The sequence below is a fragment of the Heterodontus francisci genome, chromosome 20 (genome assembly GCF_036365525.1).
Source record: "Heterodontus francisci isolate sHetFra1 chromosome 20, sHetFra1.hap1, whole genome shotgun sequence".
In the NCBI taxonomy this organism is placed as follows: Eukaryota; Metazoa; Chordata; class Chondrichthyes; order Heterodontiformes; family Heterodontidae; genus Heterodontus; species Heterodontus francisci.
This window is the reverse complement of record NC_090390.1, coordinates 39,455,530-39,576,505: the sequence shown is the minus strand read 5'-3', so window position 1 is coordinate 39,576,505 and position 120,976 is coordinate 39,455,530. Positions and strand designations below refer to the sequence as shown.

Genomic DNA, 120,976 nt, shown 5'->3' with positions numbered 1-120,976 from the left:
TGAGGGGGGGCCACAGAGAGAGAGAGAGAGAGAGAGAGAGCCACAGAGAGATGAGAGAGAGGGCCACAGAGAGAGAGAGAGAGAGAGAGAGAGAGGGCACAGAGAGAGAGAGAGAGAGGGAGGAGGGGGCACAGAGAGAGAGAGAGGGGGCACAGAGAGAGAGAGAGGGGGCCACAGAGAGAGAGAGAGGGGGCCAGAGAGAGAGAGAGAGAGACGGGGCGACAGAGAGAGAAGAGAGAGAGAGAGGGGCGACAGAGAGAGAGAGAGAGAGAGGGGGCGACAGAGAGAGAGAGAGAGAGAGAGAGAGAGAGGGGGCGACAGAGAGAGAGCAAGAGAGAGAGGGGGCGACAGAGAGAGAGAGAGAAAGAGGGGGGCCACAGAAAGAAAGAGAAAGGCGGCACAGAGAAAGAGAGAGACGGGGCCACAGAGAGAGAGAGAGAGAGAGAGAGAGAGAGAGAGACGGGGCCACAGAGAGAGAGAGAGAGACGGGGCCACAGAGAGAGAGAGAGAGACTGGGCCACAGAGAAAGAGAGAGAGAGAGAGGGGGGTGCCACAGAGAGAGAGAGAGAGAGAGAGAGCGGGGGCCACAGTGAGAGAGAGAGGGGGGGGCTACAGAGAGAGAGAGAGAGGGGGACCAGAGAGAGAGAGAGAGAGAGAGAGAGACATGGCCACAGAGAGAGAGAGAGAGAGAGGGGGCACAGAGAGAGAGAGAGAGAGAGAGACGGGGCCACAGAGAGAGAGAGAGAGAGAGAGAGAGAGAGAGAGAGAGAGAGACGGGGCCACAGAGAGAGAGAGAGAGAGAGACGGGGCCACAGAGAGAGAGAGAGAGAGAGAGAGAGACGGGCCACAGAGAGAGAGAGAGAGAGAGAGAGAGACGGGGCCACAGAGAGAGAGAGAGAGAGACGGGGCCACAGAGAGAGAGCGAGAGAGAGAGAGAGAGAGGGGCCATAGAGAGAGAGAGGGGGGTCCACAGAGAGAGAGAGAGAGAGAGAGAGGGCCACAGAGAGAGAGAGAGAGAGACTGGGCCACAGAGAAAGAGAGAGAGAGAGAGGGGGGTGCCACAGAGAGAGAGAGAGAGAGAGAGAGAGAGAGAGAGAGAGAGAGAGAGAGAGAGAGAGAGCGGGGGCCACAGTGAAGAGAGAGAGGGGGGGGGGGGCTACAGAGAGAGAGAGAGAGAGAGAGGGGGACCAGAGAGAGAGAGAGAGAGAGAGAGAGAGAGACATGGCCACAGAGAGAGAGAGAGAGAGAGAGAGAGAGGAGGGGGACCAGAGAGAGAGAGAGAGAGAGAGAGAGAGAGAGAGACATGGCCACAGAGAGAGAGAGAGAGAGACGGGGCCACAGCGAGAGAGGAGAGAGAGAGACGGGGCCACAGAGAGAGAGAGAGGGGGCCACAGAGAGAGAGGGGGGGCCACAGAGAGAGAGAGAGAGAGAGAGAGAGGGGCGATAGGGAGAGAGAGAGAGAGAGAGAGAGAGGGGGGGGGGGCGACAGAGAGAGAGAGAGAGAGCGAGAGAGAGAGGGGCGACAGAGAGAGAGAGAGCGAGAGAGAGAGGGGGCCCAGAGAGAAGAGAGAGAGAGAAAAAGAGGGGGGGCCCCAGAGAGAGAGAGAGGGCCAAAGAGAGGAGAGAGAGAGAGAGGGGGGTCCACAGAGAGAGAGAGAGAGAGGGGGGGGCCACAGAGAGAGAGAGAGAGAGAGGGGGGTGGGCCACAGAGAGAGAGAGAGAGAGAAGGGGGGTGGGCCACCTGAGAGAGAGGGGGGGGGCCACAGACAGAGAGAGGGGGGGGGGCCACAGACAGAGAGAGGGGGGCACAAACAGAGAGGGGGGGCACAGACAGAGAGATGGGGGGCCACAGACAGAGAGATGGGGGGGGGCCACAGACAGAGAGATGGGGGGGGCCACAGACAGAGAGATGGGGGGGGGCCACAGACAGAGAGATGGGGGGGCCACAGACAGAGAGATGGGGGGGGCCACAGACAGAGAGATGGGGGGGCCACAGACAGAGAGATGGGGGGGGCCACAGACAGAGAGATGGGGGGGGCCACAGACAGAGAGATGGGGGGGGCCACAGACAGAGAGATGGGGGGGGCCACAGACAGAGAGATGGGGGGGGCCACAGACAGAGAGATGGGGGGGGCCACAGACAGAGAGATGGGTGGGGCCACAGACAGAGAGATGGGGGGGGGCCACAGACAGAGAGATGGGGGGGTGCCACAGACAGAGAGATGGGGGGGGCCACAGACAGAGAGAGAGAGAGCGAGAGGGGGCCAGAGAGAGAGAGAGAGGGGGGCCACAGAGAGAGAGAGAGGGTGGGCCACAGAGAGAGAGAGAGAGAGAGAGAGAGGGAGGGAGGGGCCACAGAGAGAGAGTGAGAGGGGGGGGGGCCACAGAGAGAGAGAGAGAGAGAGAGGGGGGCCACAGAGAGAAAGAGAGAGAGAGAGAGGGGGGGGGCCACAGAGAGTGAGGAGAAGAGAGAGAAGAGAGAGAGGGGGGGTCTACAGTGAGAGAGCGAGAGAGAGAGGGGGGGCCACAGAGAGAGAGAGAGAGAGAGAGAGAGAGCCACAGAGAGAGAGAGAGAGAGAGAGAGAGGGCCACAGAGAGAGAGAGAGAGAGAGAGAGAGGGCCACAGAGAGAGAGAGAGAGAGAGAGAGGGAGGGAGGGGGCACAGAGAGAGAGAGAGGGGGCCACAGAGAGAGAGAGAGGGGGCCACAGAGAGAGAGAGAGGGGGCCAGAGAGAGAGAGAGAGAGACGGGGCGACAGAGAGAGAGAGAGAGAGAGAGGGGGCGACAGAGAGAGAGAGAGAGAGAGGGGGCGACAGAGAGAGGAGAGAGAGAGAGAAAGAGGGGGGGCCACAGAAAGAAAGAGAAAGGCGGCCACAGAGAAAGAGAGAGACGGGGCCACAGAGAGAGAGAGAGAGAGAGAGAGAGAGAGAGACGGGGCCACAGAGAGAGAGAGAGAGACGGGGCCACAGAGAGAGAGAGAGAGACTGGGCCACAGAGAAAGAGAGAGAGAGAGAGGGGGGTGCCACAGAGAGAGAGAGAGAGAGAGAGAGAGAGAGAGAGAGAGCGGGGGCCACAGTGAGAGAGAGAGGGGGGGGGGGCTACAGAGAGAGAGAGAGAGAGAGAGGGGGACCAGAGAGAGAGAGAGAGAGAGAGAGAGAGAGAGACATGGCCACAGAGAGAGAGAGAGAGAGAGGGGGCCACAGAGAGAGAGAGAGAGAGAGAGACGGGGCCACAGAGAGAGAGAGAGAGAGAGAGAGAGAGAGAGAGAGACGGGGCCACAGAGAGAGAGAGAGAGAGAGAGACGGGGCCACAGAGAGAGAGAGAGAGAGAGAGAGAGACGGGGCCACAGAGAGAGAGAGAGAGAGAGAGAGAGAGACGGGGCCACAGAGAGAGAGAGAGAGACGGGGCCACAGAGAGAGAGCGAGAGAGAGAGAGAGAGAGGGGCCATAGAGAGAGAGAGGGGGGTCCACAGAGAGAGAGAGAGAGAGAGAGGGCCACAGAGAGAGAGAGAGAGAGAGAGAGAGAGAGAGAGAGAGAGGGGGCCACAGAGAGAGAGAGAGGGGACCAGAGAGAGAGAGAGAGAGAGGGGGACCAGAGAGAGAGAGCGAGGGGGGGCCACAGAGAGAGAGAGAGAGGGAGGGGCCACAGACAGAGAGTGAGAGAGGGAGGGGCCACAGAGAGAGAGTGAAAGAGAGAGGGGGGGCGAGAGAGAGAGAGAGAGAGAGAAGGGGCCACAGAAAGAGAGAGAGAGAGGGAGGGGGGCCACAGAGAGAGAGAGAGAGAGGGGGGCCACAGAGAGAGCGCGAGAGAGAGAGGGAGGGGCCACAGAGAGAGAGAGAGGGGGGGCCACAGAGAGAGAGAGAGAGAGAGGGCTTGCAGAGAGAGAGAGCGAGAGAGAGAGGGCCACAGAGAGAGTGAGAGAGAGAGGGCCACAGAGAGAGAGAGAGAGAGAGAGAGAGGGGGGGCCACAGAGAGAGAGAGAGAGAGAGGGAGGGGGGGGCCACAGAAAGAAAGAGAAAGGGGGCCACAGAGAGAGAGAGAGGGGTGGCCACAGAGAGAGAGAGAGGGGGGGCCACAGAGATAGAGAGAGAGAGAGAGAGACGGGGCCACAGAGAGAGAGAGAGAGAGAGAGAGGGGGCCAGAGAGAGAGAGAGAGAGAGAGGGGGGCCACAGAAAGAAAGAGAAAGGGGGCCACAGAGAGAGAGAGAGAGAGGGGGGCCACAGAGAGAGAGAGAGAGAGAGAGACGGGGCCACAGAGAGAGAGAGAGAGAGAGACGGGGCCACAGAGAGAGAGAGAGAGACACGGCCACAGAGAGAGAGAGAGAGACGGGGCCACAGAGAGAGAGAGAGAGACGGGGCCACAGAGAGAGAGAGAGAGAGAGACGGGGCCACAGAGAGAGAGAGAGAGAGAGACGGGGCCACAGAGAGAGAGAGAGAGAGAGACGGGGCCAGAGAGAGAGAGAGAGAGAGAGAGAGAGAGACGGGGCCACAGAGAGAGAGAGACGGGGCCACAGAGAGAGAGAGAGAGACGGGGCCACAGAGAGAGAGAGAGAGACGGGGCCACAGAGAGAGAGAGAGAGACGGGGCCACAGAGAGAGAGAGAGGGCCACAGAGACTGACACACACAGACACACTTCACATTTGGAACATTTACTATATGACACCAAAAGACTCAACAGACTCAATGGCGTGGATCCACCAGTCATACCCTAACAGAAACAGCTGCAACAATTATTTGCCTGTTGCCAGCTCCTGGATCCAGCCTTCACTTTCTTCAGCCTGCCTGCACCTCCATCCCTGTCTGATCTGAGCTTTTTTGTATTCTTTTGTGGGATGCGGCGTCACTGGCACAGCCAGCATTTGTTGCCCATCCCTAACTGTGCTTGACAAGACTGGCTTGCTAGGCCATTTCAGAGAGCAGTTAAGAGTCAACCACGTTGCTGTGCGATTCCATAGATTCTATCACAACATCTAATACTCAAATAACACCTACAAGAAGCACAAGTTTAGGTTTAAGAAATCAAATATTATGAACTGTCACTGAGAAATGTGGTGAAAAGAAATAGTTGGCACTTAAAAGAAAATTTCAGTTGTACTAAACTTGTTGCGCATGCTGCAATTGTTCTTAGTACAATTTAAAAGTTGCTTTAATCCCAAGGAATGAATGGATGGCTGGTGTGCAACCTGTGGCAAATTACAAGGTTTGGACATATGATAGTCAAAAAAAGTGTTCCATATCACTGAAGTTCCTTTGCAACTCGTAAAAGATCGCCCTCCTGAACATTAAAATGACCTGAAATGTTAAGACTAAGTTTCTCTCTCCAGAGGCTGTCTTACATGCTGAGCATTTTCAGCAATTTTTTTTATTCCTTCATGGGATGTGAGCATTTTTGGCTAGGCCAGAATTTACTGCACATCCCAATTGCGTTTGGGAAGGTGGTGGTGAGCCACCACTTTGAATCGCGGCAGTCTGTGTGGTGTAGATACACCCATAGTGCTGTTAGGTACTGAGTTCCAGAATTTTGATGCAGCAACAATGAAGGTACAGCAATACATTTCCAAGTCAGGATGGCGTGTAAACTGGAGAGGAAATTGCAGGTGGTACAGTTCCCCTCCTCCTACTGCCATTGTTTTCTAGGTGGCAGAGCTCGCAGGTTTGGAAGATCCCATCAATGAAGCCTTGGCAAGTTGCTGCAGTGCATCTTGTAGATGGTGCACACTGCAGCCATGGCCCGCCAGTGATGGAATGAGTGAATGTTTAAGGTGGTGGATGGGGCGCCGATCAGGCAGGCTGCTTTGTTCTGGATGGTGTCAAGTTTCTCAACTGTCATTGGAGCTGCACTCATCCAGGCAAGTAGGGAGTGTTCCATATCATTCCCGATTTGTTACTCATAGTTGGTGGACAGTCAAGAGGTGAGTTATACCCAGAATACACCACAGGATACCCAAACTCTGACCTGCTCTTGTAGCAACAGTATTTATGTAGCTGGTCTAGTTAAGTTTCTGGTCAATGACAATCCCAAGGTTGTTAAGGATGGAAGAGTCAGCGATGGTAATGTTGTTGAATATCAAGGGGAGTTGGTTAGAGTCTCTTTTGTTGGAGATGGTGTGAGGAAAACCCTATATGCCAAACGGGACAGATTAAGTTCATCGGTTGGAAACTTACCTTAGACTTTTAATAGGAAAAAAATCCTACGTTAACTTTTCAAAAAAACTAGCAGCTAAGATGGCCACTGCATTTTATATTTGAAACACCAGGAGATTGGGCTGGAGACAAAGAGTCCAACAGAAGCTCAGCCAGAACAATGGCTTGCCCTAAGTGATTGATTTACCTAGAATGGCTTTATCAGCACGGCGTCAAGACTATTCCCACCCATTGACTTTGAAAAAGCCAACCCCCTCCAAGTGTGGATGGACACCCTGGGTTGCCATAATACCAATCCTAGGTATTTCACATCAAATGGAGCAAAAAGCCTTGTGAATGATCAGCACTCATTTCCAAAGCATTTCAGTGTGAGCTAAACTGTGCTTGCAAATGTAAATAATCATACTTACAGTGCCATATTGTTAAGCGTGGCCTATAGCCCTTGAATGATAGCGATATTTTAAGATAGCCCTAGAGCAAAACAATGTAATAAAAACTCAATATTTCTATTTGGTTTACCTGTTAACTCAAAGTATATGTTAAAATTATCCAGTAGCTTGAATTAAGCAATTTTAATAAAACACTTTACAAAAAATATCAAAAGCGACTATGAAATTCACATGAACCAGACCTGAACACTGCAAAGGTTAGGAAATTCCAAGTTTAGTCATTTCACAAAGAAATGATTTTTGTTCTGCTTTTTACCAAAAGCACATCATTCACAAAGTACTTAGTACAGAAAAAAGTTCCATCAAGGATTCTGTCCTACTTGTTAGTTACAACTGCACAGGTTCCTCTTCTTTCATCTGATTGCTGGATCCACTCTCTTGGGCTTTTTCCTCCAGCAGTAGCACCCTCCTGCACAGCATCACAATTTCTGTTCAACTCAGCAATCCTTAACACACACACAATGGATTCAAACCTCAGCTTCTGGCAGTCGCAGCTCAAAGCCCATACACTCAAAAGAAGCTCACTGCTTCAGTCGCCATCAGTGCCTAGGTGGGAGAGATCTCCAACTGCGTAATATGCAGTTGTTACTGTTGATGGGATGAACTTAGTGCCAAAAACAATTGGCAATGGATTCTTTTTATAAAGCTGAAACTTCATGTGAATGTCACAGCTGTCAACTATTGAGACAACTTTTCTTTTTACAAATAACATGCTTTGTTCAAAGTGATGCTGCATTCCTGAAAAAGAGGCTGCTCAAGCATTTGTCGTTTCAGTGGGTTATAGGCAAAATAACAAACCAAAACATTGGAATTTATTTGGGAATTCCTAATCACCAACATCCATCTTTCTACTTCATTCAAGTCAAACCATGAGGGTAATTTCTTGCAGCTTTCTTTTTCTCACCTGAGTTTTTTCTTGATGAACTCTAAAGTTCCGCTTGGATATAATATGAAAAGTCCAGTTTGATTAATAAAGATGACTTTGGGCTATAAAAGGAAAAGAAAATCAGAGATGCTTCCCATGGGATCATTGCATGTCTCCCCATGTCTGGATCTAGAGTTGATTCATAAAGAAATCAGCTAATTCATAATGCAAAAACAGGTCATTTCCAAAACCTTTAGCAACTTTCCAAGGAGGCAAGGTAAATAGCCCAAAAAGGTGAAATGATCTGGTCTGGTTTAAGGAGGATTGAATTTAAATTATTTAACTTTACTGGAATGGACCTGCTTTGGATGGAAATTTGAATTAACCAATAATTCAAATTAAGAGGTTCTAATTAAGAAATGCATTTTCAATAGAAAGTAATTTTACACCATTTTATTTCAATTTAGATAATTTGAAGATGTTGAATTTAAGCTAAGGGGTATGGTCTGTAAATATTGAAAATTAGGAGGCAATTTCGATGACGGTTGTTATAACTATGCTATTGTGCAATAACCGAAGCATTATAACACCTCTGATAGATTTCTAAAAACCTCAGACACCAACCTTGCCCTACCCAGTTTGTGTTTGTGACATCCACAAAATAATGCTTAAAAACAACAACAAAGTAGCAGGATATGTGCCAGCGATAAGTTTATATGTGGGTTAACATGAGAAACTGTAGGATTAGGCATCTTCCTTAGAAACTGAAGGAACAGTGACAAAGTGTTTTTCGGGTTATTTTCCAATCGTTGGTAAAGGTAATAAGTTTGAGCAGAAATTTGAGGTTGAATGTGAAGTCAGATAATCTGTCACAGTTTAGACACCCTGCTCCCAAAATCATTCCCTTGTGTAAGTTTGCTAGAAATAGTGAAAGAACAGACTTACAGCCCCAAAAGGGACCCTGAATGGTTGTTACATTAGAACGTCTTCCAAGCAGATGTGCGGCAGGACAAATGAGTTGTTGGAATCAGGAAATTGGATATCATCTGTACTTTATAAGAGGGGCTGCAGTGGTAGTAAATGTCCCTTCTTGAACCCCAGGCCTTCTTTCATATCAGAACTTCAACTATCGCACCAAAGACTCCAAAATAAGCTTCCTGCTCCCACTGCCCCTTCCCCGCAGTCACTTTATATGTGTGCATTCCTTGTTTTATTACCCTCACAATGCTCTAGGACTGTACTCTGAATCTCTGATTCTTTCTCCAATCCAGGCTCAACTGCTACTTACAAATGCATCTTACTTCAAGTGCACCATGCATTTGTAAGAATACACCTAGTCCCTTTCTGATAATTTCCTCTCAAATAATCTGTTGAAACAGTTGTAAACATAAAGCTGCCCATCCTTCACCAGAACACTCCTATCTTCTCTCTTACAGGATAAGGTAATTCATAATCACCAGAACTCTCAGGCCAAGGGTAAATGTCCCTGAACAGTCGATCTCTAGCAACTCATAAGGAAATGGCTCTCGCGATCCATAAAGCCAAAATTGTTGGGGAAGTAGATGTAGGATCATCAGCGTAAACTGTAGGCTTGTCAGGACCATTTGCATTTTGCATGTATAATGTTTAGTAGCGCAAAAGCAGCTGCAAGAAATTTTATCAGACACCTCCAAAAGGTACATGTGAACTGTCAATGGTAGCCCATTATAATCCATTTTATTTTCTGAGATAACCTAAAGCAAGATGTCACCGAGAAGGAGGTGGTGAATTGTCTTTCACCTCTGCCTAACGAGCTGCATCATCACTCACAGTCACAGAATCTTCCTCACCCACTCAACACAAAAAGCCTGATTTTTTTTCCCCGGTGGGCAGGGGTTGCTGGCAGGAGGGAAATGTAGATACTGCCAATGAGCGTTTACACTAAATGAGATCACACATGAGGGCGGCCCAAGGAATTAATATGTAAAGTGGGCAGCAGAGCCTTCATGGAAGTCAGTCCCTGGCTCCAGACATAGATCGCTGGGGTCCTGCTCTAAAAGTGATGCTGGATGAACATGTCATTTGCATTAAAGGCCTGTCACCCGACCCGAACGTGTGGCTCCACTGTTAATTTAATTTTTGGACTAGAAAGGTGTTTTGTTACAGTTTTTTTAAGCTTGTGCAGATCAGCAACAAAGTGAAAAACTGGTTGGGCATGGGAAAAAAATGGAAGGACTCAGGCCGGGTCAGATTTTTTTTTGACGACCCAAGCAGGCCTTTACTATTTAGGGATAACCAGGAATCAATTTTTAGTTGCAAAAGGCCAGATCTAGATTAGGTGTCAAGAGGTGGCTCTTTTCCCAGATAATAGTGGACCTCTGGAGCAGACTGCCTGCTTGTACGGTGGACGCCCATCCACTGAATTTCTTCAAGCAAGAGCTGGATATATTTCTGGCTGGGGCACAGATAACCTCATACAAAAGAGAGAACATTGACAACAGCTTTAAGAGATTTGGAGCATCATCTTTCAGGGTCTGTAGATTCTAGCTGATGCTATCAGGTGTGCCTTAATCAACATGCACTCAGATCCAAGAACAAGTCCAAATGTTGTGGCTAAAATTCACCTTCATGATGCAGTCTTCAGTTCACATTACTTTTCAGCTGGCCATCAGATGTCTGCTTATGTTGATGACAAGGTAAAAGACTAGGCTCCACATACACCTACAATTACATCACACTTAAGAGTCCTCCCAATCTCAGAAACCTTGAAACAAGGGCTATGCTTGGTTTTGTGTTTAAATGAACGTTGAGGTCACAGTTCATTCAACAACTGCTTAATAAACCATTTACCACTCGGAGACATCAAGACCAAGGTGAGATCTGTAGATTTGGGTGAAAGAGTAATATCCCTCTCCCTGTCAACCGTCAGAGGCTGAACCAGACCGCATCCGTACCATCACTGTCCTACTTCCACCTCCATATCTTGCCTGACTCCATCCCTGCCTCATCTCATCTGCTGGTGAAACCTTCATCCATGCTTTTGTTCCCTCGAGACTTGAATAATCCACCCTCCATAAACCTAATCATCCAAAACTCTGCTGCCTGTATCCTAACGGACATCAAGTCCCATTCACTCATCAGCCCTGTGCTCCCAGTTGAGCAACAACTATTTTAAAATATTCATCCTTGTTTTTAATTCCCTCCGTGGCCTTGTACTCCCCATCTCCAACCTCCTCCAGCACTACAACCCTCCGAGATATTGCGCTCCTCCAATTCTGGCCTTGTGAACTTCCCCAATTTGTTCTACAGTTGGCAGCTGTGCCTTCAGTTGCTGAGGCCCTCAGCTTTGGAATTCCCTCCCTAAACTTCTCCACCTATATTTCCTCCTTTAGCATACTCCTTAAAACCTATCTCTTTGTTCAAGTTTTTGGTCATCTGCCCTGATATCTCCTTATGTGGCTCAGTGTCAAATACTCCTGTGAAACGCCTTGGGAAGTTTTAGTACATTAAAAGATCCTACATAAATACAAATTGTTGATCATTTTCTTCTTTGGTGTCGCCTTATCCTGTGTGTTCTTGTCATTTCCTCTTCCTCCTTCTCCATTATATGCACAAAAATGGAACTGCCCATAGTGAAGTCCATGGTAAGGGTTCCATAATAGGATGGTGCAAAGATTTCCTTGTTAAAAAGCAATTTGCAGAAGCCTTGTCGTAACACAGCTTAAAAACACTGTTTCAGTCAAAGAATATGTTCAAACGAAGCTTATGGTCATTCAAAGTCTGTGAACTGAACTGTTTCTTCATTTGACAGGCCAACCAGACAACTTACCCGTCTTTTGTTTACACTCTGAAGTATAGGTGGAAGAGGCTGAGCTCCTTGGACATTCTTAAGTAGCGCTGGTGGTTCTCTACTCGTCTCCTTGAGTATACAAGCAGATCCGTCTCTGTACGCTCCTGTGGAACTCCTGCTCCTGAGAGCCCAGGGGAATGTTTATCCGACCAGTTTATGCTATGTAAATAACGCGCTACCCCAGGGACCTTGTCGATTCCTTCCACAACAAAAAAAAGCGTTTTATTCGGACGCTGTTGGTCGTTAGGCAACAGAAAAGGAGCCGAGTCCACGATGTCGGCCTGACCTGAATTACTAAATAGAATGAACAAATATTCAGAGACTGAGGGAAAAAGTTAGCTGCTCAGAATGGGGTACCGTGAACATGCCTCACTTCGAGTTGCTGCAAAAATAAACTGAAGATAGGCTAACGGTCCGGCTACTGCTGATGCGCTCGAGCGACAGGCGTACAAACGGCACATTCCCGTGCACCCATTTTAGTCACGTGCTGCGAATCGTCCCGACGGACGGCCCATTGAACCGCAAGGATAATGCCAGTGATAGGAAATACAACTGAAGGCCCAACACAAAGTAAACACTCGAGTTACTCACCCGATTGGGTGAGATTAGTTTCGAATGATAGAGGCAATTCTTGACCAATTAGTGGGCAGAAACAAACATCAATCTTCCAGATGTAAATCACGAAATATTCCCCCAGCATCATGGCTTGCACTCTGTTAGTCACAATGGTAATAGTATGATAGCACTTAGTCTCTGGGCTTTCGCTTGACGTTTTCTCGATCCCGTAAGTGGAATTGTCTTAGGAAAAAGAACGGAGACTTCCACTAAAGTTTAGAAGGCTTCAGGAAAATATTTTCTCGAAAGGAGGTAAGGTTGAAAAGAAATTGTGATTAAAAAATGGAAGCAATTTCTCAAAAGTCAGAAAGACTAGGAAGGTTGAAAGATTAAGAAATGTGGGGTTTAGTCGAATAGAAAAAATCCTGTAAAGAGTATTACAATGTGAACATGAAAGTGACAGTATACAGTAGAGAAGAAAATGATGGAAGAAAGACAATAATCATGGACAGTATCCAATGAGAAGGCAAAACTGCCCAGTGCTGCACCAATCTGTAAAAATCCCTCCAAGTCTGGTTTCCACCATTTGCACAAGCATTGAAATGGCCCCAGTGAACATCACAAACATCCTCTATGATTGTGACCATTGTACATTATCCTCATTAACTTCTCTTAATTGATAAGCACACAACCTACCTTCATTAGCAAGTTTATTGGGATATAATTCCATTTTTACCGATCTGAGCATAGTCCATGCACATACAGCAATGGCTTCTCTTACCTCACAGACAATCATCCCTAGAGTTCCCCAAGAATTAACCTTGGTTGATTGTATTGTGATAGCTAAGCATTTGTATATACTGCTATACTGCCTCTCTGTTGGGAGGTATAAATAAAGTTTCAACATGGCTGCTCCCAGTAAAGACCCCATATAGATTTACTCTGTGAATACACGACAGAAATATGACGCCAAAAGGATGGGATTGGTTTCTTTTTACATTTAATTCAAGAGATTATGATTACAGTCTGATGAACTTTCTGACACAATTTTTGGAACTCCCAAAGTCAATTTTGAGGGAGTTTGAGCAATTTGAAAGATTGCTTCGTATGTCTGCAATTTGTGTTCAGTTTAACTCAGTGTGTACGTAACTTTAAAAATATGACACTAAGGACTAATTTTGGGACAATGGGGTAATTCAACCCTAACGAAGAGGACTGCTGTAATTATGAATGAAGGTTACACATTTGGCTGAAAGCTATCAAAATACGGGCCAGTTGGTTTTGAGGTGGTGTTTAATCAATGTTGCCTACGAGATCCTACTACTTTGGACTATTCTGAAATTAATAAATTCTGGACTCATAGGTTCAACTAAAAACAAAATTGTGCTGCAAGTTGCATTTCATGGAAGGAAGCAGTTGCTAAGTGAATCTATTGCAGATTATATTCTGGAATTAAAGAAACTCTCTTGTCACTGTGGTTATGGCGTGAACTTAGAAGTCAACCTTAGAGATATGTTCATTGGGGGGTCTAAAGAACAGTAAAATCCAGGCCAAGCTTTTGAGTAAAGGCAATAAGCTGACGTGGAAGGAAGCCTGCGATGAGGCCACAGCCATGGAAATGGCAAGAAGAGATAGTTGCAGATTCTAAGGAATTTCTTTTCCTGAGCCATCAGGGGAGACTCACTGGATTTTGGCAGGAACGAGGCCACAACAGACAAGTTCACAAACTCAAGAGTCAGAAATGTAAATGCTACCATTGCCACGGTAGCTACCAACCATCTAAATGCTCCTATTTTCAGTCAAATGCTATGTCTAGGAAAATCAGTCATATCCAGACGGCATGCAGGAGTAGAGGAAATAGTATTGCTCCAGGTCGAGGTAAAGCTCCAGGTCACAGCAATGCATCAGGTTGAGGTCATGGTAGACCTAAAGCTAGTTCAGGCTCCTGGAAGTCCTCAAATGCATACATGATAGATATGGAAACAGAAGTTGATGTTATGAAGCAGGAAGATCAAAAGTTGTGCTCAGTCAGACAGCCAGAATAACAGCACATGGAAGTTCAGAGAAAAAGGGCTGAAGATATAATTCCAGCACCCACAGTAAAAATGAAAGTCAGAGATTCATAGCTTACTTTCATAGTTGATACAGCTACAGCAGTCTGTTATCTCAGAAGGAAAGTACAAGAAGTCCCTAAGTCACATTCCCTTACGAAAAACTGGTGTGAAACTGACCAGTTATTCCAATAACAGTATTCCAGTGTTAGGTGAAGTTAGTGTTAGGGTCGAATACAATGATGCATCCTATTATTTGCCAGTGGTAGTAGGAGGGAACAAAGTCTCCCTGATGGGAAGAAATTGACTTAAGTAAATGCATTTAAACTGGGCTGAGTTATTTACTGTAGGGATCAGTCAGAGTATGTCTGACATTGAGGAACTGAAGACTGAGTCAATTTTAGCCAATGAATTACCTATGAATTATTTTACATACACAAATGACATGCCAGTGTCTGTCAGAGAAATTCCTGAAGAAACTCACAAGGATGTTGTGCACAGTAAAGTATTCAATTATTGTCATGAATGGCTAGTCTAAAGAGTATGATGAGAAATTGCAGGAGTATTTCACATGTAGAAATGAGCTGAGTGTAGATCCTATGGAGTTTGAGTCATTATTCTGCCAATGTTTAGGGAAAAATTGTTAGAGAAACTTCATCAACAGCACACAGGGCTAGTCCATGTGAAAGCAGTAGCAAGAATCTATTTTTGGTATCCAAAGTTGGATAGAGATATTCAAGAGTTGGTGAAAAGTTGTGGTGTGTCCAGAATGAGAAATGATCCAACCAAGGTTTCTTTCATTCCATGGTCAAACACAAGAAAACTGTGGGAACAAGTACATGTCGATTTCTTTGAAGTGGAAGGTAAAGAGTATTTTGTTTTGGTCGATAGCTTACTGCAAATGGATAAATGTTGAGGTTATTCCCAATACCACAAATGTCAAAACTATTGTGGTTTTGAGAAGTTGGTTTGCAACTTACGGGTTGCCAGAAGTGTTGATGTCAGATAATGGTCCATAGTTTACATCAGAAAAGTTTGAAATATTTCTGAGAAAGAATGGAGTCAAACACACGCTAGTAGCGCCATATCACCCAGTATCAAATGGTGCTGCAGAAAGAAGTGTACAAATTGTGAAGAGGTCTTTGCAGAAGTATTTGCTAGGTGACAAGCTAGGCAGTAATTTCCATGTTTCTGTTCGACACAGGCTAGATCATTTACTGTTCTCTTACAGAATAACTCAGTCTACAAGGTTGCTCACTTCACGAGTTAGTGTTTAAACATGCCCCTAGGACAAGGTTTAGTTTGCTTAAGCCTGAGGTCAATAGCAAAGGAAGAGTGAAGATGAGTCAGGATACTTGAGGCATGAAACTTGAGAGTTCAGCACTGGTCAGAAGGTTGTGGTGAAAAACTATAGATGTGATAAGGAGAAGTATGGTGTTTGGATTGTTGTAAAAAGACTAGGTGCATTCACACATCTAGTGAGGATTGGAGAGAGACTTTGTCAGTGTCGTGTAGATCATTTGCTTGAAAGAGGACATCTGACAAAGGGAGAGCATGAGAAACCTTCTGTAGGCCAAGTTCCTACAGTCCCAAGTGAAAGTCAGAAAGAAAGTGGAAGTCACAAAGAAACTGAAAGTTTGCTGGTAGTACAGAATCCACAGTAGAGAAAAATGAGTCAGGGTCTTTGATTAAGACTAATCAATCAATTTCACAGTCCCAACCATTAACTGGAGTTGGGAGTCAAATTTCAGGATCGACACAGGCTGAGATGGTGGGAGAGCAGAGTCAAGCTAATGGAAATGAAAAAAGATACCCAGACAAAAAGAGAAAGAAGCCAGATAGGTTCATTGAAAGTTTGTAGGAAGGAAGAAGTAATAAGTTGTTCTTTTAATTGTTGTTTGTCAGTGATATTTCTGTTAAAGACATACTGTGTTAAGGAAAGACAATTTTTCAAACATGTAAATTACTCTGGAAATATTGGTGATATATGTTTAGTTGTGATTATAGTAACAGAAGCATGCAACCAAACCTGTTAAATTTCAAAGTATTGTTATTGTATTCTAGGAAATTATGTACAAATAGCATTTTGCATTTTAATATATAATTTTTTTTTCAAGTGGGGAGGGAGTGTAGTGTACTGTATTGTACTGGCTAATTGTATTGTGATAGCTAAGCATTTGTATACTGCGAAAACAGAAAGTGTTGGAAATACATAACAGGTCAGATTTCAATTCTGACAAAGGGTTATTCCCAAAACATTTTGCTGGAAATATAGCTAAGTCTGTTTAGGTGAAATTGAATGCCCTAGGCATTCAACAAGCCCTTGGCTTTTCAGAGCAGCTGATGCCTCTAAATAAAATGTTAATGAAAAGATTAAAATAACTTAACATTCTTAAGAAAATTTGAGCATTTTAGCAAATTTGTAATTTTCATGACATGTTTAAAAACCTCATTTACAGCACTTGGAAATTTGAGATTGTGAAAAAGAAAAATGGCAATGAAAGGTTTCTAAAAACGACTTTGGCAGATCAAATTGGTTCCATTTCTTGAGCTTTCTTTGGTTCATTTTTCTCACTTCTTGTAGTTACAGACTTCTGATTTATTACAAACAAAAGACTGACACTCCTGGGCTATCTGTTAAAATTGTGTGCATGCAAAAAAATTAGTGTTTTTCCTTACAAAGCTATAACATAGCACTGGAAAAGTGTCCTCTCTCCTTAAACGTGTATTTGATTTTTCAAAAGGTATCTCTTTCTAACTCTTGCTGTAGCACATTACAGCACAACAGGAGTTGATTTGGTTAATTGCACTTGTGCCAGTGTTGAATCTTCAATTGCAGCTATCTCCTTGGATCCCATTTGGCCCTACTCTTTCCTTAAATCTTGACATAATCTTCCTTTTCAAATATTTTTATAATTTCCTCTTAAATTATGTTATATTCTCTACCCTCAATGGCCACATACATATTCTAATAATTCTGCATGAAAGAAGATTCTCTATTCTGCTCTTATAATCCATTTACCAATCAATAGAAATTATCTTTTACTAATTACCCTCTTTATTTTGCATGCCTCAGTATTTTATTTTATTATGTTTTGTAGGAGGTGGTTGGGTGTCATTCTATCAGGATTAAAGGGGTATTTGCACAGTATGTAAAAAGAAAGAACTTACATTTGTATTGCAATTTTCACATCCACGGGATGAACCAAAGCACTTCAGAGCCAATGAACATTTTTGAAGCGTAGAGACTGTTGATTTGTAAGCAATGTAGCAGCCACTTTGCACACAGCAAGGTCTCTAAAACAGCATTGAGATAATGACCAGTTATTTGGGTTTGATGGCGTTGATTGAGGGATAAATGCTGGCTAGGACATTGGAGATCTCCCCTGATCTTTGAATAGTGCCATAAGATCTTTTAAATCAACTCAAAGGGCAGCCGGGGCTTTGGTTTAACATCTAATCTAAAAGAATGAATATGAAATTTGAGGGGAACGTCAAATCAGAGAGGAATACCATTTGATATCATGTGCAATGTGGTCATATTTTCTCAAGAATTAACTGTGATCTTTGTTTATGAAAGAGCAAAATTGGATTGAGTAACAACTTTTACCATCATACATGCATTCTCAATGAAATTATTTTTCATGATTTTGATGTAATGCATGAAAAGAGCATACTCATCGGTAATATCAGCCTTTTTAAAAAAAATTTAATTGAAGGTGGTGAATGGTTAACTGAACTAATGGATTCTATTTTTAAAATGTGAGCCACTCTTGTGTCCTCCATGAATGATTAAATGCTATAAGCATTAATATCTGCACTCTTGGTTAGATTTTTTTCAGTTTCTGATACAATAAACAAATAAACCATCTTTCTGTAAACAAATTATTGCAAGGACTAAATATCAAATTTTGTGCCAAGCTGACTTTGGAACATATGTAAAAACAAAACACTGTGATATTTAGTTTTTAAATAATATCAAAGTAGCTTTGAGTAGTTTGAGTTTGCTTTTCTGTTGGTAAAGCGCATGCACAGTGAATCTGCACAAAAAGTATATAGTAACTACTTCCATTTTAATATTTAAATATATATATTCCAGAATGAATTATTGTTGGCGTTGAGTATTGAATTGCAATACATTTCAAACTGCTGGAAATTTCACCAAGTGTGAAAATTCAAAATTTACTGAAAGTGGTATAATCCTCCCCTCATTCCCCATCCTTCCTCTAGAATTTTGCATCATAATTCCCCCCGCAAACAATTTTAAATTCACTACTACAAAAATTCTATGTACTTGCTGTTTGACGCTCTATATTACACAATATTACAACCGCAGGAATATTGTAACAAAAGCAAATTACTGTGGATGCTGGAAATTTGAAAGAAAAACTGGAAATGTCAGAAATTCTCAGCAAGTCAGCTAGCATCTGTGGAGAGAGAAAAACAGTGTTAACATCTGAGTTTTTCTCTCCACAGATGCTGTCTGACCTGCTGAGTATTTCCAACATTTTCTATTTCTAATATTGGTGGAATGTTGGGTAGATTCTGAGAGGTGATGAAATGGCACCAGCCATTTGTTAAATTTGCTCTGCCCATGGACTTTCTGTGGGCTTTTACACAGCAAGTTCATGTCAGCCAAACACCCAAACAGCGCAGCACCTCCTAAAGGATATCTGAGACCTCTGTGAACAGCAACAACAATTTGTATTTATATAGTGCCTTTAATGTAGTAAAACATCCCAAGGGACTTAACAGAAGCATTATCAAACAAAATTTGACACTGAGCCACATAAGGTGATACTAGGTTTTAAGGAGCATCTTAAATTGAGAAAGAGAGGTTTAGGGAGGGAATTCCAGAGCTTAGGGCCTTGGCAGCTGAAGGCACAACTGCAAGGTGGAGCAATTAAAATCAGACGATGCTAAAGAGGCCAGAATTGGAGCAGTGGAGATATTCTGGAGGGTTGTAGAGATAGGGAGGAGCGAGGCCATGGAAGGATTTGAAGACAAGGATAAGAATTTTAAAATTTGAGGCATTGCTTAACTGGAAGCTAATGTAGGTCAGTGAACACAGGGGTGATAGACAAACGGGAATTGGTGAACACGGGCAGCAGAGTTTTGGAGGACTGCAATTTTACAGAGGATAGATTGTGGCAGGCTGGCCTGAGTGCATTGGCATGGTCAAGTCTAGAGGTAACAAAAGCAGAGATGAAGACTTCAGCAGCAGATGAGCTGAGGCAGGGATGTTCTGGAGCCAACCAAACAGCAGGCTACACTAGACATGGAATTGTGCAAAGAGATAGGATTAATTAATGACCTCATAGTGAAGGCGACCCAAGGCAGCAGTGATCATAATATGATTGAATTTTATGTTCAGTTTGAGGGAGAGAAGAGTGGGACTAAGACTAGTATTTTAAACTTAAATAAGGGCAATTACAAGGGCATGAAAGAAGAGCTAGCTAAAGTAAACTGGCAAATAAGGTTAAGGGATATGTCAATAGAGATGCAGTGGCAGACACTTAAAGGGATATTTCAGAATACACAGAATAGATACATTCCAACGAGAAAGAAAAATTCCAAGGGGAGGATCCACCATCCATGGTTAACTAAAAAAGTTAAAGCTAGTATCAAACTGAAAGAAAAAGCATATAATTGCGCAAAGGTGGGTGGCAGGTCAGAAGATTGGACAGAATATAAACAACAGCAAAGAATGACTAAAAGATTAATAAGGAGGGAAAAATTAGAGTACGAGAGAAAGCTAGCTAGAAATATAAAAACAGATAGTAAGAGTTTCTATAGATATTTCTGTAGATATTATAGATATTTATAAAAGAAAAGTTAACAAAGTGAGCGTTGACCCTATAGAAAGTGAGTCTGGAGAATTAATAATGGAAAATAAGGAGATGGCAGATAAATTAAACAGGTATTTTGTATCAGTCTTCACTATAGAGGATACAAGAAATAGCTGTAAATCAGGAAATGGCAGGGAGGGAGGAACTCAAGAAAATTACAATCACCAAGGAAGTGGTACTGAACAAATTGTTGGAGCTGCAAGCTGACAAGTTCCCGGGTCCTGATGGACTTCACCCTTGGGTCTTAAAAGAAGTGGCTAGTGAGATAGTTAGTGCGTTGGTTTTAATTTTCCAAAATTCCCTAGATTCAGGGAAGGTTCCATGAGATTGGAAAATAGCGAATGTAACTCCTTTAATCAAAAAGGGAGGGAGACAGAAAACAGGAAACTACAGGCCAGTTGGCTTAACATCTGTCATAGGGAAAATATTGGAAGGTATTATTAAAGGCATTATATCAGGGCACTTAGAAAAATTCAAGGTAATCAGGCAGAGTCAACATGATTTTGTGAAAGGGAAATCATGTTTAACCAATTTATTGGAGTTCTTTGAAGAAGTAACATGTGCTATGGATAAAGAGGAACCAGTGTTCCTTACTGTACTTAGATTTCCAGAAGGTATTTGATAAGGTGCCACATCAAAGGTTATTGCGGAAAATAAAAGATCATGCTGTAGGGGAACATATTGGCGTAGATAGAAGATTGGCTTAGCTAGAAAACAAAGAGCAGGCATAAATGGGTCATTTCTGTTTGGCAAGATTTAATGAGTGGTGTGCCACAGGGATCAGTGCTGGGGCCTCAACTTTTTACAATTTATATAAATGACTTGGTTGAAGGAACCGAAGGTATGATTGCTAAATTTGCTGATGACACAAAAGATAGGTAGGAAAGTAAGTTGTGAAGGGACATAAGGAGACTACAAAGGGATACAGATAGATTAAGTGAGTGGGCAAAGATCTGGAAAATGGAGTATAATGTGGGAAAATGTGAAATTGTCCATTTTGGCAGGAAGAATAAAAAAGAAGCATATGATCTAAATGGTGAGAGATTGCAGAGCTCTGAGATGCAGAGGGATCTGGATGTCCGAGTGCATGAATTGCAAAAGGTTCGTATGCAGGTTCTTACAACCAGGTTAGAAGGGGTCTAGTGGTTCCCTCTCAGCCTTTTCCATGGTATAACTGTAACACGGTTCAATTTTAGAAACAATTTTTTTAGCTCCCCCTTCAGTGAATCCTTGTTCACTGCTCCAATTGTAAGGCAAAGAAATCAGACAGGTTTCCTTAGATTTAAACAAGAAAGGTAGAAATTTATTAATCTTAAACCCTAATCCAGTTAATGACTACGAATATGCGACGCAACAACACTAGCATGCATGCGTGATAAACACACACGCAGCTAGAGACAGAAAAAGTAGAAAGAATAAAGGGGAAAAGTTTGAGGCAATATCTGTTCATTAGATTTCCAGCATCCGCAGTATTTTGCTTTTATTTCTGTTCATTATTTACTGTTTTTTGAGTTCAATGTGGAGTCTTTGGTTGCTGGTAAGTCCTGCTATTTGTTGGGGCCCAGTTCTCGCTTCAACTTGTTTCGATGTCGGAGTCTTTTCTCTCGAGGTGTACGTGTCTTCCCTGGGTCCAGTGGCTTGGGAGAAAGTGAGAGAGACAGCCAGGAGAGAGGCTTAGCTGTTCCAGCTTCAATTGCAAAACTGCCTTCTGTTCATTTCTGTGTGGCACAATTCAAAAAACCAAGTTGGCCAGCAAGTTAGTCATGTGACTAACTGGCTTAACCACTTTTGCATTTGTGGTTTGTATTATCTTAGCAGGCCCTGGAATGCACTTCCTTGCACCTTCAATGTCTGGTGATCAAAATCCATTTGGGTTAATTGGATCAGGGAACAGTCCTTTGTCCCCACAAGCAGCGTCTCTTAGTATGAAAATGTCCTTCCAGCCCAGATGTCTGGTAATCTCTTTAACAAGTCATTTCTTCACTTCAGCATCAATTTAAAATTGATGTTCATCTGACAAAATGAATATGCCTCATTCTTGGCAGGTGGGGGTCTGCATGACAAGGTACAGTGAGTAATTAAGAATGCTAATAAAATGTTATCGTTTATTGCGAGGGGAATTGAATATGAAACTAAGGAGGTTATGCTTCAGTTATACGGGGCATTGGTGAGAACTTATTTAAGGAAGGATGTAAATGCATTGGAAACAGGTCAGATAAGATTTACTAGACTAATACCTGGAATGGACAGGTTGTCTTATGAAGAAAGGTTGGACAGGCTAGGCTTGTATCTGCTGGACTTTAGAAGAGCAAGAGGTGACTTTATTGAAAAATAAGATCCTGAGGGGTCTTAACAGGGTGGATGTGGAAAGGATGTTTCCTCTTGTGGGAGAATCTAGAACTAGGGATCACTGTTTAAAAATAAGGGGTCACCCATTTAAGACAGAGATGAGGAGAATTTCTTTCTCTCAGAGGCTGTCGAGTCTTTGGAACTCTCTTCCTCAAAAGGTGGTGGAAGCAGAGTCTTTGAATATTTTTCAGGCAAAGGTAGATAGATTCTTGATAAGCAAGGGGGTGAAAGGTTATCGGAGGTAGGCGGGAATGTGGAATTGAGGTTACAATCAGATCAGCCATGGTCTTATTGAATGATAAAGCAGGCTCGAGGAACTGAGTGGCCTATTCCTGCTCCTAATTCATATGTTCGTAAGTTGGGCAATGTTACAGAGGTGGAAATAGACAGTCTTAGCCATGGTGCTAATATATGGTTGGATAGCCTCCCACAGTTACCGGGGAGTGGGATGGTGTTGGTGGCCAGGGTACAGAGTTTGTAGCAGAGACCGAGGACAAAGGATTCGGTCTTCCCAGTATTTAGTTGGAGGAAATTTCTGCTTATCCAGATAGTGGAGGGGTCGAGAGAAGTGATGGTGTGGTGGAGCTGGTTGTTGTTAGCGTACATGTGGAAACTGCTGCTATGTTTCTGGATGGTGTCACCTAGGGGCAATATATAGATGAAAAATAGGAGGAGGCCAAATAGAGGTCCTTGGGGAACACCAGAGGTAACAGTCCCAGAGCAGGAAGAGCAGCCATTGCGTTACGGGGAGACGGTGGCGTAGTGGTATTGTCACTGGACTAGAGACCCAGGGTATTCCTCTAGGGACATGGGTTCGAATCCCACCAAGGCAGAAGGTGGAATTTGAATTCAATTAATAAAAAAATCTGGAATTAAAAAGCTAGTCTAATGATGTCCATGAAACCGTTGTCGATTGTCGCAAAAACTCATCTGGTTCACTAATGTCTGTCTGTCCTTACCTGGTCTGGCCTACATGTGACTCCAGACCCACAGCAATGTGATTGACTCTTATAAATGCCCTCTGAAATGGACTAGCAAGCCAGTTATACCTAACCACTAAAATAAAGTCGATGAGGAATGAAACCGGACAGATCACCTAGCATCAACCTAGGCACCAGAAATGACAACAGCAAACCCAGCCCTGTCAACCCTGCAAAGTCCTCCTTACTAACATCTGGGGGCTGTGTCAAAGTTGGGAGAGCTGTCCCACAGACTAGTCAAGCAACAGCCTGACATGGACATACTCAATGAATCATACCCTACAGATAATGTCCCAGACATGACCAACACCGTCCCTGGGTATGACCTGTCTCACCGGCAGGACATACCTAGCAGAGGTGGCAGCATAGTGGTATACAGTCGGAAGGGAGTTGCCCTGGGTGTTCTCAACATTGACTGTGGACCCCATGAAATTTCATGGCATCAAGTCAAACATGGGCAAGGAAACCTCCTGCTGATTACCGCCAACCGCACCCGACCCCCCCCCCCCCACCGCCCCTCAGCTGATGAATCAGTACTTCCCTATGTTGAACACCACTTGGAGGAAGTACTGAGGATGGCAAGGACACAGAACGTACTCTGGGTGGGGGACACCAAGAGTGGCTCGGTAGCACCACTACTGACCGAGTGGCAGAGTCCTTAAGGACATAGCTGCTAGACTAGATCTGTGGCAGGTGTTGAGGGAACCAAGAGGGAAAAACATACTTGACCTCATCCTCACTGTTATGACCAGGCGAGAAGGGGTCTAGGGGTTCCCTCTCAGCCTTTGCCTGGTTTAACCGTAACAGGGTTTAATTTTAAAAACACCGTGTTTTAGCTCCCCCCAGCACCCCGCCACCCCCCACCCCCAGTGAATCCTTGTTCACTGCTTTCCAATTGTAAGGCAAAGAAATCGATCAGACAGGTTTTCTTAGATTTAAACAAGAAAGGTGGAAGTTTATTAACCTTACACTCTAATCCGGTTAACGACTACGAATAGGCGAGGTGACCATGCTAGCCTGCATACGCAATAAACACACATGCAGATAGACACAGAAAAAGTAGAAAGAATAAAGGGGATAAGTTTGAGGCACTAGCTGGGTGTATTTACAGTAATTTGCTTTCAATGTGGAGTCTTTGGTTGCCGCTAAGTCTTCCTGTTCCAAGACCCAGTGCACACTTTAACTTGTTTCAATGTAGGAGTCTTTACTCTCGAGGTTTAAGCGACTTTAGTGGGCTTGTGACAAAGCGAGAGAGCCAGCCAGGAGAGAGGCTCTCTTGTTCCAGGTTCAGTTGCAATCTGCAGTCTGTCTTCAAACTGTCCTGTGTGTAGTTCAAAATAAAACCTGGGCCAGCTGGTTAGTCATGTGACCAGATGGTTTAACCACTCCTGCGTTTGTGGATTCTCCATCTTAGCAGACACTGGAATGTGTACACCTTCAATGTCTGGTAATCAAGATCCATTTGGGTTAATTGAACCAGAGAGTAGTTGCTTTGTCTGTCCAAGCACTGGCTGAGTATGCAAATATTCTCCAGCCAAATGTCTGGTGATCTCTTTAAACCAGTCATCTCTTCACTCCAGCCATAGTTTAAAAATTAATGTTCATATGAAAATTAATGTGCCTTATTTTTAGCAGGTGGGGGTCTTCATGACACTCACCAATCTACCTGCTGCAGATGAATCTGAATTTAGGCGGCACAGTGGCGCAGTGGTTAGCACCGCAGCCTCACAGCTCCAGGGACCCGGGTTCGATTCTGGGTACTGCCTGTGTGGAGTTTGCAAGTTCTCCCTGTGTCTGCGTGGATTTCCTCCGGGTGCTCCGGTTTCCTCCCACATGCCAAAGACCTGCAGGTTGATATGTTAATTGGCCATTATAAATTGCCCCTAGTATAGGTAGGTGGTAGGGAAATATATAGGGACAGGTGGGGATGTGGTAGGAATATGGGATTAGTGGATGATTAGTATAAATGGGTGGTTGATGGTCGGCACAGACTCGGTGGGCCGAAGGGCCTGTTTCAGTGCTGTATCTCTAAACTAAACTAAACTAAAACTAAACAGTCCGTGTAGAAATGCAGCAAGACTTGGACATTGTCCAGGCTTGGGCTGATAAGTGGCAAGTAACATTCATGCCACACAAGTGCCAGGCAATGACCATCTCCAACAAGAGAGAATCTAACCATCTCCCCTTGACAGTCAATGGCATTACGATCGCTGAATCCCCCACTATCAACATCCTGGGGGTTACCATTGAGCAGAAACTGAACTGGAGTAGCCATATAAATACCGTGGCTACAAGAGCAGGTCACAGGCTAGGAATCCTACGGCGAGTAACTCACCTCCTGACTCCCCGAAGCCGGTCCAACATCTACAAGGCACAAATCAGATGTGTGATGGAATACTCTGCACTTGCCTGGATGGGTGCAGCTCCAACAACACTCAAGAAACTGGACACCATCCAGGTCAAAGCAACCCGCTTGATTGTTTGTGGACGGGGTATTCACTCCCTCCACCGCCGACACACAGTGGCAGCAGTATGTACCATCTACAAGATGCAATGCACCAAGGCTACTCAGGCAGCACCTTCCAAACCTGCAACCTCTACCACCTAGAACGACAGGGGCAGCAGATGCATGGGAAGACCACCACCTGCAAGTTCCCCTCCAAGCCACACACTTGGAACTATATCGACGTTCCTTCAGTGTCGCTGGCTCAAAATCCTGGAACTCCCTTCCTAATAGGACTGAGTGTACCTACCTCACATGGACTGCAGCGATTCAAGAAGGCAGCTCATCACCACCTTCTCAAGGGCAATTAGGGATGGGTAATAAATGCTGGCCGAGCCAGCGATGCCCACATCCCATGAAACAAATTAAAAAAGGTGATACTCTGGCTACAATTAGATAGATAGGAATTGAACCAGGCCCACAGAACTGGACAGTGTTGGGAGGACGATGGTGTGGTCAACTGTGTCAGAGGCTGCAGACATGTCAAGAAGGACAAGGAGGAATAATTTACCTTTGTCACAGTCACATAGGATATCATTTGTGACTTTGATGAGAGCCATTTTGATACTGTGGCAGGGGCGGAAACCTGCTTGGACTGATTCAAACATGGAGTTCTTGGAAAGTTGGGCTTGGATTTGGGAGGTGACAACATGTTTGAGGACTTCGGAGAGGAAAGGGAGGTTGGAGATGGGGGTTGGTAGTTTGCAAGGATGGAGGAATCAAGGGTTTTTTTGAGCAGAGGGGTGATGACACAGATTTGAAGGAGAGGGGAACAGAACCTGAGAAGAGAGAAGTATTAACAATGTTAGCTAACATGGAAGCCAGGAAAGGAATTTGGGTGGTTAGCAGTTTAGTGGAAGTAAGGTTGAGGGAGCAAGAGCTGGGTTTCATGGATAAGATGAACTCAGAGAGGGAATGAGGGGAGAGAGGAGAGAAACTAGAGAAAGGTACAAGTTCAGGGCTAGGGCAGGGGGAAGCCTTCGGGGAATTTGGCCTACTGGGCTAGGTGAAGGAAGGGTAGCAGCAGAGACAACTGATTGGATGGTCTCAAACTTAGTGACAAAGAAGTACATTAGCTCGCTACAAGTTGTTGGAGGCAAGGGTGTGGGAGACAGGGAGAGGGGTTTAAGAAAATTGTTTGCAATAAAAACAAAGTTAAGGGTTATCTCTGCATTCCAGGATGGCCCTGGAAAATGTGAGCAGTTTTGGCAGATGAGAGCAAGACTCAATAATGTGTTATGTGGTCCAACCGGATCTGGTGGTAAACAGCTAAATGAGTTGTCTGCCATATCCATTCAAGTCTGCATCCCTTGGGCCTAAGCAGATATAAGGGCTGTACCAGTAATGCTTTTAATGGGAACCAAGGGATCAGAGGTGGAGGTGAGTGTGTGGTTGAGCAGATTGGTAGCTGTAGAAATGTCATGGTGAATGGAGGGTCAAAGGCTAGATAGTTGGGATTTTGAAAGTACAGTTGTAAGTGACTTGGGAAAGAATTTATTCCAGCTGCGGGGCAGAAGGATGTACGGGTTGGGAGGGGGAAGGGAGATGTGGGTAGAAGGCAATACAAGGAAGTAATCAGAGATGGCGTTATCTGTGATTGACACAATGGGAGTAGCAAGGCCATCTGAGATGGCAAGGTCAGGGGCGTGGCCGTGAACATGACTTGGGAAGTTTAAATGGCAGTGGGGAGTGGGGGGAGAGATTAAGGGAGGACATGAGGGCAGTGAATGCAGAGGAGGGAGAGCATCATGAATTGAGGACGGAGTAGTTTTATGTGAAGGAAAATTCATAGTGCCAGAGGGGGGACGAAACCAAATAATCCACTGGTACCATGACTTATGGGGACATAAAGGGACAGAGAGTACCCTGGAAAGGATAAAGGAGGTGTGCTGGTGGCCTGGAATGAAAGGTGACGTGGAACACTACATCAAGAATTGTTTGATCTGTGCACAACACAACCCCGATAGGAATGTCAAGAAAGGGGCCCTCCGACATACTAGACCAGTGGAAGGGCCTTGGACTCATTTACAGATAGACTATGTAGGACACTTAGCCCCCACTCCAGGAGGGTTTAAATACATTCTAGTAATAGTAGATACGTTGGGAAGCTTTCCCAACCAGAACAAATACAGCCAAGTCACCGCGAAAATTCTGTTAGAAAGGGTATTCACTCGATGGGGTTTACCCCAAAGCATAGAATCAGATCAGGGAACACATTTTACAGCCTAAGTAATGCAAAATGTCATGACCCTCTTTGGGGTTAAACAGAAATTCCACATACCCTATAGACCACAGTCTAGTGGAATTGTGGAAAGGATGAATCGGACATTGTAAAATATGATAGCTAAAATGGTACAGCAGCACAAGACAACCTGGCAGGTTGTTTTGCCCTATGTGTTGATGGTAATCAGGAATACCATAGCTTCATCAACAGGTTATACTCCCTATAAACTCATGACGGGAAGGGACATGAGAGGAATGGGGGGTTGGTAGGTTTGGACTTGTCCGAACCCGAGGTGGACAGTATTATATCAGAAAAATGGGTACAACAATTAGTAGAAAAAGTGAGGGAAGCAAATTACGTGGCAGCTCACCAACAGGGAAAGAAGAGACAGCAAAGTAAGGCTTATTTCGATGCGAAAGCCAGCCCGATAGAGTTGAGCCCCGGACAAAGGGTAATGATCAGAATATACCAGCCCATCTCATTTTTGAGTCCAAAGTTCACCGGTCCCTATGAGATAGTAGATAAAGCTAGTCCATCTGTATACAAAGTATTGACGGCACCAGACAAGAGTGGCTGGTATCACATTAATCAGTTAAAGTTAGGAGAAAAACAAGATAATCACAGTTGGCATGTGATGCTTGATGCTACCGATGTTTCGATCGAAGGTCAGGGAGATCAAGAGCAGGATCAACTGCGGATCCAAGCGGAAGTGTTTGAAAGACAACCTGAAGTTGTACGTCCATATACAGAGGGAAATAGAGAGAAAAAACGAAAGAAAAATAAAGAAAACAGGGGAAATAAGTGGGCTAGGAGAAATGGACGGTTAGAATCAGTAACAAATTGGGAACAAGATATAGACAGTCTGGCTGAGTGTATGGAGAGACTGGACTTAAAATAGGATAAGAAAGAAACTGTAAATAAGAGCAGAAATTACACTGTATATTACAGGTCCAGCCCACAATGAAGAGGGTGATACATTGCATTGCTATTGGATTGACCATATTTGGGACTATAGATGAACCCGCATCGGAGCTATCACGACGAATGAACACACCTGAAGCAGTGTCGACGCGGGAAGATTATCCGTGGCCAGAAACAACTTTGCTCTGCAGATCAAGATAGTTCGAACCAACAAAGGACAGCGAGAAGATTTAAATTTGTATTATGCGGGAGTGGATGGGTTGGCGTGCGCGGGAAAAACATTGGGTATACCAGAGGGAACAGAAGTTTGACCTTAACTAACAGAGTGTTAGGTACCTGTGAAGAGGATGGAGGAAGATATTATGTTGGGGCAGTGTTTCATATTCCCCGACACGGGAGCAATTTGACCTACCCTTTAAAGAGAGTCCATAACGTGGGCAAGTACCAGGAGGGTATTTGGATATCTTTAAGTAACCCACCATCTCATGCCATTGTAATGGATGGTGTTGAGAAAGGGGTAGATTTGTCAAAATGTCATCAAGGGGGGGAATCACTGGGCCTGTCCGGAAGAGACAACGAGACAGAAACTTACAAATTGCGGGCTCAGCATCTATGAAAATTGTTCATTGTCGATTTTGCCTGTTAATAACCAGACCTTTTTACAATATGCCCTTGTGGGGCAAATGTATTACATAGCCACGGCTGCTATGAACTACAAGAGATGGAAACAGTGCTCTCTGGAGGGACACAATGTAGCCATTCATAATGTAACCTCGGACTTGGTTGTTGGCGGACAAGTACTGCCTAAACCAATAAAGAGGATAGTGATAAAGGAGAATCTTACGGTCCAGCGTACAGATACAGATCAAGAGGTACGGGAACATATTGCCACCGAATTACCACCCATCCCACACCTAACAGCAGATTGGGCACAAATAGCAGAAGAAGCAAAAGAGATAATTCATCAATGGAATAAACACACTAAAACAATTGGAACTCATGCCGACAAGGCAAATGAACTGTTGCGCGACCCAGGGTTTTGGAGTAAGTTTTGGAATTGGGGATCTAATGTTCAAATACATCCATGGGTCAGAATTGTATCACATATTACTGTCATAGTGATTCTATGTGCGCTAATAATTGTTGTATTCAATGTTTATCAGATTAGAAGGTGGAAAAATGAAATTTTGCGAAGATTGGATAATGGGACTATAATGAAACAGAAGGAACGGATATCAATGTAAACAAAAACTGAAAAACGCAACTGTATATACTAAGTGTTATAACGTATCTTTTTATGTGTAACAGTATTGCACACTCATTGGGGGACAATGACGTTCTCAGGATTGGTTCACAGAGAAGGGAAACTTGATGATCCTAAGATAAATATCTTTAGATCATGAGGGGGGAGATGTTGGCCAGGGGCTGTAAGAAACACAGAATCAGTTACAAACTGCTGGGACTGTTTGACCTGTAGTAACCTGGAGCTCGGACACTGGCCTGTGCTGGTAAAAAACAGTTTGAACTAGTTACTTTGAGACAAGACAAAGGATCGATCACAGGAAAAGGGCCTTATTTGGACACGGTGTGATACCGGGGTCTTTGGGCCTGGGCCAATTAAGAGAAGCTGTGAACGAGGTGAGCAAGCTTAAACCAACCGGAAAGACACAGCTCAGATTTGGAGAGAATAAGCAACAGGATAAGAATAGAGCTTTTTGGGCATAGAGCCAGCGAAAACTCCGGAGACCAACCATCGTGGAAGTGGAAGACCCTGCGTGAGCGACGCGGCGACGACATAGAAGAGAGAGAGAGAGAACGGAACGCTTGGCCAGCGTTAACTCTCCCTTTTTCGGGTAATATCCTTTGTATTCTGTGACTAGGTCAGGGAAAGGTCAAAGGAACCTAGTGGGTGTGCTTATGAATTCTAGCTAGTTTTCTTATTAACTGTATAACTCAGTTGGAGTTGCATGTTTTTGTCTAACTAAGTGTATAAGCCTTATTCTTACATTGTACAACAACGTGAATAAAGTAAATTGATAGTTAAAGAAAGGACTGAGTTCCTCCTCTTTGTACTAAGCCAGTAACTGTAGCTGTTGATTAAGCTGGAGGGTGGCTCTCTTGAAACCTGATATCCCAAACACTCAGTCTGAGCCTGAATTAAGAGGACTTCAGTCCCACGTGACGGCAAGGATCAACTGGGTATAAGGAATAAAGGGGACAAGGGGGAGTTGACTCCGTGCCACGGTTTACAATTTGAAGTACAATTAACTAATCAACACCCAACACCTGTTCACCCTATTACCTTCAACTACTAGGTATTTAACATCCATGAACAGAACTGTAAGATTTGATAAGATATGGGTGTTTTATACCCCCTTCTAAGGTGGGAACAGATTTTGCAGCACAACAGCTTGTTGTGAATCGACTTTATTGAGATAAAGGTAAGGACAAGTTTGTTAAGTTCTCAGATAAACCATAGTCACAAACTCAGGCAGTAATTAATCGTCTGACACAGATACTACCTGTATTAGAGACTGGGCGGCAGAGTGCACGGCTCTTTCTCTTGCAGCTTTGGGTCCTCAAGCATTTGTCTCTCTCTCTCTTAGTTTCTCTTGTTGTTGTTGTTGTTCTCTGCCACACAGTAGCAAGGACAGGACTCATTTTATCCTGGCAGCTTTCCAGTTAACCTTCCCCTCTCCCAATCAGTGATTCATCTTGTATTAAAGGATACCTTTCTTAACCAACCAAGGATCATTTTGTGATGGTTGCTAATCTTTTGGACTTACACAAGTAGGACACAAAAAAGGGGTCTTTGTGTTGACTACTTTGATCTCAACGCTTTTACTTTTTGAGGATGCCTTATCTCACTACGAGACAAATCTACACACAAGCTGTTTTCACTGTCTGTTCCCACAGTCTCACACTTTTGCTACAAGTAAGCATTTTAAAACTTGACATAATCTCCCAGAATCCCTCTGCCTTGATATCTTGTCTATACTGCGCCCTATTTCCTAATTTTTTCCACTTTATCATACTACAAAGGGTTTCAATAAAGCTAAATGTTAGTGTATGATAATAAGTCATTTGTTAAGAACATAGAACAGTACAGCACAGTACAGGCCCTTCGGCCCACGATGTTGTGCCGAACCTTTAACCTACTCAAGATCTAAGTAACTACCTACCCTTCATTCTACCATGTACCTATCCAAGAGTCACTTATATGCCCCTAATGTATCTGCTACTACCACCGCTGGCAGCGCATTCCACGCACCCACCACTCTCTGTGTAAAGGACCTACCTCTGACATCTCCCCGAAACCTTCCTCCAATCACCCTAAAATTATGCCCCCTGGTGATAGCCCTTTCCACCCTGGGAAAAAGTCTCTGACTATCCACTCTATCTATGCCTCTCATCATCTTGTACCCCTCTATCAAGTCACCTCTCACCCTTCTTCGTTCCAATGAGAAAAGCCCTAGCTCCCTCAATCTTTCTTCGTAGGACATGCCCTCCAGTCCAGGCAGCATCCTGGTAAATCTCCTCTGCACCCTCTCTAAAGCTTCCACATCCTTCCTATAATGAGGCGACCAGAACTGAACACAATATTCCAAGTGTGGTCGAACCAGGGCCTTATAGAGCTGCAGCATAACCTCGCGGCTCTTAAACTCAATCCCCCTGTTAATGAAAGCCAACACACCATACGCCTTCTTAACAACCCTATCAACTTGGGTGGCAACTTTGAGCGATCTATGGACATGGACCCCAAGATCCCTCTACACTACCAGGAATCCTGTCTTTAAGCCTGTATTCCGCATTCAAATTCGACCTTCCAAAATGAATCAGATTGTTAGTTTATAATAGCTAGATTTTAACAATTAGTATGCTGGTTAGTAACTTTTAGCTACCTAATAATTTTACAGAACTTAGACACTAACAGATTCCCCTCGAGAGACAAAATAATTATACATTTTTCTGTATCTTACACTATTAACCTTCAACAGCAGCAGCCATTAACATACTTTATATTCCCTTTTCTTAAATAAAAAAAACTTGTTTAAAGGAATTACCAAGCGATCTTAACATAAAAAAATGTCCACGTTTTCCTAACTCGTCATAACACAAGGCGGCCCTCTTCGAGGACATTCACCAATTTCTTTGAATAAGCTGCAGTCTTCATAAAACGAAGAGACAACTAATGACTTCCGTCGACTCATTTTATTTTGGACTTTTCTTTCCAACATTTCTTTTATGCTCGCAAGATCAATCCTCAGCCTCTTTTCCGTGACACTTTTTGTCGAGTGGACATTGTCCCAGAGAGAATGGTTATCTATATAGCATTCTATATGAAAGTTTTTCTCCGATTGCCACTTATATAAGAGTTCCTTTAAAATACTCGATAAATACATACCCATATCTATCGCTTCTATCAGTGTCTCAGCAGCTAAGGTGCTTTTAACTATCTTTATTTTCTTCGATTCCCAGGCTAATGGACAACATTTATCACTTCTTCCCACCAAAAATATAATGAACCCGGCTGCGCTCGAACAACCATCGGGAAGATTAGCATGTGAGGCGTCACTAAAAATGACTAATTTCATTTCTTCTGTCTCACCCAGTGCTGGAAACCTTAGTGTACATTTGTCTAAACTCAATTTCTTCAATGTCTTTCAGCACTTCCCCAACAGTAACATGTTTCAGCATGGTGTTCGATTCTCATACATCATAGTAAGCATCCGGCCTAGTTTGTGCACCCAACCAGTTTAATTGCCCGATTTTTTTCCCGTTGGATAGCTGTGAGGACTTCAAGCAACATTGGACAGTTCCACATCCAGCAGGAGCGTAAATCTGCAAGAACCCTAATTTTTTCTATTTTAAATGTTGTTCATATCTTAGTAGTGTTTAAGAATTTAGTTTTCCTAATTAGTTAATTTGTTGATTTAAAGACACCTGGCTTGTTTAGCCTAATTCAGGGGTTAATAGATGGTACAATTTGGCTGGGTTTTCTTTAATTTGGAAAGTTTAAAATGATATGTTAGGCGATCTGTGGAGGGACGGGATTGAATGAAAAGTGCATTTCTCCCACCACAATCAGAATCGTATATTTTGATTGGGGGCTTTGACTGGAGCGGTCGGTCGTAACATATTAATTGGGTTTCTCATTCGGGATTTGAATCATACCTCAATTGGGGGTTCGCTCGCAGTTGAATCATATTTAATTCGGTGGCTCGCATCTGAGATCAGAATCAGACTAATCTGGAGGGCTCGCATTTGGAATCATATTAATTACTCGTTTCTGAGATAACATTTAAATTGGGGTCTTGCATTTGGCATCATATTTAATTTCTGTCGATTCTGGGATTATATCAGTTGGAAACTGGATTGTTGGGATCTAAATCTAATGCCAATTAAAAAGAAATAAAAGAACCAGATCTCTTGTATAATAAGGTACAGTATGTACATTGTAATGGCATTAGTGGTTGTAGCAGAGTGTTTGAGAAAGCAGAATGTTTCCCTGAGTGACTTGATAACTTTAACTAAGAACAAATGAAAAGAATTGGCAGCGGAATTGGGGTTGGAATTAAAATTAGGTGCCAAAAAAGCAGAGATAATTGACATAATAGCCAAACATCTGGAATTAGTAGAAGACGATGATGAAGCTGAAGGGGAATATGAGGAACAAGAAAGGGTAGTAGCTGCGAGAGTAATGCAATGGAATTGGCTGGGATTCACTTAAAAATTAAAGAAACTGGAGCTTCAGCAGGAAAAAGAAAAAACAATAGCAATAAGAAAACTTTAACTTCAAAGAGAAAGTGAAAAAGAGAGGGAATTTAGGCCAAAAGAGATGGAACTCAGACAAAAGGCTCAGGATGCATCTGAATTTAGATCAGGATCCAGCGAGAAGTTGTTTAAATTTATACAGGCTCTTCCTAAGTTCGATGAAAGGGGCGTAGAGGCATTTTTCATATCTTTTGAAAAAAAAGCCAAATAGATGAAATGGCCAAAAGAAGGCTGGACATTGCTCATGCAGGGCAGGTTGGTATGCAGAGCTCATGAAGCTTATGCCATGCTTTCTGAAGAGGCTTCTGTAGATTATGAGATGGCACAAAAGGCTATTCTCGCTGCGTATGAGTTAGTCCCTGAAGCTTGGTGTTACCGTCACAGGGAGAACCATTAAATGCACGGTTCAGTGGCCCATAGAGTGATCAAAAGACTGGGTAAGGTAGGTTACTGATTGACGCCACTGATCACCGGAACAACCGGTTGTGTCACATTAATATGCTCAAACAATATTACCACAGGGAGGAGGATAAGCCAGTACAGGTATGTCAGGTAAAATCGGGACTATTGAGAAGGCAAAGGATAGTGAGGATGAGGCAGAAGTAGGCCTGGGAAATTCTCAGATAGAACCTCCCACTATCCAATTAGCGAATACAGAATAGCTAGGAAAATTAAACAATAGGCTTTTACACTTCGAGGCAAAACAGCATGAAGTCCTAACCAGGGTTTTCACGACGTTTCAAAAAGTTTGTAGGGATAAGCCAGGATGTACAACCTTAGCCACACGTGATGTGGGTATAGGGGGAACCATTCCTTCAAAACAACATCCTTATCACTTAGGTCCAGACTGACAGGCCCAAGTGGAAGCAGAGGTGCAATGCATGCTGAAGGGCAGCTTAGTTGAACCTAGTCAGGACAGCTGGAATTCGCAGGTCGTCTTGATGTCTAAACCTGGTGGGTCATCTCAAACATACATAGACTCCAGAAACTTCACTGCGGTAAAGAAGGCAAACTCCTACCCAAATTGTTATTTAAAGGACTGTATGAACAGAGTGGGCAACACAATGCATCTTAAAGAGACAGATGTGTGGGAGGGATACTGTCAAATTCCTTTGACACCCCAGGGTAAGAAAAAATCTGCATCTGTTACACCGGACAACGTTTTCCAGTGACAAGTGATGCCACATAGGTTAAGGGGTACTCGAGAAACTGCTGAGAATAGTAAACCCAGCAGTGGTCAGTGCGGCTAGCTGTGCAGTTTAACTGGCTGAGGTGATGGACAATAGGGACACTTGGAAGGAAAACATGAAACAATTGGAAGACTATGCTTGGAAATTTCAAACGGTTTAATTGGGACAATCTTTTGAAAATTTAAAGCTGAAATGTTCTAGTGGAACCTGTTGCTGTCTTAAAATGTCTTAACATTTTAGAAAAGTGTATGCCTGTAAATGCGGAAAAAGAATGTGTTTGTGTTTTTTCAATTTGCATTTTTTTACCTATTGTAATGAAAAGCATTTCAGGAATGGTGTTTCATTCCGCCAAGGGCGGAGGTGTTATGATCCTGTAGTTTTTTTTCTGGGAAGAATGTGGTGTGCATTTAAGGCTGGAAAGGGAGCAGTAGTGCTTTAAGGCAACAAGCTCCAAAGACTGAGTCAAAGAGTACATTCTCATTGCCCGGGATACAACCATTCAGGACCAGAGTTCGAGAGATACATTGTTACAATTTAATTTTGAACTGGCTTATAGAAGAAAACAGACAGACAGCTGTGTGTTAGCATCTGAAAGGAGCACTCTCAGACCATTTAAACTAAATGGAAGAGAATTTAGTCTGTTTATTTATTATTCTCTCTCAAAATTCTAAAAAGTCAAGCCAAAACAGAGATCTCTGATAATTTAAACTGAAGGAAAAGAAGTTAGATTGTGACAATCTTTTATCCCTCAAAAATTCTAAAGCTGAATTGATTCATTAAAAAAATGTTTACAAGTTGTTAATTGTTGAAATTCATTGCTGGAGAAGGAGCAACAATTTTGACTTCTGAATTAGACTACAGACTGTTATACTGTTGAAGAACCTTTTTTCCCCCCATTGGACGGCTGTGAGGTCTTCAAGCAGCCTTGGACAGTTCCACATCCGGCAGGAGTGTAAATCTGCAAGGACTCTAATTTTTTCTATTTTAAATGTTGTTTATATCTTAGTAGTGTTTAAAATTTACTTTTCCTAATTAAACAGTTAATTTGTTGATTTAAAGACACCTGGTCTGGTTAGCCTCATTCGGGGGTTAATAGATGGTACAATTTGGCTGGGTCTTTAATTTGGAAAGTTTAAAATGATATGTTAGGCGATCTGTGGAGGGATGGGATTGAATCAACAGTGCGTTTCTTCCACCACAATCAGAATCGTTTATTTTGATTGGGGGCTTTGACTGGAGCGGTCGGTCATAACATCGCCTAGTTGTTCCTCAAATCCCTGAGCCACAAGTCTGGCCTCAGCTTTATATGTACCATCGAGAAGTACTTTCTCTGTACCACTTGACCTGTCCCTCCTACAATCAGACTTCCTTTCACAAGTTCGTGACCTTTTCCTTGGACTGTGATCATCTTCAGGCCCACTGTCTGAACTTACACTATATTTTAGAACCATAGAAAAGTTATCGCACAGAAAGAGGCCATTCAGCCCATCATTTCTGCCCCAGCTGAAAAAAGCGAGCCACCCAATATAATCCCACCTTCCAGCACCTGGTCCGTAGCCTTGTAGATTACAGCACTTCAGGTGCATGTCCAGGTACCTTTTAAATGAGTTGAAGGCCTTACACATTTACACTTCCTTCTGCCAATCTATAGGTCTGATATCCTGTCCTTTGTCTTGCATATTCAGCCAAACATAGAAAAAATAGGAGCAGGAGTAGGCCATTTGGCCCTTCGAGCCTACTCCGCCATTCATTATGATCATGGTTGATCATCCAACTCAGTAACCTGTTTCCGCTTTCGCCCCGTACCCTTTGGTCCCTTTAGACTCCAGAGCTATATCTAACTCCTTGAAAACATACAATGTTTTGGCCTCAACTGCTTTCTGTGGTAGCGAATTCCACAGGCTCACCACTCTCTGGGTGAATAAATTTCTCCTCATCCCAGTCCTGAAAGGTTTACCCTGTATCCTTAGACTATGACCCCTGGTTCTAGACTCCCCCACCATCAGGAACATCCTTCCTGCATCTACCCTGTCAAGTCCTGTTAGAATTTTATAGGTTTCTATGAGATCCCCCCCTCACTCTTCTGAACTCCAGCGAATATAATCCTAACTGACTCAATCTCTCCTCATACGTCAGTCCCGCCATCCCAGGAATCAGTCTGGTAAACCTTCGCTGCACTCCCTCTATAGTAAGAACATCCTTCCTCAGATAAGGAGTCCAAAACTGCACACAGTATTCCAGGTGTGGCCTCACCAAGTCCCTGTATAATTGCAGCAAGACATCCCTGCTCCTGTACTCGAATCCTCTTGCTATGAAGGCCAACATACCGTTTGCCTTTTTTACTGCCTCTAGGACCCGCATGCTTAACTTCAGTGACTGGTGTACGAGAACACCCAGGTCTCGCTGCATATTCCCCTCACTCAGTTTATAGCAGTTCAGATAATCTGCCTTCCTGTTTTTGCTACCAAAGTGGATAATCTCACATTTATCCATCTGCCATGCATTAGCCCACTCACTCAACTTGTCCAAATCACCTTGAAGCCTCTCTGCATCCTCTTCACAACTCACCCTCCCACCCAGTTCTGTGTCATCTGCAAATTTGGAGTTATTACATTTAGTTCCCTCATCTAAATCATTAATATATATTGTGAATAGCTGGGGTCCTAGCACCGATCCCTGCGGTACCCTGCTAGTCACTGCCTGCCATTCGGAAAAAGACCCGTTTATCCCTACTCAATGTTTGTATTTTCCTGTGGCCTTTCCTGCCCTCCCTATAATGGTGGCTTTCCTTCACTCACTTGCCCCTTCTGGCATATATGCCACTCTAATCCCAACTTTCAGTAGTTGACCTTTAGGATAAATGGCCTTATCTGGATCTTCACTATCACTTGGTCCACTCTCTGTTAGCTCGTTATCTGCCACAATCTATTGCTCGTCAAGGTCCAACATATGTGCATGCGAAGTACATGGTACATCATCAGTGACAGAATCTGAACAAATGCTGGACAATGTATAATCAGTGCCATTAAGCCGCGAGGAACGGTTTGGTTGAGATGTTACAAAATTACCATTTTTCCATCAGTGCCTGTAACTTTTCCTGTGCCTCTCCATTCTTTCTGCCCTTTTTTGTAATACACTATGTCCCCGGTATTAAAATTCTTTTCTGATGGCCTGATCCGATACCTCAAAGCTCTCCTGATATTTTCTGAAACCTCCACATTAATAAATGCTCTTCTCCCTGCATGCATGACACTCAAATGTTCCGCAAAAATTTAACTAATTGTAGTGCCCTCTAAAGCCAGGGGATGATCCCACATTACCGAAGGTATTTTCGCATTCCTGCCATAAACTAATTGATGGGGGCTGTAGCCACCAATCATTTGAAGTGTGTTTTTCGCATGTATTGCCCACGCCAGAGCAGCAGTCAATTTACAATTTGGTTGGTCAGCTAAAATTTTTCGGAGCATTTCGTCAATCACGGCATGATTTCTTTCACCAACTCCATTACTAAAAAGGACTTTCTGCTGCCATATGCATTACTACAATATTCATATTTTCACACATACTCCTGAACTCATCATTGGCAAATTCTCCTCCATTGTCAGTTGAAAATCTAACCAGTGCTCCCAGTCCTATTCTTATCCATCTTTCCATTATCAAGTCCACTATTACTTTTTTGTCGTTACTGTAAATTACCATTAACAGGCTGAATCTAGTCTCTATGTCTATAAACTGTAGAAGAAAAATGTTTTTGTCTTTATCCCTACCTTCAGGTCCATCGCTACGGTTTCATTAAAGCCCCTTGCTCATGGGAGACTCACTATGGGTCGCGATGGCGTCCTCTTGTATTTTTTTACAGATATCACATTTTTCACTGATATCCTCTAAGTTTAGTGTAGTCATCATCTATTACCCCTGCATCTTTTAACAGAATCTTCAACCTATGACAAGATGCATGTGCAAACTGTCGATGTAGTTTTGAAATAACTTGCCTTTTCTCCTTTAAATCCCTACACCTGGATGCCATTAATACCTCTTTAATATCCTGCTTAGAGATGTTAGGTCTCGTTAAAGGAATACAATAATGTCCCGACTGTGTCAACTGCAAAGCTACAGATTTCCCAAGGACAATCACCTCATCATGTTCCATATCCAATTTCATCCGAGCCTTTTTCATAGACGGTTTATTTAACAGCGAAGGTATTTCACTGACCACTACATCTGTACTAATAAAATGGTTTACCCCTGTTATTTTACATGGAATTACCACTCTTTTTAGTGATTTCAACATGTTGTCATCCCCAAACCTGTAACAGGTAGAACTGTCATATTGTTTGACCTTTCTTCAGCCTTCCTTACTTAAAGGATCCGTGTAACACCTTAACCAGTCCACTCCACATACTGTGGACGTACCCACTGTCTAGTACTGTGCAATTGAACAAATCTGTGACTAGGACACTCACTACTGGACTGAAGCTTCTCGTGACCAGTACAATTCCTTCTGATTGATCAGTAGCGTCATCCTCGCCTTCCGAACCTTCCACATCATGTGTCATGTCAAAAACCCTGTTATTCCGTTTTGGACAATGCAATGCATAATGATACTTTGAGTCACATCAGAAACACCTGTTAACCCTTGGTTATTCCTGGGGTTCATCCTTCTGCCATAATTGCCCAATTCCTGCTGTCTGTTATAAGCTGCCAAAAGGGTCTGTATCCTCATTCGTTTCGTGTGTGCTTCTCCTTTTGTACTGACATTTGGGCCCCACATTTGAACGGCCTTGAAATGCTGCTAGCATTGTATCCTTCACCTTAGGTGTCACCACTGAAGAGCCCATTTGCGCCATGAAAGCATCCGGAAAGGAATGTTTTCCCAAAAACTGTTTCAGGGCGTCTGATCATTCTTTGAATTTAACTCCAGTTAATACCAAGAGCCTATTCATGTTTGATATCGTAACAAAATCCAACAATTTGAAGGCAAGTACTGATCTAGGAATTTCCAAGTAGAATTGTTGCAACCTTGCATATAGTTAAACTCCATAATATATTCTTCTATGGAAGAACCATCCATTTTTCTAAATTTATCAAAGTCCGACCACACATCATAGGCAATGAATAAGTCATCTTTCAGATAGATTTTATCCATAAATTTTAAGAGATTGTCCCAAACTTCCTCATTTTCCAAATGAGGAGCCTCTAGCTCCGAGAACACTTTGCCCCTGATCTTGCTTCTGGCGGAAAGTGAAAGTTCAAGGGCTATTCCTTGTTTCCTTTTTGGTAAAGACGTAACCCTTGTTCATAGATTAACTTCATTCTTCCATTTATCGTAAGGTTCGGCTTCACAAAACAGCGGTGGAAAATCATATCCCTTACACCTGGTTTCAGTCCCCTTTCTTCAAAAAAAACAGCAATTACAGCCTTCTCAAAAAAAGCTCTAATTCTAATCTCCTGTCTGAAAACAAATTTTAGTCTCCAGTCTTCACTTTCAGGCAACCATCCTTTGCTACCAATGTTAGAGAAACTTCCAAGCCTGTTGTGAAGAAGACACTGAGACTAGGATGCTTTGATGGAGACTGTTTATTGCTTACTTCTCCACTCCTAACAATAACCAGCCTGTGCTGGCTGGCTGTTTATACATACACACTTGAGTACAATTAACTAAGCAACATCCAACGCCTGTTCACCTTATCACCTTCAACTACTAGGTATTTAACATCCAAGACAGACACAAAGTACTCATCTGCCATTTCCTTATTCTCCGTTATAAATTCCCCTGGCTCTGCCTGTAATGGGCCCACATTTGTCTTTGCTAATCTTTTCCTTTTTACATACCTACAGAAGCTTTTACAGTCCGTTTTTATGTTTCTTACTAATTTACTTTCATGTTCTATTTTCTCTTTCTTTATCAGGTTCTTGGTCCTCCTTTGCTGAATTCTAAAATGCTCCCAATCCTCAGGCTTACTATCATATTATGGTCACTCTTTCCTAAAGGCTTCTTTACAACAAGATTATTAATTAGCCCTTTCTCATTGCACAATACCAGATCTAAAATAGCCCATTCTCTAGTTGGTTCCTCAACATCACTTACATCCTCAACCTCATCCTCAACTACAGCACTTACCTTCTGGGAGAGCAACAGAGAGAATTCCAGGTGCGCCAGAGTTTGAAAACAAAGTGAGCAGTGACATCACAGGAAAGCTGCAAGGTGATTGGTTGGTGAGTAACTGCTGTTAGGGTGTATCAGTAAATAGCTGGGTTAGTACACTGCTGTTAGGGTGCATGTGTAAATAGCTGGATTATAGCATCTCAACAACTGGCAGACTAAAAACAGTAAAAAAAATTAGTAAAGAACAATTTATTATAAAATAAATATAAATAAATAATGAACAAGTGAGTAGCTGCTGAGTATTATTTTTTGAGTAAGGTTTATTTTAACTAGTGAACTGTATTGATTTTTAGTAGGATTTATCAGTACTATTGAGGTTTTATTAATAATTCTAAGGTGTTGTAGTATTGGTAAGTTTTTTTAGCAGTAACAAAGGGTCAACTAATAAATAAAGGAATGGCAGGGGTGCTTCAACCTCGATAGTGCACCTCCTGTGCTATGTGGGAGATCCAGGATGCTTCCTGTATCCTGGAGAACCATTTATGCAGGAAGTGTTGTCAATTGCGGCAGCTCAAACTCTGGGTTTTGGAACTTGAGCGGCAACTGGCGACACTGCGGTGCATTCATGAGGATGAGAGCTACTTGGATAGCACGTTTATAGATGTGGTCACCCCACAGCTTAAGTGTCTGCAGGGAGAGAGGGAATGGGTGACCATCAGGCAGTCAAAAAGAATCAGGCAGGTGGCGCAGGAGACCCCTGGGTGCATTTCACTCCCCAACAGGTATTCGTTTCTGAATACTGAAGAAAGTGATGCTTCACCTAGGGAGTGCAGCCAGAGCCAAGTCCATGGCACCAAGGGTGGCTCAGCTGTATGGGGTACAGGGAAGACTGGAAGAGTCACAGTGATAGGTGTTTCAATAGTCAGGGGAACAGACAGGCGTTTCTGTGGCCACAGACGTGAATCCAGGATGGTGTGTTGCCTCCCTGGTGTCAGGGTCAGGGATGTCACTGAGCGGCTGCAGAGCATCCTGAAGGGGGAGGGTGAACAGCCAGCAGTCGTGGTCCACATCGGAACATAGGTAGAAGGAGGGATGTGGTCCTGCAGTCAGACTTTAGGGAGCTAGGTAAGAAATTAGCAAGCAGGACCTCAAAAGTAGTAATCTCCGGATTATTCCAAGTGCCACACGCAAGTGAGTGTAGAAATAGAAGGATAAGACAGATGAATGTGTGGCTGGAAAGATGGTGCAGGAGGGAGAGCTTTAGATTCTTGGGACATTGGGACTGGCTGTGGGGGAGATGGAACCTGTACAGCCGGACAGGTTGCACCTGAACAGAGCCGGGACAGAGTTCCTTGCGGGACGTTTTGCTAGTGCTGTTGGGGAGGGCTCAGACTAGTTCGGCAGGGGGCTGGGGACCTGAGAGTAGACTCAGTTGGGACAAAGTCAGAAATGAAAATGGAAGGCAGAAAATTAATGGAAGCGTCTGGAAGACAGAGGAAACAAAGTTTAGAAAATAAAAAAAAGTGTTTGGCAGTGCTCAAGGGTATCTATTTCAATGCAAGAATTATAGCAGATGAGCTGAGGGCACAGATGACACATGGCAGTATGATATCATAGCTATTACAGAAACGTAGCTTAAGAATGGCAGCTCAACATTCCTGGTTACAAGGTTTTCAGCCGCGATAGGGAGGGGAATATTAGAGGGGGAGTGGCAATTTTGGTCAAGGAAACTATTACAGCTGTGAGGAGGGATGATATTTAGAGTTTAGTTTAGAGATACAGCACTGAAACAGGCCCTTCGGCCCACCGAGTCTGTGCCGACCATCAACCACCCATTTATACTAATCCTACACTAATCCCATATTCCTACCACATCCCCACCTGTCCCTATCACCTACTTATACTAGGGGCAATTTATAATGGCCAATTTACCTACCAACCTGCAAGTCTTTTGGCTTGTGGGAGGAAACCGGAGCACCCGGAGAAAACCCACGCAGACACAGGGAGAACTTGCAAACTCCACACAGGCAGTACCCAGAATTGAACCCGGGTCGCTGGAGCTGTGAGGCTGCGGTGCTAACCACTGCGCCACTGTGCTGCCCACAGTTGGAAGGTTCATCAAATGAGGCCATATGGATTGAGCTAAGGAACAAAAAAGGGGCAATCACACTGCTGGGAGTGTACTATAGACCCCCAAACAGTCAGAGGGAGATAGAAGAGCAGATATGTAGGCAAATCTCTGAGAGGTGCAAGAACAATAGGGCAGTAATAGTAGGGGATTTTAACTACCCCAATATTAACTGGGATAGTTTTAGTGTGAAAGGAATTGAGGCAGCAGAATTCTTGAGATGCATTCAGGAGAACTTTTTTGCCCAATATGTAGCAAGTCCAACAAGAGAGGATGCAGTTTTAGACTTAGTTGTAGAAAATGAAGATGGGCAGGTGGAAGGAGTGGCAGTGGGAGAGCATTTTGGTGGTAGTGATCATAATTCAGTTAGTTTTAACATAATTATGGAAAAGGACAGAGATAGAACAGGAGTTAGAGTTCTCAATTGGGGGAAGGCCAATTTTACTAAACTGAGGAGTGATTTAGCGAAAGTGGACTGGAAACAGCTACTTAAAGGTAAATCAGTGTAAGAACAGTGGGAGGCATCCAAAGGGGAGATTCAAGGTGTTCAAATTAAACATGTTCCCACAAAGAAAAAGCGTGATACAGCCAAATCTAGAACCCCATGGATGTCAAGGAGCCTACAGGGTAAGATAAGGCAGAAAAGGAAAGCTTATGTCTGACACTGAGAACTCAATACTACAGAAAACCGAGAGGAGTATAGAAAGTGGAGGGATGAAATCAAAAAGGAAATTAGGAAAGCAAATAGAGGGCATGAAAGAATATTGGCAAGAAAAATCAAGGTGAACCCAAAGATGTTTTATCAATATATTAAGAGGAAGAGGATCCATAAAACATCAAAAAGGTAACCTATGTGTAGGGGCGGAAGATGCTGGTACGGTTCTTAATGAATACCTTGTGTCGGTCTTCACAAAAGAGGGGGATGATGCAGATATTATAGTTAAGGAGGATGAGTGTGAAGTATTGGATGTGATAAACATAGGGAGTGAGGAATTATTAATGTGATTCGTATCCTTGAAAGTTGAAAAATCACCAGGATCAGATGAAATGTACCCTAGACTGTTAAAAGAAGCAAGAGAGGAAATTGCAGAAGGTCTGACCATCATTTTCCAGTCCTCACTGGATACAGGTGTGGTGCAGGGGGATTGGAGAACTGCTAATGTTGTACCTCTGTTTAAAAAGGGAGTGAAGGATAGACTGAATAAGTACAGGCCAATCAGTCTAACCTCAGTAGTGGGCAAATTATTGGAATCTATTCTTAGAGACAGGATAAACTATCACTTACAAAGGCACAGGTTCATCAAGGATAGTCAGCATGGATTTGTTAAGGGAAGATCTTGTTTGACCAACTTGATCAAATTTTTTGAAGAGGTAACAAGGAAGATTGATGAGGGTAGTGCAGTTGATGTGGTATACATGGATTTTATCAAGGCTTTTGACAAGGTCCCACATGGCAGACTGGTGAAAAAAATAAAAACTCTTGGGATACAGGGAAATGCAGCAAGGTTGATACAAAATTGGCTCAATGGCAGGAAATAAAAGGTAGTGGTTGAAGGGTGTTTTAGCGACTGGAGGGCTATTTCCAGTGGCGCTCCGCAGGGCTCATTACTGGGTCCCCTGCTTTTTGTGGCATATAGTAACAATTTGGACATAAATGTAGGGGGCATGATCAAGAAGTTTGCAGACAACACAAAGATTGGCCGTGTGGTAGATAGCGAGGAGGATAGATGTAAGCTGCAGGAAGATATTGATGGTCTGGTCAGATGGGCAGGAAAGTGCCAAATGGAATTCAACCTGCAGAAGTGTGAGATGATGCATTTGGGGAGGTCAAACAAGGCAAAAGAATACACAATTAATGGGAAAATACTAAGAAATGTAGGGGAAGTGAGGGACCACTGAGAAGTGTAGAGGAAGTGAGGGGCCTTGGAGTGAATGTCCACAGATCTCTGAAGGTAGCAGGACAGGTCGATAAGGTGGTTAAGAAGGCATATGGAATCCTTTCCTTAATTAGCCAAGGTATAGAATATAAGAGCAGGGAGGTTATACTGGAACTGTATAACTCATTGGTTCGGCCACAACTTGAGTATTGTGTGCAGTTCTGGTCACCTTAATACAGAAAGGATGTAATTATACTAGAGAGGGTACAGAGAAGATTTACGAGGATGTTGCCAGGACTGGAAAAGTGCAGCTATGAGGAAAGATTGGATAGGCTGAGGTTGTTCTCCTTGGAACAGAGAAGGCTGAGGGGAGATCTGATTGAAATGTACAAAATTTTGAGTGGCCTGAATAGAGTGGAGGTGAAAGGTCTATTCACTTTAGTAGCGAAGTCAGTGACGAGGGGGCATAGATTTAGAGTGATTGGTAGGAAAATTAGAGGGGAGCTGAGGAAAAACTTTTTCACCCAGAGGTGATCGGGGTTGGAACTCACTGCCTGAAAGGGTAGTTGAGGCAGAAACCCTCAACTCATTTAAAAGGAGTCTGGATATGCAGCTCAAGTGCCGTAATCTGCAGGGCTACGAACCAAATGCTGGAAGGTGGGATTAGAATAGGTGAATCATTTTTCGGCCGGCACAGACACAATGGGCCAAGTGGCCTCTTTCTGTGCCTTAAACTTTCTATGATTCTATGAATATATTGTTCTAGAAAACCATCTCGTATACATTCCAGGAATTCGTCCTCCATAGCATTAGTGCTAATTAAGTTTACCCAGTCTATATGTAGATTGAATTCCCCCCATGATCACTTTATTACCCTTTTTATATGCACTCTAATTTCCTGATTTATACCATGCACTACATTACCACTACTGTTTGGTGGCCTACAACCAACTCGTACCAATGGTGCTGCCCTTTACTGTTTCTTAGCTCTACTTAAACTACATCTTGATCTTTCGATCGAAGATCCTCCCTCACTAATGTACTGATCTCATCCTTTATTAACAGTGCTACCCCACCTCCTTTTCCTTGTTGACTATCCTTCCTAAATGTCGAACACCCTTGAACTTTCAGTTCCCAGCCTAGGTCACCCTGCAATCCACCTCTCCGTAATGGCAATTCGATCACACCTATTTACTTCTATTTGTGCTGTCAATTCATCTACCTTGTTGAGAATAAAAACACAAGAAATAGGAGCAGGAGTACACCAATTGGCCCATCGAGCCTGATCCATCATTCAGTACAATCTTGGCTGATCTTAGGCTTCAACTCCACTTTCCTGCCTGCTCGCCATATCCCTTGATTCCAAGAGACCAAAAAACTATCTATCCCAGCCTTAAATATATTTAACGATGGAGCATCAGCAACCCTCTGGGGTAGAGAATTCCAAAGATTCACAACCCTTTGAATGCTGTGTGCATTCAGATAGAGTGCCTTTAATTTTGTCTTTTTATTATTTTCACAACGTCTAGCCTTATCTGCTGGTGCACTCTTAAGTTTGTACGCTCTGTCCCTTCCTGCCACACTCTTGATTATCATTACCCTATTGCTACCTTGCTCTCTTCTGCCTTCTTTTCTCTCTTTAAATTATCATATTTTCACTCACTTATAGAAGCATAGAAAATAGGAGCAGGAGTAGGCCATTCGGCCCTTCGAGCCTGCACCGCCATTCAATACGATCATGGCTGATCGTCCAAACTCCGTACCCTGTTCCCGCTTTCTCCCCATATCCCTTGATTCCTTTAGCCCGAAGAACTATATCTAACTCTTTCTTGAATATATTTAATGATTTGGCCTCAACTGCTTTCTGTGGTAGAGAATTCCACAGGTTCACCACTCTCTGGGTGAAGAAATCCCTCCTCATCTCAGTCCTAGATGGCTTACCCCTTATCCTTAGATTGTGACCCCTAGTCCTGGACTGCCCCGCCACCTTGATCCCTCACCCCCACTATTTAGTTTAAAGACCTCTCTACCACCTTAGTTTGACAACTTGTTAGAATACTGGTCCCAGCATGGTTCAGGTGAAGACCATCCCAACAGTACAGCTTCCACTTTCCCCAGTACTGGTGCCAGTGCCCCATGAATCGCAAACCAATTTCTCCCACACCAATCTTTGAGCCAAACATTTTTATCTTATTTACCCTGTGCCAATTTGTTCATGGCTTAGGTAATAACCCAGAGATTGTTACCTTTGAGGTTCTGCTTTTTAATTTAGTCCCTAGCTGCTCATACTCCCTATACAGAACCTCTTTCCTAGCCCTATCTATGTCATTGGTACCCACATGGACCATGAAAACTGGATCCTCCCCCTCCCACTGCAAGTTCATCTCCAGCCCTTAGTAGATGACCCGGAACCTGGCACCTTAATCAGATTCAAGAATTGTTGATGACCAGCACAGAGTTTGATGCAGGGAGTGGCAGTTAGAATATTGCATTTAATGTTAAATTAGGTACAGAAAGCAAAATTAAGAGAGGGAAAGAAAAATTGGTTTAAGAGACTGAAATGAAAGCAAATAAAACGTTTTTTAAAATTTAATTCTCCTTCAGCTTATAATTATTGTTAGAATGAGACTCCACACTTACTAAACTTAATTTTCAGTGCTAGAGAGGTTGTTTATCAATAGTTAAGACTTAACACACTGTTAAAAGGTTACTTACACTGAAATGGCCAAGGCCTAATTTTTCTGGCGAGTTTATTTCATATCTATAAGGCAACACAGAATTTCATGATGTTCAATATATTTGAATAGTGCGTCCGACGACAAGATGGTCGGCACGGACACGATGGGCCTGTTTTTGTGCTGTGTAACTCTATGACTCTAAGATGCTGTTTTCAGGAACCTGATGGAGGAATATTGCATCTCAGACAGCAACTTCCAGATTTTTGTGTTTTAATGTGGTCACTGGATGTTGTGGTCCGGAATGGACTCCAGCATGTAGAAGTAGAAAAGAGGAATATGGTGCATTGTTGGATAGTACTAGAGAAGGAAGTAGTACCATATTAGATAGCAGTGGACTAAGACAGAATATAAGGAATACAAAGACATGCTTAGAATGCATATATGCAAACACACAAAGTGTGGTGAATAAGGTTGTTGAGCTACAAGCACAAATAGCCATGTTTGAATATGATGAAGTGGTAATAATGGAAATGTGGCTTAAAAATGGTGAGGATTGGGCGCTTAATATTCAAGGATTCAAAATGTTCAGAAAAGAGAGGGAAGGAAAAAAATGGTGGTGATAGTACTGATTAGGGAAGATATTGTAGTGTTGGAAAGGGGGAATATCCTTGAGGGGGCAAAGACAGAATCCATCTGGTTCGAGTTGAGAACCAAGAAAGGTATGATCATGCTACTGGGGGTATTCTTTAGGCCTCCAAATGAGAAAGATAATTAGGATCAAATCTGCAAGGAAATCACAGAGATGTGCAAGAACTATAGAGTGGTGATATTGGGAGAATTTAATTACCCAAATATCACTTTGAATGATGTTACAGTACAGGCAAAGAAGGGAGAGTTATTTCTAAAATGTGTTCGGGAGAACTTCTTTGACCAGTATGTTCTTGGTACAACTAGGAAGGAGGCATTGCTGGATCTAGTGCTGGGGAATAAGGTGAGCCAAGTGGACCAAGAGTCTGTGGGGAACACTTGGGTAAGAGTGATCATTGTATCATAAGATTTAGACTAGTAATGGAGAAGAGCAAGGAACAATCTAAAGCAGAACTTCTAAATTGGAAGAGGGTTTACTTCAATGGGATGAAAGAGGATCTAGTCAGAGTAACATGGAACCAAAGACTGACAGGAAACACTGTAATAGAACAATGGGTGGTCTTTAAGGAGGAGATATTTCGGGTTACAGGCTAGGTACATTCCAACAAGGACAAAAGGTAGGGGAACCGATGCCAGGCCTCCTTGGATGATGAGGGAGATAGAGATTATGATGAAAAAAAAGAGGGTGTATGATGCATATCAGGTGAATTCTTCAAGTGAGAACGAGGACAAATAAGTTAAGAGGGGAAGTGAAGAGGAAAATAAGAGTGGCAAAGAGAGAATATGATAATAGAATGGTAGATATCCTAAAAAGGAACCCAAAAATCTTTCTACCGGCATGTAAATTGTAAGTGGGTAGTAAGAGCCAGAGTGGAGGCGGGGGGGATCCTATTAAGGACAAAGAGGGTAATATATGCTTAGAGGCACAGGGCAAGGCTAGAACACTTAATGAGTGTATCGGTGTTTAGTAAGGAAGAGGATGCTGACAAAATATCGGTATAAGCAAAGATGGTACAGATAATAGATGGAGTGAAAATTGAGAAGCAGGATGCTCTGGAAAAGCTAGCAATGCTTGGAGTGGATAAGTCACCTTGTCCAAATGGCTTGCATCCCAGGTTGCTCAAGGAAGTGAGAGTGGAGATAGCAGAAGGGCTTGCATAATTGGGGAAGGTACCAGAGGATTGGAGAGTGGCAAATGTGACACCCTTATTCAAGAAAGGATGTAAGGATGTTCCTAGTAACTACAGTTTAACATCAATGGTGGGTAAGGTTTTAGAAACAATAATCAGAGAAAATGTCAATAGGCAATTGGAGAGGTTTGAATTAATTAAGGAAAGCCACCATGGATTTGTAAAAGGCAGATCAAGCTTGATTAATCTAATTGAATTTTTTGATGAAGTAACAGCGAGGTTTGATGAAGGGAAAGCAATGGATGTTGTCTATATGAATTTCAAGAAATTGTTTGACCAAGTTGGTTAAATAAAAGGTTGGTTAACAAAATGGAGGCTTATGGAATAGGAAGGTCAATGTCAGCTTGGTTAAATATTGGCTTAAGGACAGAGTCATGGTAAATGGTTATTTTTCAGACTGGAGAATGGTAGACAGTGGTGCTCCCCAAGGGTCACTGCTAGGATCACTGTTTCTTTGATATAGATAAATGGGCTTCATAAATAGGAATATTGAGTGCAAAAGCAGGAAGGATATGCTGAACCTTTATAACGCTCTAGTTTGGCCACAACTAGAGTATTGCGTTCAGTTCTGGACACCACACTATAGGAATGATGTGAGGATCTTTGAGAGGGTGCAGAGGAGATTTACCAGAATGGTTCCAGGGATCAGGAATTTTTGCTACAATGTTAGGTTTGAGAAGCTCGGGGTGTTCTCCTTGGAGCAAAGGCAATTGAGGGGAGATTTGATAGAGGTGTACAAGATTATGACAGGTTTAGATAAGGTAGACAAAGAAAAGCTGTTCCCATTAGCTGATTGTAGAAGGACCAGGGGACACAGATTTAAGGTTTTGAGCAAGAGATGCAGGGAGATATGAAGAATCTTTTTTACGCAGTGACTGGTAATGACCTGGAACTCGCTGCCCATGAGGGTGGTGGAAGCAGAGACGATAAATGATTTCAAAAGGAAATTGGATAGGCACTTTGGGGAAATAAACCTGCAGTGCTCCAGGGATAGAGCGATGGAATGGAACTGACTGGATTAGTCTAGAAAGCCAGCATGAACTCAATGGGCTGAATGACCTCCTTCTGCGCAGTAATGACTCTATGACTTGTTAATAAAGATGAGCGGTTAGCTTCACCATTATTTTCACAGCAAAATATGGCCCATTGTGTATAGCTGCAGCTTAAGTTATGTCCCACAACACTCCCAATGCAACTGCTTTTTGCATGATGCGAGCTATTGGGTTTCATTTTTGACGAGAAACACGAGCCCAAAATATTAAAAACTATGAAATCTAATGGGAATTTATGAACATTGAAATTGCTAGACAAAAAAAGACCAAGATCCTGGTAGTCACACGATACAAGAATGGATTGTTGACTAATCGTGGCCATCAATTACTCCGCAACATACAGTGGCAAAAGGAAAATATGCCCTCAGTGATGAAAAGTTTAGGGAACCATGAGGGTAATTTTAATCTGACAAGGTGGGTGGGTTTCTGAGTGGGCAACATGTCAAAATAGCTGAAACTGCCAGCATGTTAGGAAGCCAGCAGGAACTCGCTGACTTACAGCTTTATAATAAAAGCAAAATACTGCAGATGGTGGAAATCTGAAATAAAAATCAGAAAATGCTGGAAATACACAGCAGGTCTGGTAGCATCTGTGGAGGCAGAAACAGAGTTAATGGCTTTGACTTACACCTTTAACCTGAATGCAGTCTGCAGCATGAGGGAAACACCTGTGGGACAGGCAGGTCTGCTATTTAACTATGTAAACTGCTCATTATCTGATTCTTTAACACTGAATTCTGAATTTAACTAAGTGCACATGGGTTTCCTGGACTCATTAGTTTAAGGAAGGTGAGAGGGCAGCGGGGTTTGATGGGGCTGAGCAATCAACAGGCAAAAAAGTTCTAAATACTGGGATATGACAACTGCTTCCTTGCCTAAGTGAAAGGCTTTTGCTCACAGGATTGGTTCTGAGAATGTGTTTCACTGCTTTGGAGCAGTTTTCCAATACTTTGGAGGTCATTTCTACTACTTTGGAGTTTTTTTGCCTTTGATCCATATTTCCAAAAGCTGTCAACCTTCGGATCAACATGGGAGCCTCTTACGCAGCTCTTCCTTGGACCTCAGCTGAGGAACAAGATGAACAGCCGGAGCAGCAGCAGCATTCTCCTCAACAACCTGCCACTTCACAGGACAGAGGGGATAAGAACAGATCTCCAGCTCACAGGAGACAATACCCCCAACACAGGGTGTACAGGCAGAGGATAAGCTTCCTGGACATGACTGAACTCCAGTGCCTCAGGAGGGCTCTGAGTTTCCCATCTGGTAGTCGCTGGCATTTGCATCCACCTGGAAGAAGACCTTCTGAAAATTGGACCAGATGGGCATGCATTACCAATGGCGGTCAGGCACTACAGCCCTTAACTTCTTCACCTCTGGCTCCTTCCAGGAATCAGTTGGTGATAGTTGTAGAATCTCGCAATCTGCTGCCCACAAGTGCATCTTAGAGGTGACCAACATCATGTTTGCCAGGGCTGGCACCTTGCGTACTTCTCTAATGATGAAGCCAGTCAGAATGAGCCAGCGCATGGATTTGCCGCTCTAGCTGGCTTCTGATAGGTCCAGGGAGTAATCGACTGCACTTATGTGTGCCCCCAGATCACCCAGGAATTTTCATCCGCCAAAAGAGACTCCACTCGATCAATGCTCAGCTGGTCTGAAACCACCGAGAGATCATCATGCATGTCTGTGCAAGATTCCCAGGAAACTGCCATGATGCATTCACCCGCGCCAGTCAAGTCTCCCTGAGATAGTCATATCTCAAAGCAGAGTTAGCGGATGGCTCCTCGGAGACCAGGACCACCCCCTGGAGATGTGGCTGATGACACCTGTGAGCAGCCCAAATGCTGATGCCCAGAAAAGGTACAACAGAAGGCACATGAGCATGAGCTACACTAGAGCAAGCATCAGAATGTTCAAGGTGCAACTCAGGTGCCTGGACATTTCTGGAGGTGCCCTTTAGTACGCACCAGCCAGGATTTCCAGAATGGTAGTGGTCTGCTGCACCTTGCACAACATTGCACAGCAGCGAGGACTGGAGCCTCAGCAGGAGAAAAATGATCAGCACTCTGTCTCTTTGGAACAGGAGAAGGAAGAGGAGTGTGATGGAGCTAGGGCACCAGTAACTGCACACATAACAACCAGGATGCCCAGTACAGGCTGATTCAGGCATGCTTCAGTTAAATTGATGCAGTTCAGCATCTGGCATATATTCTGAACCCATTGTGCAACCCCAGCCCCCAGCACAAAGCAGTTCCACAAGCAACAATCCATCCCTCTCACATATACCCATTGCTCATCCTTAACTCCTGTTATTCCATTCTTCACAAAGCAGAAGTCAACATGGCAGGCAGCAGGCGAGGAGCAAGATAGGACGATAGAGCAGTGAAAAAAAATTATGGTGCATAAACTTGAAACAGAATGTGACAGTGTTAATCAACCATGTGAATACTCTTGAGGCTGGGAGGGCTATGCCAAAGATGCTCCAGCTACAACAATGTAGGGCTGATTTTCCGCCATGAGGACAGGTGGCAGCATGTGAAGCTATGAGTGTGGAAGGGAGGGGCAAGGTGTAAGAAGTGTAATCCCTTTAACAGAGTTCCTGCTTCCATGCCCCCTTTCTCCATCTTCCCTCCCATGTCCCAGCTACACTTCCTTGCTAATCAAGAGCTGGAGAGCACTTTGCCACATTTCACTGAGGCGCTGCATGGCCAAGGCACTATTTCCCTCAATTCTGCTTAAGGTGGAGTATTCTGAGTGGGCAGGCCATTGGTGAGGGCCAGTATGTGCTCAGTTGATAGCTGCATCTGATGCTTCTCTTTCCATGGATGTAGACATCAGCAGGGCAATCTGAGACATCATAGCACTCATGCTAGAAATGGACTCCTCCAATCTCTCTCCAGTTGTGTGTGGCATTGGTGCAAAGGCTGACAGAACCTCACATTGCTGCTGCAGAATAGTCCTCTTCATTGGCAGCCCCCAAGGCACAGCATCTGTCCCCTCCAATGGGGATTCTCCACTGCTTTACCTGTCTCCACCATCTGCTCCTGCTCACTTGTCAGGTGTGATAACCCAACTACCTGTCTTGGCAGTCGAACTGAGATGTGTATATCTGAGCTGGTGGAGGGTGCACTCGAGTCCTGTGACAATGCATTCTCAGAGTGAGTGACTTCCTCAGAAGTATTTGACCTCCACCTGCACTACCTCCTGAGGGACGCAGGTAATGAAAGTCATGAATTAGGACTGACAAAGCGAAAGGGTTCTAAGTCATCATCGTGCACATTATCATTTTTCATTGCATGCTGACATCAAGTGAGTGTTGTATACGATGTGGCTGTGTGATAATTCGTTCTGTCATCAGGTTGCTGGGAGACCCCCTCTCCATCTCCAATGGCCAGGCATATTGAGACCTGGCTTATATTCAGCACCTCCTCTTCTGCAGTTGTCAAAATGGAGATGACGGGAGGAACACCCCCACTTCTCTGCCTCTCCCTATTCTCGGCAGTCCTTTCCTGCAAGGGCAAAAAGAAACCTATGAGTCTAAGAAGTGGAATGTTTTGAGAGGATGGAAGGACAACATTTGTGGAGGCTCATTGTGAGGGATGGGTGTGACATTGCAATGAGGATAAGTGTCCCTGGTGCCTGGTCAGATGGGGATGTGAGAAGGTGCCTTAGGAAGGTAGAGCCAGAGGGTTTGTACTTGAGTGGCATAGCACATTCACCTTTCTTGCCCTGATTAGGTAATTGAATTTCTTGCAGCACTGTATCAAGAAGTGAGACAGCACACTCCTGCTGCTGACCTCTTTTGCAACTTCTAACCATGCCCACTTGTTTCGGAGTCTCTAAAGAGCGCTACCATCCTTAAAGTCTCACAGGGTCTCTTCAAAATAGTTGAGCTGAAATAGACTGTATCATCATCATAACACCTGTCTGCTCTAAACGGTCAGGAAATCCAAAAGTCAGATGCAAATACAGTGGCTGGGTTAAGAAGCCGCTGAAACACTGCTGGAACTTCCAGGTACCTGACACACCACCGGGCTAGCCCACTTCAAGTGGGTCTAAATATCAAAATTTAGCCCAAGTCATTTGGTCCTCTCAAGTATGCTATACTTACCACGTCTTGTCTCAAATTACATATCCTGCATCATAATCATTTACTTAAAAAAACTAATTTACATTTGAATGAATCTGCTTTCACCGTCTCCTGACGAAGTTCCCTATAATTTAATTTATTCAATTGACTTGAAGCAGTGATGTTAGTAGCCTTTAATCGAAGTTTTTTTCAGCGTTTTGAGGCCTACTTATCCACCAATACTGTAAGTTTGCATGTGCGAAGAAACCAAAGTAGGCATTATGTCCAGCGTTAGTTAAAATTTTGAAATAATTTTCTTTTTTTTTCTTTCTTTTGGGCCTCCTTATCTCGAGAGACAATGGATACGCGCCTGGAGGTGGTCAGTGGTTTGTGAAGCAGCGCCTGGAGTGGCTATAAAGGCCAATTCTGGCCTTGTATTATTTGAAATAATACAACCACCAGATGCTGCTCCAAGTCGTTCGGCCCCATTCGCTGCGTCTGCGCTGTTCACGCAACGTAAGGTAGTGTCATCTCGCACATGCGCGTCTCAATGTTCTGGAAATTTCTTTGGTGGGGTGTTGGTTGTAGGGAATAGATGAGGAGGAATAGTTGTATATTACTTCAGAGATTATATTAAAAAGCTGGGGTAGGTTTCCTCTCATTTTTCCGCTAATTAAAGATACTAAATTGGTACACTAAAAACCTTCTATATTGAACTTTGGAGGTTAAGCGCAGTCACTGAGATGATTTTTGTATGAAAGGATCGAGGCCTGGTCTGTGGTGCCTGTTGACTGAACAAAATCGAAGTTAAAACGTTTAACAGCGCGATTTTTCTATTTGCTGCAGTGACTTTCATCGGCTCCTTTAAGCCATGGTGAAGAAGAATACGGTTCCTGATGGGTAAGTATGATCAGACTGACTTTAGACGGATTTAGTTACAGGACTAAATATTAGGTGAGTCCGTGCCTAAAATGTCGACCAACGGGTAAGTAAGAGAGAGACCGCCGCCATGTTAAGCGGCGCTTAAGTGCAGCTATTGGTAAGTAAACAATGCCTTCAAAATTGTAAGTATCACGCTTGCGAATTTCACGTTTTTGGAGGATAAATCGTACAAGGTGGTATTTAGTGTGTGTGCGTGTATGTATGTGTGGTTTGTATGCTGTGTACACTAAAGAGTGTACCGCTGATGTTTTTCGAACATGTCTTTCGAACTACACGTTCCTGTACACCTCTTAAGTGTCAGGAAATAGCATTTGTGTAGGAACTCCTGTGATCCACAAGATAGGAAATCTAGAAATTAGCAAGCCCTAGATCTTGCTTACAAGCGATAAGATTTAATTTTGCATATCGGTGATCAAATAACCAAATTAAAATGTCCTCAAACGATGAAATCAGACTTTTACTTTTTGAAATTGAGTCTGGAATTCGTGGTATCATCTGAAAAACAATGACACCTAAGTGGTATAACATTATACAACTGGAGGTTGGTCAGCTTCATTTATAATATTTGGCTAATTGAAGCTCTGATGCAGCTTTCCTGTAGGCAGTGTTTTTTTTATTATGCTTAAAATTGAATCAGACTATGGTGTATTGGAGAACTCATCAATCTTTCAAAGCTTAAGAAGTGAGATAAAAGATGTATCTAATAAACAGCTGCCAGTTTGCAGTACCTTGTTATATGAAAGACCAATGCACCAGGTCTTGGGGAAAGTGATGGCAAAATGGATTTCCATTGCTGTTGGTTTAACGTGTTTTTTATGTCCAGGAGTGCCAATAACTATGTAATAACCTAGAGGCTGTAATCAGTGGCAGTCCTCTGTGAAGGTGTAAAAAGGTTATAAAATTAAAGTTCTGAGTACTGATGGATATTGTAAGCTATGGCACACCTTTTTTGAGTGAGTTGGAAAAATAACAATAACATTAAGAATAAAACAAAACTTGCTACAATAATGCAATGGTGATATTAATAGAATGTTCACATACTTTCAGTAGACTAAAAAGATAATGAACATTCAAGCTCGTATTGACTTCCAACTTTTAATTTGATTTTTGTACTCGTATTATAGTTTATTTTCCAGTACTTGCTCTCAAGTGCACAGTCATGGCTTAACAATTAATCACTTTTTGTGGTAAACTGCTTACAAGAAAATGTGCAGGATACCGTTTTGTTCCCTGGTCACTGTCAAAAGTAAAAGATAACTGCCAAATCAATGCATACAGGCCAACACTCTTGGTCAAATTATTTGCTGGCAAGTCATATACAGAATAAAAAAGACAACAGTAAAACAGACTCGCACTTAATAAAACTAAGTCAGTCTACGTGTCATTTAAGAAAAAAAGTTTTAGTCTTTAATAAGCAATAGATTGGGTTTAAAAACAAAGTGCTGAAAATAGTCCCCGGACTATTACCTGAGCCACGAGCAAATTGAAATAGGGTAATTAAGATTAGAGAGTTAATTGTGTGGCTCAAAGATTGGTGTGGGGGAAATGGGTTTCAATTCATGGCGCACTGGGAAAAGTGGGAGCTGTACCGTTAGGACAGTCTTTACCTGAACCGTGCTGAGACCGATGTTCTGGTGAGCTGTATAACTAGGGCGGTAGAGAGGGCTTTAAACTAAGGCTGTTTTTGCTGACAATGCAACCACTAGGTGGCGCAGTACTAGCACGTGTAAATGCAGCCTTTTCCACTGAAACGTCACAATCTGACGTTCAGGCAGCTGCCAGGATTAAAGATGGCGCTGTTCAATTTATCACAAAAACAACTTCAACCTGAAAATCCCCTCAAAGGTTGCCATCGTCGCCTGCGTCCCACCCCCAATAGTCCCCTGCTCCCTCCTGCCATTGATTCATTTGTATCATTTCTTGGATGTCTCCTGCTCAACTGTTTTGATTTTTTAACAAAGACAGAAGATCTCTGGTATGATACTGTCATTGAAATTTGGAATGTAAGCAAGTTTCTATGGGATGCCGTCCTCCCTCACCCTCTTTCTCTTTCCCCCCCCCCCACTTGCTCCAGACCTCACCTCCCCTCAGCCAATTGCTCCCAGCTTCCCGCCACCCTGCTCTGCGGCCGCTTGCTCCCTGTTTCCCCTCCAACACTAGCTCTAGGCCGCACCACCTCCGTCCTCTCGGCCAATCGCTCCCACGTTACATTGTTCCCCATGCCACCTGAAGAAGCAAGGCAGGCCACGAGGGGCGATTATAGGAGCAAGTGGCTGAGAGAAAGGAAGTGGCACAGCCTAGAGCTAGTGGGGGGGGGGGTGTGGTTTCTAGGGAACAAGCAGCCAGAGAGTGGTGGGCAAGGAGTGGGGAACAATCAGCCAAGGTGAGGTGGTGGGAGGAGGGGGTAGCAGTGGCGAGGTCTGGAACGAGTGGCCGAGGGGAGCGTGGCCAGTGGGGCACGAGCGAGTAGCTCAGTGGGGGGAAGCGGGCAAGGAGAGCGAGTAGCTGATAATGTTTTCCCGCGCATGCGCCAGTTAGTCCTGGCAAGATGTAGGCTGTGCATGCGCAGCTTGGAGCATTTTGATGTTGGCAGGCTGCTGCATTGTCAGGAGTCACTTTGTTAAACTAATTTGTAGGGGCGGGGAATCAAGTGAGAGAAGACGTGATAACTTAGTGAGAGAGATGAAGGCAAGGTAGCAATAAGGGAATTGATAATCTTGAGTGTGGCAGGAAGGGAAGATTGGCGGGAAGCAAAACGAAGTAGAAAAGTAGTAAGCGAAATTAGAAGATAGACTAAACAAAGGCAAGAATCAGATAGGATCAGAATGCGGAACAATGTTAAAGACAAAGTTAAGGGCACTCGTATCTGAATGCACGCAGCATAGACAACAAGGCAGATGATTTGAAGGCACAAATGGAGGTAAATGGGTATGATTTAATTGTCATTACAAAGACATGGTTACAGGGTGACTAAGACTGGGAACTGAATATTCAAGGATATTGGTCATTTAGGAAGTATAGGCAAAAATGAAAAGAAGATGGGGTAGCGCTCTTAAGGGGCGAGATCAGTATATTAATGAGAGAGGATCTTTGATCGAAGGATCAAGATGTAGAATCAATTTGGGTGGAGCTGAGAAACAGCAAGAGACAGCAAACATGGGAGTTGTTTCTAAACCACCAACAGTCGTGGTAATGTTGGGCACAGTATAAATAAGGAAATTAAAAATGCATGTGACATGGGTTGTATAGTAATAATGTGACTTCAATTTACATATAGACTGGGTAAATCGAATCAACACTAATCCTGTGGAAGATGAATTCCTGGAGTGTGTACAAGATGGGTTTCTGGAGCAGTATGTTGAAGAATCAACTAGGGATCGGGCTATTTCAGATTTAGTATTATGTTATGAGAGGGCTAATAAATTTGCTGTAAAGAAGCCTTTGGGAAATAGTGGCCATAATATAGCATTTCACATTAAGTTTGAAAGTGATATAGTTCATTCTGAAACTAGGGTCTTAAATCTGAATAAAGGAAACTAAAGGTGTGGTGAATTGGTAAAATACACAAAGATTTGACAGATGGGCAATGGCTAGTTTTTAAGCAGTATTACATGGTCTGCAACAAATTTGCATTCCTCTAAGACACAAAAACCCAACAGGAAAGATGAATCAACTGTGGCTAACTGAAGATGTTAAAGATTGCATTAGATCAAAGGGGCTTATAAGGTTGCTAGCAAAAGTGGTAAGCCCGAGGATTGGTAGCAATTTAGAATCCGCAAAGGATGACCAAGAAACTGATGAAGGGAAAAGAGAATATGAATGCAAGCTAGCAAGAAACAAAGGCTGACTGTAAAAGCTTCTTTTGGGATGTGAAAAGGAAAAGATTAGCAAGAATAAATTACAGGCGGAGACAAAAGAATTTGTAATGGAGAATAGGGAAATGGCAGCGAAACTAAACAATTACTTTGTGTCAGTCTTCATGGAGGAAGATACAGAAAATCTCCCAGAAATACTAGGGAACCAAGGGGCTTGTGAAAATCAGGAACTGCAAGAAATTGGTATTAATAAAGAGGTAGTACTTGGAAAATAATTGGGTTGAAGGTTGATAAATCCCTTGGACCAGATGAACTATATCCCAGAGTGTTGAAGGAGGTGGCAGTAGAGATAGTGGATGCATTGGTGGTTATCTTTTATAATTCTGTAGATTCTGGAAAGATTCCTGCAGACTGGAAAGCAGCAAATGTAACCACATTTAAGAAAGGAGGGAGAGAAAATGGGAACTACAGACCTGTTAGTTTGACGTTAGTAGGGAAAATATAGGAATCTATTATAAAGGATGTGATATTTGGACACTTAAATATTATTGGGCAGAGTCAACATGGATTTATGAAAGGGAAATCATGTTTGACAAACCTGTTGGAGTTTTGTTGAGGATGTTACTTGTAGCATAGATAAAGGAGAACCAGTGGATGTGTTTTGAACTTTCAGAATGCTTTTGATAAGGTCCTACACAGGGGCTTAGAGCACTTGGAATTGGGGGTAATATACTGGTATGGATTGAGAATTGGTTAACGGGACAGAAAACTGTCAGGCAAGCCCTCCACCTGCCAAGAATGAGGAAAAGTAATTTCGCCACATGAAAATTAATTTTAAACAGCTGTTAGTGAAGAAAGAACTTGCTTTAAAAAAACAATTGGAGACTGGCTGGAGACAGACCTTAGCATATCAACAGACAGTACTTCAAAGGACAAAGGAGCTATTCCCTGCTCCAATTTAATACACGATGGACTTTTGATTACCAGATGTTGAAGCGTTCCTGGTTAACCACTAAGATGGCCGAATACACAAACAAATGTGGTCAGGCCAGTTTGGGTCACATGACTGACTGACTTGGAGTTTTTTGAATTTGAACTTCCAACAAGGGGTTTGAAATCAGAAAGCTATTTTCTCCTGGACTGAGAACATATCTCTCCTGTCTGCTTTCATCTCGCTCTCACCAGCTTTGGAAACCATCGAAGGCACATGAACCCCAAGAGAGAAAAGTCACCTACAGTCAACAAGGTTTAAGAAGAATACTGGGCCCCAACGAAAGGCAAGACCACTTACAAAAGGGCCACAATGAGATCGAAGCACAGTAAACAAGAAACTCTTCTGATATTGCCTCAAACCTCCATTTTGTTTTTCTTCTCTTTTCTCTCCCTATTTGCATGTGTGTATCGCGTGTGCATACAATCATGGGCATGTTGTATATCTGTCGGCGTTAAACCTTAAACTTAAACTCTAATTCGGTTAATAAATTTCACTTTTCTTCTTTAAACCTAAGAAAGCCTGTTTATGCTCATTTCTTTGTCTTATAATTGGAAAGTAGTAAACGAGGATTCACCAAAGGGGGAGCTCAAAACAGTGTGTTTAAAATTAAACCCTGTTACAATAAGACCATAAAAGACCCCTGGACACCTTTTTCACTTGGTCATAACAAAACAGAATAGGAATAAATGGGTCATTCTCAGGATGGCAGGCTGTTGCTAGTGGGGTAGCGCAGGGATCAGTGCTGGGCCACAGCTGTTCAGTCTATATAAATGATTTGGACGTGGAGACCAAATGTAAATTTGCTGATGACACAAAACTAGGTGGGAAAGTAAGTTGTGAGGCGGATGCCAGGAGGCTTCAAAGGGAAGAACATGGCAGATGGAATATAATGTGAATAAGTGTGAAGTTATCCACTTCTTAAATGGAGAGAGGTTGGGAAGTGTTGATGTTCAAAGGGACCTGGATGTCCTTGTTCATGAGTCACTAAAAGTTAGCATGCAGGTGCAGCAAGCAGTTGGGAAGACAAGCAATTATGTTGGCATTTATTGCAAGATATTTTTAGTACAGGAGTAAAGAAGTCTTGCTTCAATTGTGTATAGCCTTGATGAGACTACATATGGAGTACTGTGTACAGTTTGTCTCATCTGAAGAAGGATATGTCTGCCTTAGAGGGAATGCAATGGAGGTTCACCAGACTAATCCCCTGGGATGGCAGGATTGTCTTATGAGGAGTGATTGAAGAAACTGGGCCTATATTCTCTAGTGTTTTGAAGAATGAGATGTGATCTCATTGAAACTTAAAATTCTTACAGGCTGAGAGAGTCCCATGGGATACCGGGGAATGTGGCGAGTTGGATCAAAATTGACGCAGTGACAGGAAACAAAGAGTAATGGTGGACAGATGTTTTTGTGAATGGAAGGCGGTTTCCAGTGGCATTCTACAGGGCTCCATGTTGGATGCCTTGCTGTTTGTGGTATAAATGATTTGGACTTGAATATGGGAGGCATGATTGGGAATTTTGCAGATGAGACAAAAACTGGCCGTGTAGTTGATAGTGAAGAGGATAGCTGTGAACTCCATGAATGATATCATTGATTTGGTTGAGCGGGCTGAAACGTGACAAATGAATTCAATCCGGGGAAGTGTGAGGTCATGCATTTGGGGAGGGCAGACAAAGCAAGGGAATACACAATAAACGGAAGGAAGTGGGAGACCTTGGAGTGCATGTCCACAGGTCCCAGAAGGTGTTAGGACAGGTAGATCAAGTGGTGAAGAAGGCATATGGAATGCTTTCCTTTATTAACCAAGGTATAGAATACAAAAGCAGGCAAAACGCTGGTTAGGCCACAGCTGGAGTATTGTGTACAGTTCTGGTCACCACATTACGGGAAGGCCATAATTGCTCTGGAGTGATTACAGAGGAGAATTACAAGAATGTTGCCAGGGCTTGAAAAATGCAACTATGAGGAAAGATTGGATTGGCTTGGCTGGGGTTTTCCTTAGAATAGAGGAGGCTGAGGGGTGATTTAATTGAGTTGGGCCTAGATAGAATAGACAGGAAGGACCTGTTCCCCTAGCGGAGAAGTCAATTACCAGGGGGTACAGAGTTAAGGTGATTGGTAGAAGGATCAGAGGGGACATGAGGAAAAACCTTTTCACCCAAAGAGTGGTGGGTGTCTGGAATTCACTGCCAGGCTTGGTGGTGGAGGCAGAAATCCTCAACTCACTTGAAAGGTACCTGGACCTACACCTGAATGCTGTAACCTGCAAGGCTACAGACCAGGTGCTGGTAGGTGGGATTAGATTGGGCAGCTTGTTTTTTCAGCTGGCGCAGATATAATGGGCTGAATGACCTCGTTCTGTGCTGTAATTTTTCTGTGGTTCTGTGTGTGGATGTAGATAGGATGTTTCGCCTGGCTGGTGAGTAGCACCAGGGGACATAGTCTCAGAATAAGGGGTAAGCCATTTAAGACTGAGATGAGGAATTTCTTCACTCAGGGTGGTGAATCTTTTGAATTCTCTACCCCAGAGGGCTGTGGAAGCTCAATCATTGAACAAGACAGAAATCAATAGATAGCTGGATACTAATGATGTCAAGGGATATGGCAATAGCACAGGAAAGTGGCATTAAGGTAGATGATCAGTCTCAATCTAATTGGCAGAGCAGGCTTGACTGGTTAAATGGCCTACTCCTGCTCCTATGTTCCTATGGATTTTGCTAATTGCTGATTAATCAGACAAAGAACATCTCTCAGATTGTGCATGAGATCATCCACAGACTTGTTCCCTTACTATCCATGGGAATTCTTGCATCAGCTGTTTTGTGCTTTCGTGATCTAATTGAGCTGTTAAAAAGGATTTTTGGCTTCAAGTTAATTTGCAGTTTTCAAAGCTGCCTTCACTGTGTGCTTTAACACAACTACTCCAATTAATACAATGGAATATCCAGAATTTGGGGAAAGCTAACATTACTAACCTGAATACTGATCTGGATGTTGCCTGTGACCCATCTAAAGCAGTGGCAGTAGTTTCTGTAAAGTTAGCTTGGCTTTTTGAATAAGATACCAGGACTTGTCATTATCCTATGTTTGAGATTTTGTTGATGTAATGCAGTGCTCTTCTATCACAGTGCTTTCATTGTAATCTGCATTCTATACTGGCTTTTTTAGAAAGGCATGAAATCGATTGTGATGTGTAAATACCCTGGCACTCATGCACATGATTGAAGCAACCTATGAAACTGAATTTAAAAGTTCAAGAAAAGAGGTATTGTTGTTTGGCTAAATCCAGAATGCAGAAATCTCAAAGTATTCTCTCTTTTGGGAAAGATATTAAGCTGATATAGAGAAACTGTCCCATTGGTAACTCTTGGGAACTTGAAGTAATGTGCCTCAACAGTAAATAATATAACCAGAAATTCAATCTGAAGCCTTCCCAGTTCCTAATCTTAAATGATTGAAAATAACTCTCCTGAAGACCCATGAAAAGAATTGTATAATGCATTTCATTCTTGGTCTTTTGCTAGTTCACATTCATAAACTTTAAGCTTAAGTACGAAATGCCATTTGACCTCTCCAACGAGGTCTGAGACAGAGCTTATTTATAAAAAGAAACAGTTTGCATATGTTCAAGCCACATCTTTACTGCTCCTTGCATTTCCACTTCATTTGAACAGATGCTGCATCCTGTCTAGTAGAGAAACCAAATCCAACACCCGCTGAGAAAATCAGTTCAGAGGGCATGTTGCCCATAAATAGCTTCACAGCACTGATTAGCTCAAAATAAGTGTCATCACTTTTCCAGTAGACAACCAATTCCAGGCAAGATGAAGCACAAGATCTAAAGGGAGATATATAATTGAGCTGTTATATAGGATTTTTGGCTTCAAGTTAATTTGCAGTTTTCAAAGCTGCCTTCACAATGTGCTTTAACACAAGTTACTCCCAATTAATACAATGGAATATCCAGAATTTGGGAACAATTAACATTAGTACTAACCTGAATACCGATCTCACTGTTGCCTGTGACCCATCTAAAGCAGTGGCAGTAGGTTTCTGTAAAGTTAGCTTGGCTTTCTGAATAAGATACCAGGACTTGTCTTGATCCTGTTTTGAGATTTTGTTGATGTAATGCAGTGCTCTTTTATTATAGTGCTTTCATTGTAATCTGCATATTCAAATGCTCTTGGCTTAGGCTGTTTGGATACATCGCTGGGATCATTCATTGCAAGACATGTGCAAAGCTCTGGATCTCTGGAGATAGTTGTCAAATGAATGAGCCGTTCAATCTGACGTGTAACTGAAACAGCTATTCATTTCAAGAATGCAATACCATTACACCTTCTAGGATTAATAGTACACGCAGCAGTGTTCTGTTTTATATAGCCCGCTGTTCCTGCGTTTTATAAAAGAATGTATCCCTGACATACCATTAGCAGCAGCATTGGAGATTTGTTGGTATATGTATGATGTATTGCTTGTGCGTAATTCCTGTTTTCTGTGCTAGATGTTTTTATTCCTGAGATTTAGGTGATCACGTGATCGCATTTATTGATCCCCAATTTTGTGCCTTTTTATTACAAATTGTATATTTTGATATGTCATGTGACATCTGTGAGCATTGTATTGCGGAGTGATTCCCAATGCTGAACCGGAAGCCACCTATGCACACGGCCCAATTTGCAGTAGCCCTTGCGTGCACAGTTCCAGCCTCATGACAGGCAGTGCAACTGCACGTGAGTGAGAAGTTCACCCCTGCAGTTGTGACATCAATAAACTCAGCCTTGTTAATTATTGGGCGCAGTATCTGAGGTCACTTGACTTCATCCCAGTATTAGCTGTAAGTCAGGAAATGGAAGGGAGGGAAGAACTCAAAATTACAATCACCAGGGAAGTTGGACTGAACAAACTGTTGGAGCTGCGGGCTGACAAGTCCCCGGGTCCTGATGGACTTCATCCTCGGGTGTTAAAAGAAGTGGCTAGTGAGATAGTTGATGCGTTAGTTCTAATTCTCCAAAATTCCCTAGATTCCGGGAAGGTTCCGTTTGATTGGAAAATAGCGAATGTAACTTCATTCAAAAAGGGAGGGAGACAGAAACACAAGTTATTGTAGAAAGGCACCCATTGGAGGCACATGATAAGGGAGAGAGATATAGTTATCTTAAGTAATATAGGGGAGAATAGCAGACATATTCTGGGTTTGCTGGTTTTGAATTGAGGAAACAACTAAGACATGTAACCAGACTCTAGTATGCCATTTCAGACAGGTAAATATAAGGAATATGAGAGCCAAAGAACAGCATATACTACAGGGGTATATAAATTCATTAAGGATAAATGGATGGCCTTCAACACCATACAGGAAAAATGCAACAAGTATAAAGGAAACAAAAATGCTCTGAAATGAATAAAGAAATGAAAAGAATTAGCAGAAAACCATTGGGTTGAATATATGATTGGACAGAAGTAGGTTAAAAAGCTTAGGGGTGCTAAGTGGAAAAGGACATGGCAGGCGTAAAATACAAGACAAAAATTCTGCCAATGTAGTTGGGGAGGAAGGTACAACTCTGAAGCCCATATAGAGCTGAACATTAAGTTGAATGCTAAATGGCTACCTGGAAAGTTTTTTTTTTTTTTTAAATCATGAGAGCATTAATTTTTTTATCCAATGTGACACATGTGTTATTGGATGTGACTGAGACTTTGTTTGCCCTTTGCAAATTTAGATTATCTGGAAGGGCTCAACTGGGGAGACTGTGATGTAGTGGTAATAGTCATCCAGAGGCCTGGGCTAATGCCCTGGGGGACAAGTGTTCAATATCCCACCACAGCAGCTGATGGAATTTAAATTCAATTAATAAAATCTGAAATTGAAAGCTAGTCTCAATAATGGTGCCATGAAACTTGCATCGATTGTCATAAAAACCTATTTGGTTCACCAATGTCCTTTTAGGAAAGGAAATCTGCCACCCTTACCTGGTCTGGTCTGGCCTACATGTGACTCCGGACCCACAGCAGTATGGTTGACTCTTAACTGCCCTCTGAAATAGCCTAGCAAGTCACTCTGTTCAAGGGAAATTAGGGATGGGCAACAAATGCTGGCTTTGCCAGCGATGCCCAGATCCCATGAAAGAAAAAAATCTGTGGGATGAATGAAAATATCCCAAGGCACTTAGAAGAAATTAGAGATTTGTGAAGTGCTAATGGTCATTTAAAAAAAAAGTAAACATTGGGAAAGTCCCAAGTGGCAAATATATTTCCTATATGAAAGAAGGATGATATATTAGTTTCATAATGTGAAAATAATTTGAATCAATCCGGAGAAAAGTACAATATGTACAATACATAATGGCCGGTGTTGCTTCAGAAAGGGCAGTTCTTGCATGACATGTTTGGCGAGGTGACATCCAAAATTATTAGGGGAAACTAAGACATGGTATACCTCAACTTGCAAAGGCTTTTTGATACCGCATCAGACAATCAATGGTAGCTAAGGTTATAGACTGAAAGAAGGGGGTGCTAGCTATAAGCAGAACTATAAGCGGCGCAGTGGTTAGCACCGCAGCCTCACAGCTCCATGGACCCGGGTTCGATTCTGGGTACTGCCTGTGTGGAGTTTGCAAGTTCTCCCTGTGTCTGCGTGGGTTTTCCCCGGGTGCTCCGGTTTCCTCCCACAGCCAAAAGACTTGCAGGTGATGAGTAAATTGGCCGTTGTAAATTGCCCCTAGTGTAGGTAGGTGACAGGGAATATGGGATTACTGTAGGGTTAGTATAAATGGGTGGTTGTTGGTCGGCACAGACTCGGTGGGCCGAAGGGCCTGTTTCAGTGCTGTATCTCTAATAAAAACTAATAATAGTTTGAAATGGGGGAAAGTGGATGCCATTGGGTTCTGTACTGTGGTCTGCCCTGTTCGTGGGGTATGAATTTGGCTTTCCTGCCTCAAAGTGAGGTAACTACCTCTGCTAAGAATGTAAGAAATAGGAGGCCATATGATCCTTCGAGCCGCCTCCTGCCATTCAAATAAGATGATGGCTGAACTTCTACATCACTTGCACTTTCCCACCCTATCCCCATATTCCTTGATTCACTTAGTGCCCAAATTCTATCGATCTCAGCCTTGAATTTTTTTATTATTTGTTCATGAGAGGTGGGCATTGCTGGCAAGGTCAGCATTTGTTGCCCATCCTAATTGCCCTTGAAGGTGTTGGTGAGCCACTGCCTTGAATCACTGCAATCTGTGTGATGTAGGTTCACTCAAGGGGCTTTTGGGGAAGGAGTTCCTTCACTGTCGCTGGGTCAAAATCCTGGAGCGGCAATATAATTCCAAGTCAAGATGGTTTATGGTTTGGAGGGGAACTTTCAGGTGGTGATATTCCCATGCATCTGCTGTACTTGTTCTTCTAGGTAGTAGTGGTCCTGGGTTTGGAAGGTGTTGTTGAAGGAGCCTTGGTGAGTTGCTGCAGTGCATCTTGTAGATGATGCACACTGCTGGTACTGCACCACTGGTGGAGGGAGTGATTGTTTAAGGTGGTGGATGCGGTGCCAATCAAGCGGGCTCTTTTGTCCTGGATGGTGTCAAGCTTCTTGAGTGTTTGTTTGGGGCTGCACTGATCCAGGCAAGTGGAGTATTCCATCACACTCCTGACTTCTACCTTGTAGATGATGGAAAGGCTTTGGGGAGTCAGGAGGTGAGTTATTCACCACAAAACTCTCAACCTCTGACCTGCTTTTGTAGGCACAGTATTTATGTGCCTGTTCCAATTAAGTTTCTGGTCAGTTGTAACCCCCCCAGGATATTGGTGGTGGTGGGGGTTCAGTGATGCTAATACTGTTAAATATCAACGGGAGATGGTTAGATTCTTTTGTTGGAGATAGTCATTGCCCACCACTCGTGTGGTGCGAATGTTACTTATCAGCCCAAGCCTGAATGTTTTCCAGGTCTTGCTGCATGTGGGCATGGTGCTTCATTATTTGAGGATATACTGATTGAACATCCACAACCCTCTCAGGTAAAGAATTCCAAAAATTCACAAGCTTTTCAGTGAAGAAATTTCTTATCTCCATCCTAAATAGCTGACCTCTAATCCTGAGACCCTGCAGGCAGGGGAAACAGCCTCTCAGCTTCTATCCTGTCAAGCCCTCTAAAATCTTATACCTTTCATTGAGATCACCTTTCATTCTTAACTCCAGAAAACATATAGGCCTGCGCTAATCAATTTCTGCTCATAGGACATCCCAGGAATCGATATAGTAAGCCTTCATTGCACAATGGCAAGCAAATCTTCCTTGGGTATGGAGCCCAAAACTGTACAGAGTACACCAGTTGTGGTCTCGCCAAAGCGCTATATAATTGCAACAAGACTTACTCATTCCTTACAGTAAATGCAAGCGTACCATTTGCCTGTCTGTTTGCTGTACCTGCATGTTCACTTTCAGTGATTTGTGTATAAGGGCCCACAAACCCTCTGGATTCCAACATTTATTAGTCTGTTACCTTATTAAAAAAAAATGTTCTGCTTTTCCATTCTTCTTATCAAAGTGGATAATTTCACATTTCCCCGCACTATACCCCATCTGCCACCACCTTGCCCAATCACTTAACTAACTGGTCTATATTGCTTTGGAGCCACTTTACATCCTCATCACAGCTTACATTTCTACCTAGCATTGGAAGGTCAACAAACTTGGATATAAATCAAAGTCATTGATTTTGCTTGTAAATAGCTGAGGCCCAAGCACTGATCCTTGCAGCATTCCACTGGTCACCAGGTGTCAGCCTGAAAAAAAACATTTATTCCTACTCTGTTTATTGTCTGTCAACCAATCCTCAATCCCTCCTAATATATTACCATAAACTTGTGTAACAACCTCTTGTGTGGCAACTTATTGCATGCATTCTGAAAATCCAAATATACTGCATCCACTGGTTCCCTCTTTTGCCCTGCTAGTTACACCCTGAAAAAAAAACTCAGATTTGTCAAAAATGATTTTCCTTTCATAAAACTCTGTTGATTCTGTCTAATTGTAGTGATTTATTTCCCCCCCACACACCCCCCCGTGCCATTTCCCTATGATTGATGTCCGGTCTACTGGCCTGTCGTTCCTGGTTTTCTCTTTCTCTCCTTTCTTGAACAATTGAGTCCCTGCAATTTCCAATATATTTGTCTTTCTACTGTGGAGATATTATCACCTTTTCCATGTGCCCCATTATAATTTCTCCTGTCTGCCTCTAAGGGACCCATGTTTACTTTCACTAATCTCTTCCTTTTTGCATACTTGTAAAAGCTCTTACAATCTGTTTTTGTATTTCTTTCTAGTTTACTCTTGTATTCTATTTTCTCCCTCTATCACTTTCTTGGTCATCCTTTGGTTTCTAAAACCCTCCCAATCCTCCGGCTTACTACTTTTTTGCAACATTTGTAAGTCCCTTTTAATATAATACTGTCCTTAACTTCTGTAGTTAGCCACAGTTGAACCACTTTTCCCAGTAGAGTTTTTATTCCTCAGGGTGTTGTATATTTGAGAATTTTGAATTGGGTTTCATTTAATTTCCAAAGTAATTATTTATATGAAGCTTTGTTTGACAGACAAAATATAAATGTAAGTATTATAATGCGCTTGGAGTTTTTAATCTACCTTGCATGGTTTTACTTTTTTGCTGTTCCTTCCTTTTCTCCCCTCCCACCCGCCACAATCCCTCAAAAAGTAAATCTGTGAGCTTAATCATAGTATTTAAGCATGGGGCAATAATTCATATCAATCTTGACGGACCAAATGAATGGTTGCTGTTACCTTCTGAACTTGAGACTGTACTATGAAGTTCATCTGGGAAAATCTGAACAGTAGTGCAAATCACACAGATGTCCTCAAAATGAATTTGAAGAATAGGATGAATCATAATTGATGGTACACTAAACAAATCAAAGTGGCTTCTTTGCATATTGGGTGAAAATTATTAATTGGTTCCAAAGAAGGCTGTTCAAACTAATTCTAGAAGCAGTCAACTTACTGCAGTCAAAAGATATCTAGCCTTCTGACCAGCTGCCAAGTAAACCTTTCTCTGAGAAACGTCTAATTCGAGATTAGGTAGGTTGCACTTCGAAAATTTCAAGAAGCACCAACAGAGTCTTAAGAACCTTGCCATCCATGATTCCAAACTGTCATTTTTACATGGTTTGTGTTTTGGCATTTTTCAAAGAGGTTTAATACCAGAAAGCTCTTTTCCAGGATCTATTAGGTTCTGGTAAGGACGTTGGAAGGGAGGAGAACTCTGGAAGAAAAGACCTCTCTCCGCTTGCAGGGACTTCAAATCAGTGCCACTCCTCTGTACTGCTGGAAACCCCAGTGGGGTATCATCCAAGTAGAATTGGCTTATTCAGATGTTCGGGTGGGAGATTTTCTGGGCAAGCAACTTTTACTTCATGGATATTGCCCTCGTTTTTGGAGCAATGAATTGATTTGCCACTTTGAAAACTGTTGAATGTAGTGGATTCTTGGTCCTTGAGTTGGAAATGCTTGCAGTACATATTAGATCGCAAAAATGAATGTTTTTGATCCTGTTTTTAATCTTTAATAAAAGGCCTTATACCTGGATCTAAATATTCTAAACTTAATAGTGAAGAAAAGATTAGGAACGTAGGAGCAGGAGTAGGCCATTCAGCCCATCGAGCCTGCTCCGCCATTCGCTACTAACATGGCTGATCATCCACTTTAATGCCTTTTTCCCCACGCTATCCCCATATCCCTTTATGTCATTGGTATTTAGAAATCTGTCAATTAAGAGAAGGAGAAATGGCTGGCATGCCTATCATATTATCTGTCCTAGGTTTACACCACAACATAGTGACTGCTCCCATTATCCTTCAAGTTATAAAGCTGCTACAACCATTGAAGGAATAGGGAATGTGAAATTTCAGCAAAAGGTGCCTTGAGGTGCATTTGTTGATTTTTATCATAAGCCAAATAAAATTTTGCCCATTATTCACAAAATCCATATGAGATGATGTGTAGTCATTTAGTGATTCCTTAACCCCCAGAGAAAACCTTTCATTCTCTGAGCTTCCAGTTATTGAGCGCTGAATGGCTGTGCTTTTTTTTAAAATACTGAATCTAGACGGAACTCCATTTAGCGCTGTGACCCAGAAGAGCTCCGCATGATTTTTCTCAATGTAATTTTGCCAAAGGGATAGTTTTCAGGTGGTGAAAGTCTGTCATATAAATTTCAACTCTGTCTAATGCTAAACAGTTATCTAGTTCTGGCCTTGATAGGCACAGAGCATCCTATGATTTCTAGGTTCAAAGAAGCTGAATCTCTGGCTGGATGGCAGTATAGGTACCATATCAGTTCTAGTCATGAAGAAACAAGGGGAACATACAAGCCCTGGACTATTGTGGAGAAATGCAATGAGCCAAATCACTAGTGTTTGGTATGAGATTTGAACATTTCAACCATAGAAGGGAACATCCCTAAGTTGACCTCATGGAGTTATACAGCAGTAAGGGAATAAGTAAAACCTAAGGGTAGGGGAACAAGGATGCAAAGTTTCAAACTAATGAAGGTAAATTTAGGACTGATATAAAAAAAAAATTAATGCAGAGTGACCAACCAAACACTTGGAATGGACTTCTACTTAGAGTAGTGAACATGAAAGCCTGGAATCATTCAAGAAACATAAGGATGCAGTGAAGGGGATGATATGGGTCTTTATGGATTGATGACTTAAGATTGGCTGAATGGCCTTCTTCATATACCTTGTGATCCTAGGATGGCATTTGTTTTTTCTTAGACAAGTTGATTTGCTGTAATAAATGAAAGTTTTATTTATTACCTTCATTTGAAATAAAGTATGTTGATATCCAGCATAATTCAGTTTTTTTTTTGTGTATTTACAAACCCAGGAATAGAATCTTGGGGGAAACCTATCACTCTTTAAATTTAATACGTTTGAAGTGCTAGATAATTAAGACAACATTAATATAGATATAAGGTGATTAAGTGTGCAGTGCAGGTCACCAAGCAAGAGATGAGTTAGAGGGGAGATGAGCAGACACGTTGGATGTGTATGAACAGAAAATAAGGCAAGATTTTATCCATCCCAAGAAAGAATGGGATAAAAGCACTATATCTTGTCATTCTAGATTGACATGTTTCTAGTTTAACAAGGAAAGGAGTATTGTTTGATTTATCCTGGGACAGGAAGTAGGACGCATAGCTGCTGAGAGGAGGGAAACAGTTGAGAAATAGCAACCACAACATAGGTTCACTAAAAATAGAAAAGCATAATCAAGAGTCAACGGTTAGGGTGTTCAGTGTGATAAGGGGGCTGGCCCAAATTAAGTGAACAGAAAAATTTGCAAAAGCAAAATACTGCAGATGCTGGAAATCTGAAATGAAAACAGAAAATGCTGGAAATATTCAGGTCTGGCAGTATCCGTGGAAGGAGAAATGGTTACCATTTTAGGTCTGTGACCTTTTTGATAAAAGGTTTGTTTCTCCATAGATGCTGCCAGACCTGAAAAATTAGCAAACGGGATAGCAAATCAAATCTCCAATTATGAATTAGTTGGAATACAAATGTATCTGTTACTAATGAAAATAAGTAAATTTATCAAAGCATAGACTTCTATGGGTAAATGGGCATACTAAACAGAAACTTAAATGATGAAACTGGGGCTACTGATACTCAAGAAAATATTGAGAAATATAGAACATCTTGTGGGAGGTGAAAATGGAGATTGAGGGTTAAAAGTGAATGTAAAAAGACCAGCAAATTGTATAAAAAGGGCTTTTATTTAAACATATTAAAAGTAAAAATAATTACGGGTGTTAGACTTGGCTGTAGGTGTGGATATGTTAAATATTTAGCATCTGATTTTGCATATTATGGTGGAAGTGAGAATATAGGGGTACCAGCCGTGGCTCAGTGGTTGCACTCTTACCTCTAAGTCAAGATTGTGAGTATAAGATGCACACTGGAGACAAGCACATAATCTAGGCTGACACTTGTGCGCTATATAGAGGGTGTGCTGAACTGCAAGTGCTATATAGGAATAGGGAGCTGTATATCTAAGTTTGCTGAACATGTTAAGGTAGGTGATCGAGTACCTAGAGTAAATGGGAGCATAAAGTTGCAAAGGGACATTGATAGATTGAGAGTGGATAAAACTAGCAGATGGAGTTTGGTGGGGGGGGGGGGGGGGAAGTGAGAGATTATCCACTTTGGACCCAAGAAATATAGATCAGAGTATTTTCTAACTGATAGGCGGAGAACTATGGCGGAGCAGAGAAATATAAGGATTCATATACAGAAATCACTACAATCTGGTGGGCAGGTAGAAAAAAATTAAAAGGCTAGTGGCATGTTGGCATTCATCTCCAGACTGGAGCACAAAGAGGTGAAAGTTAAAGTTATATAAAGTTCTGGTTGCATCACATCTAGAGTGCCGTGTTTAGTATTGGGCACCATAATTTTTAAGTACAGTAGATTAAAGAGTGATCTAATTGAGGTGGTTCAGATGATTAAAGGATTTTGTAGAGTAGATGGAAACTATTTTTTCTGGTTATGGAGTCCAGAACAAGAAAACCTAACCTTACAGCAAAATTTAAGATTAGAGTAATGCCATTCAGGAGTTGTCATAAAACACTTCTGCACAGCACAAGTAGTAAATATTTGGAACATCCTCCCCCAAAAGTTTGCTGGCGCTGGGTCAAAATAATACTGGATCTTTTAAGTCCACCGGAGAGAGCAGATGGGGCCTTGGTTTAATGTCTCAACTGAAAGTTGGAACCTTTGTTTAAAAAAAGCCCTCCCTCGGTAATGCACTGGAGTGTGATAAGGGGGCTGGCCCAGTTTTTAGTGCTCGAGTCCCTGATGTGGGACTAAGCCTAAAACCTGATTCAGGTGAATGCTACCAACTGAGCCACAGCTAACGCTATTGAAATACTGTGCAATTTTGGGTAACCCATTGTAGAAGTAACGTTAAAGCCTATAGCATAGATTTACAAGGATAATAAGTGATTGCAGAGTTGAAAATACTCAGGCTATTTCTGCTGGTGCAGAGATGACCAACAAGAAATTTAAGACATTTTTAGGAATGCTCCTCTCTGGTTGGAGAGTCAAATTTAAGGCCTCCAAGTGAGAGGGGTTAGGAAAAATTTCTTTGTGCAGAGATTTGTTGAAACCTTTGCCGCAAGGGCGTGGTTCAGGCAAAGATTAATCTCAAGGGAGGAGTAGATGAATATTTTGAAGCAATTGAAAATACAGGACTATGGTGAGAGAATAGGGCAGTGGAGCGAGGTTGAGAATATTTTTATACAGTGTGTTTATAAGGACATGACTGGTCCCTGTTTTATATGGTATATTTCATGTTCCTGTGTTAAAACAATTCAGTGAAGTAACTTCAAAGCACTGTTTTGGGATATCTGCATTGGAACTTGTTATAAAGAATGGAATCTGTAATGAATGTCTTTTCAAGCAGTAATGTATTGTGGTTCATATGAAAAACAAAGTTTTTGTGCATTGTCCTGTCCTGTAACATCTAATTTTTGTTATCCTTTTGTTTAAATGCACAGTTTTGATTCACAGATTATATTATCAGTATAAATACCAAAACTTGCTGTGTGACCGTGAAGCAGTATTTGTTTAAACGTGAACTGTTATATTTTATTCCAAGTTTTCTGAACTATCTTGGTTTATCTTTGTTCCTTTGACAACTACTAGCATTAGAAAACATGTCCGAATAATCCTAGACTGCCTGATGTTTGCCATAATAAAGAATGAAATGTAATTTTCTCAGTATTTACAAAAATTAAAATCAATCACTCACTAAAACCTTTTTGAGTACTGTAGCTATTATGGTGGAAGTTAAGGATATTAAAGCATAGTTTAAATTACATTTAATTCCGTTTGATGTATTTATCTTTATGCAGAAAAAACATTTTCCCACTTTTTAAACCCAGTCTTATCACTGGTAACATCAACAAAAAGTAACAGTTATAGTAGTCTGTCTCCAGTAGTTAATTAGGTGCCTGAACATCTTTCCTTTCACATTTGATCATTTGAAACACTAATGATGTGCTCCACTTGCATCAATTCTATCTTTTGTTTTTAGTTTGAGTATACAATAAATTAATAATCCAAGGCTTGCATGTCCATTTAGCCATGAAACACTTTGCCATGTATTGAATCGTCATACTTACCTTAATGAACTTATTTTTAAATTGAGGCTTGCTACTTAATGTGTAGCTGTATCAAATGTGATATCTGCTTCGTTCCATCTCCTTCTCCTCGCAATTAATGAGTTGCTAGATGATGTAAAGACTTTATACAAACTGTTTTAATTATGAAAAGTAATATTTAAGTCAGGATTACATTGCTTACCTGACAGATCAGCTTTAAGGAGATTGAGGTTGCATATTCTGTGAAATGAAGAGCCTGAAGAGAGAATTGGTGCATTGAAGTGGAGCCTGCAAGAAGCAGATTTTGTTACTGTAGTGCAAGTTGCATTGCTGTAGTAAAATATCTTTTGACTGCTGTGAAACACATAAATCTCTTATTGGATTAATGAATGTAACTCATTGAATATGGTCAAATGTACTAAATTTATAAAGATTATTATAATGTAAATTTCACATGTTTTAGGTCTGTATGTTTTACTATTCAAAGACTCACACTGAACAGAAGTTTTGCGACAAAGTCTCATGATCTTTTTTTAAAAAAAATAAAAGTCTACCACAACCTTGAGGTTTGTATGTAAAGTTGCTGTCTGTAGATGACTGTACTACAGAGGATGATGGTGTTGAATCTAATATAATAAACAACCTTTGCTTCTCATGCTAGGTAGTGAAAAAACTGACTGGAGTGGGTTATTGGAACTGAGCCTGATGCAATCAACATACACGTTTATAGTAAAGCATAGGTTTTCAAACTGGAATGCTTGGGCCCTAGGAGCTGTGTAAAATAATTCAAATTTGTACTTAGTGACTTACTAGTGTACTATTTATATTATTTGCCATTGGTAACAATAGGAAGTATTTATATAGTATCTGGCCTCCTCTGAATAGATGATGTCTTCCAGAGTTAAGACAGGGATTCCCAGGAGTATGTTTTTGTGTGGGTCACTAGATAACATTGAGTAGGAACTCTCAAGGTTTGTCTCCTCCCTATCCTGGAGAATGCTGAGATCAGCTAACTTGGTACAGGTGAGGGATTAAACTTCGGACTTTGTCCATTTGCTATGTCTCTGTAATGTATAATGTATTTTGAGAATCATTTAATTAAATTCCTTTTAAAAGCTGCAAATAAAAAAAAAATGAATAAAAACACAAGTTCTGTGTCAGCAATGCATTGTTGGAACTAAAATAACCCTAACCTACCAGATGTGGCTGAAGTAACATTTTTAACTGAGGCAGAAAATTCACATCACACTGTGTTTGTTCATATTGTCTTTTTGAGCCTGTTTTTCCTTCTGCAAGTGTTGATACCTTACTTGGGGGACTGTTCCATGGGTGGTCATTCTCCAGTATCTCATTCATTTAGTCTAGCAAGAAAGTGAAATGAACATTAGGGATGATCGAGTATGAGACAAGATTGGCAGTAGACATAATGAGTATAAGCTTTAATGTGTCCATCGGAAGTACTATGATAGTCAAAGGGTAGTTACCAAGAGTTGATAGAGAATCTAGGAATAAGATGCCTCTGTACTTTGTCTCTTTTTATAGAAGGTAAAGGAAGGACTCCAGTAGGACAATAGAACCACCAATACATAATTAAAAAGCATAATGTTAATATTGGTGTTAAAAGGTCAGTGATTTATTCTTCAGGATACTGGTGAGGGGGTTACATTAGCGATGAGTTGTTAATAATTTTCCAAATTTTTTTAGAACTTGGAATTGTACCCAAAGACTGCAGGTAGCACATGTTGAACACATTTCAAAAAAGAGGAAGGGGATAGGTCTAGTGAAAAAAAGATCAACTAGTCTTGCATCTACAATATGAAAACTTACAGAATAAATACTAGTAAACTCAAGCTACGGCTAATTGAGAACAATGATATGTTTACAAAGGGCACATCACATTCAATCGTGATTCTGGAAAAGTATAAGCATTGAGAAAATGCAATGAATTTGGTATATTTTGGACATTCAAAAAATCTTCAGTAAAGTGCCATGTAAGAGATTGTGAAGTTTAAGGTCTATACAATTGGAAGTAATATATAAAGGGAAGGATGGAAAATAGAAGACTGGGAATAAATGGGTGGTTGTTGGATGATCAAATGTAGCTGTTGGTATGCACCAAGGATGTGTCATGTGTCTTCATTTTCCATATGGATAAATGATTTGAATATGGGCATAGAGGGGCTAATATTAATAGTTAAGGGTAATAGCAAACAGGAATATAAGACAGCAGGAGATGCATGGCTTAGGGAATTAGGCAAATGTGGCAAGTACAACCCAATGTAGAGAAATGTGAAGTCATTGAGAAAAGGAGTAAAGAATATAAATGGAATCCAGTGATGTAGGTAGTGGTCCAAAACTATGCTGTCCATACTCTAATTCCAATGCTAACTGAACTACAGTGGCAACACCTCAGTTTTAAAAATTCTCGTGCTTGAGTTGAAATCCTTCTATAGCCTCGCCCTTCCCCATTCCTATAACCTCTAGAGCCTGCCAGAATACTTGACACTCCTCCAATTTTGGTCTCTTTGATCCCCCCCCCCCCCCCCCCCCTCCCCCCACCAGACGTCATTGCTGAACCTTTGGCAGTTGTGCCTTCAGCTGTCTACGTCTTAAACTCTGAAATTCCATCCATAAATCTCTTTTGTCTGTTGCTCTTTCAAACCTGCCTCTTTAAACCAAGATTTTGGTACTCCTATCCTAATAAGTGTCAGTCAAATTTTGTCTGGCAGTACTCATGAAACTCTTTGGGATGCTTTTGCTATGTTAAAGGTGTGTATATAAATACAAGTTATTAGTACACGATGTTTAAAAGAAGAATTTATAGGTAGTAAAAGCAATAAGTATGGCGAGTGGAATTCTGAATTCTTTACATAGGAAAATTAAATCTAAAGGTGATTCATTTGCATAAGACATGCATCAGTCCACATTTGGAGTGGTGTGGGCAGACTTGGCTAATCAGAATTGTGAAAAAGTGCACTTGGTAGGATGATGGAAAGGTGAGAAGATAAATCGATTTGGAAAAATTGGGGCAGTATTTGAAAGATTTTTACTAGTCATGAATCTGTAATGAAGCATAAATTTAGGAGTACAGTACTGAAATGTAAAGGATTATATTCTAAATCCTTTGGCCTCTGGTGATAAAATTTCTATAATTCTAGATATGCCAGGTGCCAGCTGTGGCTCAGTTGGTAGCACTTTTGCTTTTGAGTTAGAAGGTTGTGGGTTCAACTCCCACTCCAGGAGAGTGCTGTCCTGTCAGAGGTACCATCTTTTGGGTTGAACTGTTAAACCAAGGCCCCATCTGCCCTCTTGGGTGGACATAAAAGACCCCATAACACTATTTTGAAGAGGAGTAGGGGGCGTTATCCATGGTGTTCTGGCCAATACTTATCCCTCAATCGACATTACGAAAACAAATTATCTGGTCGTTATCACATTGCTGTTCTTGGGAGCTTGCTGTGCATGAATTGGCTTCCATATTTCCTGCATTACAACCGTGACTACTCTTCAAAAATAGTTCATTGGCTGTAAAGCACTTTGAGACATCTGATGGTCATGAAAGGCACTGTATAAATGCAAGTCGTTCTAATCCTTTTGCTCTTCAGCCATGGAGACATTCCTAGTGAAGTTTGATGTTCACGCAAATATACTTTCAGCAGCTGGCTGGATAGTGATAATGGAAAACCTGGCAGATTTTGGATTATTCTTCCCCCTCCTGAACGTTGGCTCTGAGGATAATGGTGATATTCATACCTGGCTGATCTCCAGTAACAGTACAAACTGGGAATTGTATCTAGGATCTTTTTGGTCTATATGGTTCAGTTACTTGCGTGATAAATTTGCTGACCCTATAGTTCTTTCGGTCATGAACAATCTGCCAAGTGTCATGAGCAATGATCACTCATTTTTGAAACATAACTGATCTTGATTGTGTTATTTTAAACACCACTCTACATGTTTATTTGAAAGCTAATGCTCTTAGCATTTCATTAATGTTGGTAATACTAGACATCAGTGAATATCTTTAGTAATGTTGATCTGATTAAATCATCAGTTTACCACCTGGAGGAAGTTTTAAATATTATCAGAAAAAGCAAAGATTCAAACCCAGCTCACTTGATTAGTTGTAGCGTATACAGCATTTGAATTCCATTCTTGTAAATGGATGCAATGTAGAAAAAAAAAAGCACAAAAATCAAATTGTAAAACAAAAGACAATTTAGTGACACTAATTGACACCAATGACGTAAACTTAGCAATAGTGGTTTCTTAAAATGTTACGGTAGTAGCCATCATGCCATTCGAGTGCATATTTTCTGGAAAATTCCAAATCTCGAGTGAATGATTCAAAACAGTAACTGTAAGTTTCATAACTTGTGTCCCTATTCACTTTGGCAACACATAATCGGTATTTAATCTACTGAATACATTGTTGTGCCAATGGCAACTAAAACTAATAGAAAATTCTTTCAATTGATGTGTGGAACCACAACTGAATATTTCTCAACTGCTCAGTATTTCTCAAAGCACAGGTATAACAAACTAAATCAGAAATCTTGTAACTATGAACTTCAGAAGAAGAGATTTTACCAAATGTGCATCTACAACTGATTGTTTTGTAACATTTATTGACTGGGAGCAACAGTAACTGTTGCCTGACAGTACTGAGGAAGCCAGGTAACAGTAATTACATCAATGTATTAAGAGTTAATATTACGTAACTAGTGTTAACTTTACTGTCTTTTATTAGGACTTGTTTGGTTACAGTATGTACAATCTATTCAATCAGAACACTTGGAAGATTTACTGCCTCTTTGTGGAAGTCTAAATTGTATACAGCTTTTTCAAAACTTGTTAATCTTGCAAATTTACTCTAAATGTGTACATTTGCTAAAGTCTACCTTGTTCCGAGGTTCATAAAGTTACTGGATTATTAATCTAGTTTGAAAAGCTAATGTTTTAACAAAGCAGTTAGAAATATACCGTTATGGTTCCAAACGTGCTTTGTTTTGTTATCCATAATGTATATTCATTGTTATTTTACTGCTTTTAAACAAGAACTTCAACACTTGTAATTTGCTCCGATGAACTACAGCTACAGTCTTAGTTCCGCAATAGTAATGCAGGCAAGGAATTTACAATATATGTTCAACCGTGTTTATAACCAATTTTTTTGGGGGGGGGGGTGGGGTAGGGGATGCGAGTGGTAATAGCTGTAACTACATTTTCATCTGTTAAATTATAAAAATTCTTCCCTTGAGGGAAGCTTCCTTTGGTGGCATGTTGCATTTGTGCCCTATAACATTGACTGAGCTTTTATTTCTTTTACCATATTCAATTGACATTTCTTTTTATAGTCACATTTTCAATCTGCACCACTGAGATAAGGCAAAATGTGCAACAGGTTAAATGATTGGGATGTTAGTAAGTTATGTGTTGTGCTTTACTTCAACATGAAAATTGCTGGGGGTGATAGTGGTGTTTGCTGATGCATGTCTTCCCTCTCAGCCCAGGGTTTTCAAAGTTGTGGGGGGCGGAGATACAAATGGGTGAAAATTAATTTTTAAAGTTGAAACAAATCTTGATATTTAAAAGAAAACTACTTGTATTTATACGTTTGTTGTTGGGAGCACTAAGGCTAGGTGTTACTGCAAGTATACCATGCAGAAAATAGCGTTAATGATTTCTAATCACTATTTAAAAATAATGTAAGCAGGTTCCTACATGTAAAAACAGATTAAGTGGTTACGTTTTAGGTATGAAACCTGCTCCAGAATTAACACAAGAGCTTGATGCAATTAATTCCTCTGCTTGAAGACAGTCTTAGGTCCAGGAATGTCAAGAGTTTCATTCTTGATTGAGACACATCCACGTCCTTCAGCACAGTATCTCTTGTATTCTAAAGAAAAGTCTGTACAAAACATGAACCTTTCTTTCATGGGTTTGGGCAGAGTTCCTATACATTTGCACCATTTTTTAGTTCAGAAGTTTTTTTGTGGTCCCTGTCAAATTAAAATAAAGTATGGGGGAGGTGATATTGGCACCTTAAGGAGAATAGAAATTTAGAAGAAAGAATTGCCAAAGTGGCTTCTTTAAATACTGTTTAATGTATGTCCTTAGCCATAGAAAGCCTATCCAGGTCCCATTAAGATAGCTACTGACCCAATTCAAGGGTCATGTTCAAGCATAACTGACAAGCACACCCTTACCCTTGCTAATGGATTATACACTGGTTTGTATAGTGGTAGTCTTGTGTAACTTGAGTTAAGGGAGCTTGAAACATTGTGAATAACTTTTGCAAAAATGTACACATGCACGTTCTCATTTCTACTGAGGAGAAAGCAAGGGCAGTGACAAAGATTTTGATGGAGGACAGATTCCCATTCCACAAATTTAAAGTGTTTGATATTTTACTTTATGGTTCTAAAAAGCTTCAGACTGAACATAGATCTTATGGGTGGGGTTTCGCAAAGGAGAACTCCAACATCATGATCACCCTGCAGGCCATTGAGGATTGGGACTGGAGAAGTCAACAAGTTCAAAATCGGGAGTACATGCTATTTCCTTGTTAAAAGGCCTTTATGAAGTGCCTGCTCATAAGAGCAACTTACTTTAAATATTAGGGATTTTACCTTGACCTAGACTGCTAAGCAAAGGCATCAAAAGAGGCAATCCAGCAGACCTTAGTTTTACTGAAATAATTATGATTTGTGATCAATAGAAAAATCTCAAGTTGGGTTCTTCTTGGGACCTGGACTTCAGTAATGGTCATTTCATCAATGGAGGGCATCATCTCCCATGCAGGAGCATGTGCCATATGAACAGAATACTTCACCATCTAAATTACGTCTAGAATATAAGTCAGCAATGCCTGTAGGTCCTGAGCCTGATGGTAACTGCTATTTTTGTCATGCCACCCATGAGAAATGTTATATGACCCTTTGCTATGGAAGAGTAGCAATGTCTGAAACCAGGTTCTGAAGCTAGAAAACCTGGCAGTGCAACTGATCTATCACAGAATTGATATGACATTTACAGGACTCCATCTCGTCCTTCTGAGTGGTAGTTGGTGTGTGGTTCAGGGATATGATGGAAGAAATGAGGGCCAGTTTATCTTCAGTCTTTAATGACAGTCCTTTGGTACAATGTTTTGTTTATTTTTTTAAAACTACAAACAGGACTATAATATATGGTAGGCTATATTATACTGAGGTAATTGTAAAGTGAAGAGCTGAAACACTTAGAATTCTAATGCAACACTTCCTTTTACTATTGAATATAATTTTTATACATTGCAGACTGAGTGTGATAGCATGAACTAGTACAAAAGTACCACAATACTATCATGTCTGTACTGGTTCTCTGAAAATGTATGCACTTAATTCAATTCAGTTGCTCTTTTCCCCCTATCCTTTTAAAATGTTCTTTTCAAATATTTGTCCACTTTTAAAAGCTACTTAGGTTTTAGTTTCTAATGTAACATTCTATATGCTAATAACTCAGTATTACAAAAAATACTGACTTCTCATTCTCTTGATCATAATTTTATGCTCAATAACTACTAACTCACCAACCAGTGCAAATAAGTTTTCCCCCTATATACCTTATCAAATCTTCCATTATTTTCTATACCTGCATCAAGTTTTGTCTTAACCTTGTTTGCTCTATAAACAGTTTTGTTATCTTTTAAGCTCTGTGAATCTGCACGTGTGAATATATGGCATGGACAGGGTTACACTAATAAATTACTATTGGTACCAGTACTGGTGGCACCATGCCATGAAACAATACTCCTGCATGAGTCTTCACCTTTGGGAGAGAAAGAATTTGCACTCAATACTTGAGGATGTTTAAAAATTGTGAGCTTTTTATTTCTTGTTTCATCTCAAAGGATCAAGTGTATTGTAGCTCAGTAACCCTTCTCTAGCTATCTTCTCTGTCCTATAACATGCAGTTGTGTAGGTTGCCTCTAAATATTTATATGACCCAAAAACCAAGCATCACAATTGATCCCTGATGCAATCAATCTTTTATTTTGATATCCCACAAATAATTGTGACAGATATGATCAGTATCAACTATGTTTTATGTGAAGGTGCTTGTACTTGTATGAAATAGCTGAACTTCAATCATAAATATCTCAATGCGATTTTCCTGCAATTCAAAATGGTCTTCACATAGTTAACAGTAGCTTGATCATCAATATGCAGCAACATCAGCTTGTAAGCTATATGTTTGATATTGGTAATTTTGAGCATTGGAGGTTATTTGATTCATATTGGTGTAGTCCATGTCAACAAAAACTATTTAAAGAAATATTTCGGTTATGCTTTGCTTGAGCAGGTGGAAGGATTTTTAGACAGTGCACATCGTTGCCTTTGTTCAATCAAAACCCAGGTCTGAAACTCAGAACCTGGGCTAGCTTTTATTGTTTTATGACCAATTATGATTTATTTATTTAGTTTATGGCTGAGTAATGCTGAAAAGATTTCATATAAATGACATAAATTGAAATCCCCATTATTAGGGTGAGCTGATGTAATAAAATTGAGAGCCAATCTTCCTAAAAGTAAAATGTATCTTCAGTTAAATTAGTTCAGATGCTGATGATTCCTGTTTTCTCATAATTTACAGATCCTAAAGCATTTTAGCCCAGGTGTAACTAAGTTAGTAAGGTTATATTGTGATTTAATGTTGAAGCTATCTAATGACGTTCACTGTTCCCTCCCCATATGAGTTTTTTGTATTTAAAGTGTATTCTGCACCTTTTTTATATTATCATTTTAAATCTGCATTATCTAGTTTTGCATCTTTAAACAACTGAAAGTCTGTTTCATTACTTTTTTTTGCATGTCATTCTTTCCTGGGCTATCAGGTGCTCTAAATCATGCAACTGTTTCTATTACAAGTATTTAGAACATAATAGACTTTTTTCAACCAATGCCAACATTATGCCTCTTCCTTGCTATAAATATTACAATAACAGCAAAAATGATGAACTGTTAGTATAAGATTACTCTGGTTCAAGTAAATTGTAAAAATTGCCACATAGTTGTAACAGAAAACTTCTTGTAATCGCTCCAAGGCCTTGCCCATCCTATCTACAACCTCCTCCAACCTTACATTTTACTCCCACTAGCACCCTTCAGTGCTCTGGTTCTGATTGTTTTTCTATGAACATTCTTTTTCCCTGCACCTGCTCGACACGCACACCACCCCCCCCCCCCCCCCCCCCCCAACTCCACCCACCTGCCACATTTGCTGCACCTTTGGTGATTGTGCCTTGGCCCATGCTTTTCCATTTCTTCATCCTCCTTATTGCCCTTCTCAAGATATGTCTTTTCAACCGGCTTTCAGATTTGATATCCATTTTTTCCTGTATGTTTTCACTTATGAAGTGCCTTGGAGCATTTTACATTAAAGCTACATATAGGGATCAACAATAGCACACACAATATTTCTGGTTGACCAAAAATAAAGCAAAACCTTGAAGTGAAGTAAAAACGCACTACTTTTTAAATTGAGGTTTAATGTATAGTCTACTCATTGCAGAATGTAATCTAATTTGACACTACAAAAAAATTGATTTGGCTCATAATTTGTGCTCTGGTCTGTTATAATATTTCATATGGGGAAACTAAACTAAAATATGTTTACGTGCTATGTATATGACTGTTAATTTACATTTTGAATAGGATTTGTATATTATCCTTATCTCACAGTTCAAATTCACTATTTCATGCAAAACAAATACCATGTACTATTTATGTTGCAGTCTAATTTCAGAACTATGCATTCAGTTAAGCTTTAATGTGCATTTGATGATCTTTATGTTTGGTTGGCACAGATTGAATAAAAAGAACAAACCATATTAAGATGGCTAAACTGCGTGATTTTAAATGTTTGGTAAATTTAGTTTCTTTCTGTTGTACATATAACAAATTAAACACTGATAACATTATATCATAACTTACAAAGCTTTTTTCCACATATTTAAACTAGATGGCGAGGCATTGTACCTGTTGGGAAACGTATACCAGGCACTAGATTTGTTGCTTTCAAAGTTCCTTTGAAAGGGGTAAGCATTTTTTTTGTGTTCTAAGTATTGAATATGGCTTCAAATCAAATTAGTTAACATGACTATATACCTTTTTTTTTTTTCCTTCCCTCCTCCCCAATAAAATTCTATTCTGCCCAATTTGACCCAGAATATTAATGAGATGGTGTTATGGTATAACTTAACATCTAGTTTTTAAACGCTCTTGCGTTTTCTCTCCTTCCCTCCTGATGAATTTCACGTTGGTTTGTATACTTCAGCACACTGTCCAAGTGATAATTCTTGATATGAGAGCCTAACATCCTACATGTCCCCAAATCTAATGGCAGCCTAACCAATGATTTCTATGAATTTAGCATTAACTCTTTGTATTGTCTTACTCTGTTTTATAAAACCAGGAATCCCATATTTTTAATAGTTCTATCAACTTGTCTTCCCACTTTTAAATATATGTATACCTGAACCCCTAAGTCTTTCTGCTTATCTTCTCTCATTTTGCCATTTAGTGTCTATTTCCTTTCTTTCCTTACTTATCCTGCAAAATGTTTTGCCTCACGTTTCTCTGTATTTATTATTTCTTGTAACCCTTCATCTGCCATTCCTCCACCCTCCATGAGGAGATCTCCTTTCATCTTTACTCTGCTTTCTTTAACTATGTTTTGCATTTTGTTTATAAAATCCTTTACTATTTCTCTTTGCTACCTGACAATCATTCTTCACACCCTGTCTTAGTGTTTTTAATCTTTCATTTCCTCCTCTATATTTTCTGCACTCTAATTGATTTTCTTTTGGGTTAATAGCCCTAAATTTGTATTCTCATTTTAATAAAATTTCTCTCATCCTAGGACCCTTTTATTTATTGCCCAGTTTGTTCCATAAATACCTTCTCTTTGAACATTTGTCTACTGTCTTATCTATAATTTTTTCTTAGCAATTTATCTGGGCTAGTTCCCCTGTTATCTTGATTGACTTTTCAGTCAAGTATCTTTTGTCATTGTTTCCTCTCCTTTTAACTTTTTATACATTGAAGCTACTTTTTATGGTCCTTGTTTTCTAGATGGTCCTTGCATTTAATTTACCTACTTGCCTGACTTCAATTCCTAGAACAAGATCCAGTAGTACCTCCTTCCTTGTTGAAAAAAATATACATCCAAGTCTCCATAAGATTCAGAAGCTTAAATAAGAAAATTTGTTACATTTTCTCTTTGCAGGCAATAAGTCAAAGGCTTACAGCTAATCAGAAGTTTTCTCCAAAAGACCTAATAGCTAAAATCAAAGAGCAGAATGAGGAGCTTGGATTAATTATTGACTTGACGTATACGACTCGCTACTACACCGAAAAGGTATAAAATTGACTCAATTAAATGGAAAACATTATTATGGCCTTCATTGATATTGAATAGTGAACTTATGTTTCTCTAAATGTTTTTGTTTGGTTTAGGATTTGCCTAAAAGTGTGCAATATCAAAAACTCTACACTGTTGGGCATGAAGTACCAGATGATGCTACCATTCTACAGTTTAAACGAAGGGTCAGAAAATTCTTGTGGGAAAATGCAGATAATGGTAAGTATCCACAGTTATTATCGTTAATGACTTTTTTTTTTAAATTTAGATGGTATAGTGCTTTATAGTCTGAGGACAAAAGGTGAGCTAGCAAGTTAGAAATATTGAGAATTTTAATCTAGAGGAACGGGAGAGGGTTAAATTTGGCAAAAATGTGAGCATATCAGGGAGCCAGCTGCAAACCTCCAACTTCAATGTCTAGCTTTGGAGCATTAGGCTAGTTCTGTGGAACCCCCTTCAGAGAGGTGGGTTTCGTATTAACATGGTAATTGTTCAATTGGAGCAATATTTAACACACTTTTAAATTTAATGTTGGATCCACAGGTTTCTATGGCTTGCTGAAGCTTGCCATTGGAAGCAAGGCAAGAATACAACAGCAATTGAAGGGGCTGATTATAACTCATGGAAATACTACAATAAATATTCAGTACTAGCAGCTGCTTTCTGCAGGAAGGGGTCTGTTCACAGTAATTTTGCTGTGAGTTTTTTTTTTACACTTTGGAGGTTCCCTGAATCACAACAGAATGGGTGGCACCTTGGCTGCCTTAGAATGAACCTCCGGCAAGGAGCAATATTACGACACGGTGTAAGATGGAAGCTGAGTTTCCTTGACAAGTCAGAACAGCATTGCTTCACGAGACTCGGGTGCTGACAGACATCTGCAGCCTCCTAAAAGAAGTCAAGCTCCCTACGAGACTTGGTGGCCATGCGTTATCAGTAGTTGTCAAAGTAACCACCGCCCTCAACTTTTTTGCCTTTGGATTCTTCTAGGACTCGACCAGAGACACATTTTTCAGTTGGTGGCCCACAAGTGCACAAGACTGTTGACTGGTGGGTTGTTTGCCAGGGCCAGCAATTATGTGAACTTTATATGCAATGTCTGAATGTGCAGGTGCTCAAGTTTTTTTGTCTGCCTGACCACCTATAGTTGCAGGGCATCATTGACTGTGCACACTTGGCAATTGGTGCATTCCCACCCCCCCCCCACCCCAAAACCCACCCCGATATCAACCAGGACTATTTGTGAACTGCAAGAGTCTAGGACAAGGGGGCATAGTCTAAAAATTAGAGCCAGATCTTATAGGAGTGAAATTAGGAAACACTTCTACACATAAAGGATGGTAGAAGTTTGGAACTCTATCAATTGTAAATTTTAAATCGGAAATTTTTTTTATCCAAAGGTATATGAGGATTGAGGTAAAGGCTGGTATATGGAGTTATCCATGATCTCATTGAATAGCAGAACAAGCTCAAGGGGCTGAATGGCCTACTTCTTTTCCTATGTTTGTCAATGTGCAGCTGGTGGACATTCCCCAAAAAAGATACTTCTGCAGGCATGAGCAAGATTCCCAGGGAGTTGCATTGATATTTTCGTCCTGTGGCAGTTCAAGCTCCCCGAGCTTCTTGGACCTGCATGCAGAATTAAGGGATGGCTGCAAGGATACTTGGCTGACACCTGTCAGAATCCCAAGCAACAAAGCATTATGTCATATGACCACCAAATTCAAACAGATGATCAAACAAGCTGAAAATGCACTTCAGCCACTTAGAAAGATCTGGAGGCATCCTTCAGTCCTCACCAACCTGGGTGTCCTGAAAGATCTGGGTGTGATGCTCTCTACATAACATTGTGCAGCAGTAAGGTTTTGACCTGCAGGCAGAATGAGGCACAGAGAGTCTTTGGACAGTTCCGGGGTGGAGAAAGTGATGAGGGACATGCAGCACCAGCTGCTCACATTGTTGCTAGGGATGCCCTTATTAATGCAAGGTTCACTTAGGTTGCACCGTGCAATGGCTGCTCTTTTTTTTTAATTGCCCTTTCCCCCAATGCCACAGACATAAAGCAGTCCTTCAAACAACCAACCACCCCTGGCACATCAACCCCATTGGTACCCATCAATTCATGTCCATAGGAACCATAGTTAGCAAAGGTAGATTATAGTACAGGATTGTCTTTTGCCTATTGTAGGAATGATTCTTCATCAGGCAAGGGAAAAGGTGACAACACCCAAGAATCAAAAATAGGCAAGACAGGAAAGTGGTGCAAACTAATAACATCTATATAATTCTACTAAAGAATGGTAACTGCGCAAGACATTTTCTCATACACCCATGTGCATACCGTTATGCAACTACAAAGCTATACTCCTCCTTTTCCTACATCTATGTGGTGCAACCTCTGTGGCTTCAACAGAGGTAAGGGCACGCTGCTCAGATCCCTGCTCTGGCTGCTGAGCCATTCATGGCCGGTGACCTCTGGGTTTCGGAGCGTTTGAGGGCCCCAGCAAAGACCGGTCAACCTATATCTGTATAAAGGCAGACTCAGCCATGGTGACACAAGGCAACATGTTGGGTACTCGCTGGGGGGCGTCGGGGATGGGGAACAACTAGTGAGATGTGGAAGAGCTTTTGATTGGAGTCCCCACTTCCATGTCTTATTTTGCTGTCGTCCCTCATAAGGGCCAGCCACAGTCCATTGCTATTGCTCTGCGGGAGAGCAACTTGGTCCAGTTCAGTGCATCGCTGTAAGGCCACAGCCAAGTTTATGGCGTCTGTCATCTTGTTTAAGGTGCCGCACATGTTGGCATCTCGAGTGTGTACAGCTGTAGTCAAGGCATGTATGGGCTCATTTGATAAGTCATGGATTTGGCCACTCTATCCATGCAAGAAGACGACATTGTAATGCCCTATGACGACATCCCACTTATGCTTGAGGCTGACTGCTTTATTTTCTCTACAATTGTCAGTGTGTTTGGAAGGCTTGTCATTACATCAAACATTCTCTGCTGCTCCTCAGTGTATTCCTTTCATCAAAGACCCCGAGGGTACAGCATCTGAGTCCTGCTGGGAAGAGCTTGGTCAAACCTGCACCCTCCGACACTCACTCTCCATAGCTGTCCCTGCTACCATTGTATGCTCGTGCTTACTTGTGAAGTTTAAGTCACAAGGTGTAAACCCAACTATCTGTCTAACTGGTCTCACCAGTGTGAGTCTCTGAGCTGGTGCATGGTAAGCATTAGTTCTGTAACAGTACACCCTCAGCGAGGATTTATTGTCTGCAAGGTCCACGGGCTCCTGCTGCACATTTGAAGGCCATGTCTGTGATAAGATATGAATTGGTACTGGCAAGGTAAGAATGTTGCAACTTCTCATTATGAAGATCATCATATTTCACTCCCTGCTGAAATCAGGTCAAAGTGACTGAGTGTTATATGATCTGTACATTCTGTCATTTTGTCACCAGGTAGTTACAGGTTCCTCATTTCTGATGGATTCTGAGACACCACTAATCTCCAGGGCTTCCTCCTCTACAGTTGTTAACTGTATGATCTGTGGAGGCCCACCTCTGGTTCTCTCCCTGTTCCTTGTGTTTTGTGCTCTTTGCTCCCGCAAAGAGGAAAAGAGCAGATCTATGAGCAACTGTAATGGCATGTGTTCACCCAGTGGATGAAGTGCATTTGGTGAGGGTGAGTATCAGGGAGAGGCATCAAATTGCATAAGGAAGAGGGTGAGTGGCAATGGTAAATGAACAGATTGGAATGTGAGAAACCGCATAGTACGAGAAGTATGGGTACACTTAAAAATTAACTAGGTGTGATGTAGGGTTAGCAAGGCAGAGTGGGGGTGAGGTGATGGTGATAACATGAAGTATGTGTAACTATACTCTTTGCTAGACTGTTTAAGTCATTAAAGTGCTCCTTGAACTGAATCCAGGAGCATGGCACAGTGCTGCTGTTGCTGACCTTCTGAGTCACGCTACACTGTGGCAACAGCAACTTTCTTCATCTCATCATTGGAAGAGCATCTCTCTTGGCTTCTCACTGCCCCCATCAAGGAAGGAGTGTTTGAGCAGGGTGCAGCCTTTGACTGTCCTGAACCCATTTTCATAGTTCGTCTTTTCTTGCTTCAAACTCCCAACTCTTACAAATTCCATATTTGGATTGGCTCTGGTCAGAAAATTGTATGCTTATGGAATCCAAGGGGATGTGGCAAGTTGGATCCAAAATTGGCTCTGTGGCATGAAGCAAAGGGTTATGGTCTACAGGTATTTTTGTGACTGGATGGCTGTGAGGTTCTGCAGGGCTCAGGACTTGGGACCCTTGCTGTTTGTGGTATATATCAGTGATTTAGACTGAAATGTAGGGGGCATGATTAAGAAGTTTGCATATGATATGGAAATTGGTGTGGTTGATAGTGAGGAAGGAAACTGTAGACTGCAGGAAGATATCAATGGACAGAAAAATGGCAAATAGAATTCAATCCTGAGAAGTGTGAGGTAATGCATTTGCAGGGGACAAACAAGGCAAGAGACAACACAATAATGGGTAGGATTCTGAGAAGTGTAGAAGAATCGAAGGACTTTGGAGTGTATGTCCACAGATCCCTGAATGTAATAGGACAGATAGAAAAGATGGTCAAGAAAGCATATGGGATACTTTCCTTTACTGGTCGAGGCCTAGAGTAAAAGAGCAGGGAGGTTATGCTAGAACAGTATAAAACACTAGTTAGACTGCATACAGTTCTGGTACCTGCATTACAGGAATGATGTGGTTGTCGAGAGAGGGTACAGAGGAGATATACAAGGATATTGCCAGGAATAGACAGTTTTAGCTATGAGGAAAGATTGGATTGGTTGGGGTTGTTTTCTTTGGAACAGAATAGGCTGAGGGGAGATTTAATTGATGTGTATAAAATAGATGAGGGGTCTGGATAGGAAGGACCTATTTCCGTTAGCACAGAGGTCTGTAACCAGAGGGTCTAGATTTAAAGTAATTGGCAGAGGGATTGAGGGGAGTTGAGTTTTTTTTTCTCCGAGGGTAATGAGGACCTGGAATTCGCTGCCTGAAAGGATGGTAGAGGCAGAACCCTTCATCGCATTTTTAAAAACATTTGGATGTGCACTTGAGCTGTAACCTACAGGGCTGGAAGGTGGGATTAGGCTGCATAGCTCTTTGGCCAGCATAGACATGATGGACCAAATGGCCGCCTCCTGTGCCGTAAATCAATATTTGTTCTAAATACTGGAGTTGAAATAATGTCATCTGGGTCCTCACCGTGCCCAGTGCCACGCAATCAACCACAAACCTGGCAGTAAAATGCTAACAAAGTGGCTGCATTAAAATGCCATTAATGGACACGCTGAACTTACTTCCAGATTTCCTGCGTGATATCGGATCCCACCTGCTCCCAATGTGGCTCTGATTTATTATTGGGGCCATTCTCTTGCTTGTCATAGGGGAAGGGACCGAAAAGAATAATTCTCTCTTTTTAGATACATTTTTTAAGGATGTAAAATTTGCATGAAAAATGTTAAATAAGTGTGCACATCCAGTTTTCCACCATTTCAGACTACTCTGACAGTTTCAGGAGCTTCAATTCCATTGAACAGTTGATAACAGTTTATTTCTAATAAGCTGATACTTTTTTTGCTAAGTAAAATGTATAGTTATAAGTTGAAACATTCGGGGAAACTATAAAATAAATCCCTTAGCTCCCTGAGGTGTCAGATTGAAAAGACAGTGTGTGGCAGAGCCCTGTTGGCCCGAAGGTCCTGTGTTCAATTCCCGAGCTGTGCTGACTTATCAAATTTATGGTGGGAATGGCAGTAGGGGCAGTGCAGATGGTCTCGGTCTCAGTTACTAAAGAGATTTGCAGGAGAAAATGGGTCACTTCTGATCATCTATCAACCCATGCTGCAAAGTTCACATGTATGGACAATGATGTTGACTGAGAGCAGGTTCTATGTCAGCTACCCTCTCTCTCCCTGTTGTACCCATCCCCTTGTTTCATGGTAAAATAGTCTAATACTCATTGTCTAGTCTCCTACATGAATGACCATGTGGGTAAGGTATTGGAAAGCATATTGCAAGAGAAGTCATTGCTTGGAAGGAGAGGAATTGACAAAAAACATACATAAATATGATTTCTCACCAATTTTATATTTGAAGTATAAAGCTTAAAATGAAAATGATGTAATATCCCTAGTTAAGTAGTTGAAGTTTGTAAATAACCTAGATTTTTATTGTGTAAATTGGAGAATAAACATGTTTATGCTGTGCTGTGAACCTTACAAGCATTGTAGAATTCCATGGTAACATTGCCATGTATTACTTTGTATATAATTTTTTTTTTACACTTTGGAGGTATTTAAATTTTGATTTCCTTCACCTTTATTTTTAGATAAAATCATTGGAATTCACTGTACTGGTGGAATTAATAGAACTGGATACCTTATCTGTAGGTAAATATTATCTGAATAATTTTCTTTCACTGTCTTCAAGCGCCTGAGAGGTTCTCTTTCATGAAGGGCCCTATACAAATATAAAATGATGGTTGTAAGTGTACACATTTTTATTAATTCACTTAAGGTTCATACTTGGCTTGATAAATGTGCAATTAGGGATAACTTACAAATTAAATATGCCAGTTGCATTAAATCTATACAAACTACTGAGATTAAAAAGTAGTTTTACTGCTTTACTACTTTACATCAAGTAAGTCCCATCTCTTTATTTTCCCTGTATATAGAAAAGGAGACAAGTAGTGTTGTAGAGTCATAGACTGCTACAGCACAGAAAAAGACCATTCTGCCCATGTGCCTGTGCCAGATCTTTGAAAGAGCTATCCAATTAGTTCCATTACCCCGTCCCTTTCTCCATAGCTCTGCAAAATCTTTCCCTTCAAGTATTTTATTCAATTCCCTTTTGAAAATTATTTTGAATTTGCTTCCACCAGTGCACTGCACTGTTCTGCAATGCATTCCAGAGCATGACCCACTGTGTTTCAACAACGTGTTTAAATAGTGCCTTTCACATAATAAAACATCCATGGCATTTCACTGGAGCATTATAAAGCAAAATTTGACACAGAGCCAGAGGTATTGGGGCAGATGGCCAAATATCTGGTCAAATAGGTAGGTTTCAAGGAGCATCTTAAAGATAGAGAGGCAGAGAGGTTTAGGGAGGGAATTGTAGTGCTTAGGGACTTGGCACCTGAAAGCATGGCCACCAGTGATGGAACAATTAAAATTGGGGATGCTCAAGAGGTCAGAATTAGAGAAGCACATCTTGGGTTGGGGGGCTGGAGGAAATTAGAGATAGGGAGGGGTGAGGCCATAGAGGGATTTGAAAGCAAGCATGAGAATTTTAAAATCGAAGTGGTGCTTAACTGGAAGGCAACGTATGTCAGTGAGCACAGGGGTGATAGGGTGAACAGGTCTTTTTGCGAGTAAGGACAGTGACAGCAGTATTTTGGATGAGCTCAAATTTATTTAGGGTAGAATGTGGGAGGCTGGCCAGGAGTGCATTGGAATAGTCAAGTCTAGAGGTAATAAAGGCATGAATGAAGATGTCAGCAGCAGATGAGCTGAGGCAGGGGCGGAGTTGAGTGATATAACAGAAGTGGAAATCAACGCTGTTAGTGATGGTGGGGATATGTGATCAGGAGCTCATCTTGATGTTATATATGACACCAAGTTTACGTACTGTCTGGTTCAGCCTCAGGCAATTGCCAGGGAGAGGGATGGAGTTTGTAGCACGGATCAAAGACAATGGTTTCGGTTTTCCCAATATTTTAATTGGAGGAAATTTCTGTTCCTCCAGTACTGGATGTTGGACAAGCAGTCTGATAATTTAGAGACAGTGGAGTATCACAGAATCGCAGAATAATACAGTGCAGAAGAGGCCCTTTGGCCCATCGAGTCTGCACCGATGCATTAAAACACCTGACCTGTCTACCTAATCCCATTTGCCAGCACTTGGCCCATAGCCTTGAATGTTATGATGTACCAAGTGCTCATCCAGGTACTTTTTAAAGGATGTGAGGCAACCTGCATCTACCACCCTTCCAGGCAGGGCATTCCAGACCGTCACCACCCTCTGGGTAAAAAAGTTCTTCCTTAAGTCCCCCTTAAACCTCCCGCCCCTCACCTTAAACTTGTGATCCCTCGTAACTGACCTTTCAACTAAGGGGAACAGCTGCTTCCTATCCACCCTGTCCATGCCCCTCACAATCTTGTACACCTCGATCAGGTCACCCCTCAGTCTTCTCCGCTCCAGTGAAAACAACCCAAGCCTATCCAACCTCTCTTCATAGCTTAAATGTTCCATCCCAGGCAACACCTTGGTGAATCGCCTCTGCACCCTCTCCAATGCAATCACATCCTTCCTATAATGTGGTGACCAGTATTGCACACAGTACTCCAGCTGTGGCCTTACCAAAGTTCTGTACAACTCCAACATGACCTCCCTGCTTTTGTAATCTATGCCTCAATTGATAAAGGCAAGTGTCCCATATGCCTTTTTTACCACCCTATTAACCTGCCCTTCTGCCTTCAGAGATCTATGGACAAACACACCAAGGTCCCTTTGTTCCTTGGAACTTCCCAGTGTCAGGCCATTCATTGAATATTTCTGTGTCACATTACTCCTTCCAATGTGTATCACCTCACACTTTTCAGCATTAAATTCCAACTGCCACTTTTCTGCCCATTTGACCATCCCGTCTATATCTTTCTGTAACCTAAGACACTCCACCTCACTGTTAACCACTCGGCCAATCTTTGTGTCATCCGTGAACTTACTGATCCTACCCCCCACATAGTCATCTATGTCGTTTATATAAATGACAAACAATAGGGGCCCCAGCACAGATCCCTGTGGTACGCCACTGGACACTGGCTTCCAGGCACTAAAACAGCCGTCTGTCATCACTCTCTTGCCTCCTACAGCTAAGCCAATTTTGAATCCACCTTATCAAGTTACCTTGTGTCCCATGTGCATTTGCTTTCTTGATAAGTCTCCCATGTGGGACTTTGCTGAAATCCATGTAAACTACATCAACTGCACTACCCTCATCTACACACCTGGTCACATGCTCAAAAAATTCAATCGCATTTGTTAGGCATGACCTCCCTCTGACAAAGCCAATGTGACTATTCCTAATCAAATTTTGCCTCTCCAAGTGGACATAGATTCTCTCCTTCAGAATTTTCTCCAATAGTTTCCCTACCACTGACGTGAGACTCACTGGTCTGTAGTTCCCTGGCTTATCTCTACAACCTTTCTTAAATAGTGGGACCACATTAGCTGTTCTCCAGTCCTCTGGCACCTCCCCTGGGGCCAGAGAGCAATTAAAAATTAGGGTCAGAGCCCCTGCAATCTCCACCCTTGCCTCCCCCAGCATCCTGGGACACAAATTGTCCGGACCTGGAGATTTGTCCATTTTTAAGCCTTCCAAAATCTCCAATACCTTGTCACTCCCTATGATAATTTGCTCAAGAACCTCACAGTCTCTCTCTCTAAGTTCCATATCTACATCCTCATTCTCTTGGGTGAAGACAGATGTGAAGTATTCATTCAACACCCTACCAATGTCCTCTGGCTCCACCCACAAATTTCCCCCTTGGTCCCTAATGGGTCCTACTCTTTCCCTGGTGGTGTTGAGGTAAAAGGAAAAAGTCTTCCCATCTCGCCTCTTGTTCTATTGCCAATTCCCTTTAAATCTCTGTCCTCTGGCTACTGACCATCCTGCCACTGGAAACAGTTTCTCCTTATTTACTATATCAAAACCAGTCATGATTTTGAACACCTTTATCAAATCTCTGTTCTAAGGGGATCATCCCCAACTTCTCTACTCTCTCCACATAAATAAGGCCCTGCATCCTTGGTACTATTCAAGTAAATTTCCTCTGTATCCAGCTTAAGGCCTTCACGTCCTTCCTAAAGTGTTATACCAGATTTCCACAGAATACTCCACCTAGGGCCTAACCAGTGATTTAGAAAGGTTTTGCATAACTTTCTTGCTTTTGTAATCCATGCCTCTGTTTATAAAGCCAAGGATCCCATATGCTTTTTTAACAGCTTTCTCAACTTGTTCTTCCATCTTCGAAGAATTGCATATCTACACCTCCAGGTCTCTCTGTTGCTGCGCCCTCTTTAAAATTGTACCATTTAGTTTATATTGCCTCTCCTCATTCTTCCTATAAAATGTATCACTTCATACTTCCCTGCATTAAATTTCATCTGCTGTGTGTCTGCTCATTTCACGAGATAGGATTAATTGATGATCTCATAGTGAAGGTGCCCCTTGGTTGCAGCGATCATAATATAATTGAATTTTACATTCAGTCTGAGTGAAAGAAGAATGGGTTCAAGACTAGTATTTTAAACTTAAATAAGGGCAATTATGTATTGTACTTAGATTTTCAGAAGGCATTTGATAAGGTGCCACATCAAAGGTTATTGCGGAAAATAAAAGCTCATGGTGTAGGGGGTAATGTACTGGCATGGAAAGAAGATTGACTAGCTAACAGGAAGCAGAGAGTAGGCATAAATGGGTCATTTTCTGGTTAGCAAGATGTAACAAATGGTGTGCCGCAGGGATCCGTGCTGGGGCCTCAGCTTCTTACAATTTATATAAATGACTTGGATGAAGGGATTGAAGGTACGGTTGCTAAATTTGCTGATGACACAAAGATAGATAGGAAAGTAAGGTGTGAAGAGGACATAAGGAGGCTACAAACAGATATAGATAGGTTAAATGAGTGGGCAAATGGAGTATTATGTGGGAAAATGTGAAATTGTCCATTTCGGCAGGAAGAATAAAAAAGAAGCATATTATCTGAATGGTGAGAGATTGCAGAGCTCTGAGATGCAGAGGGATCTAGGTGTCCTAGTGCATGAATCGCAATAGGTTAGTATGCAGGTAACGCAAGTAATTCGGAAAGCTAATAGAATGTTATCGTTTATTGTGAGGGGAGTTGAATACAAGAGTAGGGAGGTTATGCTTCAGTTATACAGGGCATTGGTGAGACCAGATCTGGAGTATTGTCTACAGTGGTGGTTTCCTTATTAAAGGAAGGATGTAAATGTGTTAGAAGCAGTTCAGAGAAGGTTTACTAAACTAATACCTGAAATGGGCGGGTTGTCTTGCGAGGAAAGGTTGGACAGGTTAGGCTTGTATCCGCTGGAGTTTAGGAGAGTAAGGGGCGACTTGATTGAAACATATAAGATTCTGAGAGGTCTTGACAGGGTGGATGTGGAAAGGATGTTTCCCCTTATGGAAGAATCTAGAACTAGAGGTCACTGTTTAAAAGTAAGAGATCACCCATTTAAGACCGAGATGAGAATTTTTTTCTCTGAGGGTCGTGAATCTTTGGAACTCTCTTCCTCAAAAGGCAGTGGAAGCAGAGTCTTTAAATATTTTTAAGGCAGAGGTAGATAGATTCTTAATGAGCAAGGGGGTGGAAGGTTATCAGGGGTAGGCAGATATGCGAAGTCAAGGTTACAATCAGATCAGCCATGATCTTGCTGAATGGCGGAGCAGGCTCGAGGGGCTGAGTGGCCTCCTCGTGCTCCTAATTTGTATGTTCGTATGTTCACCTGTTATTGTGCTCCTGAAGTATGTTGCTATCCTCCTATATTTTAGAGTTTAGTGTCATCTCCAGACTTTGAAATGGTGCCCTGTAGACACAAATCCAGGTCAATATACATTTACAAGAGCAATGGATTTAATGCCAACCCCTGAGGGACGCTGCTCTTGTCTTAAAAGCAGCCATTCACTATTCCTCCCTATTTTCTGGCTTGTAGCCAGTTTTCTGATCTCCCTGCCACTGCCTTTTTAATCCCATGGGCTTCAATTTTGCGTACAGGTCTGTTAGGTGGTACTTTCTCAAATGACCTTTGAAATTCTATAGCCTTAATGAGATATTTTTAATTAAAGCTTGGGGTGGGGGGGGGGGGGGGTCTCTGTTTTTCTGCAAAAGTTGAAAGTACTGTATAATTAGGGAAATTACAAAGTTAAGGAACACGTTCCATGACACTTGTCATGGGGTATGGTTGAATAGTTATGTTAATGGCCTGGTAATCCAGAGGTTTGGACTGATAATTCAAAGACATGAGTTCAAATCTGCCACTGCAGCTGGGGAATTTAAATTTAATTAATTAAATAAATCTGAAATATAAAAGTTGCATCAGTAATGATGACCATGGGCTGGATTTTACGTTGGGCAGACGGAGCTGACCACTGACGTGAAAGTTGGTGGCAAACCCGCTTCCGCCCGGCCCGGGGATCCGTCCCGCATTTTAGGGGTCCCCGGGCTTTAATTGTTTCGAGGTGGGACTTCCACCCGTTTGAGGGAGGAAGTCCCACTTCGCTGAGCTGCTGGCCAATCATTGAGCTGGCAGCTCTTAGTCCCAGCAGCCCCACCAGTAGCGGTGGCCACTGCAGGGACTACATCCTAGCAAAGGACATGGAGCCAGGAGTGCAGATAAGTTAGGGTTGCCTCACCGGAGTGACCGGTCCCGGCGAGGCAAGGATGGTCATTTGGGGGGAAGGGGGGGCGTCTCGGGTCCTAGGGGTGGTTGGGGAAACGGGGGCAGCCCTCAATCGGGCACCCTCTGCCCGTTCATGCGCCCCCGCCCCGGTGCGCTGAGAGGCCACCAGGTTTCAGTGGGCGGCCTTTCACGCCTCCTTATGGGCTTTGATTGGCCTGGGGCAGGCGGCCCGTTTCTCACCCCCATCCGGCCCACGTAAAGTGAGGCGGGAGCGGGTCAGGAAGGCCTCCCGGAGCCTCCTGCTCAATCTTATGCTGCCACCATCCGGCTCGCTGGAGTGGCATAAAATTCCATCCATGAAACTACAGGATTGTCGTAAAAACACATCAGGTTCACTAATGTCCTTTAGGGAAGAAAACCTGCCATTCATTATCCAATCTGGCCTACATGTGAATCCAGACCCACAGTAACTGCCCTCTGAAATGGTCTAGCAAACCACTCAGTTGTACTCAAGAAGGTGGCTCACCACCACTTTCTCAGAACAGTTAGGGATGGGCAATAAATGCTGGCTTTGCCAGCGACGTCCACATCCTGGGAATGAATTAAATGACTATACTACGCATTATAATAAAAACAAGAAATGCTGGAAATACTCAGCAGGTCTGGCAGCATCTGTGGAGAGAGAAGCAGAGTTAACATTTCAGGTCAGTGACCTTTCTTCTGAACCTGAAACGTTAACTCTGCTTCTCTCTCCACAGATGCTGCCAGACCTGCTGAGTATTTCCAGCATTTCTTGTTTTTATTTCAGATTTCCAGCATCTGCAGTATTTTGCTTTTATACTATGCGTTATAACTGATTCAGAAAGACAAATTTAAGTGGTGTGCCAACTGTCGTTGAATAAATGTATTAAGGCCTTTACACATTGTTAACTTGGAAACATTGAAATATTTATATCATGTGGTTTGTATTACTAATTAAAGGTATCTAATTGATGTGGAAGAAGTGGACCCTGAGACAACAATTGAACGTATGTATCTTATTTATTCTAAAGGCTTTCATTTACTTATCAAAGATAGATCTTCAAGTGACTTTTTTTTCATCCTATTTAAATTGAAGTTTTCAATACCGCTCGAGGCCACAAAATGGATGGAGTCGTATATCTGACTGACCTTCGAAGTGGACCAATGAGAAGGTGATTATGTGGCTTTTAAAAAATTATTTGGTCTTATTCTAGAATTTTTAAAGCAGATTAGCCTGTGATTTAATTCAGTTATGCTCTTGGATAACTTGGCAAGTCTATCCAGTGAGTAGCTGAGCTGTACACACCAAGAAGGTTCCAGGTTCAATTCACAGTCACACAGCTCATGGTGGGGCCGTACATTTGGACTCGAGGGTCCTCTGGTAAAGAGGGAAAAATGAGCCAAGTTTCCCACTCCAGATTGCTATCCAGTAACTCCTACTGGAAGTGTGGATGATTGAGCTGGAGGTTAGAATCTGGTTGTTTAATAGCTCCTCCAGTCAAGTAGCCTTCCCAAACACTCTGTCAAGGCTTGTGTATGAATAAGGATCACTTGATAAGTTACCAAAGGTACTTGCTGGCCATGGAACTTATCCGAGCAAGGAGACAATAATTAATTGCTCAGTTGGACGAGGGCGGAAAAAAAAAATGCATTTTACTCAAAATCATTGCGGGCAAAATGATATTCTTGCATTCATATAGGATCTTTTACGTTTTTAAAAAAAAAAGTTGAGGCGCTTCACAAACAAGCATAAGGAACACGAATACCGAGCCAAGAAGAGAAGGATTAGGTAGGATGACTGAAACCTTGGTTGACGAGAGTTTGAAGGGGTTTTTAAATAAAGAGGTGGGGAGGTTTATGACTGTTCTAGCCTGTCGCACCCAGGCAGCTGAAGGCTACCGTGATAGAATGAAGGAAGGAGAGGATGTATGAATGATAGTCAGAAGAACAGTGTGTTCAGGGTAGGGTGTAGAGCTGGAGAAGATTGTAGTTATAGGGTGGGGCAAGACCATGGAGAGAATAATAAATGAAGTTAAGCATTTTGAAGTGAATACATTGGCAAGCAATATAGATCAGTAATAGAGGGTTCATGGGTTACAATTATAGAATGGTTGCAGCGCAGGAGGAGACCATTCGACCTGTCGTGTCCATGGCAGCTTAACTCGCCTTGTCCCACTCCCCTGCCTTTTCCCTGTAGCCCTGCAAATATTTTCAAATAATTAGCCAATTCTCTTCTTGAAGGCCTTGATTGAATCTGAATCTGCCTCCATGACACACTCGGGCAGTACATTCTAGATCCTAACCACTTGCTGCATAAAAAAGTTTTCCTCATGTCGCCATTGCTTCTTTCACCAATCACCTTCTATCAGTGTTTTTGGGTTCTCGATCCTTCCACCAATGGGAACAGTTTTTCCCTATCTGCTCTGTCCAGACCCCTTATGATTTTGAACACCTCTATCAAATCTCCTCTCAACCAGCTCTTGTCTAAGGAGAACAGCCCCAGCTTCTCCAGTCTATCCACGTAACTGAAGTTCCTCATTCCTGGAACCATTCTTGTGAATCTTTTCTGCACCCTCTCTAATGCCTTTATTTCTTTCCTGAAGTGTCGTGGCCAGAACTGGGCACAATGCTTCAGTTGAGGCTGAACCAGTGTTTTATACAGATTTATCATAACTTTCTTCCTTTTGTACTCTATGTTCCTATTTATAAAGCCTAGGATCCCATTTGCCTTTTTAACCATGATCTCAACATGCCCTGCCACCTTCAATGATTTGTACACATATACCCCCCAGGTCCCTCTGCTCCTGTACCCCTTTTGGAATTTAAGTTAGCAGGGCTTAGTGTTGGAATAATGCATGCAGCAGAGTTTTGGTCAAATCATAATTCATGGAGGGTGGGGAATGGGAGACCAACAAGTAGAGCACTGAAGTAGTCAGGACTGGAGGTGACTGAGATACATAGATTGCAGCAGCAAAGGGCTTGGGTGAGATGAAAGCAGGCAGTGGTGGAAGTAATTGTCTTTGTGAATTTCAGTGAAAATAGACAATGGGCCATAGGGTTAAAAGAGACAAGACGAGTGCCATAGTTTGACAGAGAATGTCAATGGAGGCACAGAGATCACTTGTGGGATTCAAGCCTGGACTGGTGAAAATAGGGGAGCTTGGTTGAGTGGGAATAGGAATCAGGGGGAGTTTGATGCTGAAGAAGGGAGATATGAAAGATGCCAATAGAAAGGACTAATGGATTTAAGGGACTAATGGAGGTGGGGGTGGGAGGGGGAGATATAAAGGAGTGGGAGTGAAGCACAGGTGCCAGAGGAAGAAAAGCAGAATGTGACCAGAAGGAATTGACAGGTAAATGAGGGAAAGAAATAGCTAATATGACATTGCTAAACCTGTTGTTTAGACTGAAGGGCTATACAGTGCTGAGGATGAAAATATTCTTGATGTTTAAGTTGAGTTTGGTTGGAATAGTGCAGAAGGTTAAAGGTAGAAGAGTTGGGTTGGAGTGGAAATGGAAAGGGGGATTAAAGTATTGAGCCTGTGGGGAGGGCAGTTTTTTCAAATGAAGATGGTCAATTAAGCAGGTCTGCGCTTGATCTAGTCGTAATAGAGAACGCTATACCATGAGTAATGATTACCATATACTGGGATGAAGCAAGTACTTGTAAACTGCTGCCTTGCTAGAAATGGTATTTGGAGCACCAGACCCTGATGTGGGAAGAAAAAAAATTGACAGATATACATGGGGAGGAGCAATTGCAAATGGTGGTGAAGGAAGAGTGAATGAGGATAGCACATAGGGAACAGTTCCTGGAGGGGAGAGAGATGATGTGCTGGGTGGTGAGATCATGTTGTAAATGTTGATAGGTAACGTGTCGGAAGTAGAGGCTTGCAGGATGCAAGGTCAGAACAAGAGGCACAAGGAAGAGTGATGCAGAATATGGAGTAGTGGAAGCCAAGGGCCTTTTAACTATAAACTAAGTGAACCATAACAGAGAGTTCAAATCCCATGATGGCAAATTGTGAAATTTTAATTCAATAAATCTGGTAATTTATGGCCTAGCACCAGGAAAAATGACATTTAAGGCTGCTGGGTTGTTGTAAAAATCTGACTAGTCACTAATGTCCTATAGGAAAAGGAACTTGTGACCCCTACCTGGTCTAGCATACACATGACTCCAATCCCACAATATGTGGTTGATTCTTAATGCTGTCTGAGTTAGCCTACCAAACTACTCAGTTGTAAACAATTGTTGCAGAAGTCAATCATAAGAGCAATATTGGATGTACTTACTGGCATTTCTTACCACCGAGGCTGGAGGAGTGCACTATCTTTCTCTAGTTCCAGTCCTCCACGGGTCACAACATATATTTAAATGTTTACCCAGTTACCGATATAGCCAATTATATACTCTATTTCAGAATAAAATCCACCAACCAAGTTTCTTTAATAAACATCAAAATTATTAATTTATTATGAAACAAGACTTATTCAGTAAAGATGCAAAGCATTAACGCACAGATTGAAATATGCAATTTCCCTTCTAAATTAGCCCCCCACATGCATGCGCGCGCACACACACAAACATCGGTTAAAGAAACAAAATAAAGAAGTTTTCTCTGCAAAGATCTCTTTACAAAAAGGACAACAACAAAAATTGGCCAAATACTTGTTAATTCTTGAAGGAAAAGGAGAAGATATGGAATTATCAGTGGTCCCTTTATTCTGCATCCCAAATACACGTAGACGGCTGTCACTGGGATCTTTTTGGAGCTGTTCTCTTCAGGCGACGTCAAGGATTAGTCTGGCAGGCTTTTCAGGAGAAATATGGCATCGGGAGTTTCAGCTATCACACTGGATTCTCAGGGTTTCTCAAAGAGATGGAAAAAGGATGGGCTGGTTGCTTCTTTCTTAACAGTATTATCCCCAACTGACTCGAAACAATATCCAAAACGAAACCGAACTCTTGGCGTGTCACTTCTCTGTAAACAACTCTCCCTAGTCACCAAGGCTCCTGCTGTTTATTTAGCTTAAGACATGTGACATCCAGTAGGGGTTGTTTTTAAACAAAATCTCAAGTCCTTCCAGTGACCTTTTTTTTAAAAAAAAACAAAGTCCAGCATCAATAGAATCTCTTCAGTTTTCCAAATAAATCCATTTCCACAATTTTTAAACGTGAGTCCTCAAAAAATATTTAAAAATGGAAGCACTTTGGTAACACAATGTTCCAAATATCGGATTAAGACTAGACTCGTGGTCCCAGCATAATTAATGCTGATAAGTACTTCCCACTAATGTCTGGGAGTTGGTATTCAAGCTGCCCTTTGACTAGTTGATCAAGGGCTTGATGTAATTGTACTCCGTCATATCTATCAGCCAGCATCCAGACTCTTCCATCACCATCCCTGAATGTTTCCTGCCCCACAGCAGGATGCACCCAACCAGAAGTGGGCATAACAGTGCACAGTCAGGTGGACATGTCCCTAGATGCCATTAGGTTTTTCATGGCTTTAGGTCAGCCAAGGCCATGGAAACAAGTTGATTACCACCTACTATTCCTTCCTTCAACTAAATACTCCTCCATGTTGAACATCACTTAGAGAAAACACTGAAGGAAGTAAAGGCACAAAATGTACCCTTGGTGGAGGACTTCATCAAGACATCCTGGTTCAATGGAGAGTGTAAAAGGGTGTGCTGGGAACAGCACTGGGGATAGAATGATGTGCAAACTAAATTAATCTACAGTACAAGACTGCTAAACACAAAAGCTAGCAGGATATATAGAGTTTGTTGGTCCCACAACCAACAGATCAGAGCAAACCTCCTGTAGTCTTACCACATCCAGCCAAGAGCTATGGTGGACAATCATGCAATTAATGGAGTGGAATGGTGCGAGAAACAGGCTCTATGTACATTAATCCTCAATTACAGTGGACTCAGCAGGTGAAGGTTTTTGATTTTTTTGATATGTTAACTGGTACATTAGGGATTCTGTTATCAAAAATGTTGCAAGGAATATTGAACCTTGAATCTGTGGTCCTACAAATTTTAAAATATTTACGTTTTTCTGCTTTTGCTGATTCATCACAACATGTAGCCTTTTCTAGCTGATAAGATAAGGAAGCATACACTGCAGTTTTTTGTGTGATTTCTCTCATTTGCGAATGCTGAGCAAGAGGCATAATTCTTTATTAATTTGATGAAACTAAATGGAAATGTGCTGCAGGATGCCAGCTTTGTCACTGCTGTCTATTGATATGTAGTAACTTGTACAATGTGACTTTTAGCATGATATATTACCACCCAAATGAAAACTTGTGGCACACATTCTCTTTTCTTCCTTTTTATCTGCTCAGGCCGTCTCACCAAGTTACAATCAGGTCTTTCAGAAAGTAATTATTTTGCCAGTTTTGTGATATACCATAGCATAAAATAACACTACTTATGTAGAAAGATAACAGTGAAACTAATCTTGTTTCCATGCAATTTAAACTTATCAGAATTGGCATTTTATATATGTGTATAAATTTGCTTTTCTTGGATTTTTTTTATTTGCAGTAATTTAGGAATTGATGTGTTCGATGCAGAGCCAGAACCAGAACCAGAACCAGAAATACTGGAGCCTTACCCCTCGTACTCTTATAAAGGACCACAGGGTCCTAGACCACTGCTTGATGATTTTCCAGAGTAAGGAACCAGATTTACTTTCTGTATGTGCTCTGGAACTGTAATAGATACATATGACATATTTCAACAAGCTGTTAGTATTTGGTTTCTAATTCAAATTTTTAAACCAGAGAAAGTGTGGAAATAGCTATATTTATAAGGCTTTTGGAAAAGTATTTCTGTACTAAACATCGGCTCCATAGCTATTCGTGACAGACATTTTGTAGGAGCACATGTACTTAACTGATCCCATTAAGAAGCCTCTCTTGAGGCAGTGTTATATATTTTGCCTGGGTGCCTTGTTTTTGGCATAAACCTGTACTGGATCAGTTTACCATAACCCAACCAGCATAAGTTTATGATATAAATCATGCAACCCACTCTGAGCCATAACAAGTGAATGTTTTATATTGAAGTACTTCCCCTCAACTTCCTTCATATTTTCCTTTTAAGCTCAAAACATGTTACATTTGAATCTTCATTCCAACATTTGTACAGGTGTTTTTTTCCGATACGTATTTGTAGCAATTAGTCTTATAAAATTATACTTGACGGACATCTTATTTTCCTTTAATATTTATCTATTTTCTGTGTAATGTAATAAGAAACCAAATAATACTACTTTTCTCTCTCCCTTATCTCTAAAATCAGGCCTGACTCAAGACATGGACCGTCATATGGAGCCCTGCCTCTTTCTGCTAGAGACTTCGATGCTCCCCCTTATAATAGGTGGCATGACAGGTAACTTACTTTCAGCAGACTCTAAGTGTTTGTTTAGGTAAACAATGAAGGAACAGAAATGGGCCACTTAGCCCCTCGAGCCTTTTCGGCCATTCAACGAGATCATGGCTGATCTCAAAATCCCAGAATTGTTACAGCACAGAAGGAGGCCATTCAGCCCATTGTGTCTGCACTGCCTCTGCAAGTGAGCAATTCACAGTGCCATTCCCCCGTCTTCTCCCCATAACTGTACATTCTTCCTTTTCAGTTAACTATCTAATTCCCTTTTGAATGCCTTGATTGATCTGGCAGTGTATTCCAGATCCTAACCACTCGCTGCGTGAAAAAGTTTTTTTGCGATTTAACTCCATATATGTGCTTTTGCCTCAGAACCCTAATGCCTTTGGTTAACAAAAGTCTATCAATCTAAGAACTAAAATTGACTGTAAACTTAATTTTACCCATAATACTTTAACCTTTAGATTGCAGACTGGTTCATGGAAATCACAATCTCTCCAGTTCAGCTATTTTTGTAATTTTTTTTAACACTCTCAAAAACATATAACTACAGAAACAAAGCTACACAAACTTGTTATATTTATTAACCAGTAAAGAATTACTTTGGTGTTTTTATTAAAATTATATTTGAGGAGTTTAATTCTATTATCATGTCTTCCATTTTCTCTACCATATTTTTAACTTTAACTTTTCTTTTACCTACCTAATGTATAAGAATTTTCTATGCTTCATTTCCAAATAATTAACCTTTAAATGCTTTACTTGTTATTGCTTCTTTCTGGCTTCTATAGTCTATAGTCTACATCCTTGAAGCCTACATGTCTGGCCTTGTGTGACTGGAGTTAGTACTATTAAATCATATTTTACTGTTCTTGCTGTTACTTGTGTCTTGTTGCAAACCAGCACCCAATATGATGACACAAACATTTTATGCAGTAAAGATGGACACAAATTTCTTTAATGGATATATCCTTGGTTTTCTGTGCGTAATGGCAACATTTTATTTGTATGAAGTTAAATTACCTTAAAAGAATGAGGGAAACCATATATATAATGGGTATTGTACCTCTTTGAGCATTCTGCACATTACCAAATAGGTGCTAATATTAAACTTTTTTAAAAGTAGTTTTGTCCATAAAATGTAATAGACATATTGATTGCTTTCTTCCACCACACCAAACAGAAATTGTTTAATTTAGTGGAGTCTTCCTTTCATTATTCAGTTTACCCACAATTTGAAGTTCTACAACAACTCCATACTAGAGTAGTTGCAAAAGTACACTCCCATTGTGCAAGACCTTAAAATACACAATATTAAAATTTATATCCTTTGTACTTCAGTTTGTATTCAGAGTTGCATAGTATTTATAGTACAAAAACAGACCATTTGGTCCATGCTGGTGTTTATGCTCTACATGAGCCTCCACCCACCCTTCAACATATCCCTCTATTCCTTTCTCCCTCATGTATTTATGCAGCTTCTCATTAGATGCTTCTATGCTAGTTGCCTCGACTACACTTTCTGTTACTTTTTCAAAGAAGTTGAGTGATGAATTGATGGTGTAATCAATAACTCATTAACTTTTCAGCAGCAAAACTTTTAAGTTATGAATCAATAAAAATTACTTTTCAGAATACATAGCAACGGCATGGGCTTACTTTTTGCCAACTTCGAGCATTTGTTTACTCATTCATGGGATATGGGCATTGTTGGCAGGGCCAGCATTTATTGCCCATCACTAATTGCCCTTGATGTTCACCTTGGTGGTGAACAGTTGTCTTGAGCTTTTGCAGTCCTTGTGGTGAAGGTACTGCCACAAGCTGTTAGGCAGGGAGCTTGCTGTGTGCAAATTGGCTGCCATGTTTCCGACATTACAACAGTGAATACACTTCAAAAGTACTTATTGAGGTCCTGTGATGGTGAAAGGCACTATATAAATGTAAGTCTTTCTTTCATCTCCACAAGGATTGTGTGATAGCCATTCCTGTCAATACTATTATGGATAGATGCATCTGCAACAGGTAGGTTGGTGAGAATGAGGTCAAGTAGGTTTTCCCCCATGTTGGCTCGTTTACCACCTGCCACAGGCCCAGTCTGTGTCGTTCAGGGCTCAGTCAGTTGTGGTGCTACCCAGCTACTTTTTGCAATGGAGCTCTTCCATCCAGAGTACATTCTGTGCCCTTCCTACCCTCCGTGCTTCTTCCATGTATTATTCAATATGGAGTACTGATTCATCAAAGGAGGGAGGGCAGTAGGTGGTAATCAGCAGAAGGTTTCCTTGCCCATGTTTCACCTGATGACATTTCATGAGAGGGTCCAGAGTAAATATTAAGTACTCCCAGAGCCACTCCCTCCTGACTATATACCACTGTGCCGTCACCCCTAGTGAGTCTGTTCTGGCAGTGGGAAAGGACATGTACACAGATGCGAGTTCCACAGTGGTTGTCTTCTGCTTGCAATGACCTTGTACTGCATGTATTAGTACCATATTGTATGCCGTTGTGTTTTTAACTTATGTTTGCCATTATTCTCCCAACCTCTTATGTGGGCAGGTGGAAGAATGGTCCATTTTTCTGACCGTCTATTTTTTTGCAACTAATTTCTCTAGGTCTCTCTCCTGTTCTGTAACATTTAGCGGGTACTCCTGCATTCCATACATATATCTGGAGTCATCCAGACCCAAGTGCATCGCATTGCACCTATCCACATTGAAGGACATCTGTCACGCATGGGCCTATTCCCCTAATTTGACTAAATTGGTCTATAACCTGTTGCTTGACCTAAATTCCTAACTTCTGCATAATTATGTCATCTACAAACTAATGAATGTCTCATCCAAATCTATATGAAGATGAAGTACAGCAGCAGTCACAATGCTGATCCTTCATTTATGAGTTCTATGTGGATCTACTCCCTGGAAGCTCTGTTTGAGGTTGCTACCTATTCCTTTTCCAGCATAATATGTAACTGCCAAACACAGGTGATACAATTTTTCCTGATAACTATCTATGTGCCACGTTATTGAAATCTTTCTGGAAATTGTAGTATACAATATCTACCAAGCTTCCATGATCCACTGATTTGGTCATTCTTTCAAAGGCTGTTGAGGTAGGATCTCCATATCCTAAAGCCTTGCTTGGATTCTCTAATTTCTCTAACTTCACAAAATCAAGAGCTTAATTTTTTAAATTAATCAGACATTCATTTTTTTCAGGGGCAAATAGTCTCTTGACTACAAGCTATTGAGAATTTTCCCAGGTGGATTATGCAGAATTATGTTTTCTAGTGTTCTCAGTTCCTTTAGGCAAAGAAACATTTAATTACATGGATTAATTAAGTATATTATGAAGGAAAAGGTTGCTTGCAGTTGTAGCTGTTAAGATGGATACTCTCATGGTCCATTTTATCACTTACTATCAATCTATATAAAAGAAAGTGTTTTTTTTTATATGTAACTGTTACTAAAAGCGTTTCTTTAAAAAAAAATTATTTTGTTTAGGCCTCGACCACTTCCTCCTCCACTTCCTCCTCCACCACCTTCACTTCTCTATGGTGAACACAGACCACTTTCCCGTTTTGATGACTATGCTCCAGAGGAATATAATGGACGTTCAAGGTAATTAACCATTGGTAAATGAGTGGAGCTGAACACTGTTCAAAAGTTTATAAAAGTGAATTGTTGCCATGGGGTCAGGAGTTCAATCCTGAACTCTCAGTCCATCAAAGTATCGTCATGTGAAGTCAGAGAGAAAGTCAAACCTGTCTTTTCTGAGCTGTTCTAGACTGACTTGTTTTGATAGTAGATGCCTGTGTATTGGTCATGCTCCCAGTCTATTGCCACCAATTAACTTGTGACTGAGGGAGATAGAGGGATTTGGGAAAATGAAGGGATGTACATTAATAAATAAGTTAGGTATTTTTATTTATGATATTAGCCTGATGTCAGCATCTAGATAATCAAAATGGATACTGGATACAGGAAAACTATTATCGCATTTATGTTTGACTGAGACCTTTATCTTTTTTTTTAAAATCTAGGTTTAACCATTTCAATGAGCATAGAGCAATACGTAGTTTGGAAGAAAATTCACGTCTGCATAGCAGATTTGCACCTTATTCTACCAGACTACCAGCACCTCAAGATCGCTTCAGGGATGATTTTGAAAGAAAACCTTATTCTATTTCAAGCAGAAGAGAATTAGAACCACAGAGCTCTGCCCCATACACCATTTTTACGCGTGATTATAATCATGGCCAGCCACCAGAGCGTGGTCCCAGTCTGAGTAAACTCGGGGGTACTTGTTATGATTTTGATGGCTTTCGTGAATATGAGTGGAACTAAATCACTAACTTTAATGTATATTAATTTTTTTTATTTTGGGGGTGGTAAGCGCTTGTATTTTTCATAGAAGTTTGCTTTTTCCAAAAATTTAATATTGAAGGACCACAAACCCTTTCCTCACTTAATGCCTTTTACGATTTCTGTTAACTTAGAACCGTGTAGTTGTAAAGAAAACTGTTAGTTATGGCAATACAAAGTATGATGAAAGCAGAAACATTTGTTCAGAATTTTTTTATATAAATCGGTATGAATATATGCTTATTGTCTTGGTTCCAGGTTTTTTGAAGGTGAATTTCTGAGCACAACAGATTGTAGATAACTTTTTTAAAATAAAATTAGACTTTAAATGTATCCTAAAATTGTGAATTGCACGTGTTGCCTCAAATTTAATTTACCACCACAAATGTTCAAATTTACTTAAGTTCTGCACGTGTTCAGAAAGGCAAAATACATCACGGAAGTACACTTCTTTAATCTCATTCATTTCTTGCTACAAATAAGCTAACTTCCATGATGCATCATACCAGCTGAGACATACAATTCAATGAGGTAGTCCTGTTTGTACCTGCTGAACTCAGAGGCATATTCAGTCAAGTGGTACTAAAAAATAAATGTTTTTTTGCTTTAAAATAAAACGTCTGTTGAGGTGGTTCCTTTTCAATGGGTTTTATTACTCCTTGTAAAGAAGGTTTTTAAAAAGATTTTAGTTTGCAGTTATTTCGCAACATGCCGTTTTAAATTATACATGGCATACACCTGACATGCAGTTATGGATGGCATGTGGCTTCCTAGTAGTTTGCAGATTGCTTGACCCTTTTTCACACATCCACGTTAGTTTATGTGCTTATGTGGAAATTTGTTGCTGGTGGAGGGTTCTTCAAAAGAAAAAAAATCCAGAAGAGCCAAGAGACAAAGCAAAGATATCAACAAGACTGAAAACAGCGGACCAAAGACCAAGTATGTCGAGAATCCCTCATTCATGCCTTTGTTACTTCCAGACTTGACTATTCCAATGCCCTCCGTATTTTGAGATCATCTAAAATTCTGCTGCCTGTGTCCATGGTCACACCAAGTCCTGTGGTCACTGACCTACATTGGCTCCCAGTCAAGCAATGCCTCAATTTTAAAATTCTCATGCTTGTTTCCAAATTCCTCTGTGGCCTTGTCCCTCCATATCTCTGTAATCTCCTCCAGCCCCACAACATGGGAACATAACAGGAGTAGGCCATTCAGCCTGTTGAGCCTGCTCTGCCATTCAATTAGATCATGGCTGATCATCTACCTCAACGCCACTTTCCCGCACTATCTCCACATCCCTTGATGGCATTTGTCTCCAGAAATCTATTGATTTCTCTCTTCACCATGCTCAGTGATTGAGCTTCCACAGCCTACCTCTTTACCCAAACTTTTGTCATCTGACCTAATACGAACATACGAAATAGGAGCAGGAGCAGGCCACTCGACTCCTCGAGCCTGCTCCGCCATTCAATAAGTTCATGGCTGAACTGATCCACATTTCCACCTACCCCCAAAACCTTCCACCCCCTTGCCTATCAAGAATCTATCTACCTCTGCCTTAAGAATATTCATAGACTCTGCTTCCACCACCTTTTAAGGAAGAGCACTCCAAAGATTCACAACCCTCTGAGAAAAGATTTCTCCTCATCTCTGTCTTAAATGGGCGACCCCTTATTTTTAAACAGTGACCCCTAGTTCTAGATTCTCCCACAAGGGGGAAACATCCTTTCCACATCCACCCTGTCAATACCCCTCAGGATCTTATATGTTTCAATCAAGTTACCTCTTACTCTTCTAAATTCCAGCGGATACAAGCCTAGCCTGTCCAATCTTTCCTTGTAAGACAGCCCACCCATTCCAGGTATTAGTCTAGTAAATCTGTGTACTGCCTCCAACACATTTACATCCTTAAATATGGAGACCAGTACTGTAAACAGTACTCCAGATGTGGTCTCACCAATGCCCTGTATAGCTGAAGCATAACCTCCCTACTTTTGTATTCAATTCCCCTTGTGATAAACGATAACATTCTGTTAGCTTTCCTAATTACGTGCTGTACCTGCACACTAACCTTTTGCGATTCATGCACTAGGACACCCAGATCCCTCTGCATGTCAGCTCTGCAATCTCACAATTTAGATAATATGCTTTTTTTATTCTTCCTGCCAAAGTGGACAATTTCACACTTTCCCACATTATACTCCATTTGCCAGCCACCTCACAATCTTCGAAACTCTAGAGCATACAGGCCCAGTTTCCTCAATCTCTCCTCATAAGACAATCCCACCATTCCAGGGATTAGTTTGGTGAACCTTCTTTGCACTCCCTCTATGGCAACTATATCCATCTCTAGATAAGGAGACCAAAACTGTACACAATACTCTAGGTGTGGTCTCACCAAGGCTCTATACAATTGCAGCAAGACATCTTTACTTCTGTACTCAAATCCCCTTGTGATGAAGGCCAACACACCTTCCTAATTGCTTGCTGCACCTGCATGCTAGCTTTTAGTGACTCATGAACAAGGACACCCAGGTCCCTTTATACACCAACACTTCCCAACCTCTTATTTAAGAAATGTTCTGTCTTTGTTTTTTCTGCCAAAGTGGATAACTTCATACATTCACATTATATTCCATCTGCCATGTTCCTTGTCCATTCACTTAGCCTGTCCAAATCCTCTTGAAGCCCCTGTGCATCTTCCTCACAACTTACATTCCCACTAGTTTTGTGTCATCAGCAAATTTGGAAATATTACAATTGGCCCCCACATCCAAATCATTTATATAGATTGTGAACAGCAGTGGCCCCAGCACAGATCCTTGTGGTACCCCACTAGTAACAGCCTGCCAGCCTGAGAATGATCCATTTATTCCTACTATGTTTTCTGTCTGTTAACCAATTCTCAATCCATACTGGTATATTACCCCCAATCCCATGCGCTCTTATTTACTAACCTGTGTTGGACCTAATCAAAAGCCTTTTGAAAATCCAAATACACCACATCCACTGGTTCTCCTTTTTCTATGCTACAAGTAACATCCTCAAAAAATTCCAACAGGTTTGTCAAACATGATTTCTCTTTCATAAATCCATTGACTGCCCAATTTTGCCATTATTTTCTAAGTGTCTAGTTATTACATCCTTTATAACAGATTCGAACATTTTCCCTACCACTGACATCAAACTAACAGGTCTGTAGTTCTCCATTCTCCCTCTCCCTCACTTCTTAAACAGTGGGGTTACATTTGCTACTTTACAGTCTGCAGGATCCTTTCCAGTAAAGGCCTGCTCGGGTCTGCAAATAAGACGCAACCCGAGCCCGACCTGGCCCGAGTCCTTACAATTTTTTCCTGCACCCGACCCGACCATCAGCTAACTTACCTTCTGTTTTTCACTTTGTTCCTTACCTACACAAGCTTAAAATAACTAGCAAAACCACCTTTAAAGTCCAAAAAGTATATTAACATTGGAGCCACTTACCTGTGATAGAGCGTGTCCAATCCAGCCCGACCCGAGCCCAAATGCCGAACCCGGAAGTGTGACCTGACCCAAAACCGAACCCGACATGTCGTCGGGCCCCGTCGGATTCGGGTCGGGTAGCCAGCCTTTACTTTCCAGAAACTAGGATTTTAAAAGATACCCACCAATGCATCCACTATATAGCCACCTCCTTCAACACTCTGGGATGTGGCTCATCTAGTCCAGGGGATTTATCAACCTTCAATCTAGTTAACTTTTCAAGTACTACCTCTTTACTAATACGAATTTCTTTCAGTTCCTCAATTTCACAAGTCCCTTGGTTGCCTAGTATTTCTGGGAGACTTTCTGTATCATCTTCCGTGAAGACAGACAAAATAATTGTTTAGTTTCTCTGCTATTTCCCTGTTTTCCACCATAAACTTTCCTGTCTGCTGTAATGGGCCCATATTTCCTGTTCGCTGTAATGGGCCCATATTTCCTGTTCACATACCTAAAGTAGCTTTTACAGACTGCCTTTATGTTTCTCGCCAGCTTGCATTCATATTCTCTTTTTCTTTTCTTTATCAGTTTCTTGGTCATCTTTTGCTGGGTTCTAAATTGCTCCCAATCCTCATGCTTACCACTTTTTTTGACATCCTTATAAAGCCACTTGCTTTAATCTAATGCAATCTTTAACTTCTTTTGTTGGCCACGGTTGATTCACCTTTCCCATTGGATGTGCCTTACAGGAATATGTATCTGTTGTAGGCCATGTAGTACTTCTTTAAATACTAGCCATTGCCTGTCTACCATCAAATCTTTTAGTGTATTTTCCCAATCCACCATAGCCAAATTGCCCCTCATACCTTCATAGTTTCCCTTGTTCAGATTTAAGACCCTAGTTTCAGAATGAACGATATCACTTTCAAACTTATTGTGAAATTCTATCATATTATGATCATTATTTCCCAAAGGCTTCTTTACAGCAAGTTTATTAATTAGCCCTTTCTCATTACATAATACTGTTATGACAGACCGCTCAAGTCAAAGCCCCCAATCAAAATATTTGATTCTGATTGTGGTGGGAGAAATGCACTGATAATTCAATCCCGTCACTCCACAGATCGCCTAACATATCATTTAAAACTTTCCAAATTAAAGAAAGACCCAGTCAAATTGTACCATCTATGAAACCCTCGAATGAGGCTAACCAAACCAGGTGTCTTTAAATCAACAAATTAACTCTTTAATTAGAAGAACTATATTCTTAAACACTATGAAGATATAAACAACATTTAAAATTGAAAAAATTAGAGTCCTTGCAAATTTACAGTCCAATGTTGCTTCAAGTCCTCACAGAATGTTGCTTCATGTCCTCACAGTCATCCGATGCAGGAAAAAGCTTCTTCCATAGTAGAACAGCCTGTAGTATAGCTTCAGCAGCACTGATGGCATAGAAACTTATTTGGACTGCAATACTACTATCTTTCCATTGTTGCACCCTTTTTAATAGAATCTGGCAGAAGGTCTGATCCAAGCTGCACTCTTCAATTGAGTAAAATTATCACCATGTCTCCTGACTACATAATGTCAAACCAAAGTTTGTGTATTTGCTGTAACATCTAAAAAGACAGGTAGACTTAGCCGTTGTCGACAAGGAAAACGCACAGGTATTTGCTTTTGGCACAACGTGGATGTGTTAGGGACATTTGTAGGCCTAGCCAGCTTTCCTTCTCCAGCAAATTTCAACAATTAATGACTTGCAAACACTTTCAATGGAATCAAGCTGACTTCAGAGTTTTTGAGGGATAAAAGATTGTCACAGTCTAACTTCCCTTTCTTCAATTTAAATTACCAGAGATCTCTGTTTTGGTTTGACTTTTTTTAGAATTTTGAGAGATAATAATTAAACAGACTAAAATCCTCTTCCTTCAGTTTAAATGGTTGAGAGCTCTTTTTCCAGGTGCTGTCATCACAGCTGTGTCCTCTGTCTGTGTGTTCTGTTAGAACAAACTGTCTTCAACTAAAAGCCAGTTCAAAATTTAATTGTAACATATGTATCGTTTGCTACTCACTCCAGTGGCTGTATTTATGGTAACGAGAATGCACCCTTTGAATCGTAGTCTCCAAATGGCTCTTTCTAACGGCAACCGAAAATGCACCTTTCTATAATGCCTGAGGCTTGCCGGTTCTTAAAGCAATACTGATCCTCTGCAAACCTTAAAGGCAAACCGCATATTAGGGAAAAAAACTACAGAACCATGACACCTCCACCCCTAGCCGAATGAAACGCCATTCCTGAAATGCATTTCATTACAATGGATTTAAAAAAACAAATTGAAACAATGCAATTTTTTTTCATGCATTTACAGATATACACATTTGTGAAAAAAAATGTTTAGACTACAGCAACAAGTTCCACCAGAACATTTCATCTTTAAATTTTCAAAAGCTTGTTCCAATTAACCCATTTTAGAACATAGAACAGTACAGCACAGTACAGGCCCTTCGGCCCACGATGTTGTGCCGAACCTTTAACCTACTCTAAGATCAAACTAACGACCTACCCTTCATTCTACTATCATCCATGTACCTATCCAAGAGTCGCTTAAATGCCCCTAATGTATCTGCTTCTATTACCACCGCTGGCAGCGCATTCCACGCACCCACCACTCTCTGTGTAAAGAACCTACCTCTGACATCTCCCCGAAACCTTCCTCCAATCACCTTAAAATTATGCCCCCTGGTGATAGCCCTTTCCACCCTGGGAAAAAGTCTTTGGCTATCCATTCTATCTATGCCTCTCATCATCTTGTACCCCTCTATCAAATCACCTCTCATCCTTCTTCGCTCCAATGAGAAAAGCCCTAGCTCCCTCAATCTTTCTTCGTAGGACATGCCCTCCAGTGCAGGCAGCATCCTGGTAAATCTCCTCTGCACCCTCTCTAAAGCTTCCACATCCTTCCTATAATGAGGCGACCAGAACTGAACACAATATTCCAAGTGTGGTCGAACCAGGGCCTTACAGAGCTGCAGCATAACCTCGCGGCTCTTAAACTCAATCCCCCTGTTAATGAAAGCCAACACACCATACGCCTTCTTAACAACCCTATCAACTTGGGTGGCAACTTTGAGCGATCTATGGACATGGACCCCAAGATCCCTCTGTTCCTCCACACTACCAAGAATCCTGTCTTTAAGCCTGTATTCCGCATTCAAATTCGACTTCACACTTTTCCAGGTTGAACTCCATCTGCCACTTCTCAGCCCAGCTCTGCATCCTGTCAATGTCCCGTTGCAACCTACAACACCCTTCCACACTATCCACAACTCCAGCAACCTTCGTGTCATCGGCAAACTTGCTTGTAAATTTTAAATTTACAAGCATCGTCTTCCAATTGTTTTGTGTTTTCCTTCGAAGTGTCCTTATTGTCCATCACCTCAGCCAGGTGAGCTGCACAGCTAGGAGCACTGACCACTACTGGGTTCAGTATTCTCTGAGAGGTTTCTCGAGTACCCTTTAACCTATGTGGCATCACTTGACACTGGAAAACCCTGTCCAGTGTAACAGAAGTGATCTTTACTTACCCTGGGGTGTCAAAGGAATTTGACAGTATCCCTCCCACTCTTTAATACACATTGTGTTGCCCACTCTGGCCTTACAGTCCTTTAAATGAGAATTTGGGTAGGAGTCTGCCTTCTTTACCACAGTGACTATGCAAGTTTGAGCCGTCCCACCGGGTTTAGTCATCAGGACCATCTGCGAATTCCAGCTGTCCTGACTAGATTCATCTAAGCTGCCCTTCAGCATACATTGCACCTCTGCTTCAACTTGGGCCTGTCTGTCCGGACCTAAGCAACAAGGATGTTGTTTTAAAGGAATGGCTCCCCCTGTATCCTCATCATGTGTGGCTAAACTTGTACATCCTGGCTTATCCCAACAAACTTTTGAAACATTGTGAAAACCTTGGTTAGGACTTCATGCTGTTCTGCCTCTAAGTGTAAAAGCCTATTGTTTAATTTTCCTAGCCATTCTGCATTCGCTGATTGGATAGTTGGAGGTTCAATCTGAGAATTTCCTCGGCCTACTTCTGCCTCATCCTCACTATCTTTTTCTTTCTCCACAGTTCCGATTACCTGACATACCTGTACTGGCTTATCCTCCTCCCTGCTGTAATATGGTTTGAGCAAATTAACGTGACACAACTGGTTCTTCATCCGGTGATCAGGGGTGTCAATCAAGTAATTTACCTTACCCACTCTTTTGATCACTCTATGTGGGCCACTGAACCGTGCTTTCACTGGTTCTCCCTGTGACGATAACAACACTAATACCTCATGCCCTGGTTTTATGGTAGATTGTGGTTTTCTCACCGTTTGACAGGTGTGGCATGTCCTACAAAATTGTCTCACATCCTTTGTAAGACCTGGCCAGTAATAATGTTTGCATATATGTGATTTAGTCTTCCGAATTCCCCATGTCCTGAAAAAGGAATGTCATGGGCTGGCCTTAATAATCCTTGGTGATATTTAGGTGGTACCACTATTTGTTCAACAACTGTCCAGTCTTCGTCGGCAGGTCTATGAGGCGGTCTCCATTTCCTCCTCAAAACCCCGTTTGCCATATAATAGCCTTCCAGAACTCCTTTCACCTCAGCTTCTGACAGAGCCGTCTGTGCTATTTGGTAGATCTCTGGGTCAGCTTGCTGTGCTGCAATGATAGACGATCTGTTAAACATCTCATTTGGATTATCAAAATCCCCAAATAAGGTTTCAGATGCCTGATTATCTATTTGTGGTGCCCCTTTTACCTCCGACAATGGATCCTGTTTAGCCATTGCTCGGGTAACTACACAAGCAGGAAATATTCTCAGAACTTGTTCCTGTAATTGCTCCGTTTCCTTAATTTCACATCGTTCCTCTGCAACTATAGGAGAAACTGATATTTTTGACCCTGCCAAATCATTTCCTAGGAGTAGATCAATTCCCTTTACTGGTAAACTGTGGACAACACCTACAGTTACTACCCCAGTTACTAAGTCACTCTCTCAGCATACTTTATACAAAGTTACGGGTATACGCACCCCACCAATTCCATTAACCTAAACATAAGCATTCAAGGTGCGCTCTGGTGGAAATCTCATATCTTTCCCCAGCAAGAGTGTTTGGGTCGCTCCTGTATCCCTGAGTATAATAGTATCCTGCCTCACTTACAGGATACGGAGAGACTCTCCCCTTTAACAAAAAATCATTATAACTCTCAGGTATTTTATTCTTAACCTCTACACTCCTCTTAGTCTTAGTATCTGGTTTCACATTCACAGCTGTTGTTAAAGCTATAGCCTGGTCTCCTACACTCTCAGTCAGAGTCTTTTCCTCTGCACTAACTTTGCGTACCCCAACAAGTCCTATGGGTTTACCTCGCAATTTCCAGCACTCTGAACGAAGATGACCCGTTTTGTTGCA

At 41.7% G+C, this 120,976-nt stretch overlaps 2 protein-coding genes across 2 annotated transcripts in view; one reads left to right on the top strand and one right to left on the bottom strand.

The window, feature by feature from the left end:
- The window catches only part of LOC137380869 (uncharacterized), a 49,972-nt gene extending 38,657 nt beyond the window's left edge, over nucleotides 1–11,315 (bottom strand). The window contains exons 1-2 of the mRNA XM_068053278.1: nucleotides 11,267–11,315; nucleotides 6,555–6,615 (exon numbers count right to left, since the gene is read on the bottom strand). Coding sequence (XP_067909379.1) covers nucleotides 6,555–6,562 — 8 coding nt within the window. The 5' untranslated portion in view covers nucleotides 6,563–6,615; nucleotides 11,267–11,315. The remainder of the gene's footprint in view (nucleotides 1–6,554; nucleotides 6,616–11,266) is intronic.
- A 44,664-nt stretch (nucleotides 11,316–55,979) lies between these two features.
- LOC137380595 (RNA/RNP complex-1-interacting phosphatase-like) lies at nucleotides 55,980–112,665 on the top strand. The gene is made up of 12 exons (XM_068052654.1): nucleotides 55,980–56,078; nucleotides 56,279–56,332; nucleotides 86,365–86,440; nucleotides 87,631–87,762; nucleotides 87,861–87,984; nucleotides 94,165–94,225; nucleotides 101,241–101,287; nucleotides 101,377–101,452; nucleotides 106,842–106,970; nucleotides 107,601–107,690; nucleotides 111,188–111,304; nucleotides 111,727–112,665. Exons 2-12 carry the CDS (start codon nucleotides 56,304–56,306, stop codon nucleotides 112,028–112,030), a joined length of 1,185 nt encoding a protein of 394 aa, XP_067908755.1. The 5' UTR covers nucleotides 55,980–56,078; nucleotides 56,279–56,303; the 3' UTR covers nucleotides 112,031–112,665.
- Nucleotides 112,666–120,976: the final 8,311 nt, after the last annotated feature.

Bases quoted from the DNA above. Each gene is read 5' to 3' on its own strand.
- LOC137380595 (XM_068052654.1), top strand. From the start codon at position 56,304: ATGGTGAAGAAGAATACGGTTCCTGATGG. The intron at 101,288-101,376 runs GTATGTATCTTA...TTTAAATTGAAG, and splicing joins CCCTGAGACAACAATTGAAC to TTTTCAATACCGCTCGAGGC. The intron at 106,971-107,600 runs GTAAGGAACCAG...CTCTAAAATCAG, and splicing joins CTGCTTGATGATTTTCCAGA to GCCTGACTCAAGACATGGAC.